The 121,896-nt window shown below is 33.7% G+C and overlaps 4 protein-coding genes across 7 annotated transcripts in view; all 4 read left to right on the top strand.

Moving 5' to 3' along the window:
• Window positions 1-4,555: 4,555 nt before the first annotated feature.
• Window positions 4,556-35,371, top strand: LOC134708195 (basement membrane-specific heparan sulfate proteoglycan core protein-like). Of its 3 annotated transcripts, XM_063568531.1 has the most exons (18): window positions 4,556-4,801; window positions 8,167-8,273; window positions 8,911-9,204; window positions 11,260-11,568; window positions 12,744-13,028; window positions 13,718-14,029; window positions 22,166-22,450; window positions 23,006-23,317; window positions 24,913-25,197; window positions 25,764-26,075; window positions 27,113-27,397; window positions 27,934-28,245; window positions 30,078-30,362; window positions 30,743-31,051; window positions 31,400-31,684; window positions 33,007-33,131; window positions 33,607-33,746; window positions 34,696-35,371. In XM_063568531.1, exons 2-18 carry the CDS (start codon window positions 8,186-8,188, stop codon window positions 35,075-35,077), a joined length of 4,605 nt encoding a protein of 1,534 aa, XP_063424601.1. In that variant the 5' UTR covers window positions 4,556-4,801; window positions 8,167-8,185; the 3' UTR covers window positions 35,078-35,371. The 3 variants fall into 3 exon arrangements, with proteins under 3 accessions (XP_063424601.1, XP_063424603.1, XP_063424604.1); XM_063568533.1 differs by lacking the exons at window positions 27,113-27,397; window positions 27,934-28,245; XM_063568534.1 differs by lacking the exons at window positions 4,556-4,801; window positions 8,167-8,273; window positions 8,911-9,204; window positions 11,260-11,568 and adding an exon at window positions 11,986-12,024.
• Window positions 35,372-54,951: 19,580 nt separating this feature from the next.
• On the top strand, window positions 54,952-64,062 carry LOC134708194 (cell adhesion molecule 2-like). The gene is made up of 8 exons (XM_063568530.1): window positions 54,952-55,180; window positions 57,812-57,880; window positions 58,503-58,784; window positions 59,378-59,689; window positions 60,509-60,787; window positions 61,962-62,086; window positions 62,604-62,740; window positions 63,287-64,062. Exons 2-8 carry the CDS (start codon window positions 57,826-57,828, stop codon window positions 63,666-63,668), a joined length of 1,572 nt encoding a protein of 523 aa, XP_063424600.1. The 5' UTR covers window positions 54,952-55,180; window positions 57,812-57,825; the 3' UTR covers window positions 63,669-64,062.
• A 23,347-nt stretch (window positions 64,063-87,409) lies between these two features.
• On the top strand, window positions 87,410-97,049 carry LOC134708193 (cell adhesion molecule 2-like). Its single transcript, XM_063568529.1, has 8 exons — window positions 87,410-87,493; window positions 91,109-91,167; window positions 91,684-91,965; window positions 92,324-92,635; window positions 93,328-93,606; window positions 94,916-95,040; window positions 95,558-95,694; window positions 96,241-97,049. The coding sequence occupies exons 2-8, from the start codon at window positions 91,113-91,115 to the stop codon at window positions 96,620-96,622; spliced, it is 1,572 nt and encodes a 523-aa protein (XP_063424599.1). The 5' UTR covers window positions 87,410-87,493; window positions 91,109-91,112; the 3' UTR covers window positions 96,623-97,049.
• Window positions 97,050-111,529: 14,480 nt separating this feature from the next.
• The window catches only part of LOC134708191 (hemicentin-1-like), a 13,315-nt gene continuing 2,948 nt past the window's right edge, over window positions 111,530-121,896 (top strand). The window contains exons 1-7 of one of the 2 annotated variants that reach the window (XM_063568527.1): window positions 111,530-111,658; window positions 113,206-113,306; window positions 115,064-115,348; window positions 115,677-115,958; window positions 117,965-118,249; window positions 120,479-120,763; window positions 121,174-121,482. In XM_063568527.1, coding sequence (XP_063424597.1) covers window positions 113,225-113,306; window positions 115,064-115,348; window positions 115,677-115,958; window positions 117,965-118,249; window positions 120,479-120,763; window positions 121,174-121,482 — 1,528 coding nt within the window. In that variant the 5' untranslated portion in view covers window positions 111,530-111,658; window positions 113,206-113,224. The remainder of the gene's footprint in view (window positions 111,659-113,205; window positions 113,307-115,063; window positions 115,349-115,676; window positions 115,959-117,964; window positions 118,250-120,478; window positions 120,764-121,173; window positions 121,483-121,896) is intronic. The other variant, XM_063568528.1, reaches the window with a different exon arrangement.

Here is a 121,896-nt window from a genome sequence, read left to right as displayed (position 1 = left end):
ATTCCTATTCCAACATGTCACTTACTGTCAGACGGACGAATCCAATTCCAACATGTCACTTACTGTCAGACGAACGATTTCAACATGTCACTTACTGTCAGATGGAAGGATCCAACATGTCACTTACTGTCAGACGAACGATTCCAATTCCAACATGTCACTAACTGTCAGACGGACGATTCCAACATGTCACTTTTTTCCAACATGTCACTAACTGTCACGGAAGGAAGTTCTTTAGATACAAGAACAAACAACATGAATTCAGATGATCTCCTTGTTCACTTATTCCATCGTCGAGAATAGACTATTTCTACTGTCTATCCCAAAAAATGTAATACATCCACTTGGACAAAAGATATACATTTAGAAAGTGATTTGGGTTAAAAGTATGTTAATACTTGGTATCATTGACAAAAAACATAAAAAGAAACACGTACTATCTTCCCTTAAAAGCTGTTTTTATAAAGAGAATTAGAAGTACAGAGAAAGACCCCATCAAGTAAATTATGCACACCAACATTAGAAAGTGAAATTTAAATTCAATGGTAAAACATTCTCAATTCAAATGTATCCTTTGACACACTTCCCTTCCGTATTTTAGTTTCGTATGAATTCCCCTCTTTTTCTGGTCATTGTGGAGCCAACCTGGATATCTGTATTTGTTAATCTCCACGCAAGGATGAATTGAATATGAAGTGATTTTAACTTTAATGATCTTTGAGTAATAAATATTTCTTCAAACGTTTTACGCAGTGTTAATTTCATTTCATGCATGAAAAATGCAACACAAATAATATAATTTATCAATAATTCAAGAACATAACATGCTTTTTAGAACTTTAAAATACATCAAACGACGTGAAACGACTAACAAGTCATTTTCCACCCTCGAGTACATACTTTAATAATAGTACATATGAAGGAGGCGGATAAAATTAAATCGTTTTTCTAAAGTTTGAGGTATAAAGACAATTCTTAAATAAATTCAAAATCATTCTGTTCAAAAAAAAATCAAGGAAATAGTCAGTGCATACAAAATACTTTTCAGATATTATCATTTCGTCTTTATTTAAATACAAATTACTTATCCGATGTACAGTGTTTCTGTCAGCGGTGACGATCAGTCTTTATTTAAATGATGCAAATCAGTATTCTGTTTTATTTTTAAATAAACACTTCAGGGGCGGATCCAGCCATTTTAAAAGGGGGGTCCCAGCCCAGGACAAACGGGGAGGGGGGTAAGTGCTGACATGAATAATCATTGATATGGTTATATTTATAAATTAACTGTTTACAAAAAAAAATACTAAGGCTTTTCTACCTCAGGCATAGATTAATTTAGCTGTATTTGGCAAAACTTTTAGGAATTTTGGTCCTCAATGCTCTTAAACTTCGTACTTTGTTAATTTTTGTCGAATCTGATTTTGTAATCGAAAATAATAGATTTTGTCTTTCATTACATGTCACAAAGTCAGTACACCTACACATGTACAAGACTAAACGGAAAGCAAAGAAACAGTCCAATTATTGCTGTTCTTCGCCTCAAAAACCAAGTGCGGCGCACCATGATACCACCATAGCAAAAATCATATACCGGTATATAACTGCAAGTTCAAGATGGTCCCTAACATCCAACGGATTTGTATGATGTCGAGACCACTATACAAATGTAAAATTTAGAATGAAAATGGGGAATGTGTCCTAGAGACAACAACCTGTCCAAAGGCCACCAATTATATTTCAACTCAGCGAGCAAATCTTGCAACCGGAGGCGTGCTTCCTAATTATTTTGTACTAGTTCAGTGATAATGGACGTCATACTTAACTCCAAATGATATAAATAAAGTAAAATTAAAAAGCATAAAAGACTTTCAAAGGCCAGAGGCTATACTCGTGGGACAGGCGAAAACATGCGGCAGGGTTTAGCATAGGTGTTCAACCCTCCCCTTTACCTCTTGCAATTGCAGAAATAAGATGAGGGATTAAATTACAGACGATGACAGAACAACAAATGTAAGAATTCGCATCATAGTGTGTCCGACAACCTCATTGTAAAACAATCTGATCAAATATATCAAATATATATAGTAATAATCCTCGGTGGAACTCTTTTGAGCATATCGAGATCAAATATCTATGTTTTAATTAGATTGATCGTAAAATAAAGAGACAATACAATCTTTGATAGACAACTATGGGGCTTATCTATTATAACCTGACAGGAAATAATTTATTAAGAATATATATGTCAGGCAAACAATTTGGGTGTTTTTCATAACAATTACACCGGAAAATGTAACTGTAATGGATTTTTTTATTAATCAATGTAAGTATAAAATGAAATAATTTGTCGGATTTGTTTTGTTTTTGTTTGGTAGTGCGGTCTACTCGATGATATTGATAAATGTCTGCTTGCTATATACCCATTTCCAACTGAATTTAACATTGTTCTTATTATGTTGTACTTCTACATCTCTGTCCAATGGTATGGGAGAATTGAGCGTTAAATTACGAAACAATGTTGAGCCCCGCTACATTTTGTAAGTGCCTGTTACCAACGAGGAGACTGTAATTAAAAAGTTGTCTCTGTTTGCTGTCGGTCATACTAGTATTGTTAAATTTGTTTTGTCATAAATGAAAATGTTGTTTTCTTTTAAAGTTTTTCTTTTGTTGCGTCGAGGCCTTTCTGTTGATTGCATTTGAAAGTGAGTTTGATTTTTTTGAAGATGAGTCCGACTGCAGACGCGAATCCAACCATTCAAAAAAATTGTTGAATTATGATTCCTAGACCCCCTCCTTTGGATCTGCCAATGAGTCGGATGTTGGTATTTGGTATGACCTGTCATACATTTTATGTGTTGTACTTCAGTTTTGATTCTCTTTTATATTTGAAGATTTTTTCAGACCGTTGTTTTCTTTTTAAGATTGTTTTATATTTTATCATACCGTGAGAGAGGAACACAAATTGATGTTCATATATGTACATGAAGTACATTTTTTGTCTTCTTACTCGCTTCTTAAAACTCGTTATGGTCAATTTCAGAAAATTTAATAGTTTCAATGAAACTTAAACATTTTGCAAAAGTTATAATGACAAAGAACCACCTGTTTATCTGGCATAAACAGCAAATGTCAAATTCCAATATAAATGCATTTTTTTTATTACCTATACGAAACTCATTTAATATATACCGAGCACCTGTCTCCTAGCAACCAACTGGTAAATACCAGTAAATACATCAGCTGATTAACACTTTTAAACATAGGTTTGCAAAAACATCACACACGAAGATACATTCTCCTTGAAGGAGAAGGTCCGGTAAAGGCTAGCTTTGGCCTAATATTCGAAGTACATCTAATGAAAGATGTTGGACATTTTGTAAAACTTAAGTAGATATAAGAAGATGTGGTATGAGTGCCAACGAGACAACTCTCCATCAAAGTCACAATTTGTAAAAGTAAACCCTTATAGGTTAAAGTATGGTCTTCAACACGGAGCTTTGACTCATACTGATTTATTACTTGATGCATATGCATAGTATTGTAAAAAAAAAACCACGTTTATAGATCAGAAGTATTCTACTTTTCAATAAATAGCTAAAAGTTGACATTTTAACAAATTTGAAAAAAAAAACCTAGATTGATTGGCCTACTCCTTTGTCAATGGTTCTTGAAATTTCCAGTTAAATCAAAAACAATGAAATATGATAACAAAGGACCCACTGCCATATATACTCAAATGGATACGACATTTTTCGTAGACTTAAAAATTAAACGATCTTTACGAAACCATTGCTCTCAAAAGTTCTTACGAAAGATAAACGGTTCTTTTTAATTTCACCGAGTGCAATTATAAGGTTATGAGTAAGAGACTTTGAGGTTGCAGATCCATGACTGAGCTCAGAATCCATTAATAAGATATTTTGATTTCCTTAATAAGTTCAGATTCGTCATTAAACCACAGGATGAAGTATATCCTTTAAAAAATAACCAGATACGCCTCATGCTTTCCAGACATTTATTAGATCTTTGTTAATTTATAATTGATATGTACATGTTTTCAAAAACACCCGTCCTCACCTTTCAGTACAGTTTGTGTAAAATTAGTTCATACACACTTATATTAAAATTGAGAATGGAAACGGGGAATGTGTGAAAGAGATAATAAATGTTTGTTTTGAACAAATATTTATTCATTTTTTAAATACATAATACCACGTTTACTCCAAACCAATATGTATAAAACCGGTTGTAATATCTATATACTAGCTCCAATTGTTGTCTTAGCAATTATAAACAAACCCTTTTAAAATCAAATCCATATATGGATAAACTACCTATTTGGCTTTTCTCTAATTTCGCGTAGACACCTTTTCAATTAATAAAAAATAATAAAATTATCAAAATATCTTTTAAAATGTCAACATTGAAGCAGTTAATTAAGTGGATTGTTTTTGCATATTTAAATAGCTTAACAAATAAAGGATAATCTCATTCATACTAGATATTTATCCAAATCTGATTACTACTTATATTACATTTAACGTTTTAAAATTTTGTCACCTTTGCTGTTTATTTTTTCATGCAAAATCCGAAGTGACCAATACAAATATGTGTGTAAAATCGCCAAAGGTAAATCAATTAACACTTGTTAGTTTGTGACATCACAAAAGAAGCAGAACCTGTTTTTATAGTGAGTGGGTAGTCACTTCCATGTCAGCATATACTCGGGTGTTCCACATCACAGAACCTCACTTTTACACTGTCTCGTCAACTGGAAGGTTCTCTCTCTGCTGAAAAGGTAGGACAACATTTGTATTTAAAAAGAAAAATTATTAGCTGTTCCTTTCTAATGCAGTATAGATATATGTAATGGGATTATAATTTAGAACATTTACCTTCGTGCTATTTTTTTAAATGCCGGTACATGTATATTCTTAAAAAAAAGAAAATGTAGTTATACATACTTCATATTTGGTCAGAATGTTATATATGGTTGGTCTTTGTAAATTTTTGTGTTTTAAAGTTTGTTGTTTGATGTTGCAATCCTTATTCGGGAGTAAAACATTGACTGAATCTCATTTCGAATTTAGCGCTTTAAAATGTGCATAAACGCTGTTACAGCCTTATTATATAATAGAAAAGAAATGTTACATTTTTGTTTTTACCCAGAAATTAAAATAGTTATTCAAACTCCATTTTACGGCACGGAGAGCACGTGCAGTCATAGATAGTGAATTTATTTGGAAATTTGTTAATTAAACCTCGTGATTATTGTAACCCAATCAAATTAACGCAAATTTATCGATGAATTATCTACCTCTCTAATATGTAATTGTTGTAAAACAAGTTTTATAATCTATAAACAGTTACACACCTTCATGCGACCAAGTTTACAGGTTTAAACCAGTCCCGATTTGGATATTTTGGTCCAAATGGTAATAAATTCACAACTCTCATTTTTTTGAAAGTCATTCAAAACTGAATTTTTGGTTAAGTTACTTTTCACGAGACCGAACAAGTCAAGTTATAGAATCTCTCCCCCCCCCTAACAAAAATGCGTATAGAATTCAAATGACTCCTGTTTCAGGAAATCTTAAACTTAAAATGCATTTATATGTCTGGCATTCTATGTGTAAATTGTAGCCCGTTGCACAAGGTTTGTCTAAAGGCCGTTTTAGCCAAATGGTCTACTTTAAACTTGTATTTGGTGACTGGTTCCAACCAGATTGATGAGATTTCATGACCGAAAAGGGCATTACACGAGTATTGTTGAACCTCATATTAAGGGTGGTTGATTTGTGTTTGCGTCCAGTGGCAACTTTTTCAAGAAATAATATTTATAATTAAGAAAATATCTTTACATATCTGGACAACTCGGACCTGTCGCTTACAACTACATAAATTGTTATCTTCTCTCATGGCTTCAACTTTCATACATAACAAGTTATTTGTGCTTATTTTACTGAAAAGATTTTAATCAAAAAGTTAGGGTAATGTAGTTATAAGTTCAAAATAATAATTGGAAAGAAATAACTGATTATACCTAACAACTGGGTTTCAATATCGCATCGGCTACACAGGGCTACGTAGGTTTATGACTATTGAACGCAGTGATGCTGTTGGCTTTTTTCAAAACTACCTGTACCCTTTTTTATTGGGAAAATATGCGTCATTTTCATCAAATTGGGAATTTTAGAATAAACCATGAATTTGACTGAAACCTCAAATTACAGACCCCATTTCAAGAGTCAAACCCTGCTTTGAAATGAAACCTTTTTGTCAGTGATGATACATAAATAGACCCTCAAATCTGCACATATAGTAAATTTAGATATGAAAGTTCAGTTTTAATTCATGCACAATTACTACTGAAACTGCACTGTTTGGGAAAATGTTGTCTTTTGTTGAATAGTTATAAGCCATTTTTTTTCAAATTGGGATTCTTCTCCAGGGAAAAAGCCTTTATTCTCCATTAATTAAAGGCAAACAATATCACTGGAACGTGTAGCTAACCTAGCTGCTATAAAGACATTGCACACGACCCTGTACAATATGATTTGAATACAGCTAATATGTCTACTCTACTCTGAGCTTCATTTAAACAATTTGGAAAAAAAATTACTGTTTTACAAAATATACGGCCTAATACAAATTCTGTGTCTATGCTTTGCTTATTTATTTTTTAATAAAATTGCTCTGAATACAGTCAAAACTGCAACCATGACCGTTGTAATGCCCTAGCACTTAGATATGTAATTGAAGTTTAATGCAAATTCAGATTTTTGAAATACGTATACTTCTCTTTAGCAGCAAGGAGTGTATTAACAATATTTTAAATGAGTTACAGTACGTGATTTTCAATATTATAAAACACATTTAGCCCATTTAAATACCCAATCGGTCTGTATTTATTTTAAGTTGAACTATTAAATACCCGGGGTGTTATTTTTTCTTTAAAAGTTCAAACGCCTTGTACATAGCGATGAAAATCTTCATGAATAAAGTAATATGAAGTTTACACCCGAACAAGACAACTCAGTCACACACAAATGATGTCTTAAACGCATATAATTGATCGAATTTATCACAAACTAGTCTAGTAATTGAATATAAATACTGAACATGTATATTAAAAATGAAATAGTTTTTTTTATGGATGGAGAGAATAACGGCAATCTAAATTTAGTTTTCAACTAGGAAAAACTCGAAAATGATCGCCCTTCTAAATATAGCTGTTAGCAGTTATCCACAAGCTAGGACAGTATTGATTTTATGTTGTCACCTTTTGGCAAACATTTACAACAAATCAAATTTCACCACTGTCCCTCTGAAAAACGACAAAAGAAGCGTACACTATGTAAATGAAGTTATGTGTAAATAAGACCCAATAACAATTTTCCATTACAGGAACATGCACATATGAAATATATATATTAACAAAGATTAAAACAAAAAAAACATAAAAAACCTTTCGAAAACAATGCAACACTCTAAAAGAAGGGCGAAAGATGCCAGAGGGAAAGTTTCACTCATTGAAAACAAACCAACAACGCCATGGTTAAAAATAGACTAACAGACAATAATAATACACAAGACACAACATATAAACCTACAGACTAAGCAACACGAACCCCACCAAAAACTTTTGGTGATCACGGGTACTCTGGAAGTGTAAGAAGACCTTTCTCCAAATGTTGCACCCGTCGTGTTCCTCATGTTGTTACAAAGCCGATAAATAGTCTTAATTCGTTAGGTCAAATTCGTGAAAAGGGAAGGCTGTTGTAGTTCTGACATGAGAAACATAACAGTATATCCGATATAATCTGTGAAACGGTAACTACATAACGGTCATCCAACTCGTGATGGCGTTCGTAAAATTTACGAAAGAATGATTTCAACTACACGATTCGAAACTCTTGGTTAAATAGCTTCCTTGTCAGCAGCAATCCTATATTAGGTATATGAAAATATGGATTCATACCCTCTTTTTTTAAAGTTAAAAGGTTGTTCCCTTTTTCAAAAGATGACAATGTTTTTTATATTGACAGATCGTAGCATTGATTACCGAGATATATATACGGACAAAATTTGCAGTCGGCTTAAAAATGAAATGAAAAAATAAAAAAAAATATCGATTTAAATAGTTGTAACTTAATTTTTCAGGGTCACTGACTTGTCACCGATGGATTCCACAGTATCCGGATTTGCCCCTCGGGCTAGCCGCTTTTTCATCCTACTCGCAATATTCATTATACAAACAGCAGCTCAATGTAAGTATTGATTTAAACCTATTTCAAATGTATTTAAATGACCATAGTACATTTATATTGAAAAATACGATACAATCATCATGAATGGGAAATGATTGGTTTTAGGTCGAGGTTAAATTGTTACCTAACATTGGTACTTAACTACAGGAATGAATTTAAACCTGAAGTATGTACAAATTATCGAATTAACTTTCAGCAAATAAAGAATAAAATAAAAATTACCATGGGTACCGAATATATCGCTGACCTGTTATCTAAGTATAAATTGCAATATATAAGCTCCTAAAAAAACAAAAACAAAACACAATTTATTTCATTTAATCAATTATACAGAAACAAGCATCACATTCCACTGAAATATGGCACATTAGTTTGTGAAGACTTTTATTGCTCAAATCTTTTCATTATCCAAATAAAATCCATGACGTCACTTCAAAGTTTCAGGTATATAATGTTGCTTGAGCAAAGTAGGCAAGACCACAAACGCGAAATTTGTGTAGACCATGTTTATTATATATAGAGCGAAACCAAGATAAAATAAAAATATTGCTTGGAGCAATTTATAACTAGTTTCCATTTTAGTTTAGACCCACCAGGTGCTTTTCAGTAATTTAAGACTAATTTAATTTTATTTCAGCTCCACCAGGTGCGCCTATAATTACCTCTCCACCAGCAATTAAAAAAGATGACCAGATTACTCTGACCTGTACTGTCAATGGAGGTTCCCCGTCCCCATCAGTTAAATGGTTGAGGGACGACATTGTCATCGACGATACGTATACCACCACACAAACAGCCGACGGACCTCTAGTAGTTAACACGTATTCATTCGTGGCAGATAACGAGGAACATTTGGAAGTGTTCGAATGTCAGTCTGAAAATGGTGTTTTACAGAATCCTCTATCCAGAACTATATTCGTCGAGGTGTGGAGTAAGTATGCAGTAAAACATTTAACATGCGTGAACATGCGTACCTCAGATTTGTTTTGTAAGTCTCAAAAGTTAAATTACGCAATAGGTTCGGATTGGTATCGTGGGCCCAAGTATTTTACTGTAGACCCCGAAGCAGATTCAATGAATTGTATCCAAGGTATAAAGGAGGGGTTCTGTTTGGTATAATGAGTCCAATATATTTTACTATAGGCCCGAGGCAGATTCAATGAATTGTATCCAAGGTATAAAGGAGTGGTTCTGTTTGGTATAATGGGTCCAATGTATTTTACTGTAGGCCCGAGGCAGATTCAATGAATTGTATCCAAGGTATAAAGGAGTGGTTCTGTTTGGTATCGTGGGCCCAAGTATTTTATTGTAGGCCCCGGAGCAGATTCAATGAATTGTATCCAAGGTATAAAGGAGGGGTTCTTTTTGGTATAATGGGTCCAATGTATTTTACTGTAGACCCCGAAGCAGATTTAATGAATTGTATCCAAGGTATAAAGGAGGGGTTTTTTTTGGTATAATGGGTCCAATGTATTTTACTGTAGGCCCCGGAGCAGATTCAATGAATTGTATCCAAGGTATAAATGAGACGTTCTGATTGGTATCGTGGGCCCAAGTATTTTACTGTAGACCCCGGAGCAGATTCAATGAATTGTATCCAAGGTATAAAGGAGGGGTTCTTTTTGGTATAATAGGTCCAATATATTTTACTGTAGGCCCCGGAGCAGATTTAATGAATTGTATCCAAGGTATAAAGGAGGCGTTCTCTTTGGTATAATGAGTTCAATATATTTTACTGTGCGACCCAGGCAGAATTTCAATGATTAGTATCCAAGGTATAAAGGATGGGGTTTGTTTTGTATAATGGGTTCAATGTATTTTACTGTGGATCCCGTGGCAGATTCAATGAATTGTATCCAAGGTATAAAGGAGGGGTCCTGTTTGGTATAATGAGGCCAATATATTTTACTGTAGGCCCCGAAGCAGATTCAATGAATTGTATCCAAGGTATAAAGGAGGGGTTCTGTTTGGTATAAATGTATTTTACTGTGCGTCCGAGGCAAAACTTCAATGATTAGTATCCAAGGTATTAAGGATGGGTTTTGTTTGGTATAATGGGTCCAATGTATTTTACTGGGGGTCCCGAGGCAGAGTTTCAATAAATTCTATACAAGGTATAAAGGAGGGGTTCTGTTCGGTATAATGGGTCCCATGTATTTTACTGTAGGCAAGAGGCAAAGATTCAATGAATTGTATCCAAGGTAAAGAGTAGGGGTTCTGATTTGCATCATTGATCGGACTTTTTTTTACTGAAGGACCGAGTCCGAGGTTCTAATTTTTACATGGGTACCATTGGGTACAATGATTTGTATCATGGGTCTTGTGCATTTAACCGTATACCTGAGGCAGAGGTTCTAATTTTTACATGCGTACAATTGGATACAATGAATTGCATCAAGGGTCTGATGTATTTTACTGTAGACCTGAGGCAGAGGTTCTATTCATTAAAAGGGTATTGTATTTATGGTCTTGAGAGGTTCTGATTTGTATTATTTTTTTGAAGTATTTTATTGTAGGCCCTAGTAGAGGTTTAGGTTTGTTAAATTAATGAATATAATGCAATTTACTGTAAAGTTTTGTTCCCCAAGAACTGCATTTACAGAATTTGTTTTAATTTGACCTTTATAATCACATAGAGAGGGTTTTGACCTTTACAAACGCATACGAGGGTATCACAGTAGCCCAGTAGTCGGCATTTATGTGCTGCTGACATGAATTATCATTGGTCATTAACTAATTACAAAACTTTTCTTTTTTAAAATACTTAACTCGGGCATAGTTGTATTTGGCAAAACTTTAAGAATTTTGGTCCTCAATGCTCTCCAACTTGGTACTTTATTTGGCCTTTTGGATGAGGCTTTTGTAGACGAAACGCACGTCTGGCGTAAATACATTCTTTAATCCTGGTATCTATGATTAGTTTATTTAAACGACGATTTTTCGCATAATTTAAACGGATCAGTTGATTGTATTTTACTTTTTTCAGGACCCCCTACTATGCCCGTTTTAGTAGGTCCAAACGAGGTATTACCAGGAGCACAGACAACATGGACTTGTACTTCATTGGGAGGATACCCTGCACAAAAAATGTCAATGAGAATGGGAAATAATGTATTTACTAACGAACTTACAACAAACACGGCATATGTGGCTGCTACCGAGTCCTACACCGTAACTGGAACCCTTTTATGGGCCCCAACAACAGCGAACGATCAACAGACTTTGTTTTGTGATGTGACCCACGCTGAAACATTAAGCGCCCCACAGACAGTCAGCAAAATACTTACCGTAAGATGTAAGTATAAACTTGTTTTTATGTACTTACCGTAAGATGTAAGTATAAACTTGTTTTTATGTACTTACCGTAAGATGTAAGTATAAACTTGTTTTTATGTACTTACCGTAAGATGTAAGTATACACTTGTTTTTATGTACTTACCGTAAGATGTAAGTATAAACTTGTTTTTATGTACTTACCGTAAGATGTAAGTATAAACTTGTTTTTATGTACTTACCGTAAGATGTAAGTATAAACTTGTTTTTATGTACTTACCGTAAGATGTAAGTATAAACTTGTTTTTATGTTCTTACCGTAAGATGTAAGTATAAACTTGTTTTTATGTACTTACCGTAAGATGTAAGTATAAACTTGTTTTTATGTACTTACCGTAAGATGTAAGTATAAACTTGTTTTTATGTACTTACCGTAAGATGTAAGTATAAACTTGTTTTTATGTACTTACCGTAAGATGTAAGTATAAACTTGTTTTTATATTATTTGTACCGGGAAAAAAGGAAATACATAAGTTTTAAAACCATCGTTCTCAATTATTTTAGCTTCTTTGAGTTATGACTTTCATGGTTTTTTTTATTATGACATCTAGAGCACACCTGCAACATCGCGGTCTTTTAGAACGTAGTTTAGAAAGGGGAACAATAGGGAGGTCCGATAACATGTTAACATCACCTCGATTTGGGCAAAACAGTTAACAACAAATGCAAAAATGCTTATAACAGTTAACAGTAGGTTGAAGGCTGTTGACAGTTTAAATTTATCTCGGATAACTGTTTTGGACTTTTTCAATGTGTTGTTAACTTCTCCTCTTTAAAGTATGTAAACTGTTTTAGGATACTTTTTTGTAAGAATTCATGACTGGAGATTTTCAGGAGAGTTATCAAAAGTCTCCTAAAGACGCAATACAAATCGTATGCTTGCATCATCTTACCCTAATACAGATTTAATTTGTCGTGAATAGTTCGACATTTGTTTGTTTATTTTTAAAAATACCGGTTTGTAACAAATCATACGTACATGTTAAGATCCGACTAAATACCGATATCCCGATATCGTCAGGTAAATATGCAAGATTATATCGTATTTGGGGACACCTATCCATTGGTATGTTCTAATATGACTTCATTTTACTTATGTGTGCAGATTGAACATCTTTTTGTATGTTATCATTTCAGCTCCACTGGCAGTGAATGCACCAAGAACACTGTACGAACCTACAACAGGACAAACTATCACCTTGACATGTCAGGTGACATCTGGAACGGCCACATCGATCACCTGGTACAAGGACAACCAACTGTTAAACCTTAATGCTAATTCAAGATTATCTGGCGCCAGTCCTGGATCACCTTCGATGACCATCAGCAACGTACAAACAAGTGATACTGGCAATTACATATGTTCAGCTTCCGATGCATCTGTAACGAGAAATACAAGTACCATTACTGTAACACCAAGAGGTTTGTACAGTAATTTAATTTAAAGTTGGCGTTTTCCTCGAACACTATCGGGGGGGGGGGGGGGGGGGGGGGGGGGGGAGCTATGGGTTTTTTTTTTGGAAAAAAAAGTTTTGTTTCCAGTTTTTGGAGAAAAAAATAATTTGATTTTGACCCCGAGAAAAAAAAATTGTTTGTTTTACCTTTAGCTGCCACTATATGCAATGCTAAAATTGAAAGAAAAAAATTGTTTTCGACTTGTCGCCAAAAAAAATTATTATTTTTCGCTGAAGGCGAAAAATAAAGTTTGCCTAGAAAAAAAATTCATAGCCCCCCCTCCCCCCGAAATTCAAATGGTTGCTGCCTTATTTATTCTGACATTTAAATGATAATGAATGCAAAGTTCGTTGCATTTTTCTCAAGATCTTCGGATTTGATTTTACTGAAATTTTGTATCTAATTACCGATTCTGCATTACAATGTGAGAAGTTTTCAAGTTCATTGTCCACCTACATTATGTTTACTGATAAATGTATTTGTGAGAAGAACTCGCAGTCCATCTTCTGATACATATTTATTATCATGTTTATTGTGTTTTATTTTCTAATTCCATTTTGTTTAGAGTGTCCGTGGAAAAAATCTTAGTTCAAAATAGATTTACAAGTTATGACGTGTTTTACTGCAAACTTAACTTGTGCAATTTGTTTTAATAGCATCTCCAACACAGCCAACCCTGGTTGGTCCAACCTCAATGACAGCTGGTTCCTCTGGTACCTGGACCTGTACTTCTATCGGAGGCTTTCCTCTCCAAACCATGTCCATGAGAATTAACAATGTGGTCGTCAACAGTAATGAACTCTCCATAAACTCCCAGTATAATTCAAACTTGAGGACCTACACAGTAGTGGGAACATTGAACAAGGTACTCAACATGGGACACAATGGACAGACGCTCTTCTGTGACGTAACCCACCCAGAAACATTGACGTCACCACAGACCGTCAGCTTACCATTAACAGTCAGATGTGAGTACCCAGCACTTGTTTCACTATTGTGTACTATTTATCACCATTTACTCTATTTAGTCTGAAATTATTCATTTTTCTATCGTTCGTTCACGAAATCTTGCATATAAAAAGGCACTATTTTTTATGAAGAAGTCGTACTTTTTTATGCTTTTTACGAACTCTTTGGAAAATCGTGTTCATGTTATCTTAATATAAAAGGAATGCAACGTTTACATAAAAAGATGTCTTTTAAATATCAACATCCATGCCGTTTTTGTTACTTAAAAAGCTGTTGAGACACACAGTGGGTGCTGATTTGCTGTGCACAAAAATAAATCCCTATAACTGAAATAACTTATTTTGATTTCCATTAGGTCTTTTACATTTTTAAACAATCGTTTGAACCTGTAATGGGTTTTCACAATCTATGAGACCTATTGGAATCCAGACATGGCTTCCTTACTCGATAACAAAAATTAACATTGTTTCTAATTTTCGTTCATTACTTACTTGAAACTTCTTGAATACATGTCTTCTTATTTAACATCGATATTTAACACAAGGTTTGAAATATTTATGATTTTCAAGAGGAACTTGGACATTAAATAAAAGGTTTCCCAGTCTTGTCCTAACCTAGCGCTAGTTTCAATAGACAATTTCAGCACCTAGTTATAGATTGGCCGTTTACATAAAATATATACTGATGTAGAATAGTGTTCACATTTATAGTATAACATCCAATAGAGGCAATGAAGCTGTCTTTTGTCAATTAATATATTTGGCTGTTGGTTCGTTTACACCATTATAAACAGAGGGGAATTCCAAACTTCGTGTCCAACATTCTGGTTTTATTTCTTGACCTCCGAATCACTTCGATACTGGTGATATTTGTAAAACCAAAACAAATCTACGCCAACGCGATTACGCGATTTAATTATCAAAGAATGACCCGCGTTCCCATTTTTGTCCACAAAACGGAAAGGCACGCAACAGCTGTCCTTGATAACGAAAAGTTCCCAGTTTTAAACTTTTTAAAAGATAATTTTAAATTAAACTGAATTTAGATTTAAATCGAAGACAAATTGTCAGAATATTGATCTTGATGTTCGACGCGCTTATTTACAGCTCCCTTGGCAGTAACCGCACCTACAACATTCTACAATCCCGAGGAGGAGGAAGATGTCACATTGAACTGTATAGTTACCACCGGGACAGCCACAGGAATAAACTGGTACAAAAACAATAATCGATTAACTGTGGGCGCCAATCAACGGTTTTCTGGAGGTTTACCTAACTCTCCATCATTAACCATCACTGATGTAGAAATTGCTGACGGTGGTAATTATATATGTGAAGCCACAGATGGATCTGCTACAGTCAGAACAAACTCAATTACTGTAACTGTTAGAGGTAAGATAATCCAACTAGTTTATGTTTGTAATGTAAAATTATTGTATTTAAAAAAACAAAATTGTTTATTGTTGTATAAATATTTTTATTCTTAAAATTAGTCAATTAGGTTATTTAAGAAGATCATTTTGTTGTCAACAACGATGTTAATTTTCTGTAATTTCAGTATCAAATTTTCTTTTTACGAATTTCGAAAAAAATGCACACTTTAGTTAAATACCTAAATTCCAGTATTAAATTTACTTTATTTAAAATTTACCAATACAAAACATATTCAAAAGGACATATTGCATTCTGTATATTGTATTTGATGTTTTACCCCTTACAGAAAGACCTTGGTTGGAGTATGACATCATTACCTATGTCCTTGATGGCTATAACAAACTAGTCCGTCCCATAGATCCAGTCAACAACGTCACACACTCTCTCATCCCTAGAGAGATATTTGAATTTGTAAGTGAAATTAATATTTAGTTAACAGCAAATTAAGATCAATTAACTTAGTCACGTTTCGTCCTAAAACCTGTTGACATCTTGTAGTTTATTAACAGTGTCTGTCTTAGTTATGTCAACCAAGTTTTCGTCGTCTGTATTTATAACCGTTTCTCATTCACATTTATTCGTTGTTCTGCAGTTTGCATATTGTGCAACTATTATATCATTTTTATGTGGGTTTCTCTGTGAACGACCGTTCGTTTGTGAGCTGTATTTCTGTCCCATAGTGTGGTCATTTCAGCAATATTGTTTAACATTGTCATAAAGCGGGATGTTTTGCTAGTCTGGTTCAATCCACCAATTTTCTTGAAATGTCCTGTACCAAGTCGAGAATGTGGCAATTGTTATCAAATATTCATTTCTATGTAAGTTAAAGAGTTATTTGGGTGTTATTTTTATTACGTTCACTTCAGTGTTTCTGTTTGTTTGTTTTCCTCTTTTAGTTTATGGGTTACCTTCGGTTTTATTTTGTAATTCTGATTTATGTTGTGTGAATCAATTCATGATCTTTTAACACCGGTATACTATTGATGCCTTAATTTATTTACATTTTGCGGCGTCTTGTTTCTTTAAATGCATAAGATTTTTCGAAGTCCTTTTTAAACTTTAATAATTTTAAGTATTGAGTTGTTCATAGTCGAACATGTGTATGTTGTCCTGCAATGTGGAAAGCTAGATACAATCGCTCTTTTGATGTTATATAATGTGAGACGCACACCTGGTCGTGTATGTGTGTAATGTGGAAAACTACACGATGGTAGGTAGTTATATGATTTTTGAAAGCTGTACGATGGTCTTGGTGGTATAATGTGAAGCCCAACCATTGGTTAGTAGATTTCATCGTGAAAGGCTGTGGTTGTAAATGTGGTCTGTTTAAGGACTGTGTTGGGCTACAAAAATCGTGTTGCAGGCCTTTCCGATGGACTGTCGGTGTGTATTAAATATCATTCGCCGCTGGCCTTGTTGCGTATTTTGGAGATCTGTCGATGTGTACTTTTTGTCATTTTGATGTCTGGATGATCGTCGTCTGGTGTTCACTTATATCGCATCGCATTATATACGGTTTGATATTCGTCTAATGGTCAGTTATATCATAACATAGTAGTGGAAAAAATAACCTTACATAAGAGATGTAAAAAGACATTGGCTTTTACCCATTCATTTGATATTAAATTTATATTAGAAAAATGTACTTGTTTGCTCACAATGAGAACATTGAAAGTGTATTAAGAGACAGTTTGGTGCAAATGTTTAATATAATACTAGTAATCAAATTCCGTTAAATACCATTTACAATTAATATTTGATGATTGAGCGAGACATACATTACATTTATAACGCTTCACGGCTTTGTGCTTTTTATGATACCAACCTCTCTACAGACTTCAATTCATATGTCTTTATTAAAAAGTTGAGTTCGTTTTACCCCGATGCAAGTTGATAAAATATTTTTAAGTAGGGTACATTTGTACCTGTTCGTCTACTAACAATATACAGTGGGAAAGTTTCTATTTGAGCAGATAAAATGCATAGACTGTAAATTTATTTATGGAAAAAGTCGCTGACCGAATTAAGCTTTCACCAACCAACGCCTACTTATACTACTAACACTGCCTTTTTCATTGCGTATCTGGTGGAGAGATGTCTCATTGGTAATCATGCCTCATCTTTTTATGTTGAATATTTACTTTCGATTTGTTTTTTACATCTTTTAAAAATGTTTTTTTATGTAATTGGATTAGACTTGACGCTACTTTAACGACTTCCTGTTATGTTAAAAGCAAATGAGAATTATAAGCTATGTAAATTTTCGTATGGGATATTTTTGGGCGATCATAAACATAAGAATTTCTGAACCATCTAAATTGGTTCCTTTTCCTTTGTAAAGTTTGAAATTAGATTTATAGTTTTTTTTACAAAAATACATTTTATGAAATATTGTCACGGCAAAACATAGGTCGTCAGTAAGAGGGTAGGAAGTAAAACGTTAAGAATTTTAAAAAAAAGGCGATTGTTTAAACAAAAATGGTTTCAAAATACAAAAAACATATTTTTTCACCAATTATGTTGATAAAAAGGGTTTCAAAAAGTAACAAGTCACAAAAAATCTACATTTGAAGTGTATATGATGGTTTAAAAACGTGTATATTGGAAATGTTTATACACACTATATAGAATCGTACCACAGTCCCCCAATTCAGTCACGTCTTTTCAGGTTTTATGTTTTGTTGGTGTCGTCCTTTGTATAAGCCATTACCCATTTGAATTTTTATTAACCTTCAACTTTCAATCCCAAAGCAATACATGCTTGGTTGTTTAAATGATTGGTATTATACTGATGTATTTGTGAATAATGCGAGTAAGTTTTGTTTTAACCATTTTCAGGAAGGGGGCAAGAAGTTCGTTCTACAAGCTATGCAATGTATGAGTTGGAAAGACCCACGATTGACCTGGCCTAAGGGACAACCTAGAATCAGTCTCCCTTCATCGGTCATCTGGTTACCAGACGTTGTACTGTTTGGACAGTAAGTTTATTTAGATATTTTAAAGTTCAGAGCTATTTGAATTCCAATGAGATTTTTAGATTGATAAAAGCAACAAATCTGGCGGTGATGAGCAGTTGATTGAGTGACTAGTTTCTCGTACGGATTGGAAATTCATTCTTGATTTGTTCTTAATTTTAATAAATTGCATTTACACTTAAAAAGTGGCTGTTTATGTGTGTTTTGATAAACCCAGTCTGAAAATAGCTCCATTCACGTTAATAAAAATAAATACCAAGTTTTTTTTATAATTAATCGAAGGATTGGCAAAATTGATTTTTATTCAAACTACTAGTATATAAATAAAACTGTCTATAAAGGCAACAGAAGTATAATATTTAAGATTGCAACTCTTAACGTGGTCCTGGTCTGTGATAAACATAGACTCAGTGGCTACCGCCCTGCCTATTATGTAGATATTTCAAAACTCTTTTATCATTTATTACAGGAAATACGTACCAGACTTCGAAGCCAAGGTAATCGTTACTAAAGACGGAACTGTTGTGTACTGCCCTCAAGGACCAATCACAGCAACAAATTGCGAGGAGAAATCAGGGGAAGTGTATGAATGCGACTTCCGTTTCCTGTCTTGGTCTTACGACAAAGTCATGCTGGACAAGCATTTTCCTGGCTTAATATCGGATCCATCAATTGACATGTCTATTTACCTTGAGCACGATCATTACGAAATTGTCAGCAGATGTGCCGTAAGACGTGAGATGACATATCCTTGCCGAGATGGAACCTACCCAGAACTTAAATATACATTTGTTCTGCGACGACGACGATCATTTTGCAGAAATCTCAATCAAAGTCCAACTTGTGTTTAAACATTGACATTAATGAAACGTTAAGCTTGATCTCCAGTTCATATCAATGGTTTCTCGCAACTATTTACTTACTTTATGTTGACATTTACAAGAGAAAAACATAATGCTTAATGTCTTTATAATATATCAAAAGTTGATAATTATCAAGTATTTCGAATTGATCAACAAAATCAAAAATGCAGATTTCCAGCATTAAGGAGCAAATAATTCAATTGTTACATTTATTCATACTATATTTACATGTTATGTTTATTCCGAATATATTTCTATATTTGCTAACTTACATTTTCATTATACATTTAATTTATTGTTGTAACATGTAGAAGTATATCATTCCGCTATTAAATGATACTCAGGATAAAATTTGTTTCAATTCAACTTATTTCGTTTGCTTCTAGCCGTTAAAATAGAGCTTATTTACATTGAAGGTCGAACGTCTGAATTAGAAAATATCTATTCTTAACATAAGTTGTCAGTCCAAAAGAGGTTGGGGTTTAATGAAGCTGACATTCTTCAAAAAATATTGGTGTTTTCTTTCTTTCATTTTTTACACTTTAAATGTTTACCATGTCAGAACCAACGACAGTTTTTCAATCTTTCTTATCCCTTAGTATTTCGTCATTCTTTCTAACCATTAAAGTAAAAAAAAAAAACGATTGTTACTGGAAATGACATTAGTGGTCGCAAATTTGGGAGGAGTGAGTTCTCAGCAAATATGATTTTGAATTAAATGTGACCGGTTGAACGTGTGTCCCGAAATAGACTTTCCAGATCTTGCCCTTTTATGACCTACATTTTTATACACATAAAACTATTTAACCAAGTCTATTGCATGACAATATAATCACGCCATCCATCAGTTTGGTTGATTAAATTCTATCCAAGGCGTTAAAGTTGTTCATCTGTACTTTAATAAGGAAATAGCTATACTTCATAATTTAAAATATTTAATCTTTGAAATCAAATTTGCCATACTGTGTTAAACATCGTGATCATTCATTGCAGAATTTTTACAATATGGTAAATACCAGTGTAATGCACATATGTTAAAATTACTAGTATTTCATGGTTTAAATGTGATCCGGCGAGCTTCCTACCTTACATTTAGTTGGCTTTGAATGTATATTGTGAATTAAAGTAAATAAGGTTTACTGGTTAATAGCATTTAGATGTTATCATGGCTGTTCATATGTCAAGTTTCTACTTATAATTCTGGTACCCTTAATAACTTTTCTACTGACTACTTTTTATTGTATTTTAACGCACGCACGTCCGAAATCCTATAAAAAGACCAACCCGAATAATTAAGTATTATAGTTACGTCAAAAAATATTTAATGCTTGTACTGTAATTTGGACATTTCAAAGTCTTTTTCTCAAAAAGAACCGTTTGCAACACTCGGAAACAAATAAAATGTGTTCCCAATTTGTTTAAAATACCAAAAAACAGCACACTTTTGGTATTTTAAACTAACTGAGAGACTCGCAAACAACTGTTCATTGAAAGTCTCTGTCATGAACGAAATAGTTACATATATTCTCTTAACTATGTGTAAAAATGTGTATATACCAAAATGATTAAAATATAATTTCTCAGTGTTGTAAAGCGATGGATTTAATGTGTTCAAGAAACGTCAAAACTTGCCAGTTGACCGACTTGACTTTGGCAATTAGTTCTCGTTCTGACATGGCATATTTACCTAGATATTCACCAACAAACACTCTTAATGGGCTAGATATAATCAATAATGCTGAATTAATAATCATTTTGATGTTGGCCTGTTCAAATCTAAATATTTTAATATGTTAGAAATTGATCCTATACGAGGTAGACGTTGATTTTGGGGTCGTTATGTTTAAGCCTTTTGTAATAATGAAATTTAACTTTTGAACTTAATCGATTTGGAAAAGACAAATATTCCTTTTGATTTTGCGAATTATTTCAAAGACTACACTAAGTAAAATGTAAAGGAGGAATACGTTCGGGTGTATGATGTTCTCTTTTTCTTTCGAACCATGTCCACTTGCAGCATTCGCCAGATTAAGGTCAACAGGCAACGTCCATCTTTATTTATACATAGACTGGACGTTAATTTTGGGATTTTGGGACACTATCTTCTGAAAAATAATTTATATTTTGAGGTCTTAAAATTGTTATGGTGTTGGGTCATATATCTTTATCTGTGTGAATAATTTTTTATTTAGGTTTGTTAATAGAGATGTGCTTCCATCTATGATAAGTTTACTTATCTAATAATACAAAAGAAATAGATGATTCGGTTAATTTAAATCAATGATATTAAAACAAGTATATCAAAGTTAATCGTTGCACACAGATAAAATATCTTTCCCACACATACACTCTTCGTGTCGTCTTAGAGTTGTGTTTCTTTTTGTTCTTGTTATTCAAATAATAATTATGATTTATTGTTATTTGCTTAACGTTTATACTTACAATAACTTGATGTAATCGTAATGCTACGACTGTTATTTAATAGTTTGAATAACCGTTCGTTCTCTAATTCACGTACTTATCAAAAATTATCTCCAGTTTGATCTAAAGGGAACATTTACATATATCATATTAACCTACTAGTATATCATTCTAACTTTAAAAAATCCATTTGACCATTTCAGATTTAAATAATTGGCCTCGAGAAAATCTAGTTAAAATTATTCATTTTACGAGGTATGTTAACAACGCCGAATTTAGTTTATTTAAGATTTCCTACTTTTGAAGGCATTTGTATTTTTCGCAAATAATTGATTGTGAAGGACTGAAAAAAGGAATGCAGAGTTCCTTGACAGCAACAAGGTAACTATATGGAAAATAATCCTTGCCCCTGTCAATTACTATGTCTGCTAATTTATTCTCAGCTCCATTGGCGGTTAACGCACCAAAGACATTATACGATCCTTCCACTGGACAGACCATTGAACTAACATGTGTCGTCACTTCCGGTACAGCTACTGGTATTAGTTGGTACAGAAATAACCAGCTATTAGTACTAGCATTTAATAATCGATATTCTGGTGGAAGTCCCCAGTCACCTTCCTTGAGCATCAGCAACGTACAACTAAGCGATGCCGGCAATTACGTATGTTCAGCTACAGATGGCAGTGTTACTAGAAACACAAGTATCATCACTGTAGCTCCCAAAGGTTTGTTCTATTCTATTGTCCCTGCTTATTACAAGGATCACAACCTGTAGATGAACTGCTTTGTCACTGTCAATGTTTGATTTGCAATCTGTAGATTTTCAAAGGATCACTAACGAGAGGAACTGGTATAATCTTTACCTTTTTTTTGCCTGTATTCTGTAAATGTTTAATGTATGCTTCTCCCGAATATTTATCTCCAATCTGAACATGTACTCTAAATTTGAAGATTACAACAACAAACCCATCTATTGTCGCATTAAGACACATTCTATATAATTTGTTTTCAATTTTTATAAAGTTTTCTAGCATCCTGCTTGTTAATTTTGAAATACGAACTGCATTCAATAGAGCAAAATTCCTGCAAATCTTAACCTTGCACATAAAGTTGGTATGAAGTTCATAACGTTTGGCTTAAAATTATGTCGCCTTTTCATATGCCGGTAGTAGATACTGTAGTAGTTACAATTATATATTTCTAAATATTAGCTCTTTAAATGATGTTTCATCACAAAAATCTCATGCTCTGACAGTCATTAAGGATTCCAATATTTACAGCCACCCCAACACAGCCAACACTGACTGGTCCACAATCGCTGCTATCGGGAACAACTGGTACCTGGACATGTACTTCTATCGGAGGCTTTCCTCTTCAAACCATGTCCATGAGAATAAATAACCAGGTTTTCGCCAGTAATCTTCTGTCGATAAACTCCCAGTATGATGCCAACTCGAGGTCTTACAGAGTTGTGGGAACACTAAACTGGGCACCTAATATGGGAAATAATGGACAGACGATGTATTGTGATGTCACCCATCCCCAAACTCTTACTAGTCCCCAGACTGTTAGCTTACCGTTGACTGTAAGATGTAAGTATGACGTCACTTTAGAGCAATCACAGTTGGTATCGCATGGGGAAGGCCTTCAAATAACTAATATTTGCATTAAAACATAATTTAGCGCATGACAAATAAAACTACTTTTGCATGAGTTAAAGATTTTTCATAATGAGTTTGCATGTTAACTTTTAGTCTCATTGAACTAGTTTTACCTCTGCTTTTATTTTGTGTTCTGCTTTGTTGTCTGTGTTAGCAATATATCGTATTTATCGTGTGTTCTGCTATGTTGTCTGTTTTAGCAATATATCGTATTTATCGTGTGTTCTGCTTTGTTGTCTGTTTTAGCAATATATCGTATTTATCGTGTGTTCTGCTATGTTGCGTATATTAGATATGTATATATTTACTGGGTTTTGTGCTTCTGTTTTTTCAACTGCTTGCTTCTAGTTTTATTTAAACCAAGGTTAAAGTGTTTGTGTTTTATCGTGTTCAATTTCAACAGCTAATTGATTGGGTCCCGTTGCTTTATCTTAGTAGACCCAAGTATGGTAACACGTCAGTATTAAAAAAATATTCATAGTTTTTTGTTGATTCTTTAGTGATCACACATCTTCAATTAAGTATATCTTAAAGGATGGTGAAATGTATCGTGTCGCGGAATTTTATCATATCTCTGCATTTATTCTTGCATGATCGACATTGTACTAGATGATGTTATCCGTTTCTGTCTCGTTGACATTACAATTTGTTTTTCGAATGTAATAAGTCTTCATTCGTTTATATCTGCAACATTTAAAATTTAATTGAATACGTACCTGCTGCCTCATATGTAAACTGTTGGTAAACGACATTTTACATCAATGACCGACTGTGCAGTATAATACTCAATAACTTTTACCTAGGTGGCAGATAAATTTACCAGACGTGAAATTTTCTGAAAATAACTATAGAAAGAGTCCGGTAAAATAATTTGTCACATCGGCAAATATTTGATTGAAATTCCTTCGTTTTAATCGTTTTCCTTTGAATTTCAGAAATTAAACCGATTTCTCTTTCTACAGTCCAAATACTCGAACCTTATTTAATATGTAAACGTATGTTAACTTCACTAGTGTAAAGAAAAACGAAAGGCATACATGTTTTAAATATTTTCCTGCATGCTCACCTTTAAGCAAAATATAAACTATTATTCTTAGTTAGACAGGAACATATATTCTTGAAATGATTAGTTTGCATGGCTATTATGCTGATTCAGCGTTATAAAATTTGAAGTCGTCTTAATGAATTTACTTATTTTATTAATTAATCATTAGCTGCATAGAGATTGAATTTTAAACGTTCTTCGAATTGTTTAGGGGTAAACTCTATTTTGAAAGAACCGAGTAATTAATTTTAAACTTTAAAGAATCATGTTTTCGACAATAACCGCCTTTCAGAAGTTATATATACTATTTTAGTTATCGTCATTTTGGCGTGCCACCCAATTCATAGCTTATTTGTGAATTTGTCCCATTATAAGGACAAGTGAAAGCTCGAAACATTTTAACAAATGAAAGTGAAAAAAATATCTGTATATACAATAGATGCTCTCATTAAAAAAAGGTTTTAAAAACATTTGTTATCAGCTCCCCTGGCTGTAAACGCACCAAAGACCTTATACGATCCTTCAACTGGACAGACCATTGACCTCACATGTGTGGTCACTTCCGGTACTGCTACTGGGATAACTTGGTACAAGAACAATCAACCTGTAATAATATCTTTCAATAATCGATATTCTGGTGGAAGTGTTCAGACTCCTTCCTTGACCATAAGCAACGTACAACTTATTGATGCCGGAAATTACGTATGCTCAGCAACAGATGGCAGTGTCACTGTCAACACAAATACTATCACTGTAGCTCCCAAAGGTTTGTTTTGTGTTTGTATGGCCCTTGCTAATTAAAGATATCCCTCAACTGCAGAGGAACATTCTATTTCAATGTCGATGTTTGATTTGCAATCTGTCGACTTTTATATGGATCGTTTATATAACCTTAATCTAATTATGTGTTATGCCAACTTTAAATGACATCAAATGTCAACTCTCATTTCATATCTGTAGTTGGTGAAATTGTAATCTTTAGAAAATATCACGATTATGATTAAGCATAGTATTTCGCATACACTTTTCAACTACTTCTTTCATTTCAATCGAATTCTGACTTTCAAACAGCGGTATACTATATTGTTACTTATATTCATCCTGCATAGTTGTTTTCTCTCAAAATACATCGTGTCCTCAATAGAACAGTATTAATACCAACATTTTAAATCTTACAAATTTCGGTAAATTTTTTTGGAAATTTTAGTTGAATTTTGTCCATAAAAATACTTAGTAGATTAAACCTTCAAATGACAAGAAACCTTCTCTCCTAATACATTTTATTCGCATGGAATTCATAAGATCTGACATAAAAGATTCAAAATTTTACAGCCACCCCAACACAGCCAACACTGACTGGTCCACAATCACTGCTATCGGGAACAACTGGTACCTGGACATGTACTTCTATCGGAGGCTTTCCTCTCCAAACCATGTCTATGAGAATAAATAACCAGGTTTTCGCCAGTAATCTTCTGTCGATAAACTCCCAGTATGATGCCAACTCGAGGTCTTACAGAGTTGTAGGAACACTAAACTGGGCACCAAATATGGGAAATAATGGACAGACGATGTATTGTGATGTTACCCATCCCCAAACTCTTACTAGTCCCCAAACTGTTAGCTTACCGTTGACTGTAAGATGTAAGTATGGGACTCGGCTTTAAACATGTATCGATGGTGTATGGTCTAAACTGGTTGTAGCGCATGTCATATCAAATAAGTATAGCATGTCTTTCAGAGGTTGCATTCCAGATGATGAATTAGCATGTTAAATAAAGGACAACTTTGAGAGGTTACATTCTAGATGAATTTGCATGTTAACTCTTACTCATAGAACTAGTTAAACTTGTATAGTTTATTGTGAGTTTTGTCTGTTGAGTTTAAGGTGCATGCTATATTTCATAATCTGATATCTCCAGTTTTGTACTGCATGCATTTTGCTTTATTTTTTATTTCGCTTTATGTTTTTGTTTCTATATCTTGTGTTATTTTTAAACAGCTACTTAATACATTTCATCGCTGCCCAAGTACTTTCAGAGGCAATATATGAAATAACCTGCCTATTATTGTTGACATTTCTTGAATAGTCCATACCTTATACAGATTTACTAACTTTTTATCATATATTTAACAAACACAAATTTGAAAAGCTTGCCTGTTTTTTTTCCTATTTTGGTCTGCATGACGCTTCAAGTTTTAGCTATCAATATTAGAAAATGGCATTTGTGCTTTATTCATTTTGATGTTTCATGCAAGTTTACTTTATTGTTGCATTATTCAAATGAACTTATTAATATTTTTATAACGTTTTTTGTTTTGTCATTTACGATCTGTGTAGCAAAAAGTTCCATAAAAATTATTAGTTAATTTTAAACGGTTTTTAAATTGCATTTTTTTTTCTGCGAAGTTATTAATGTGAAATGTTTTAAAAAGTGGAAACAAGACACCACCTTATATTTATATACTTAACACTCTATTTGGAATTGACGGCTGTTTTTTGGCATAAGCTGTTTCCTCAAATGTTTCTGTTTTTATAACTTTCTTTCATAACTTGTGAATTTGTCACATTCATACAACATATATCGTATCAAACTTCTATGTGCCTTTTAACTAATCGTCAACTAGAAGTGACTTTTGTGTTCAAGATACATTCTTTAAGGCTTTAAATTTGTTATCAGCTCCCCTGGCTGTAAACGCACCAAAGACCTTGTACGATCCTTCAACTGGACAGACCATTGCCCTTACATGTGTCGTCACTTCCGGTACTGCTACTGGGATAACTTGGTACAAGAACAATCAACCTGTAGTAATATCTTTCAATAATCAATATTCTGGTGGAAGTGTCAACACTCCAACATTGACCATCAGCAACGTACAACTAAGTGATGCCGGCAATTACGTATGTTCAGCAACAGATGGCAGTGTTACTAGAAACACAAGTATCATCACTGTATCGGTCAAAGGTTTGTTTTATTGGATTTTCCCTTGCTTAACTTTCCCTGTATAGGCAAATAACTTTCCCTGTATAGGCAAAACACCATTTTAGTAGACAAACCGCTTTTTTTCTCACTATAAACGTTTTGTTTTTTTTGGATGTCCAAAGTACCACAAATGAGGCTAATTTGGCTACTTGTTGCAATTATTCAAAACCCCAAACCACAACCATTAGATGAGCACACAACGTCACGGTGTTGACTTTCTGTAGTATATGATTATGATTTCTCAGAAAGATAACAACTATAACTAAGAGACACCCAGCTGTTGAGAAATGGAAACCTTTCTAGATATCATTTCGTTCAGTTTTCTATGTATCTTAATGAGTTTATTTTCCATTTTTGCCACTTTTAAAACGCATCACATCCAATTGAAGAAATCAACGCCATTTCACACGAATTAAGATCATTTCATGCTTTTAACTCTTTTGCTATTTTCTTCATTCATAAACGTTTGTGCAAACAGCAATGTAGTTATAATATCTCAAAGGATTCCCATTTTACAGCCACCCCAACACAGCCAACACTGACTGGTCCACAATCACTGCTATCGGGAACAACTGGTACCTGGACATGTACTTCTATCGGAGGCTTTCCTCTCCAAACCATGTCTATGAGAATAAATAACCAGGTTTTCGCCAGTAATCTTCTGTCGATAAACTCCCAGTATGATGCCAACTCGAGGTCTTACAGAGTTGTAGGAACACTTAACTGGGCACCTAATATGGGAAATAATGGACAGACGATGTATTGTGATGTCACCCATCCTCAAACTCTTACTAGTCCCCAGACTGTTAGCTTACCGTTGACTGTAAGATGTTAGTATGACGTCACCGCAGCTTGAACACACAACGTTGGTGCAGGGACGAAAAACGTGTTTTAATATTGTCAATAAAGTATATGCATGCCTTTTCTAACTAGCTTTGTTTAAGTTTATTGGTCAGTTGGTATATCTGAATGTATTATGTTTTACAAATATACTAGGTGGTGATTTTGTTTTTATTTACCTGAATATGCATGAAACGTTTGTCAATTAATGTTGATTAAACAGCAATCAATTAAATTTTTATGTTGAATACTTAGTAATCTGTTATCCGTCCTCATGTCTTCCCAACTGATTTGTAGTTTCAACAATCGAAATGCCCATCGTTTGCCTCCTTTGAATGGAGTGTTTGCTCTTATTATTGCACGTCCAAAAAAGACTGCGCGTATCAATTTACCGTTTAATAGTAAACACCATTAGTGACACGGTCCTAAAGATAAGTCCTGTATGAAAAAAATATTCAAAACTTGAGCTCATTACCTTTTCATACAAGACGAAATTATAAATTAATTCACTTATGAATGATTTAATAATTCTAACGCTGACCCAAATAGGAGCACATCAGAAGATAACCCTACTCAATTAGTTGATTGGTTAATACTGGCTTTTCATGATTCTAGAAGTGTAAAATAAACTAATATAATATACATATTTATTTTAGCCTTAAAGTGTTGCTTTGCATATATCTTGTTATTTCAATAAAATTGATTGATCAAACTGTTTAGTTATTTTGTGTTTTAGAATTATCTAGTACTACGCTATGTTTGTAGCTATAATTGTCTTCGTTGTTATTTCTATATCATGCGCAAGTAGCGACTAGTTTGTTAGCGTAATAGTCATCGCCATTATAGAAGACTAATGATTTGTTTTCAACTGTTCATTAGTGTTATGATAAATATCTTGTGCTTTTATATAATTTGTAGATGCAGTTTTTATCAAATATGACATACACTTTCGAACGAATTGTCAGTTGCCCAAACATAAATATCCTTGTTTTGCTACGCACAATGTCGTAACACGACGTGTTATTCAGGAATTGTTTGTTAATACTTAATGGTATGTGTACACTTGCCAATTTAACTGTTCAATGAACTTTCTAATGGTGTTCGTTTTGCAAGTTAAATGGACTTTCATAAAGGCTTTATATTGCCACCTATCATTATCATGGTTCGTAAGTAAGAAAATGATTTACTAGTAATGTCTTATTTAAAAACCTTAAACAGGCAAAATATGCTAACAGTGATAATAAAACTCGACGAAAAGTCGAAAAAGAGCTAAAATACCACTGCCAAAACAAATAATTGTTAGCTTAGATGGGAGTGAAGCCTCATTTAAGGGTATAGGGGGTTTGTGAACAAAATGAAGTGCATGATTATTATTTTAGGTATTTGCATGAGAATTGTTTTTTTGCATTGATTAATAGTATTAGTAATAGTATTAGTATTTTGTTTTTACATAGGGTAACATATTATAAATTTAGTTAGTTTGTTTTTGGTGCTGGTTATACAATAAATAGATGGTCTCCATTGTCAGTTTGTTAATGTATTCTATTGTGTTGCATAGTACATGCAATAAAATCATTTACGGAAATTTTTAAATATTGTTATAGTTTTGGAAGATAATAACCAACTAAATAAAATGATAAAATATCAAATTCTATTTCGTTTTTAAAGTCAAATTTTTCCTTATTATTGCATCTTATTCCTTTAATCAAATATTTTCAGTTAAAAACAATTGGTCAACAATTAACCATTTTCCCCCCAGCTAGATTTACCTATCTTATACAGATGTTTTTCAGTGTTTTATGATGTTAATTTTTATTCCCAGCTCCATTGGCAGTAAATGCACCACAGAACCTGTACGAACCAACAACTGGTCAAACCGTCATACTGGAATGTCGTATCACAGCCGGAACAGCTACTGGAATCACATGGTACAAGAACGGGCAGATGGTTATTAAGGCTTCCGACTTCCGGTTATCTGGTGCACTTGCTAGTTCTCCCTCATTAACCATCAGTAACGTACGCTTAACTGACACTGGCAATTATATCTGTTCAGCAACAGACGGCAGCGTTACTAGAAACACCAGTACCATCACTGTTACTGCCAAAGGTGTGTTTATAAATATAGATTCTTGTTTTAAACTTCTAGAAAGAGCAAAAGAGCAAGATTTTAGGTATATGCACTATATTTATAATCACCAAAACAATTACAAAATGTAGCATATCAGCGGCATATGTTTCCACTGGTCATAATTCAAGCGACAATCAATATATATGTTTTGTAACAGCAGGAATTTTCAACTGGTAAGTATTTGTGAGGTAGTTTGGTTTTCTCAATCGCTTTTCCTCAACATGTTTCATCATTATTTTTTTTTATCGTGATTTAATATTGCTATGCTAAAGATTTTGATTTATTTAAATTTCACAAACAATTGACATAAAATGAAATTGAAAGCAACATTAACTTAATAACTACAACACATTTTACAGCCACCCCAACACAGCCAACACTGACTGGTCCAACGGCACTGACCGCCGGAACACCTGGTACCTGGACATGTACTTCTATCGGTGCCTTCCCTGCACAATCTATGTCTATGAGAATTGGCAACCAAGTTTTCAGTCAGGAACTGTCGGTGAATACCCAGTTTAATGCCAACGCGAGGTCATATACAGCAGTGGGTACACTTAACTGGTCCCCAACCATGGTAAATAATGGACAGACAATCTTCTGTGATGTGACCCACCCAGACACACTAAATGGCCCACAGACCGTTAGCCTTCCATTGACGGTCAGATGTAAGTATGAATGTTAAAACAATCGCATAAAACAACTGTTTTAAAAATACATAGTTAAACCAACTGATTAAAAAGAAAACGCTCAAATCAAGTGTTGAAAATAAACATACACAAACCATGTGTATTAAACACAAAAACACACACCGTTGAATTAAAACTGTTCAATTCATTCATCATTTTTCTTCTGCAAATAGTCAACTCTGTACAATATGTTTTGAACTTTTGTCTTTGGACGCGCGGAGCATTACTTTATGGTAAATTGACATCACTTTTTTGAATTTGTTGTGTTTGGAATTTGTAGAACAAAGCGTTTCAAACAAATAAGAGAAATGGAATTTTCTTTTGTAGCTCCATTGGCGGTCAATGCACCTACAACATTCTATAATCCAATGGAGGATGAAACTGTGACTCTAAATTGTGTCGTCACTTCCGGAACTGCTACAGGAATTAAATGGTACAAAAATACAGTCCAGATTAATATTGCTGCCAACACTAGAATTACCGGTGCTTCGAATAACTCTCCTTCCATAACAATGACAGATGTTGTACTTTCCGATGGTGGCAGTTATACTTGTGAGGCCACAGATGGATTTGCTACAGTTTCAACAAATACAATTACTGTTACTGTTAGGGGTAAGCTGCTATTATATTTTCTAACAGCATATGCTTGCTTTTGGTTCAACGATACATATCTGGTTAATTCAATCCTGTGACTGTTTTATTGCTTCGGGAATAATGCTTCGACGATTATTCTTTCAAATAGATAGGGCTGGCATATATATATATATCTATAATACTAAAATTACGAGGTCCAATTTGTCAGCCGTCATCACGTAAAAACTATGAATCAAAGAATTCAACTTTATATATAACTAATATAGTACAATGCTGTTGATTAAAAATTACACCACTCTAGACCCTTTTGTTTTCCACATAATTAATATTGCCAATAATTAAGAAGTTCCGGGTCTAATCCGATACCGATACCAATAGTATATTCACCTGTTACCTATTATCTTATATGTACGTTCCGCATCTGACAGGCGCACCACCAAACGCTGTATTTAGGATTTTGTTTACACGTGTCGTAATCACAGGGTTGACACTACTAAATTCAATCATTGTCACATTGTTCCCGAATGTAGTATTTTAATCAGTATGACTTTCTAAGATGACAATACGAATAATAAAAATCTGGACTGAAAATAAGGCGTATAGGTACAGTATGTACAGTTTTCAATTTGTTAGCCGGAATGACGTAAAACAGCGAATCAATGAATTCAACTTTATTTATAACTCATACAGGACAATGCTGTTGATTAAAAGGTACTCCTTTCATGCAGGCCCTTTTGTTTTCGCAATAAAATTAGCAATGCCAATAATTGATAAGTTCAAGGTCGACGGGTTCAAACAGAAAGATGTTAAAAGCAGAGAAAACTGCATCTTATAATCGTGACTTTATATGACATTACCAATACTAAGATAAGGCTTACGGCCTTACGCATAGTTATATTCTTTAATTCAGTCACAGATCCGCGATATCACGGGTGTGTTCTAGTACGGTATAAAGTTCATGCCAGAACTATATTTACAGTTCCAGGTTTAGTTATATTGAGTGAAACAGTTAACAAGTGCATTTTGAGGTTGTAAACACATAGTTGCGTGTTTCTAAATCTAAACAAAAATACCAGATACATGTACTTCGATTTTTTTTAAATACAGCTATCATTTGCCATATGGTATTGGTAAAGGACGACTTCTTTCGATACAAAATCAACATCATTCAACAACTTATATTGAACTGAAAACTATCAACAGCTAAGTAGAGTGCTAAATAATGTATTTTACTTTAGAGTACCATAGGTTTTTTTCTTCATATGGTTAAAACATTTTAAACTATCAAAGAAAAGTAAATGTTTAAAATGTGATAATAAATTGATAACTTTTGATTACAGAGAAACCATGGTTGGAATACAACATTATTACCTATGTCCTTAAAGACTATAACAAACTTGTTCGCCCAGTAGATCCAGTCAACAACCTCACACACTCTCTAATCCCACAACAAATCTTTGAATTTGTAAGTAAACCTCAATTATATTTATATATTTTATGTTTATAAACTTCCACATTAACTGCATAAGGGATGGGCATGTTTTTAATTGCTGGATTCAAAATTAAATGAAGGAAAAAGGAATGTTTCTTTTCCAAGATATTAAACAAACTGAATATCATTTTAGTTATCATGTACCTCGTTTTAAATCACCCATGTTGGTTGCGAACATTTCATATATATTTCAGTAAAAATTTTATTATTTTTTTTAAACCCCAAAAACAAATCATTGACAACAATTCTTATTCTAAAATTGAGAATGGAAATGGGGAATTTGTTAACGAGACAACAACCGACGACCATAGAAAAAAACAACATCAGAACTTCTGAAGGTCATCAACAGGTCTTCAATGTAGCGAGAAATTCCCACACCCAGAGGCGTCCTTCAGTTGGCCCTTATTCTGCATTGGACTTATTGAAAATGTTTTTATCTCTTCTTTAGGATGGTAAGAAGAGATTTGTACTCCAGTCAATGCAGTGTATGAACTGGAATGACCCCAGACTGACCTGGCCAAAAGGACAACCCAGAATTAGTCTTCCATCATCAGAAATCTGGATACCAGACATTGTTCTTCTAGGACAGTAAGTTTCATTAAAATATGCAGGCATTGATAAAAATAGATTTAGGGCAGTCGTCAGTGAGATAATTACCAGGACAAAATACTGTATGATGCCATCAATGAGTCCTCGGGTGGCAGTTTTATTAAAAAAAAACCTGAATGATGCAATCGCTGAGTCCTCGGGTGGCAGTTGCTGGCATATTTCAGCATATTTTTATTCATAATAACTTCAGATTTTCTTATCCCAGACATAGATTACATAAGCCGTATTTTGCACTACTTTTGGGGAATTTTTTATCCTCTACTCTTTAAACTTTACACTTGTTTGGTTTTCTATTTTGATCGGAGGCAGAGACTGAGCAGACTGAGCGTCACAAATGAGTCTTATAGACGAAACGCGCGTCAGGCGTCTCAAATTAAGCATTGTACCTTTAACAACTACAAGAAGTTCGAGTTACTAGTATCCTTCTAGCTCAGACTTTTATTTGTGTAATATTATTTTATATCGTAACAATTGTGTACATGGTAATATTCATAATATATAAATATATCTGTTTAAGGAATCGTAATAATTAATCTTCGACATTCTTCAAATATTGCACGGTGACAAACATTGCCTACTATAATTTCTTAATTTACAGTATTTATTTTGTGACCTTTTTCATATTCTGTTAAAGCAAACTACTAGTTTTCTGTTCACTACATCCCAGTAATTAGTCTTATGTATACTCAAAGAATTTAAAATAAAAGATGCTGGTTTCTCAGAATTGTAGAATAAACGTCACAGTATCCTTATATGAAAAATACAAATGTTGCTTTTTAGTTCAGCTTGTAATTTTAAGCTCACTGCTTTCTTCCAAAAGTATTCTTCCAAAAGTTTAAAAGAAAGGAATTCTAAAATAATTTTTCATGTTTATGTGATCATAATTTTTCGAAGCCTTAAAAACCTTTTGATTTTTTTTCTTTTACAGCAAATATGAATCCGACTTCCATACCAAAGTGATTGTAATGAAAAATGGTGACGTAACATATTGTCCACAAGGACCACTCATTTCAACTGATTGTCAAGAAAAATCTGGAGAAGTATACGAGTGCACCTTTAAATTTTTGTCATGGTCCTACGACAAGGTCATGTTAGACAAATATTTCCCAGGATTCGCCTCCAGACCATCAATTGATATGTCCATCTTCTATGAACATGACGAGTACGAAATTGTGAGCAGATGTGCTGTGCGACGTGAAATGACATACCCTTGCAGAGATGGAACCTACCCAGAACTGACCTACACATTTGTACTCAGACGTCGTAGATCGTTCTGTAGAAATCTCAATCAAAGTCCGACCTGTAATTGAAAACCACCTTGACATAAACATTGATGACCAGCAACTATCATTCATAAACTTTTTGTAATCAAATGTCACCACCATTTGATGTGAATGCTCATTGTACTGAAAAAATGGACTTTTTGTTAAACATTGCATCATATATTTGACATTTATTTAATTATATTTTTAGCTAATGGCTATTCCTTATACATGTTAGATTAATATTTTAACTTTAGTTTATATATCCTCTAAAGTGCTATGTTTTTTGAAATTATGAGAACTTAAATTATAAAGTTGTCAAAAATAAAATGCTCAAGGAAAGTTTGGTCTTAATTTTATTTAAATATGTTTGTTTATATTACAATATAAAAAAAATGTGTTATGATCAACAAAAGACCAAAATGACACAGACATTAACAACTATATGTCACCGTACGGCCTTCAACAAAGAGCAAAGCCCATACCGCATAGTCAGCTATAAAAGGCACCGATAAGACCATGTATAAAGCAATGCAAACGAGAAAACTAACGGTCTTATTTATGTAAAAAAAAATGAACGAAAAACAAATGTGTAACACACAAACAAACGACAACCACTGAATATACAGGCTCCTGACTTGGGACAGGCACATACATAAATAATGTGGCGGGGTTAAACATGTTTGCGATCCCAACCCTCCCCCTAACCTGAGACCACGGTATAACAGTACAACATAAGAACGAATGTTACTCTTCGGTCATTAATTATTTCTATGAAGTGTTTGGTTTATTTCTGTGTTGTGTTTTGTGTACTGCTGTTTGTCTTGTAATCTTTTTTTGTTAGTTTACTTTTGACGAATGGTTTTGAATGCTCCTTTGGTATGTTTCGCCACTTTCTTACAAAAGTTAATAATTTTAATGACAATCTCCTATTCTTGATCATTAATTGTGAATATCACATATATCTGAGCGGAAGTGCATTGTGTTCTGGTCATCTGTCAATTAGACATTCATTTTGGAGAAGGTGTGTCATAGACTTCATTTAAGCACATCCACCATTTAGACTGACAAACCTGCGTATTGACTCCTCATTATATATAATCCAACTGTGATTAGACAAACCACAAGAACTATAAAGATGATGTTTCAAACCAATTAACCAAACGGTTAACAATTTATAAAAATTACCGGCGACAGTCCACCACCGTGAGGGTTAAATCTAGATGCGTATTCGTATGCTGTGAAGACTTAAACGAGTAGCATAAACACCTTGGTCATACGAATCCCCTGTAGTTTTATATCTCACTTCAATTTCATTAAATATAATCTACAATAAAAATCATGTCACTTCAAATAATTGTTACCTCTTTCATTGTTTTTGTCAAATATAAGAATATAAAATCATTTTAGTGGATCAATTCTTTTTTGAGCGTTCAATACACGTTAAATATGTCAAATTTCCTCTGAAATATTTGGATTAAAGTTGGATGATGCAGGTATTAAAAGATGATAAGCTTGGGTCATCAATTGGCATCCTTCGTCTGTCAACGTTATTAAATTTGGCCTTGCAGTTTTTAGTGTAAAAGTTTAACAAAACTTGTCCACAATTATGTTGGGTATTTGTGCACTTTTCCTGGTTAACAAAATGTATCCTATGACGCTGCCTGCGCGCCATGGCTAAAATAGGACATGAAGTACATTGTTTTTAAAGTTTTTTCGCGTCTTGAAAATAGTAATAGAACAAATCTTGCCGGGGTAGATATGCTCTAAATGTGTGATCTACCATCTGCAATTTACTAGTAACATCAACAATGTTTGACAACTTATAGGAGTTGTGGCCCTTTAATGTATTTCACTTCTCTTTTTTGTCGCCTTGACGGGAGTTGTTGCCATGTATTAGTTAGTAACTGTCAAGTTTATGGTGAACCACTAGTGAATGATATTTGGTATGCAATTGTAATAAAATTGAGAATGGAAATGGGGAATGTGCCAAAGAGAACAACCCGACCATAGAGCAGACAACATTGGCACATCTCATTTCCATGGAGATCATTTGACCCGCCCTCTGTTTTGATCTATTGAGTGCAACCTTTCCTTAGTTTACCTGTATAAGATGATTATGTCAAGTCTTTGATGAATCCATAGTGGTACAAAATGTAGATCAGTGATATTCGAATATTTTATTTCCATGGAGATTATTTGGCTCTGTCCCCTCAGGCATGGTCAATTTACTTTTTCAAATTAATCTGATCTGGTGATCAATTTATTTAGCAGTGTTTAAGAACATCCGTAATTCGACCTGTTAGTCAAATTCGTTTTGTTAAAATATACTTTTTCACTGTTTTGGTCTTTCAATAAAGTGTGTTTTTTTTGCTGTATTAAGGCCCCTTTACCAAGAAAGTTGTTTTGCGTGCACATTTATGAAAATTGCGGTTTTTATCTTGCGCAACAATGTTTGATCGTTGTTTTCAATTTAGACTTGTTTACATTTTTAGCTCACCTGGCCCAAGTGAGCTTTTCTCATCACTTGGCGTCCTGCGTCCGTCGCCGTCCTGCGTTAACTTTTACAAAAATCTTCTCTGAAACTACTGGGCCAAATTTAACCCCACTTGGCCAGAATCATCATTGTGGTATCTAGTTTAAAAAATGTGTCCGGTGACCTGGCCAACCAATCAAGATGGCCACCATGGCTAAAAATAGAACATAGGTGTAAAATTCAGTTTTTGGCTTATAACTCAAAAACCAAAGCATTTAGAGTGATTTTACAGGGGGATAAAATTGTTTATCAGGTTAAGATCTATCTGCCCTGAAATTTTCAGATGAATCGGATATTCCGTTGTTGCGTTACTGCCCCTAAATTGGTAATTTTAAGGAATTTTTGCTGTTTTTGGTTATTATCTTGAAAATTATTATAGATAGAGATAAACTGTAAACAACAATAATGTTCAGCAAAGTAAGATATACAAATAAGTCAACATAACCAAAATGGTCAGTTGACCACTTGCCTTTATAGTCAATTTTTAACCATTTTTCGTAAATCTTAGTAATCTTTTAGAAAAATCTTCTCCTCTGAAACTACTTGGCCGAATTAAACCAAACTTGGCCATAATCAATATTGGGATATCTAGTTTAAAAATGTGTCCGGTAACTCGGCCAACAAACCAAGATGGCCACCATGGCTAAAAATAGAACATGGGGGTAAAATGCAGTTTTTGGCTTATAACTCAAAAACCAAAGCATTAGGAGCAAATCAGACAGGAAGTAAAATTGGTGATCAGGTCAAGATCTATCTGCCCTCGAATTTTCATATGAATCGGATAATCGGTTGTTAGGTTGCTGCCCCTGAATTGGTAATGTTGAGAAAATTTTGATAGTTTTTTTGCTATTATCGGGAATATTATTATAGATAGAGATCAACTGTAAACAGCAATAACGTACAGCAAAGTAAGAACTAAAATAAGTCAACATGACCAAAATAGTCAATTGACCCCCTAAGGAGTTATTGCCCTTCATAGGCAATTTTTAACAATTTTCATAAAATTTGTAGATTTTCACTAACATTTTCCGCAGAAACTACTGTTCTAGAAAGAGATAATTGTAAGCAGCAAGAATGTTTAGTAAACTAAGATCTACAAACACATCACAATCACCGAAACATAATTTTGTCATGAATCCATCTGTGTCCATTGTTTAATATTCACATAGACCAAGGTGAGCGACACAGTCTCTTAAGAGCCTCTAGTTTTCGTTTATGCTTGTATCAAATTTTTCTTCGAATTTATATAATTCGTTCATCTTTTTTAATTCGACTCTTTAAAATTCAAGAGTCTTTCATAAATTGAGGTAAATTATATGGCCTTCCAAAAAACGTTTCCATCCAAAACATCACAACAAAACGCATTTGACTAATAGGCCGAACAACTGTTGTTCTTAAACTCTGCTGACTACCATTGACGATTGCCAAATAAAAAATTGATCACAAGATGTAAAAAAAAAATGGATCTGTATATTAATTTGATACCAAATTGCGACAAAGTTTTATAGTGGATTTGACATTCCCACCAAAATGTTACAGAACAAAGGAAACCATGCATAACAAAGAAACTCAAACTTGAGTGATATGTTAGGGATGATCCGTCTCAGATCATCCCTGTTAGAGCAAAGGAGCTGGATGTAACTTCAGTGATGTTGGGGATCGAACAGTATTTTGAAGGCTTTATGATTTACCTCAATTTAGGATAGATTCTCGAATTTCAAAGAGTCGAAATAGGATAAACGGATTATATAAACCCAAGGGAGAATATAATACAAGCCAAAACGTATGTATCGACTGTACATACAATAAAATCGTTAGAAATCACGCCAACAATTTTGATCCACAACTATGTACTTTGACCCAGTATGGATCCATATATGGGGTTCAACGTCCTACTCTGCAATACACGTAACGCTCTATATCGTACTGACCCGTCAATACCATTATTGAGTAATACATTTTTAATAGATATAGGAAGATGTGGTGTGAGTGCCAATGAGACAACTCTCCATCCAAATAACAATTTAAAAAGTAGACCAAAGTAGTTGGTTTGTGTTACTTCAAATGGATTGTTGTGATTGAATTGTGAAAGACTTGTTAATAGTATAAACATATTGAATTAATAATCTTCGTATAGTTACACAAAATAAAGTTATTCACAAATAATTCAAGGTCACAAATATGGTGGATCAAGGGTTCGAAGAAAAGGGGATTGAAGACTTGGTGTCATTGTTTTGTTCATATTCTTTTTGCGAAAACATTGTCATCAAAGGGGGGGGATACGACCTTTATACCATCTTGCCACTGATTTAAAATTAAGCAATTTAAATGTGACGAGACACAAATCTCAATGTGTGGATCAGGATCTGCTTACCCTTCCTGAGCACCTGAGATCACCCCCAGTTTGGTGGGTTCGTGTTGCTTAGTCTTTTTTTCTATGTTTTGTTTTGTGTACTATTTATTGTTTGTCTGTTTGTCTTTTTGTTTTTTAGCCTTGGAGTTGTCACTTTATTTTTGATTTATGAGCTTGAATGTCCCTCTGTTATCTTTCGCCCCTCTTTTCGAAATGATTCTGTATATTTAGTCTAGTGATATTGTGAGTGCGCTAACAAGACCCGTAGGATGGACGAATGCATTCCTTTTTATAGGGACAATCTGGTAATATAAAACTGTCTAACTGAACTATTTGATGTAGATGTACATGTAGGCTCATAAGGGTTCACGACGCTAATATAACAATAATATGCAGCCTTGTTTTAATTTATCAAAATAAAAAAATCAATTCTAATATAAAAAATATATACTCGATCATTTCTGATCTGAAGTACTAGACTATATATATATAAAACGAAGCACACTTAACTTTTTTCTCACATCTTTTAAAACAGTTTTGGTGTCTTATAATTTAAAGAGCTGAGGCCATTGATGATCATTGATTCTCAATCTGATCAAACGATCGCTTGGTCGTCGAAGCATGTGCATATAAACGAAATCAGATATCTCTATGGAATGGGTCAATAATTATGTTTAGTTTTAGGTTTTAGGTTTAACACACGTGTAATAAACCTTATCTAATATACATATATCTTAATTTGTTAAACACACGTGTTATGAACCTAATATTATATGCTGATAACCGTTAAATATCCCATTGAGTCGATTAGATGTGTATTGCCGATTAAGCTTATTTGGGGTTGACAATATTTGAAGATCAGGAAAGTTTACATATTTTCCCAATTGTTCCTTTTCTGGAATTTAAGACTTCAGCAATTGTGCTAAAGGGCTTATATCTGCAAAATAACCATACAAATTCAAAATATACTTTCAATTGTAAAGATTGATAATACATTACATGTATACTGACTGAGGTTCACGGTTGTGAGTTCGAACCCCGCTTATGCGGGTGCACTCGACTCCAATCTTAATAGACTAGGATTGTCAGTTTTCTTATCGAAGGTCGTCGGCTTTCGTCGCGCGCCTCGGCTTCCACAAATAAAAAGTTTTCAAACTGGTCGCCAGAAAATATCACAAAAGCGGTGTTTAAAAGTGGCGTTAAAACACAAAACAACATATATTAAAGCATTTACATGTTGACTTCGTAAGAAGTATACACATTCTTTAAATAATAAGATATAAATGCATTTGTATTCCTATAAAAGTTACACTTTCTGTGACATATAATGGCTACAACATTTTCACAATTGTCTTTGAAACTGAATGTTGATTGGAGAGAATTATTCTTTCTCACTCTTATAATTCTTCCATGCCAACTATATTATTCAAGCGATATATGATACCATAGTTTTGATTATTTAATTTAACATTAAAACCTCTCATAACTCATGAAACTGTCATCTATAAAATGTTATCTAGTATCTTCATTAAAGGGGACATTTGCTGTCAAATTGTTGTTCATCGATTTGACCCAAATTTTCATATTTCATTTATGGCATACTAAAACGAATATTTAAATTACAAAAAGTCTGAAAGAAACAAGGGTTCCCTATTATATATCCGCATTGCGTACGTATTTTAGGTCAGATGCCATCTAATTATCCATTGAGATGACAGTCGACCGTAATATAATTCAATATAAACATAAATATAAATAGCTAGCGAGCGCTTGCAATTGTACCGTTCCAGGTCTGTTAGTTTTCATGTGATAGGCTTAATAAGTATGTTAATCACCGTTTAACATATTAGAATGATTCTTTTTGTGGGCAATTCATTAAATGATTTATCGTTGCCCTATTGTTTCACTTTCAAGTGGTGACACTATTCTCTTTTAATGAATGAAACACCAGCACAACCATCTAACATTAAGTTCAAATTAAAAAGTTCGTGTAAGCGTATTTGAATGAGATGAATTACTGACTTGCCAGGTAATATCAAACTAGAGATATGTGTAGGTTATTTTGAAAATGAACCAAAGTTACTGCTTATAGCGCAATATTATTTCTTTATTCCGCTTATAATTTTTTTGTGAAACAAAATATCCAATTTTGAGGATTTCGTAGCTTATTTCCCTTTGATTAACGATGCCATGGTTAAAAAAAAATTTATGGGTCCGAATGTTTTTGACTTTAATAATTAGGTCATCTTTTCATAGATAGGTTACTTGATCTGTCTTTTTACTAAACACTATAGATATCTATATTTGATCTATATTAATATTAAGCAAGGTATTCATCTCATCTGACAGGGGCCCCGGTTCAATGATCGCTCAGATCAGTTTCTGATTTACTTATTATCCTCGTCCTACACACTTGTTCGTAGACTACAGGAAGAATATTTGTGAACTGCGACACCATATGGCTTCAATGACCAAATTTATGATATGTGCATTCTATCGAGCCCTTCCCGGAGGGAAATCTAGTGGTAATATGTTACCTCCCCTGTAAACACTGTAAACCAGAACTTCGCAATTTTTGTCCCATTTTAGCAAGGATGCTATTAAGTGTGTATTCATATTTGTTTGAACTTTTTTGGGTCCTATTTAGAGCTAACAATGTCGATACTAGATTGTACTATTTCACAATAATTAATGTTGGTTTGCTAGTGTCATTTTAATGATATTAATTTGACGAAACGCGGGTTTAGCGTAAATATGAAATTTCAATCCTTGTACCTATGATGAGTTTATTTGAAACTCAAATTTCAAAATTGCACTTGTGGTTCATGAAGACATCAAACTGCAATCTTTAATGCATTGGCCCAATGGATGGATGGACTTCAAATCTAATCACAAATACCTACAATGTTCAACCAATTCTTGGCGGTGGTACCATAATTCATGCAAAACCTCAGATTATCTTCAGTGGTTGAATAAAATGTTTAACATACCGTCGGATGATTGTATGAACAATGCGAGCAGTTTCAAGTATACAAGTGTACTAAGTCATATGTTGTTAACTAGAAAAAGGGAACTTTTATCATGTTTTGGAAAATATCGATAAACTATTTGAGTCACATGGTACAAAAATGTAATTGTTTGGGATTCTATAACCTTTGACATATATTGTAAACTGAAAAATTAATATACTTAAGAGCTTTCTTAGGTGTTAACATAATTATCCGGTTCACTGGCCGATATTTTAAAGAATGTACAACCTGCTTTATCTTAAATTTATTTTGATGCTGGTTTTCAAAAAATAGCAAAAATTATGTACAAAGTTCTTGAACAGTGCTTTAATAGAAAACAAACAGAGTGTTCAAATGATACAGTTCTTGGAACAAAGAAAGAGGGGAAACAAATGGAACTGTTGTATCATTTCAGCAATTAAATCACAAAATATTAAAGCTTATGTTAGAAATTATTAAATATGTCAAAGAAAAGAAAAAAACAACTGTGCCTGCATCTGAAAATACCATCAGTATTACAAATGTATGAAGGAGACTGTTCTGTTATGAATACGTTTGACAAATTATTGTTGAAAAAAAGACATTTCCTATTGTGTAATAATTTTATTCATAGAATTGTTTCTCCTACATATATATAGTTCCTAACTGATTCCTTCAATTATACCTGTACTGACGACACCCATCGTTGTTATGGTTACTATATGAGGCAGTGAAATGACATGATTTAACAGGATAGCGAAATAAACAAGGGAAGCAATATCATCGAACCGCATCCCGGATTATTTGGTTATCAAAGGTACCAGGACTATTATAATTTAGTACGACAGATGGCGTTTCGTCTACATAAGACTCATCAGTGACGCTCATATCAAAATATTTATAAAGCCAAACAAGTACAAAGTTGAAGAGCATTGAGGATCCAAAATTCAAAACAGTTGTGCCAAATACGGCTTAGGTGATCTATGATAATGCTTGGGATAAGAAAATCCTTAGTTTTTCGAAAACTTCAAAGTTTTGTTAACAGGAGATTTATAAAAATGACTACATTATTGATATTCATGTCAACACAGAAATGTTGACTATTGAACCATAAGATTCTTTATTTCGTTTATTTTCTATCTATGATTTCAAGTTCTGATGTTTAATGGTTATCAGAATTTTTCGTGTTTTCATCACGTGTCGCGATTAAAAAAGTTTATTACTGTGCTTCCTCGTTCCCTCAAACATAAATTGTGCAACTTATTATGCACAAAGTTTCAATTCTACTTAACAAACAAGTAAAGATAGGTACATCAGGAAAATATTTAAAAAGCAAGAAACATAATTGATAGAAAAAGGACTTTGGCTTTATCTTCAGTTAATGATAACTAAGACTTAGAGTTAAATCTTGCGAAAAAGTAAAATAACAAAATTACAGAACTCCGACTAAAATTCAAAACGGAAAGTCCGTTATCAAATGGCAAAAACAAAATCCCAATCATATCAAACGAATTAATAACATATGTCATATTCCTGTTTTGGTACAGGTCTTTCATGCAGAAAATAGTGGATTAAACCTGGTTTTATAGATAGCTAAACATCTCACCTGTTCCTCTTGATTGTACGAGTATTTATAACTATGTAGACTGGAGATGTGGCCTTGGTCCGTACAAGGATTTTTATATTTCTATACTATACAAATCCTATGTTCACACAAGTCTTTGATTTGGTGTTACTACTAATGCCTGTAGTTTATCAAAAGTTTATAATAATGATAAAAAAAAGTTTATTTAGATACCATTTTATAACTACAAAAAAATATTCTAATTGGCTGAAAAACTTCCGTGTCAAGTCTAAAGCTTATGAATACAAACTGCCGTAGGGCATATAAATATTGAATGATATATGTTTGTTATTATCATGATACAAATTGATTCTTCAAATATATTCATGGCTACACTTTTTTCAGATTTTTTTAAACGAAAATTATAGTCTGTTGTGAATTATATAAAAAAACAAATTTAAAAAGGGTGTCACCTCATGACTTTAACTTTGTCAACTATGCTGTAGACATAAAACACGACACTAATCACTAGACTGAATGTACAGAATCATTTTGAAAAGAGTGGCAAAAGATACCGAAGAACATTCAAACTCATAAATCGAAAATAAAATTACAACGACATCGCTAAAAAGGGAAGGGAGAGACACGAATTGTTTTTCAAGTAAGTTTTGCTTTTGAAAAATAAAGAAAAGCAATTGTTTGTATTATCTTTGTTTTCTGGTATGATGTATTTCTGGTATAATGTATTATATATTACTATACCCTTTTCAAAAGTGAGTTTTAAGCAATGCAAACACTTTTAAAAATTTGCGACCTTGAATTTTTTGTGCAATACTTTCTTTATTTTGTGTAAACATACCGAAATTATTACACAATTCAATATTTTTATACTATTAACCGGTCTTTCACGGGTCTTTCACAATTCAATCACGACAATCAATTTGTAGTAACAAAAACAAACTTAAAATTGTATTTAAGAATTGAATGCTTCTTTTTGTAAATTTATTGGGTGGTAAAAGCGTTGACCGAAGTACATTTTGTATGAAGCGCGGAAGCGCTTCATTCTAAAAATGTACGCACGGTCAACGCTTTTACAACCCTATAAAGTTTCAAAAAGAAGTATTCAATACTTATAATTACATTTTTTTAAGCTAAAATCATGAAAACACGATTTTTATCCAGTTTTATATAATTCACCTGTGCACTTTTTTGTGGGACCTCGTGTCATCATGCATGATAAATGTTATTGTCTGATGCAATTGTTTACGGAATAACATGTTAGCCAATCAGAATAACGTATTATAATGAAACTTACATCTAATGTAATTATTACTCAATACTTGAACTTATATACTGGGTCAAAGTACATAGTTGTGGAAAGTGTAGGCGTACGTAACGACATACTAATTGACAATTGAGTTGTTTTTGTATGTACAGTATAAGTGTTGTGTACAAGTTGTAATGTTGTACACATTGTAATTTGTACAGATTTTTCTGTATAAGTTATCAGTGTTTTATCAGAATGAATGATGCAAGTTCACAATCTTTTGTTTCGCATATTTCTGTCATATTTACACATCTACATGATACAGTATAATACTGATCATTGATACAAGAAACAGTATAAGACCTCAAAAATACTTTTTATGGCTATGAATACGGTGTAAGGAGAAATGATAAAATTAGAAATCCAAATATATTCATTTTCTACAGGAAAGCTCCAAGCGATTGTACAGAGAGGCTCCGAGTGATTATACAGTAAACTTTCAAGCGATTGTAGTCAATAAAAATATCCGACATGTAGAAAATGATCATATTTGGATTTCTACTGGGACAATATAATGGCTTTGAAACTTACAGACATGTAAGACTATATATCAGAAAGGGTACAAGTGAAAATTCAGGTAGCAAACATTGATTTTTCGATGTTTATTTGACATTTTTGATCGCTGTTGTGTGACAATTTTGATAGTTTTACATGGAGCTCCACCATTCTAAGTAAAACGTTTTGATGCATATATCTTTCTTATTATTTCATTGGTTCATATTTACATAAAAGATGTTTTAGCTACCAAAACTTGAAGCAGAAACAGTATATAGAAACATAACAGTTCATCAAAGTTTCCATCAAGCAACTTGTTATTTTGCAAATGTCGGAGCCCTGCTAGACAGTCTCCCGAATGACCAAATTATCAGAAAACCGTACAGTTCCGTTCCCACACTGTGTAATGACACATTATTGACGGGATGAACAAGTACCGATCCACGTTAAACGAATATCAATAAAAAAAAACCAGACTAAACTACATATATAATTAGAATCATATCCAAAACAGTGTAGCTGTAGCCATTGATTGACGACCTAAATTATCCCATTGACTGGGACAGATTATGTGAAAGTTTGTCTGTAACACCACTGCTCACTATGTACTTGTTAAAGACACTTAAACTGTGGGGTCACCAAAGGTTCTCAACACTTTAATAAAGTAATTCGAAAAACTAATCAGGAATAATACGATGTTTTGATTTATATCAATAATGTAAATCAAAACATACAGGTTATTCCTGATTATTTTTTTCGAATTACTTTATTATTAAAGGTGTTAAGAACCTTTGGTGACCCCACAATTTAAATTCTATAATAAGCAAGTAGTGAGCAGTGGTCGTTACAGAAAAACATTCACCTAATCTGTCCCAGTCAATTGGATAGTTTAGATCGTCAATCAATGGCCACAGCCACACTGTTTTACGAATATAGTTCCTTTTAATTAGAGTGTATTTTTCCTTAATTTTTTTCTTTCCTGTCCTCACTCATTTCTTAAATCTTTTTGGGTGGAAATGAAAGAAGAGAGGTCAAATAAATGTTTGGATGTTGTATTTTAACTGATTTTGATATGGAATGACAATCTCCGGCGCAGAGATCACATATCCGTTCCGTTCAATACTTTGTAACACTACACTCAATATTAAGTGCAGTATTGCAAAGCATGTATGGAACGGATATGAACTCTGCGCCGGAGATTGATGGAATGAGTGATTAGGCCAAGTGCAAAAAGGGGATATTTACAGTTTTCGGAACATCTCTTGACTTGTCAATAGGGGTATGGATGTGTATTGGCTAAATTTGTAAATGTGATTGCTTCAATCTTTCTGAATTTTGGATATATATTTGGACTAGGACTATACATTACACACACAAAAAAATTGACAAAAGTGCATGGTGCAATTTTTTTAATGATGCAAAAGGTTATAAAGAACTGATAGAGGAATTAATTGTGGTCTGTGGCCATATGAGGTACCCTTGAGTACGATTAACGATATTACGTTAAAAATAACGAGAACAGACCACATGCAAATAATAGTCATTTAGAATAAATGAAATTGGCAAAGGGTCCTTGTTATATCAATGTTTTAGTTAAGACGATACAGATTGTTGTAAAGTCCTGGTATCTGTTCTAACGACATTCATATTCTACAACAAAATACCAAACTGTTGCTTTATAAAAAAGAAGATGTGGTATATGATTGCCAATGAGACCAACATGGCTCAGAAATTAACAACTATAGGTCACCATACGGCCTTCAAAAATGAGCAAAGCCCTTACTGCACTTATTGTAAATACATTATATTGTAGATTGATTAACAAGCACATTCAAACTACAAATTTCTAAATTGTAAAGTATAAAATACTAGAACACCACAATTATGTGAACAATAAGAAAAGCCATTTATGAAATATAAGAATATAGCTTTCATCAAAAACTTTCATATAAGATTAATTACTGGGGTCATAGATCTTGTTTAAATACCCTCTTCTCAAGACTTAACCGTCTAGGGTATCCATTACTTAATTACTATTTTTCTATTTAGAAAAGTTTTGAATACATTAAAGTAATATCTATATATGTTTTAAAGGCTTGATAATGTGATGAAAATAAAATATATGCTTTCCTAATAAATTCTGTAAATAAAGTGTGCACATTACATGCAACATTCTTACTGATCATTTTTTTTTATTTTAGATGCCCGCCATTTTTGTAGAGCCTGCGACCTTTGTCAAAAGCGAGACATAGCGTTCCTACATTCGTCGCCGTCGGCATCCACAAATATTCATTCTGTGGTTAATTTTTTTGAAACTCTGATAACTTTCTTAAACTATCCTGGATTTCTACTAAACTTGGACAGAAGCTTGTTTGTGATCAAAAGATAGTATCAAGAAGTGAATTGTAAAAAAAAAAATATACACTTCAACCTTACATTTAACGCTATTTTCCTTCTCCGCAAACTTGAAATAAGGATACTTGAATGGTTGAAATTTTCTTCTTACATCATATTCATAACCATAACAAGACTTTTTGAGGTCTTATACTGTTTCTTGTATCAATGATCAGTATTATACTGTATCATGTAGATGTGGAAATATGACAGCAATATGCGAAACAAAAAATTGTGAAATTGCATCCTTCATTTGTGTTAAGCAGTTCATAAAACACTGATAACTTGTACAAAAAATCTGTAAAAATTATAGTACAAATTATAATTTGTACAACATTACAACATGTACACAACATATATATTCCCTCCTTCTCATGTACACCCGACATGTACAATTTTCAACAATAAATAGGCAACGATTGGATGTTGAGCTTACCTGCAAAAGCTACGTATCAAGGGACGGTATTGCATGTCAAGATGAAAGATAGACTCAAATGGTATACATGAATGTAAAATAGATAAATTGGTTATGATATTATGAGAAGATGCACAAACCTGGTATGTCATCCTCGTGCCTGATAACAAAGGAGTTGCTACATATTGTAAGATGACCCTACTGCAAGAGGCACCAAAGGACAATGCTAAATCACATGCCAAAATTTGCATAGTACCAAATAGAAAAACAGTTAAATTTAGAATATGGGAATAATTCTGATTGTTAATAATAAAACAAATACAAGAAGGTATTATTATTATAGGTGAGTCTAGGTAAAAACCATGCCATCCTCGTGCCTCATGCAGATACGATAGTTCTATATTTTGCCTTCATCAATCAGATTACAAGCAGATACCAATATATCAACATTTTCTACATTAAGTAGTCAAGATTAGTTTTTGGCTATGAATCAAGTGCTTAAATTTAGGACACAGTGAGTTGATCATGGAGTATATGCAGTTTCTACCAGTTAAAAAGGATGAACATGAAAATAAAAAAGAGTTTTTTATCATCAATTTCATTCGAGGTGCATCTGAGACATATTCTGTTTTGTCGGTAAAAAATACCATGATATCTACCTTATTCAATTCTAAGTCTATGTGAGGAAATACGTAATCGAGTATAATTTCTCCTCCGTCATTTTGTCTTTTTGTGTTTCTTTGATACACATGACGTGGCTGTATACTTATACATCCCGTTGTTGAGCTATTGTGAAAGATTTTTGTATTCTTGTCTGTCATTTGTGCTTATGTGCTTGGTCTATATGCCTTTTTATGTTGTTTTTTTTATATATATATGACGTTGCTCTGTACTTTTACATCCCGTCATTGTACTATTGTATTTCGATGGTAAATTTGTGTTAGTATTATTGTCTTTAAGTTTTGCTAATGTGCTTGGTCTATATGCTTTTCTATGTTTTTTATACATATATGACGTGGCTCTGTACTTTTACATCCCGTCATTGTACTATTGTACTTCGATGGTAAATTTGTGTATTATTGTCTTTAAGTTTTGCTAATATGCTTGGTCTATATGCCATTATATGCTTCTTTGTTTTGTTTTGGATATCTTTTTTAAAGTGATAAAGATTATAACACAATGTTGACTGCTATACTCCTATTTTTGACATTTTTACCTGCGACTGTCATACAAGTGAGAGTTTCAGCTAGCTTTAAAACCAGATTTAACCCACCATTTTCTACATAAAAAAATTTCCTGTACCGCAGTTGTTATCCTGTGATGTGTTTAAGCTTTTCATTTTGCCATTTTGATAGGGACTTGTCTTTTTTTCAGTTTTTCAGTTTTTTTTGTGATTTTATTTTTTTTCTCTCCGGTACTAAATGAACTATACGGAAATGAAATCCCTTACCAAAAACTGTGGATACATTAATACATGTATTCGTAGGATACCAAATTTATTGGATTTCCTGGGAAACACGAATTAAAACGAATTAAAACACGAATTAAAATGGTTAACCAATCACAAATTTTTAAGTATGCATGGAAAACCACGAAATCAAATATCCATGAAAATGAATTCCCACGGAAATAAATGAATCCACAGTAAAAATATAAGAATTCTATCGTGGTAGGAGGACCAATATTATCTTTAGGAACAATATTTGATCAATGAAATCATGCGTATGTCATCTATACCAGTTCAAATACAAAGATCATACGTACAAAGCATTTTGAGAGCATTTCAACCTACACTATTAAATAACCCTTATTCATCATAGGAATACAAACATAGTAGTATAATTACTAAGTGTGTATGGGATTGAGGCACTATTTCAGACAGTTTAAACATTCAAATAAAGCTACGGTCCACTCATGTCATATATAATTATACATTACATACTTTAAAATATAATGTATACCCTTCCGTTTGTACAGAGAGTAGAACAAGTCATTTTCTATAGATTGTGTTGTGTCCATTATGGGAAATTTAACCGAGATTTACATATCTTTTAATAATTTGGGTAAACTTACTACATTTTTGTAACCAAATTAGAAAAAAAATCTCTTTATAATTAGCCAGCTTGATATAATTGCTCGCAAATTGACATATTTTGTCAAATTAAGCGCTGTCATTGTGACATAGATTTCACCCTAAAGTTCTCATAAACTATAAGTTTTGATATAGCTGTAGTTATGAAAATATCCCTGTGCCGTAAAAAAACCCAAGACTCATCTTATATGTGTGTTATGTTTTCATTGTGACTATGTGTGTAATGTTTGTGACTATGTGTGTAATATTTGTGACTGTATGTACTATTTGTGACTATGTGTGCAATATTTGTGACTATGTGCAATATTTGTGACTATGTGTGTACATATTTATGACTATGTGGGTAATAAAATTTAGTTTGAACCATTATTATGCTTGACAGTTGCAATAGATTCGAATATTGTTTGACGAAGTTATATTCATCTAACAATTTTAAATTGTTAGATGAATATAACTTCTATGGTTAAACGATGACATAAAATGACAAAACTGAATTATATGTATTAAAACAAATGCGCAAACCGCACACTTATACCCAAATAAGGTGAACATTACATAATAAAACAGTACATAATGCATCACAAATATTAAGAGACATTGATTTATATATGTACCAATCATCTATACTATTAAACGAGAAGACCTCATTTTGGGTGTCGCTTCTCTTCTTTCCACAATAAATTAATCATCATGCCTCTGTGTCCTATGGGTACAGTGCATAATCCCATTTGTCATCCATTTACATGATTATTCAGATTGAGTTATTTTGGGTGAAAAACGATAAAAAAGACGTCCGGGTATGTTTCCGTCATTGGGCGGAATTTTAAGTCAGATTAGACTTCCGGTTGGCGTTTTTCTGTATACTTTGAACATACATTAATACTACGAATACAGTGTATTTTCTGTCTTATATCCGCCATTGGACGAAATTTAAGTCAGATTAGACCTTCGGTTTGCGTTTTTCTTTTTACTTTGAAACAAATACATATACTACGAATAAATATAAAAAAGAAGTGTATTTTCTGTCTGATATCATATTCAAGTTTACTATCCACGGCAGTCACAGGGTTTATTTAATAGAGAGGGTCTGAATAATATATCAATGACCGCTGTGGATCAATTATTAAACTGAGAATTTACTGTAAAAAGAAAATACACTTTCAGGACGTCTGGAACGGATGTTTTAAAGATTGAAATTTCAGGATTGACCATTTCGGGATCCGGGATGTCGAGATATTTAATTTGTATATTAAATTCAGAACCTCGGGATTTCATGTTTTAAGCCCGGGATAATTGGATCAGGGCCCCTCTGCAGTGGCGGATCCAGAAATGTTCATACGCAGGGGCCCGCTCCGGTCATGCTTCAGTGATTCCCTATATAAGCAAACAATTAATTTTCAGAAAAGGGGGGGCGGGCCCCCTAAATCCGCCTCTGCCCCGACCCCCCTTTAATGAATGTTCATAATATACAGATAAGCGCTAAAATTATTCATGTGTCATTAAAATTAAAAGAGAACAAACAAACAAAAAAGGATTTTTTTTTTGTGGAAAAAGGAGGAGCCGGGCTAGAAAAACAATTATCCTGTCCCAAATTACCTTTGACTTTTGACCTTTTCTGAAATTCTCAAGTCACTAAATGTTTTACAAAAAAAAGAAGATGTGATATGAATACCAATGAGACAGCTCTCCACAAGAGACCAAAATGACACCGAAATTAACATTCAAATGTCACCTTACGGCCTTCAACAATAAGCAAAAGCCGATACTGCATAGGCTGATATAAAAGGCCCCGAAATGACAATGTAAAACAATTCAAATGAGAAAACTAACAGCCTTATGTATGTACAAAACATGAACGAAAAACTAATATCACTGAACCACTAAATTACAGGCTCCTGACTGGAATGTTCATAATACATGGACACTAAATGTATGTTCATAATGAAATTAATAGAAAACAAAAAATTAGAATTTTGTAAATAAAGGAGGAAGGTTAAAAAAACATTTTCCTGTCCCCAAGTACCTATGACTTTTGATATTTTTCCTGAAATTCTCAAGTCATTAAATCTTTTACAAAATTCTTCCTACAACACTTTACATCCTTTCAAATACGCTCAGAATGCCCGCGATTTCGCGGGTGTATTCTAGTACTGTTGATGGATCCACTCTCCTCAGTGATGAGGTAAATAAGGTTAAAGGAGCTGACGGACAAGAAAGACATAACAAAATCAATCTATCAAATTAGAATGGATATTGAGAATTTTAAGTCGCAAATTTTCATTGTGTATGCATTTGAATAAAAAATAAGAAAAAGAAAATGATCTTCATCTTTTTTTTTTATTAAAAGAACAATATAAAAAAGAAGATGTGGTATGATTGCCAATGAGACAACTATCCACAAAAGACCAAATGACACAAACATTAACAACTATAGGTCATCGTACGGCCTTCAACAATTAGCAAAGCCCATACCGCATAGTCAGCTATAAAAGGCCCCTATAAGACAATGTAAAACAATTTAAACGAGAAAACTAACGGCCTTATTTATGTAAAAAAAAATGAACCGAAAACAAATATGTGACACATAAACAAACGACAACCACTGAATTACAAGCTCCTGACTTGGGACAGGCACATTCATAAATAAAATGGCGGGGTTAAACAAGGTTGTATTTTTGTCTTTTGTGTGGAATTGGGAGTGTTTTTTTTTATCTTCGAGTTTGGATATCCCTTTGGTATCTATCACCGTCTTTTTCTGATAAATGAACTTGCTTTTTTCACACTGATCGTTACACTTTGACACTGCCATCCAGTGGCGGATCTAGAAATTTTCATAAGTGGGGGCCCACTGACAAGGCCCGCTCCAGTCACGCTTCAGTGATTCCCTATATAAGCAACCATTTTTTTTCCCAAAAAAGGGGGGCCGGCCCCCTGCCCTCTCCCCCCCTAAATCCGCCTCTGCCATCAGCAATCGTAGGCGAGACAAATCTGTATAATCATTATAGCAGAACAGACCAAGAATAGCACACTAAATATATATGCAATGCTTTTTACTAAATTGGAATGGTCGTTTACTTTTTATTGTATATATGTGTATTAAAATATCATCCTGGTTTAGTTACATGTACAAAATAATCAAAAATTTATTGAATTATAAATCGATACTTGAAATCATTAATATTGGAATATAAGTAATGTTTTAGCCATGAATATGTCACTAACATTTACATTAACCTGTGTTTGCAATGACCAAATATTTGTAAAAGTAATACAATGAATATTTGACTCTTGAGTTTGGTTAGGAACTTTAAATATTAGCTTTTTACTTTAAATAACGATAGATTGTTAGCATTAAATTTACACTTTAACCTAGACATATGTAGACATGTTCTAAATCGCGGAAAGAAAGAATATCTAATTTTTATTTAAACAAGTTTAGCAAATGCTAGTGTTTCCTAAACATTGTTATTGATAACATTTTAGACTTGTTTTTAACTTGCCGCTATATATTTCCCAGTTGACACACTCAATCCTGCAATACCTTAATTATTTATCTTTAATATGATCTTTGACCTTGATAATCATATGAATGAACTAAAAAAAACATGTGCATGCAATTTTTGTTTTAATTTCAAGACATATTTCGTAACGTTCTCACTTTTCACCAAACTATTTGTGTCGTTGTTAAATTCTGCCATATCACCAATACACAGTCCCATTTTTTGATTTTACGTGGATAAAACATCAAGTCAATAACCCACACAATATTTAGTTGTGAGGTCGTCAATTAAAAATAATTTAAATAAACCCATTCATAAAATTCTTCGATAATTTTAGAACATGCAATTATGGGAGTGGCCAGCTGATGTTTCTCTTTGGCGTTACAGATAGACAAAAGAAGAATAAACCGGTTAAAGCCTACCTGCTTATAAGCGGAGGAAATTAGAACTACCTGAATTTCTGGACACAGGATCGGGCCGGACGGAAGGTAAGGCTTGCATTCGTTCAGATGAATATGAATACATTGTTTTATTTTTGTCTTAAATTATGTATAATGTTTTTGCAATATGAATGATTCTTGTAGTACTGCATTTGAATAAACAATGTCATAAACAATGTATAACAACCCGATTATGACCATGTGATGTTGTTAATTGGTCGAATTTGATTATAATTGGAAATTTAATAGAATGGAATAGAAATCGTAAAAAAAAAATATTTTAGTAAAATTTTACTTCGATTTACACTATCTTTGCGCAATTTTTAATCTGCAAAGCCTCGTGTATAACCCTTGAATCGAACACACCATTCTATGTCATTTCGTATAGTATATGACCGACATATCATGGGGAAAAAATGATAAAAAAAAATCGGAAACACAAATATTCGATGCACACATGAAAAAATAAAATTTAACACAACGTAAACATAAGTAAATGTGGCATAATTGCAAATAAGATAAAATAAAATATCAACATTATACTGAAGCAATTACACTGTAGTATAGTGCATGTTAATAAGTCAGAAATCATGAAGCCTGTTATCTACACTTTTCCAGTTATACTGTAAGAGAAAATATTTTGTTTCTATAGTATTTTTGTCAATTGCTATTTTTTTTTATCTGTGTCGATCTGGTAAATTTCAACTTTCCCGGGCCATCTCTTATGATGTTGCAACTTTTTTTCTTTTGTTTTTTTTACATTTCAGTAAATCATTTGTTCAACAATTGAATGGAAACTTATTCAGAATAATTGTTTTCTCTCTCAAATTTGCAATATCACACGATTACTATAAAATTATGTTTTAATATAAATCTAGTTTGCATTATAATTATGCATAGGTTATTATATGCCCAGAAAACTTTTCATAGCTTGTTTCTTCAAAAAGAATGATTTATCGTTCTGAAAGGAACCATCTCCATGTAGGTATACTCGATAGTTGACTTGCGTGGTTGTCTTTTAGTCTATCGACTGTTGTGTATTTCGCTTTTAGTCCATCGATAGTTGTGACATCAATAGTTTTTTTTGTCTGTTAGTCCATCGATAGTTGTGACATCAATAGTTGTCTTTGTCTTTTAGTCTATCGATAGTTGTTTTTATCTTTTATTCTATAAATAGTTTTGTCTGTCTTTTAGTCTATCGATAGTTGTTTTTGTCTTTTATTCTATAGATAGTTTTGTCTGTCTTTTGGTTAATCGACAGTTGTTTTTGTCTTTTATTCTATAAATAGTTTTGTCTGTCTTTTGGTCTATCGATAGTTGTTTTTGTCTTTTATTCTATAAATAGTTTTGTCTGTCTTTTGGTTAATCGACAGTTGTTTTTGTCTTTTATTCTATAAATAGTTTTGTCTGTCTTTTGGTCTATCGATAGTTGTTTTTATCTTTTATTCTATAGATAGTTTTGTCTGTCTTTTGGTTAATCGATAGTTGTTTTTATCTTTTATTCTATAGATAGTTTTGTCTGTCTTTTGGTTAATCGATAGTTGTCTTTGTTTTTTATTCTATAGATAGATTTGTCGGTCTTTTAGTCTATCGATTGTTGTTTTTTGTCTTTTATTCCATAAATAGTTTTGTCTGTCTTTTAGTCTATCGATAGTTGTCTTTGTTTTTTAGTCTATCAATAGTTGTGTCTTTGTCTTTATTTGTCTATTGGTAGATGCGGGTTATTGTAGGCCATCAATAGTTTTCTTTGTTTTAGTCTATAGATAGTTTTGACTGTCTTTTAGTCTATCAATAGTTGTGTCTTTGTCTTTTAGTCTATCAATAGCTGTGTCTTTGTCTTTTAGTCTACCGATAGTTGTTTTGGTCATTTGGTCTATGATCGATAGTTGTCTTTTTATTGGTTTATCGGAAGCTATCTTTGTCTTTTGGTCTATTAAAAGTTTTGCCTTTTGCGATTATACTAGATCTCCCTTTTCAGGGTATGCAGATACGCTTAAAGGTCCGGGTGGGAATTATAAGTTTCTACATATGTTTTATCTCATTAACACGACATCTCAAGTTGCATAGTGTTTTTTTTCTTTTCAACATTCATCAAACTGGTTAATGACAAATTAAATACCGACTATCACATGGACTATAACCACTATTCTGCCGAGTCATCAGTTATTTAAATTCTTTAACGTTTCAAGGAAATCAGATTTGCCAGAATCGGTAGTTTTCTTCGAAATTCAGAAAGCGTGACGTTTCTGTTCTAGTTCTCTTCTTATTATGTAATATATATGTTTATTGTGCATGTTCATTTTAAACTATCTTGCGCTTTCGAAATAGTTTCACGCGAGCATTGCTCCAACACCTCAGGTGTTTCAAACTTTTTGTCATACACAAGATGGTATCATTAAACGTTATAGAAGAGAAATAATAAAGCAATTTTTTATATCATATTCAGTGGCGGAACCAGAAAGTTTAATAATGGGGGCCCACTGACTGCATAAGAGGAGACTGCTCCAGTCAATCTTAAGCGATTTATTATATAATCGACTATTTTTTTTTTACACAAAGGAGAGGGAGCGGACACCCTGTCCCCTAAATCCGCCCCTGAAATTGTAACAGGACAATGTTATATATTAATTTTCTTGATTTTTCTCTCACTTTAATGAGTTCATTTTGTATATTTTTCAGAAGACATTTTCATCATGGGTTTTAAATACATTGCTTTTGCTTTGCTGGTTGTCCCTGTGTTGACACAAGGTAAGGCTGACAATAATCCACGATTCGGGCTATTTATTTATGATACTAAAGTGTGAAAAATACATCTTTAGAATCTAAAATTCCTTGTTAGCGCAAAGGATAACATTTTCATTAAACATACAGTTGAAATATCGTAGTATTGAACTTTCAACTTATGAAAAGGCGTAGTTATTTTGATGGGTGTTGAGAAAATTGGAAATTAGTATTGTCAACTTTGAAAAAGATTTAGGACTCGGGTCAGTATACAATTATCTTGTTTAACTAAACTGCTGACATTTGAATAAGAGGTCACGTGAGGTGTGAATTGAGAACTAAAACTACCAACTTCGCTAAATTGTTGGTTTAGAGTCCCGATTAATTATATATATATATATATACAAACTTTTATGTCGACTAAGCACTCTACACTTTGTTTGTCAATACATAGATCCTACAATTTATATGATTAAAATATTAATTCGGAATTCAGATTCGAAACTTTTGTAACGAAGACTTTTTCTCATGCTCCACACGTAGAAACTTTTTTTGGAAATAGGACTTTTTCTCATGACCACAAATAGAAACATTTTTGGAACGAGGACTTTTCTCATGACCACGAATGATTTTTCCCCTTCTTTTTCAGTGCCCCCTGGTGCGCCGGTAATCACTGGACCACAGATCATTATATTTGGCCAACAAGTTACCCTGACCTGCACCGTAACTGACGGTCAACCCACACCAACGGTCAAATGGTTAAGAGACAACGTTGTTATTGATGATACGTATACTATAAGTGGAAATACAGTGGTTAACACGTATTCTTTCCAAGCTTCTAGTCAGGAACATTTGGAAGTGTTCGAATGTCAGTCTGAAAATGGTGTTTTACAGAATCCTCTATCCAGAACTATATTCGTCGAGGTTTATAGTAAGTATAGATATTCAATTTGGTTTATAGTACTAGTAATAAAATTGAGAATGGAAATGGGGAATGTGTCAAAGAGACAACAACCCGAGTAAGTATAGATATATTGAGTATCAACGGATCGGAAAATGAACGGAGTCATTTGTACAACACTTAACATCTCCCTAACGTATTTTACTTAAATCAATTTCAGGAATAAGTCAATTGCCAGAAGGAGAAAAAAATAAAATAGAAGTAAAATATTTTTTTTTATGAAACTAGTGCGCGAATTCTAAAAGCGTGAATGTTAAAAATATTGGTCTTTAGTTTGTTTTTAAACGAGATGCAACTTGATAAACAAATTGTAACTACGTAAGCTTGGTATGATGGCTGCAATGCAAAGAACAGTTAGATTTTAAAAACATAAGCTCTTAGCTTTTGATTGTGAACTGCAGTTATATAAAATTTTACAAAAAACCCCAAAGATTTCCGTTCTATACATATTAATTCACAATGTTCTCTTGAGTAAAACATTATAATGTTTCAATTCAAACAAGTGTTTTGGAACACTATACACAAAAGGGTCAATGTACAATAGTTTATCGTTTTGTCTGCAGGGTCACCAAATCAACCAACACTAACAGGACCCACTCAAGTGGCCCCAGGAACAACAACAACATGGACTTGTAGATCAGAAGGAGGATACCCAATACAGACAATGACAATGAGAATTGGAAATTCACAGTTCAGCAGCAATCAATTCACAACAAACACCCAATTTATACAGAGCTCAGAATCCTACACGGTTGTTGGAACTCTTACCTTCCCACCAACACTAGCCAATAATGGACAGACACTTTTCTGTGACGTTAGGCATACAGACACGTTAACGGCTCCACAAACAGTCAGCTTGCCATTACGCGTCATTTGTAAGTTTACTGAGTGTAGAACATTAAATACTGGAGTCAGTTTGCCAATCTAAATATGCTTGTTTTTTTATTTGATACTAAGTCTCGAGAGAAGCATAAATCAATCTTATTAGAAACGAACATGATAAAATCAAAACAGTAAAAACAAGAATGTGTCCATAGTACACGGATGCCCCACTCGCACTATCATTTTCTATGTTCATTGGACCGTGAAATTGGGGTCAAAACTTTAATTTGGAATTATAATTAGAAAGATCATATCATAAGGAACATGTGAACTAAGTTTCAAGTTGATGTAACTTTAACTTCATCAAAAACTACCTTGACAAAAAACTTTAACCTGAACTTCGCACTATCATTTTCTATGTTCAGTGGACCATAATATTGGGGTCAAAACTATAATTTGGCATTTCAATAAGAAAGATCATATTATTGGGGACATGTGTACTAAGTTTCAAGTTAATTGGACTTCAACTTCTTCAAAAACTACCTTGACTAAAAACTTTAACCTGAACGGACGAACGAACCAACGGACGCACAGACGGACGAACGGAGCCCCAGACCAGAAAACATAATGCCCATCTACTATCGTAGGAGGGGCATAAAAATGTATTTATTTAGTATTTTTAGCATTGTAATTGTTAAAGACTGTAAAATGTCAGTTAACATGAACTTGTATTTTACTTTTACATGTATAGAAGATGTTAATTTTAACTTAATGAGCGTATAAAGAGCTAGTACCATTTCAGAATACACTTAAATACTACACAAGAAAACAATTTTAGAATACACTTATATTTATAACTATATATTTTGAAGCCCCCCTTTCTGTGACGGCCCCGAATACATTCTACAATCCTGCCGAGACAGAAACAGTCAGTCTAATCTGTATTGTTACTGCTGGAAACCCTACTCAGATCAGATGGTACAAAAACAGCCAGCTTTTAACAGTAAATGGTAGATTTTCAGGTGGAGCCGTCTCCGGGCCGGCATTGACCATATCCGGTGTCGTTATGAGTGATGCTGGTACCTATATATGTGAAGCTACAGATGGTAGCGCTACCGTTAGAACCAATAACATCCAGTTGTCTCCAATAGGTATGTAACAGTTGTCTTTAATAGATGTATAACAAAATCCAGCAAAAAAAACTCGAGGCAAAGATGAATTTCAATAACAAAATTATGGTACAAAAATCATCCAAAAAAATCGATTCGGTTTGGCCCTAGATGAATATTAAAATGTTTATATCATTGAAAAAGCTCCAAATTGTCTCCCTTTGCTGCAAAAATGTCATTTTTTTACGTTTAAATTGAAATATCTTTTTTAACTCCTCGGTGACCTATATTTTTTATTATTGTTTTCAAATAAGCTGTACATAAACTAAACAATAATATTGTAAAATTTAAGCGATTTCTGTAATTAGGTTGTTTTTTTATTTCGATATTATCTTTATTTCTCCTATTAGTTCAACAGAAAAAAAGGACATTAACAAAAATGTATGCTTCTTTCAGAGGCAGATTGTGAGCTTAAATGAACGGTGACCCCATTTTTTCATTTAAATTTTCTATTAAGTATAGGATAAAGTTTGTTTATGAAAAAAAGATATAGCGAAAACCTATATTAGAAAAAAAAATTATACCCAGGAGCCCCCTGAAATTGAAACGTTCACATTGTACGATTCTTAACAGGACCCTGAACGCAGAGGTGACACGTGAACTCTTGTTCGCCTCCCTTAGATTAGTTGTTTATAATATTAGATTGAAATGTGTCTTTAAAATACAAGATAAGTGCTTTCATTTAACAATGTATATATTTAGCTTTGAAAATTATAAAGTATATTTTTAGAAATACACGCGTTTTAATTTATGTTTGCTCTTTTTACAAATATTGCTTTAAATATTAGTGATAAGCTTAGCAAATTTATGTGTTTATTCTGCTAATAATGGTTTGCTATTTCTGTGCATTTGTCGATAAATTTTAAGGTAATTTTCTCAATTTTTGATAACTTTGTTAACTTTTCTTGCATGTTTGTCTAATGATAATGTGTTATGTTTGTTTGAGTAGGTCGGTTTTAATATCTCAAAAAGAGTTTAATATATTTTATTGTTAAGCCTTTTACCGACTTTAAATTAATTTTATTCGATTTTTAATTAATTTGCACACAAAGAACCCTTCATATAAAAGTATTCGTATTATTTGGTGAAATTTGCAAGCTAAAAAAACTGGTTAGCTTCTCGTGAAAATGACTTTTATATTTTAATCTTTTTGTAGAACGATCTGTATCAGAATTCGATATAATTACGTCCATCCTCAATGGTTACAACAGACTTGTCAGACCCATCGATCCTGTTAACAACGTAACACACTCTCTCATTCCAAAAGAAACCATCGAATTTGTAAGTATATTTCACTTCACCCGTTTTTATGATATTTGAAAAAGAAAATTAAAAAAAACATAAGAAAGTGAAAGAATTTTGCATGCAAAGATTTTTGTGCTTCTGAGTTTTCACTTTTGTATACCTATTGCAGTTCATACGTTTTTGGTTTTGCTCATTCGATTTTTATTTTTCTAGCAAGACTAAAGTGTTCGAGCCTATTTGGTGTGAACATTTCCTAATGGAATGAAATGTTATCCACCAAACTTCCGTTTACCCTTTATAGACCTTCGGGTTTGTTGTAGTACTATTATTGATTTATGTTTTAGAAAAGTGACATCTAGTTCAAACACACTTCAAGTTTAGTCCATTACAAGCACACGACTTGCATTATATTTCTGTTAAAAATTACCTTAGTTTTGAAATTTTCAGATCTGAATTTAAAATTAAAATGGTGATAATTATGACAAGTTTTTAAAATATGATCATACACTATCTTTCGTATATTATTGCATGATTAATTTACTTTCAAAACCAGGATCCCAAAACATTGCGCTTTAAAGCCATGCAGTGCATTTCATGGAACGACCCAAGACTGTCATGGCCCCGAGGACAACCAAGAGTTAGCTTACCGTCATCTGTGATCTGGTTACCAGATATTGTTATGTTGGGACAGTAAGTATAAGTTATCAAGTACCAGACATTGTAACGTGGGACGGTCATTTTTGTTTATCTTGAATGTTCATGTAGAACAGTATTCCAATTAATTTGACGCATTGAAAGGATATTTTAAATATTTTTCTGTGACGCATAAAGACTTCATACTTATTTGGACTCGTAGAACATAACCTTCTAAGCGTTTGGGAGCACACGAGATAATCTTGGTGTTCGATGGGGTTCAGTTCCCGAATTTGTAGTTTTATAATTTGTGTTTTTTTTGTTTGTGTTTTGTTTGTAAATTTGTTATTTTACATGGCGTTGTCAGTTTGACTTATGAGATTGAAATATTCATTAAAATAACAGCTTTGATAAGATAAAACAAATATATAGCTTATAAGTTCAGGAAAATATTTTAACGATCGGTGTAGGTACAATATAAAGCTATCAATTTTTTAATATTTCGTATCCTCCACAATTATTTGTTTTTGCACACTTAAATGTATGTGTTTTATTTAGATAGATCTTTGGTTTAAATTCTGATATACATTCCTTTCTTTGCAGGGAAATGATGCACGATTTTGAAGCAAAAGCGATCGTCATGAAAAACGGAGACGTGACGTATTGCCCACAGGGAGGAATCAAGTCAACAAATTGTGAAGAAAAGTCCGGCTCAGTTTGGGAATGCAACTTCAAATTCCTGTCATGGTCTTACGATAAAGTCATGTTGGACATTCATTTCCCATCTGTCCTAACTAGACCATCCATCGATATGTCCATCTACTATGCACATGATGAGTATGAAATCGTAAGTCAGTGCCCAGTACGACGTGAGATGAGCTATCCCTGCCGAGTAGGTACCTACCCAGAACTAACCTACACATTTGTTATCAGACGTCGTAGAGACTTCTGTAGAAACCTCAACACAAGCCCAACATGTAATTAGACGTTTAAGTAATACTTTTAATTGCAGCGAATGGTCAGCCATCTTAACCAACAAGGATTTTAATCAACAAGACATGTGTTGATTGTTTTACTTATTATTGCAATATAGATAATTTTAGTACATGAGAGGCATTGATATACGTTAGAGAAATGCAGTTAGAAAGATAGAAATATTTTAAGGTTGCAAAAAATTGCAAATGTGATAAATTGATTTTATAGTGCTGCAATTAGTTGTTTAAGTTGTTAGAATATAGTATCTTCTTGTTACATTTGTATGCGCTTTTAACAGTTGCATTCTTATAGTTAAATCTGTTGTTAAGTGTTTAATTACATATACATATATATATATACATTGCTGAATATTAATACTCAATATAAAACTTAAATATAATGTTTTTGCGTGTATATGTGCCCGTAACTTTCCATCTTATTCCTAAAAACCACACCCGTGTTTTCAGCGATGAGTATAGTATGGCTCAGTTTTGCTCATTGTAGAAGGCCGTGCGCTGACCTGTAAAAGAGGGACGAAAGATACCAAAGGGACAGTCAAACTCATAAATCTTAAACAAACTGACAACGCCATGGCTAAAAACGAAAAAAAAACCAGACAAACAATAGTACACATGACACAACATAGAAAACTAAAGAATAAACAACACGAACCTAGGAAAAAACTAGGGGTGATCTCAGGTGCTCCGGAAGGGTAAACAGATCCTGCTTTAAATATGGCACCCGTCGTGTTGCTGATGTGCTAACAAATCCGGTAAATAGTCTAATTCGGTAGGTCACATTCATGAATGGGAAGGGGATTGTATTTACGACGTATTAATAAAAGAACATATCCGGTATCATTTGTGTAATTGTCAATTTCTATGTAATTAGGTATCTGGAGAGTTGTCTCATACAACATCATATCTTTATATATGTACAGCATACCAAGTTTAGCTTTATCAGTGCCTCGGTGTATATGAAAGAGGGTTATTTGGTTTGGTTTGGTTCACTTAGGAAACAATTCAGGGGGAGACTACACATCAAAGAAAATGGCTCTATTAAAGTGTTACTTCTTGTCCGTCCCGAACGTCACTTAAACTGGTTTCCAGTTTCTTACTAGTTAGCTTCAACCAAATGTTATAAAACTTAACACAATGCTTATGACTTAGTTATTACCACAAAACACAAATCAGGTTCACAATTGGTGGCATAACTTACTGTTTATGCAATATAACCCTTTAAAAACCAATTGGCTGTGTTGGAGCTCTCAACAGTATCTGGGCATACAGTACGGTCTTCCAGTTGGTTCCAGTTTAGTATGCTCTTGACAAAGAAAGAGTTCTTATATATATGGATCGGTGTTTCTAGGAATAGTTTCCAGTGCATTCGTATTGTTCTTCAGTGAATTTGTCAATATATTGGCACTTACAAAATTGTCAAATGTTTTAGGTTTCATTTCATCTTAGGTTTGCTTTAAACAAGAAAATCTTCGGGATTAAAAGCTGGGACCACCCCACCCCTCAACCACTTCGTACAGAAATGCCAGCCGTTGACTTGTTCTTTTCGATTGTAGGTTGTCTATTTCTAACTCGGCTAACATTTTGGTGACCGACCCCTCTTCTCTAGACCTGTAGTCGCCTGTAATGAATCTTGCTGCTCTGCGTTGTATTCTTTCCAATTGATTTATATCATGTTGTATATATGGATCCCATATTATGGCTCCATACTCCAGAGTTGATTGCACGAATGATATATATGCGGCCTTTTTGTAACCTGTTTGGCAAAAGCGTAGATTTCTTCTTAGAAAGCATAGCGTCGAATTGGTTTTCTTGGCTACATTTGAGATGTGCGTGGTCCATTTTAGGTCTTCTGATATTTGTAGGCCTAGGTATGGGTTGGTTGGTCATGTCCGTCTAGGCTGTACATCTTCTGGCATTTGTTCTTGATGCTAAGAATACAGCACTTCTTTGCATTGAAGCGCATGCCCCTGTTTTTGGCCCATACCTCTAATTTTGGAGGTCTCGCTGTAGGAGTGTGTGGTCATGTTTTGTCCATTGTATTCCGTTTCTTTTCCCTCCAGCTGCTTCTTTCAGGGTGTAGTTTATTACCAAGAGGAAAAGAAAAGTAGGTGATAGCTTGTAGCCTTGTTTTACTCCAGTTTTACATCAAAACTCTAACTGAGCTTGCCTTTGTGTATTACTTTGTATTTTATCTTGTTATAAGAGTTCCTTATGATGTTTTATGACTGATTGTGGTATTCCATAATGAGCCATGATGTTCCAAAGGGTTTTTCTGTCCAAGCTGTCAAATGCCTTTTCAAAGTCAACAAAGGTATTCAGCAGGGAGGTGTTCCATTTTAAGAACTGGTCTATAATTATGCGTATTGTGGGTAACTGGTATACGCATGATCGGTCTTTCCTAAATCTTTCTTGTTGTGTCAGTAGTTTTTCATCTATAGCCTTAAGAACTCGTGTGAGGAGGATTCTATTTAGTACCTTTGATGCCACTGATAGTAATGCATATTCATCTGTAATATTTGCATTCTTTAAAGTTGCCTTTCTTCGGTAGTTTGATTAGGTGGTCCTCGTTCCATTCTTGAGGCATTTACTCTTGCTGCCACATACCACTGAATAGCTTATGTAAGAGGTTTGCTGTTAGGTGTGGGCTGGTCTTGTGGTAGAATGTTGTCTGGATCTGCTGCCTTGTCTGATTTTCATTTTTGTATAGCTTGTTTTATTTCTAATTTTGTAGGTAGGTTACGATTTGTTTGAAGCTCTTCATTTGCTATGTTGATAACTTGTATATCAGCCGGAAGTTGTCTATTTGAAGTTCTTAAAGAATTCGGTCCATCTAGCAATCTGTTCTTCTATAGTGGTAAGGACCTTCCCATTTTTGTCTTTAACTTTTTGAGTTGTTTGTCTAAATTTACCATCAATTGTTTTGGTGGTATAATAAAGATCTTTCATATTTCTCATGTTTGCAGCTTCTTCCGCTTGTGAGGCAAGATTTTCAATATACGGTCTTTTATCTTTTCTTACTCTTTGTCTAACTTCCTTGTGAGTTTTGTTGTAGTTATTTTGAGCATCAGCTTTTGATTTTCTGGTTTTGCGTCTATTCAATTTGTCTTTTTTCTGTTTTCTCTCATTTACTTTTCTAAGAGTAGCTGGTTTAATCCACTCTTTTTGGGTGTGTGTTTTCTACTACGAGTTTCTCTACATGTGCTGTTTATTACCTCCTTTATCTGACTCCACTGTTTTACGATGTTATCAAGTTCTTCTAGCAGCTGCAATTTGTTTGAAAGTGTTATGTTGGACTGTTCTTTCTCTGTCTTTTCTCTCAAAAAGTTGTCATTGTTTTTCACCCTTGATGAGTTTTTCATGGTGTATACTTTCCTTAGCTTTATTCTTACTTTTCCAATCAGGAGGTGATGGACTGGTGTAATATTTGTTCCCCTCTATAAACAAACATCATGATGTGATCTCCTAAACTTGATGATGCAGAAATAGCCAATTTGGTTTTCTGTGACATGGTCTGGTGATACCTAATCCTATGTTGCCTTGTGGATATGTTTGTGTGGAAATATTGTAGCGGGCTGAGGGTTCCAACTTCCGGTGACGGACGACTTTCTTATAAACGTTGTGTGTATGGTAATTTTATATACCTGAAAACAGGTCGTAGGTTGCGTACTCAGAGGATTGCTACTATATTTGTATGTGTTTGCGTAGCAACCTACGAATCTGTAATCAGTACCGAGTTTGAGTCTTGTATGGCTTTTATAGAATGATACTGAATAAAGTTAATGATTTATTAACCAAAATAATTATGGTTTATACAGGCTGAACAATATCTATATAAATAAGTATATTATATACAATTAAAACACTATTGGCTGCTCTAGTAATATGTGGTGCACCTAAAACTCAAGTGAGAAAAAGGGGAATTAATATATGGGTATTACTGGCATTCGTGGTAGTTAGCTCTGGTATCAAAATATGATAGACACAAGGGTATTAGCACAAATAGTACACAATAATTCTAACAATAAAATTATATTCTTCAATAAACAATGTTTGATATTATGATTGTTCGTATAATTAACAGTTTATTGTCTCTGTGAGTGTCAATCTACTTTATACTGATTCAGTAATAAATATTCAAAATGATAGCTCTAAATTGTGTCACTAGCGTGTCGTACTTTGAATTGATTCTATATGTGTAAATGAAAAACCCCGTTGGCCTTCAACAAATAATAATAAATATTATCTTGTAGTGGTAGACTTAATTTCAATTGTGCAACTCTATAATAAATTTCGGGTATCTTTAATATTCTTCTTAAAGGGATTTAACCTATTTCCTAGAAATTATACTCTAGCAGTGTCGGGACCGTGTCGTGTCGAGACACAGTTAAAACAATATATTATCTTTAATAAATGCTAACTGTTTTCTTTAGGAGGATAAATGAATTGTTATAGATAAAATGAATCGAAATTACTTTCGACACTAATGTTAATTGTGCCCACCTTAACGACAATACGACAATATTATTGTGCAAATGGCGACTTTATATTATTTGGATATGGTGCCCAGAAAAGACAAGACTGAACCCGAGAGATGCGAACTTCCGTATTTATAATGAGTACGACACGGTGCGACACAAAGTTCATTAAAGACATAACGCCAATAGCATGGTAACGTCTGTGACGTCATGCCACCTGCGCTATCCCAAGATGCAATACAATAACGTCAACAATAATGGCTGACGACAATATAACATAACAGACTGTGTCGTGCAACATTAACGCTGCACAATACCTTATAAACCCCTAAAAATATATGTTAAACTACCACGAAAATGCCAACTAGTATTGAGTAAAGGTAAGAAGCACATTTGATAATAATTCAATATGTTTATAACTGTAATAACGTGAAAAAGAAGTAGTGGGTCCTGTGCCATTTCACGGGTGATCACATTCAGTATTTTTGTACTTGATAATGAAAATATTTTAAAATAAAAATATCCCTCCTAAACTTGAATCTCCCCACGGGACAGGCCGCGGCCGTTACAATATACTCCCTCCAATGACAAATTTGTTGTTTGCACATACTTCTGCAAATCTTTCTGTTTTTTCCTTCATTTGACCAAGTCTATGTTTTCCCATTGATTGTTCATATCTTATATTGCTGTTTCCTATTTACGCATTGAAATCACCCATCAGTACTGTTATATTTTTGTCTTTTTACTGGTTTAGATTAGAATTCCATTTAAGGTGTTGTTAAAAATTTCCTTGTCATTTTCATCGGCATTATTTGTTGGTGCAAAGCACTGCATAGCAGTGTATACTGTTTGCTCTTATTCGCTTGTGCTATTTTCGAACTCATTGAAAAAATCTGATAACGCCATGGCTAAAAATAAAAAGACAACTTTAACAGAAGACACAACTTAGTAAACTAAAGACTAAGAGACACGAACCCATCTAAAATCGGGGTGATTCAGATGCTCCTGAGGGATAGGCAGATCCTGCTCCACATGTGGCACCCGTCGTATTGCTCAAGTTATTAGTTCCCAAGATATAAGTACCCTATTTGCTTCCTTTGACATCATCATGACAACTCCTTCTGTAGGTAAACTACCATCCACTTGGTGTCCAGAATATAAATAGTCTCACCAGTAGCAATCATTGTCTCAAGTGGGGATCACTATTAACCACTCATTTAATGTCAGAAGAACTGTTCTAGGACAATATGTAGAAATGTCATCCTGACACCTTTTAGACAGTTCTAGCTAGAACAGTTCTTATCTAGAACTGATTTGATCAGTTTTACCTAGAACTGATTTAGACAGTTCTATCTAGAACTGATTCTGACAGTTATACCCTAGAACAGTTTAAGACAGTCCTACGGCTAGAACAGTTCTGCGACTAGAATTGATTAAGTCAATTCTATCGATAGAACAGTTTTAAGGACTATTTGTCTCAAATATAAATAAGTCAAAAGAATATGATATATATTATAAAATTGAGAATGGAAATGGGGAATGTGCCAAACAGACAACAACCCGATCATAGAGCAAACAACAGCAGAAGGTCACCAACAGGTCATTAAACTGAATTTTGACCAGTTAGGTGCCCTTACTACATTGACGTCATTTATAAATGTTCTACAATCCTGACAGTTTTGGTCAATTCTGCGACTTGAACAGTTTTAGACAGTTCTGAAGACAGTTCTACGCTTAAAACTGATTTAATCAGTTCTATTGACAGTTCTACGGCTAGAACAGTTTTAGACAGTTCTGCTGACAGTTCTACGGTTAAAATTTATTTAGTCAGTTCTGCTGAAAGTTCTAAGGTTAGAACTGATTTGGTCAGTACTGCTGACAGTTCTACGGTTAGAACTGATTTGGTCTGTTCTGCTGACAGTTCTACAACTAGATTGAGTTCTACCTGGAACAGCATTAGACAGTTATACTCTAGAACTGATCCTGACAGTTCTACCTAGAACTGATCCTGACAGTTCTACCTAGAACTGATCCTGACAGTTCTACCTAGAACTGATTTGGTCATTTCTACCTAGAATTGATTCTTACAGTTCTACGTACAACAGTTCTGAGGTAAAACTGTTCTACATAGAATCAGATTCAAAACAGTGTGGCTGTGGCCATTGATTGACGATCTAAACCATCCCATTGACTAGGACAGATTATGTAAACGTTTATCTGTAACGACCACTGCTCACTTCTAGCTTATTATAGAATTTAAATTGTGGGGTCACCAAAGGTTCTTTACACCTTTAATAATAAAATAATTCGAAAAAAGTAATCAGGAATAACCTGTATGTTTTGATTTATATTATTGATATAAATCAAAACATCGTATTATTTCTGATAAGTTTTTCTAATTACTTTATTTAGGTGTTGAGAACCTTTGGCGACCACACAGTTTAAGTGTCTTTAACAAGTACATAGTGAACAGTGGTCGTTACAGACAAACGTTTACATAATCTGTCCCAGTCAATGGGATAATTTAGGTCGTCAATAAATGGCTACAGCCACACTGTTTTGAATACGATTCTAGAACTATTCTACTTCTAGGACAGTTTAGAACAGTTATATGACAGATTATTAGAAGAGATCTCCACTGTACCAGTTGGAATCCATCGAGTCTCGCTCAATCCCAGTATTTCTATTTTGTACTTTGTACTTAGTACTTTTGAGCATTTCGCTATGATCGCTGCTTTGCCACTTTGGTACATAGTTCTTACATTCCAAGTCACAAGTATGGCGGTCGACTTAGGTGCCCGAAGGTTAATCGACTTTGTAGTTTCGTTTCGGCTTTCCATGAAATGTGTCATATCTCTGTTAAGGGACCCTCTTATGTATTTCTGTTCGTCCATGTTTCTGTAACAGTGAATTATTTTACATGGCGAGATGGTTGGTCTTACGCTCAACCCCCAACCTGGAGGGCCAGGAATTTTGTTCCTGAGGTACTCTTGCTCTAGATGAGCTGTCTTCCACGACTTACGAGCATCATTTTCTAACCTGTTTGATTTTGGAGCTGTTCCTCCTCCTAGATTGGTTGCCTTTCTTGGCTTACGACTCTCAATTATATATTTTCCAATAGCTGGGGCAAGCGCATATCCACTCGCCGGTGGTCCTACACACTGCATCTCTTTTGTCCTTGTTGCATCGAAATTCTCTACAATTATGCCTAGGATGCTGGACCCTAGTTACTATTTGCTGTCAGGAGGATGCATTGCAGAAGTCTTTAATATTGTAGAGGCTATGTACTTGCAAAAAGACTTACTCATTCGGCTTTCTTTTCACCTGCAAAGCAGGCTAGCCAGCGGTGGAGCAAGAGTCTATGGCTCCAACCCACACTAGACGCTTACATTATCCTCTGGATCATGATAATTACCCGTGTATATGGGTCATTAAAAAAATGTCGAATTTTGAATTTAAATTAAAGTTACTTATTCAAACATCCTTCGTCATAAGCAAATCAAAGCAAAACATGAAACAACATACTAGTATATAAAAAGATGCAATCTTGGCAATGCCATACAAGAATATATTGAAACATTTCTTGAAAGGTTGTGCAACATGTTTTCTCTACTGTTACCATGTTCAAAGGAAATTCGGGGTTATTTAGAAAAGGTTTCGACATAATTTTAGGCCTGTTTTTCACATAGCCAATAAAATAGTTTTCAAGAATAAAATCTTCTATATTTTTTTTTCTGTGAAATGATAGATTGTTTTTTTTTAATTTCTTCATGTTGTACTGAAAAATGCCTCTAAAAATTGATTTCCAGAGGTTATGAAATTAACCACTAGTCAGGCAAGTCTATTAAGATAGCAATTCATAATGTTCAGGATTTTTATGCTCCCGCGACAAATGTCCATATTTAGTTTTCTTTTTCTACTAAACCTAACATTTCCATCTCATGATGGTTTACTTTTGTCTTTATTTTATTGGTAACAAGAACGTAAGCTACTGGTATATCATCATATAATGGTCTATCATGTTACCCTTTTTGAGTTCAAAAACGAAACATTTCATTGTGTGAACAACTATATGTAATTATAAACATTCAAAAGATGTTTTTATATTAAACTTTAGAAAAAGGATGAACAAATTACCTCATTTATGAATGCTGCTGTGAAATAGCTCCTCCTTTTGGGGTCTCAATTATGAATGCTGCTGTGAAATATCTCCTCCTTTTGGCGAAGTGAAAATGTTTTTCTTTTGTGATTCTGGTTTCCAACACGTTATTGCACTCTTCACAAATTTTATATTGGTGTAATTGATAGATATGTTGGTAACAGCAAAGGCATGACAAAAAATACATACTATTTTTGTTCCCCCTAAATGTATTGAAACTATTTGTCTGCTATTCAAGAAACGAGTTGTGTTACAATTTTAGGTTGATTTGCTCTTTCGAAATCAACACGGAATAGTTCAATATTCAATGGGAGAACAATTTAACGGTTGATTTAGTAGCGGTAAGAGGATGGACACGAACTTCTTGTACGATGATTGAATTCAGTTTGTAGAAAAAATGTTACATAAAATAATAAAGAAGCTGTTATAGTTATTATCAACATATTCTAAAAAAACCCTCTTTTACAGATATCCAGGCAATAAGAAACTAGAGGCTCCAAAGAGCCTGTGTCGCTCACCTTGGTCTATGTGAATATTAAACAAAGGAAGCAGATGGATTCATGACAAAATTGTGTTTTGGTGATGGTGATGTGTTTGTTAATCTTACTTTACTAAACAGTCTTGCTGCTAACATTTATCTCTATCTATAATGAACTTGGCCCAGTAGTTTCAGTGGAAAATGTTAATAAAAATTTACAAATTTTATGAAAATTGTTAAAAATTGACTATAAAGGACAATAACTCCTTAGGGGGTCAATTGACCATTTCGGTCATGTTGACTTAATTGTAAATCTTACTTTGCTGAACATAATTGCTGTTTACAGTTTATCTCTTTCTATAATAATATTCAAGATAATAACCAAAAACAGCAAAATTTCCTTAAAATTACCTTAAAAGGGGCAGCAACCCAACAATGGGTTGTCAGATTTATCTGAAAATTATAGGGCAGATAGATCTTCATCTGATAAACAATTTTACCCCTGTCGGATTTGCTCTAAATGCTTTGGTTTTTGAGTTATAAGCCAAAAACTACATTTTACCCCTATGTTCTATTTTTAGCTGTGGCGGCCATCTTGATTTGATAGTCGGGTCACCGGACACATTTTTAAAACAAGATACCCCAAAGATGATTGTTGCCAAGTCTGGATTAATTTGGCCTAGTAGTTTCATAGAAGAAGATTTTTGTAAAAGATAACTAAGATTTACGAAAAATGGTTAAAAATTGACTATAAGGGCAATAACTCCTAAAGGGGTCAACTGACCATTTCGGTCATGTTGACTTATTTGTAAATCCTACTTTGCTAAACATTATTGCTGTTTACAGTTTATCTCTATCTATAATAATATTCAAGATAATAACCAAAAAACAGCAAGATTTCCTATAAATTACCAATTCAGGGGCAGCAACCCAACAAAGGGTTGTCTAATTCGTATGGAAATTTCAGGGCAGATAGATCTTGATCTGATAAACAATTGTACCCCATGTCAAATTAGCTCTAAATGCTTTGATTTTTGAATTATAAGCCAAAAACAGTATTTTACCCCTATGTTCTATTTTTGGCCGTGGCGGCCATTTTGTTTGGTGGACCGGGTCACCGGACACATTTTTTGAACTAGATACCCCAATAACAATTGTGGCCAAGTTTGATTGAATTTAGCCCAGTAGTTTCAGAGGAGAAGATTTTTGTAAAAGATTACTTTAATTTAAGAAAATGGTTAAAAATTGACTATAAAGGACAATAACTCCTTAACGGGTCAACTGACCATTTCAGTCATGATGACTTATTTGTATATCTAACTTTGCTGAACATTATTGCTGTTTACAGTTTATCTCTATCTATAATAATATTCAAGATAATAACCAAAAACTGCAAAATTTCCACAAAATTACCAATTCAGGGGCAGCAACCCAACAACAGGTTGACCGATTCATCTGAAAATTTCAGAGCAGATAGATCTTGACCTGATAAACATTTTTACCCCAGTCAGATTTCCTCTAAATCCTTTGGTTTTTGAGTTATAAGCCAAAAACTGCAATTTACCCCTATGTTCTATTTTTAGCCGTGGCGGCCATCTTGGTTGGTTGACCGGGTCACGCCACACATTTTTTAAACTAGATACCCCAATGATGATTGTGGCCAAGTTTGGTTCAATTTGGCCCAGTAGTTTCAGAGGAGAAGATTTTTGTAAAAGTTAACAACGACGACGGACGACGGACGACGCCGGACGCCGGACGCAAAGTGATGGGAAAAGCTCACTTGGCCCTTCGGGCCAGGTGAGCTAAAAAGGAAAACATGATTTGAATTGCGTTATCCTGACACTGTACGCACATAAATTACGCAATAAATGACTAAAATGTACTATAATCTTTTCAAAATAGATCGAAATTATTATCAATGCTCTTACTCATAAATTCTTCGAACTTTCATATAAACAATTACAACCGCATTTTCCATGAGAAATAAAAGATTAGCATAGATGTACTGAAAACTGGACATTTAAAAAAAATTACCAATCCATGTATCATTATCGAATAAAAATTAGGAATAATATTTTTTACAAACATGCAACGCCCAGAAAAACTTGAATTTCGACTTAATAATCTTGGAATCACGATACAACCTTGTCAATAACCACTTGAAGATTACTCAGTAGATGGTATTACAAATCATATTAAATGGAAAAAACGTGTTTTAAATGTTTGAAAAAAAGCTTTTAATAACATTAAGCTACATATATATCTTATGTATTTTTAAATATAAGCCCACTTGTTCAATATTTGAAAAAAATATATTTAAATACGGTTGCGAATTATTAAATGATTGTAGCGTCGAAAATCTTTTTATTGCAAGAAGTTACAAAAAAATTCCTTTGTTACAGTATTATTATTAATAGTATGCGCTATCAAATCAAAATACAAACTTTAGGGAGGTTTTTTTCGTAGTTCACCACAGGAAAACAAGTAAATTGGTCATTTAACAGATTAAGATAGTAATCTCTTTAAGCTCAACTGACTTAATATTGAAGCAACTTTTAATAACAGTTGAACATTTTTAGCCATAACCATCACACGTGGGGTCTTAGTTTTCAGTTTTATATTACCCGATGTTCCAAATGCGGATAATCATTGACTTAAAGTTCGAATGAAAGTTCGTATTTGAGTTATATTTGAAGTTCGAGGATTGCTTCTTGTCTAGTTAGTTAGATATAAAAATAAGAAGATGTGGTAATAATGTCGATGAGACAAGCCACTACAAGATGCCAAATGACAGAGACAGAAACAGCTATAGGTCACCGAACGGCCTTCAACAATGTATATAACCCATACCGCATAACCTGCTGCAACAACAACAACAACTAGAGGCTCTAAAGAGCCTGTGTCGCTCACCTAGGTATATGTGAATTAAATAAAGGAAGCAGACAGTTCATGACAAAATTGTGTTTAGGTGATTGTGATGTGTTTGTACATCTTACTTTACTGAAAATTCTTGCTGCTTACAATTATCTCTATCTATAATGAACTTGTCCGTGTAGTTTCAGTGGAAAATGTTAGTAAAAATTTACAAATTTTATGAAAATTGTTAAAAATTTATTATAAAAGGACAATAACTTCTTAGGGGGTCAATTGAAAATTTTGGTCATTTGACTTATTTTTGAGTCTTAAATTGCTGTACATTATTGCTGTTTACAGTTTATCTCTATCTATAATAATATTCAAGATAATAACCCAAAACAGCAAAATTTCCTTAAAATTACCAATTTAGGGGCAGCACTCTGACAACAAGTTGTCCCATTCATCTTAAAATTTTAGGGCAGATAGATCTTGACCAGATAAACAATTTTATCCCTTGTCAGATTTGCTCTAAATGCTTTGGTTTTTGAGTTATAAGCCAAAAACTGCATTTTACCCCTATGTTCTATTTTCACCCATGGCGGCCATCTTGGATGGTTGGCCGGGTTAAAAAACACAAACTTTAAACTAGATACATCAATGATGATTGTGGCCAAGTTTGGATTACTTTGGCCCGGTAGGTTCAGAGAAGAAGATTTTTGTTAAAGATGATGGATATTTACGAAAAATGGTTAAAAATTGACTATAAAGGGCAATAACTCCTAAAGGGGTCTACTGACCATTTTGGTCATGTTGACTTATTTGTAAATTTTACTTTGCTGAACATTATTGCTGTTTACAGTTTATCTCCATCTATAATAATATTCAAGATAATTACCAAAAACAGTAAAATTTCCAATTAAGGGCCAGCAACCCAACAATGGGTTGTCTGATTCATCTGAAAATTTCAGGGCAGATAGATCTTGACCTGATATACAATTTTACCCCTGTCAGATTTGCTCTAAATGCTTTGGTTTTTGAGTTATAAGCCAAAAACTGCATTTTACCCCTATGTTCTATTTTTAGCCATGGCGGCCATCTTGGATGATTGGCCGGATTAAAAAACACAAACTTTAAACTAGATACACCAATGATGATTGTGGCCAAGTTTGGATTAATTTGGCTCGGCAGTTTCAGAGAAGAAGATTTTTGTAAAAGATGGTGGATATTTACGAAAAATGGTTAAAAATTGACTATAAAGGGCAATAACTCCTAAAGGGGTCAAATGACCATTTTGGTCATGTGACTTATTTGTATATCTTACTTTGCTGAACATTATTGCTGTTTACAGTTTATCTCCATCTATAATAATATTCAAGATAATAACCAAAAACATTAAAATTTCCTTAAAATTACCAATTTAGGGGCAGCAACCCAACAATGGGTTGTCTGATTCATCTGAAAATTTCAGGGCAGATAGATCTTGACCTGATAAACAATTTTAATCCATGTCAGATTGCTCTAAATGCTTTGGTTTTTGAGTTATAAGCCAAAAACTGCATTTTACCCCTATGTTCTATTTTTAGCCATGGCGGCCATCTTTGATGGTTGGCCGGGTCAAAAAACACAAACTTTAAACTAGATACATCAATGATGATTGTGGCCAAGTTTGGTTTAATTTGGCCAAGTAGTTTCAGAGGAGAAGATTTTTGTAAAAGTTAACGCCGGACGACGGACGACAGACGACAGACGACAGACGACGGACGACGACGGAAGACGGACGCCAAGTGATGAGAAAAGCTCACTTGGCCCTTCGGGCCCGGTGAGCTAAAAAAAATGAAATGACAAATGTTAAACAATTCATACGACAAAACTAACAACTCGATTTATGTACAGAACAATGAACGAACAACCAATGTTGGGGACTTGGGACGGGCACATATACAGAAAATGACGGGGTTAAGCTATTGTAAAGGCGCACCAGCCCTCCCCAAAACAGGCACTGTGGTGCAACAGTACAACATAAGACCAAACTACAAAACTCAACGGAAAAGGGCCTACCTCATCAGATCGATACAAACTACAAAACAAGTAACAAAAACACGGACGTGGCAGGGTACTTAAACATCCACACAACAAAAAAGACATGGTAATTACAGGTCTGAGAGTACTCGCAGTAACTGGCATTCAAAGCCAATAACAACTAATAAAATCAAAATACTGAAGTACTGAACATCGGGTGACCGCAAGTTCTTGTGATTGGCCAAGTCACTAAACACTTGTCTTAGAAAAAAAGCACATCTGTATAACTGAAAGTGAAGTTAATGATGGGGTTTTTTCTGAGACAAATTCGTGCGTGGATGATGAACAATTGACAGGCAATTCAACGTCACCGTAAAAACTATTTATATTATAATGATACTACAAATCAGTATTCTCTGGTTTGTTATCATGCACGTATTATATTAATATTTTGAATATAAAAGTTACATGTATATATAATTTTCTTTCATTTATACATCATTCCATATCTATTATTTTAATAATATATTGAACAACTTTAAAAATGCAAAACTCATTTTGTTGATTTTTTACCAAATCTTGTTTGATTCTCTTACAACTACTTTTCATGCTTACTTTACTTCTTTTTCTTTACAAAAAAAATAAATCTGACTTACCTATGGTTATTGAACATACCGAATTTTTGAAGTCGCACGAATTTCTTAAAGCAAAATTTAGGACCAATAAAAGATTGTTTCATTTTTTTTTTGCTTTGTGAAACAGTTCTTTCAATCCTTTGTCACACTTAAATCAGTTAAAGAATGATGCATCTTCAAATTGCTAAGACTGAAAAATGTGCTGCAACCATACTGTATGACATCAGAAACTCGTCATACTGTCCTTCCGACAACGATACAAAATTTGTTGCTGGCCATCAATTAACAGATCAACGTGTAGTGACAATGAAACGTCAACAGAATTTGATTACGCAACGTCATTTGCCAGACATGTAAACGCTGAAACGTCAACTGCTAATCGAATTGCCAAATGCCATTACGTACAGATTAAGCCATAAATGTTTCCCATCAACTGAATTGCCAAAGCATCGACTGAAGGAAAACCTTAATGCCCGCGTCACACTGTCCCGATTTTTACGCCGATGTCATCACGATTAGGGAAATTTCCAAAATCGGGACTGATCGTACCCAGATCGGGCTATTCGTAATGCAATCTTTAACCATCGTAGAACCATCGGCCACTTTTTCTAGACTTCGGGGACAACTTCGGGAAGGGTTCTAAATTTTCTAACATGTTAAAAAATCGCCGAAGGTGCGTCCGATGTTAAGGGTTCGTATTGAGTTCGTATCACCATCCTCACCATCGTAATGTCACCGGGAATGCATCTTTGCACATCGTATTGCATTCGTGTTTCCATCGTTTCCATCGGGCAGTTTTGACATTACGATGTCAACACGAATGAATCACGAAGCTACCAGAAGGTCTTACGATGGAAACACGACTTCGTGAAGACCTCGTAATCCCGTCGTGTTGCCATCGAATTAAAGTACAAAGGCGACAAGATGGAACTACGACGGCAATAAATTCAGCTAAATGTATGTAATTTTCGCGCTAAAATAATTTAAAGTGCCAGTCGCGATATGCACTGGTCAGTCTAATACGACAGTTAAGAAAGACGTTCACAAAACATGGAGCTCATATCATATGATTCTATCAGAACAAGAAAGGCGACAGCGTTGTTTCTATTAATTCAAATAGAACAAGAAGAGCAGCTATTACAGGCTCAGGATTTACTTTTACAATCAAAATATTCTTTTTTGTCAATTTTTCATATCAAGTAACATAATGAAAATCATAAACGCGCCTCATACACTAACACTGCATATTCACGTATATAGAGAAACCAACTTTTTCTTTATTATTCTGATTTTTTATGTATCGTCTGAGTTGTTGTCACACGAACGTTTACTCCATAACCATTTTGTTTTCTATATGTCATATTTTGCCGCATTTGTTGCTTTCCCCACTTCTTTCCTTTTGTATATATTGTTATGATATTCTCCTGGAAAGAACTCTTTTTAAATAAAAGGGATCAAGGAACCCATTACCTTACATTTAAGATAGATCAGTAAACATGGGCATAATTATGGGTGATTATTCAGACTAGTGCACTCATTTAACAGTTCAAACAAGGCAATGCCGAGCGGTGACATCCCCTCGTATGTAACATATTGTGGACAAATATGAACACTATATTTGTATATGACACATGCAGAAAATGGTAAATTGAATATGCATCTTTGATACATAAACTATTCTTTTAGAAATCAAACAAAAGATTCAGTAACTGGAAATACCTTTAATATTGTCTTTAGAATAAGCAGGTAAAAAATTGAGCAACCAATTTCCTGTGTATTATGCTATTTTAAGGAGAAAAAACAAGTCCATCTGCGTGACCTTGACCTTTGACCTTGAACGTAAAAAATGTCAGATCAGTACAAGGAGGAACTATATACCAAATGTGGTTAAAATCTTTTGAAGCATATTGGTTTGAGAGTGTCAACAAGGGTGGTATTGCATTGTATTACGACTGCCACTGTGACCTTGACCTTTCAACTTTAACGAGTAATACCATACCTAGTTTTAAACATTTTGGTTCTAGAGTGTCCACAACAATTTTATTTACACGCAACTTACATGTAGTAGGCGAGGGTATGTTAAACTAAGTTTTATAAGAATAAGACAAAAAGATCGATTTCCCGCCATGCATGGCAGACTTGTACAGAAACGATATGTTGTCGAAATTCTGTTCGTATCATAAAAAAGTTCAAAATAGGTAGAACGCAGTTTTAGATCGTTTGTATACTTATCGTAAGCTGTACACGACGTCTTTTATACATCGTATGGCCATCGCACCATCATCGTAATCAATCGTGTAGCCTTCGTAATCCATCGTGTAGCCTTCGTGATCCATCGTGTAGGCTTCGGTTGAGTTATGAAGCTTACATAACCGTCTTCGGTTAACCTTCGTATGTCCATCTTTTGCTATCATATATGATTTCGGCACCATCGTATAGACTTCGTTATTCATCGTACTTGCTTCGGTCACTTTTTGGTATTTCAACGAGATCGGGACCAACTTCGTACGAACTTACAATTTTCGCATTCGGGTGTCCATCGTATATAAAAATCGGGACAGTGTGACACAGGCATAAAAGCCCACAAGTTCCAACCGCATAATTGCCAAAACAAATTAATGGGTTGAACAAATGCAAATCAGAAGGTGTAAAAAGAACCCAAAGCATGTCAGACAGAATTTGTTGACCTTTCTGACAATCATTTTGGCGTTTGTAACAGGCAGTCATTGCTTTTGACGGTGACACATTTATTCAAAAATATCAACAAAATAATCTAGTGTTGCGTTTCTAAGGTTGGTCAGTATAGTTCGGTGCAAGTGCATATACATATCTTAAAATGTTCATCCGATAAGTGGAGTTCTCCGAAAATAAATGGAGGTGCATATTTGAACAGAACAGAACAGATATTCTGCCGCATGACATTTTTTACTTATATATAGTATATATATAAATATATTCCTAACGACAAAAACATCAATAACAGTCAGAGAAAAATCAGTTCCTTGTGCAATGCAAAGTAAATGTATCGACAGATAGAAGAGCCATCGATGAATGTGCATTGTACATAAAAATAATAAATCAATTTAAAACAACAATTAGAATTATCATTAAATTGAAATAAAAAAAAACATGTGATCACAACAGACGTCACAGAGGCATATATAGCGAATGAATTGTGATACATATATAAGCGCTGTAAGATGGTGCCAAGGAACATAATTATCCATCTTCGCTAGCAAAGGGTTACGATCCACTCCCGCTCTCTTCAGCGCGGGAGTGGATCGTAACCCTTGGCTAGCGAAGATGATAATTATCTAGAAAAGGCAAATTACAATAGAAAACGAAAAATCGTTCCTTTTGTCGTAAATTGTAGTGTAGATCTTCTCCTGTAAAACTGAAATATCCAATTCCATGTAAGTGCAAATATTACCGTTTATATTTGATTCATTGATAGTAAGTTCTTTTGTATAATTTTCGGCATTATATTAAGAAAATTCTTGATTATTAAACGGAAACACATTTCTTCAAGATGGCGATAAGTGTTTTTGAATTTATCAATTACTTAGAGTTTGAGCTGAAGTTCAAGTTTGGGTTAAAGTTACGTTTCTATTTACACTGCGAGTTAAAATTCGACTTCGAGTTACATTTCCTGCATGTTTAATTTGATTTCGAGTTAAACCAATAATTAGAATCGATATATTCAACTTAAATTTTACAATATTGTTATAAAAAAATAACCCTTTGTTAAACCAAGGGAACACTTACTATTGTCAGATAAATATATCATTTAAGTTTCTGTCTTCAGTTTGTTGCCATGAAAAAAATAGTGACAATTATATTGAATAAGGTATTTCCAATATTGGAGGACACTGAAAAATGTCTTTCGAGCTTACATGCATATATGTTTCCATTACTATTTGTATACTGCAACAGTTATATTTGCTTTATCGAGTTAAAAAAAAATCATTTCAGCGAATGCGATTTATAAAAAAAAAAACTGTGTATTCCTTTTTTCCAAAATGGTCATAACACGCTGAGACAATAGGAAGTCATGTCCTTGCACCTGTATTGTTTCTCTAGTGAACTGAAACTATCTTGTGTATAATAGACGATTTGACAATATAATACAGGTCGTTTGATTTTTGCATGCTTAATATTTTGTAGTACCACATAATTTTTTAAAACATACATTTAAAAAAAAATGTCATTATTTAAACTTTAAGCCTCGGTCACACCTTACCGGATAGCACGAATGGACGCCTAACGGATGAAAATAAAAGTTGTCCGTTGACAAAATTGTTATCCGTTGGGTGTCGATTGATGTACTGACCGAAAAAAAAATATGTAACGAATGCATAGCGGACACACAGGATTTGCAGTTCGTACAAGAGACGGAAACGTACCGGACAGAACGGATGTCGAACGTACATCCAACGGACGAGTACCGCATACAACGGACACCTAACAGAAGCGTACCGGATAAAACGGACGAACAAGATATACGGAAAATTTAAAGGAGACAATAATAATAATGTAAATCGCATAAATATTCAAAATGTTTCTGTGTAACTGGTTTTGGTTTGTTCTTCAAAATCCGTCAAAGGGCAGTGTCTGAACTGAATAAGAGCTGATTGATTGTGAAGATGTGACCTTACTCTAAGATCGATTATGAATAATAAGAATTCATGAACCTTAAGAAATCTGACATATCAATAAAGATCGTAAAGGTTTTTATGTGCATGTTTTAACGTGTCTTTATTTTTTATTTAAGTTTTGGAATACTGATAACTTCATGGGCTACTATTTATATTTTTTTCAGATAAACATTTACAATAAAACACAGAAAAGGGGTTGCAGCATACCTTAAACAGAAAGGGTTTTGTGACGGGTGTTGTCAACGGATTGCATAGTTATTTTTAGTAAGAGAGCAATGGACTCGACACATTTTGTGAAACCAGAGACATATAAATGTATTATGTCCCTGGTGAAACAAATAGTACAGAAAGACACAAACGTTTTTGTATGATATCGTGTTATTATGAGTAGTAGGGAACGTTTGAAGTCAGGTATAGTAATTCAGCATGTAGTATATAGACAATAATAGTGCATTGACTTGACATATCAACGATATAAGGATGAGGCTTAGAAACGGGGAAATACGAGGCTCTGCCGATTTTTTCCCCCTTTTCAGGCCGAATCCTTATATTGTTGATATGTCAAGTCAATGCACTATTATTGTTTTTATACTGCAATCTAAAAAAACCATTTTCAATTGTTGTTAAATGTGTTAATCTTATCATTTGATTTAATTATTGGGAAACTTCCCCCTTTTATAAAAAAGACCTCATATAATGCATGCTGAGAAATAAGCAACACGGTGAAATGTACATTAACTGTTGAAATTCGCAATCGATGGTGAACGAATTTGTTGGAAAATGAAATAAATTGTCAACAATAAGCATAAAACATAATGATTTATAGTTTGCAGACCAAATTTTTTTTTCTTCATATAAATTTCATTAGAAATAAGTTTAAGTCGTTGTATACATTGAAAACAAGAACAGGTTTTAGGTCGTATGAATAATTAATTACAATTTCGGCAATTTCTATTTAAATATTCATGAGGAAAAGTGATATCATGTCAGTGACTGTACGGTCAACGCATACGGCCAACGCATTTTGACTGCTCAAATAGAACGAGTGCAGTATAAACATACTTATTATTGCTTCGCAAAAGGTTTGAATATATATTCAACATTTACCTGTTAAAACGTTATCATTGCACCATGTTTGTGAGTTCTGCATTTAGCAGTTTTATCAAAGTAAACGTTCTGATGAAGAAAAGTTGATTTCTATACTCAATCCATCAACACCATCACAAGTAAATAAATTGGGGTCCTACATCAAAAGGTCATTAGAACTGAGGACAGGGGACACTGGAATAGTTACTGTAAATGGATGATTGTGTATATATATATATATATATGTGAAATATAGTTATATTGTTTATTATTTTATATGTCACAAACTTAATGTTTAAAGTTTATTTAAGAATTGAATGCTTCTTTTTGTAAATTTATTGGGGTGTAAAAGCGTTGACCGAAGTACATTTTTTATGAAGCGCTTCATTCTAAAAATGTACGCACTTTTACAACCCTATAAATTTACAAAAAGAAGCATTCAATACTTATAATTACATTGTTTAGCTAGGATCATGAAAACACGATTTTTATCCAGTTTTAACTAATTTACCTGTGCACTTAATTGTGGGACCTCGTGTCATCATGCATGATAAATGTTATTGTCTCATGCAATTGTTTACGGAATAACATGTGATGTGCTGTTAGCCAATCAGAATAACGTATTATAATGAAACATACATCTAATGTAATTATATGGCAATAAATATTTGAATTTATACAAAATCGGAATCTTGCGACACCTTTGTAATTGATTTGATAAACTATCATGTTCATGTACATATTGATATATAGTCACATAAGAGTAACAGCTAATGGCGTAAACAAAATTCTCAAAATGCTGGACAAATCAAAAGCCATAGGGCCAGACATGGTACCAACTCGAATTCTAAAAGAGGCAGCGGACCAAATATAACCATGTATGACAAACATATTTAACCGGACATGTACCAGTAGACTGGAAGCTAACTAACATCACAGCTATCTACTAGAAAGGTGATCGTAAAAGCAGTCAACTACAGACCCTTATTTCTAACCTCTATATATATGCATAATAATGCTGTAAAACAATGGAATATATCATCTACCGCCATATTATGTACCAACATGTTAGTGGACTACCAACACGGTTTCAGACAACATCGCTCCTGTGAAACACAATTGATGAACACCATATAATCAGTGACACGATCTTTAGATATGAGAGAACAAATAGATATGCTTGCCGTATATTTTCAAAGGAATTTGGCACAGTCCCAAACCAGAGGCTATTGCAGAAAATGAGCTACTACGGTATCCGCGGGGATGTTCTTGGTTGGATAAACGCATGACCAAACGAAATGAACGAGTTTGTGTAGATGGTGAAAGCAGTGATATGAAAAGCAGTACGTTCCGGTATACCCCAGCGGACGGCCCTTGGACCCATTTGTTCCTGCTGTACAGCAACGACACAGGCGATTCTTTATCGCCAAGTATTAATCTACTATCGTTTGATGACGACTTTGTCTTGTACATAACCGTCCACAACTCATGGGCAAGACGCTGGCAGCTGACATTCCATCCAGCAAAATGTTTCAACCTTAGGGTGACCAGAAAATGCAACCTTGTTGTTCACAACTACCATATGATACCGTGAAACTGTTCAGCACGACCCATACCTCGGTTTATTATATATCAGATCATGAATTGGGACCACCATATATCAAAAGCAACATCAAAAGCTAACAGAGCACATGATGTAGTTTGGAATTTTAAGAGGGAACTTAAATAAGTGTCCACCAGATATAAAAGAGAGCGCATACAAAATATTACTTCGACCTCACCTTGAGAATACATTTGCAGTGTGTGACCCATATTAAAAGTGCCACATTAACCATCTCGAGATGCCGGGTACAACGAAGAGCTGCCCGATTCTCGGGAACCAGGAACTGTTACCAACATTCTACAAACACTTGGCTGGCCATCACTATAGCAACACGCATAAAAGGAGCCAGGCTATTACTTCTGTATAAGATCCGTTTTTCATGAACAATCTAAGCAAAGTTTGGCAATTTTGAATGACTCGTAACTTCAAAAATAGTACGGTGACCATACTTTTTATCATTGCTTAAAAACAAAAAAATAGAAGAAACATCATTTTGGCAAAATATAAGAAAATTCTGTCATTTTTTTTCTATACCCCTGCATTACCATAAAGGGGGATGCAATTATACAGTTATAGCCTTTTGTACATGTACATGTCGATATCAATCTTGAAAAGACCAAAAATAAATATTGATTGAGACCAAAGACCAATATTGATTTCTTTTGTCTTTTAAAACTCACAATGAGGAATACAAATCGAATTATGACCATTCTAATGTGTAGTTTGATGACCAAGTATAGCTATTGCATAATTAATATAGTTAAAGTTGAAGTTCAATAGTTTATTATATTCTCACCACATACATACAAGTATAAACACGATATGACATTTAACATATGTATTCAAGTATTCTGTTACAAGGCGAAATATTATACTCCTCGTTTTCATTTGGTAGTCAAACTTTCCTCAACCTTCATAACCGGACGGCCTTATTGGATGGATTGTTAGTTTGGTCTCGTTATGAAGATGCTTGAGATATTTGCCATTGAACGTTGATAAAAGCAACCAACAATCAATCAGTAAATGTGTTTGTATTTTACAATATAATTGGAATAACTGTTATCTCATTAATTAGATATATAAGAAGATGTGGTATGAGTGCTCGGTGCCCCTTTTGTGGTAAAAATTTGGTTGAATATATAGAGAATCGCTGAAGCATGCCTGGAGCCCCCTTTTATGTCGGTTAGTGCCCATCCCCCGTATAAAAAGTTCTGGATCCGCAACTGACACATATTAAGTGATGAAAAAAGAGAAAAACTAACAACACTTGTCTAAAAATGTGTATGAACATGTGGCTTAATAAATTTCTACGGAAACGAATTGAGAAGAAGATATGTGTATTACATGTATAAACAATATTTTCTAGAACTTTTTTTGTATCCTTTACTATGTTGTGTATTGACATTTCTCTATCTGCTTTCCAATTTCAGAATTTCAATATAAAATTTGGTATATTGTCAAACATATGTTTTTGTTGTTTTCATCTAAAACGAAATGAAGTATAACTCGAACTCTTAATCGAAACGCAAGTCGAACTCAAATATGAAACATCACTTCAAATCTAACTCGAATTTGAACAAACTAACAGGATGATTTGCGCTCCAGCCAATCCGCCAGTATGCTCCTAAATTTTAATTAAATAGCTTGTGACAAAATATTTTTAATACGATTTAATACTATCGTGGGAGTCATAATGACATTAATCTGGTTCGGATTATTACATAAAACGGATTATTCCACAAAAGAAGGACAAACCGGTTTTATTTTACACTCTAACATAAAAAGAAAATATAAGGTAAGCAAACACAGAACATCAAAGTATTTCGAGTCAACAGGTCAGGACTAAAAGGTAAGTGTAACAGTTTTATATATCAATACAGTCACGCCCTTTTACGGCCAATCGATCATACTGCAGGTACAACTGGTCAACTAATATATTGTATTGCAATGATATTTGGAAACACACCAATCTGAAGTACTACCGATACATGTAATAATATTTTTTGAAATTGCAATCGGGAACACTGTGTCACAGATACTATTGTTGCTGTCGTAATGATAGCCAAGTAAAAGGCGCTGTGCAAGTCAAATGTGCACGATTGTTTTACGCACCGACCATTCATCTACAGTGAGGATAAATGGGATTTTAAGAACTTTGATCGAAAACTAACTAGGTTTTTTTTCAATAACTTACAGAATTATGTTTAGCACAATGGATTTATTTTCCCACTGACTTACATGGAAAGAAAAATATTTTTCACTTCACTACTAAACAAAAATTGTGTTTTCGAGAAAAAAAAAGGATAAAACAATTTCTCATGATAATAATGTTTGTTTAATCGAATAAATTATTTTTATTTTTGATAAATAAAAAAACCCCACTAAAATATGAAAAAAAACCATCCGCTACTATGTTGGGTCCTTTTGATTCTACTGCTATTCACATGTTTCGGTAATACATCTCAGTTCTTTCAATATTTGGCTTTGAGTCTGGTGAAGGTAAATGCAAAAAAACAAGCGTATAAAATTTACAAAGTTGTATCTTATTTTTTTCTTGAAAGACCTGTAAAAGCTACGAAAATTGTATTACAGGATCGAAATGCATAGGTAAAAAAAATGTTAAAAAGTGACACAATGCAGTTTGTTAATTTGCAATGAAAAAAACCCCCAGCCAAACAGATTAAATAAGATACTACACACCCTATTAAAATGTATAAATAAGTATAGTACCATGCCATTATATTACCCATATTGTCAGATATTGTATGCAACTTTTGATGAATTCCTTTACAAGCCTTAATGTCCCACTGTTCATTCAGGTTGGTGGGGTGTGTTTTTCTCTCTGTTAGAACAGACATTTTGTTAACTAACTTTAAACAAGATCTGAAAACTATTATATTTCTTAATCAATATTTTTTTAATTTATTTTAAACAAATTTTCAACTATTTTCAATTATTTTATTCATTTCCCCTCGAAAACAAATTGTTTTTCTAGAAATGTAGAATGAAACAATTTATGTTAAAAAAGAATATGGCCGAACAAAAGATCATAGATGGGCGGTTCCTTATTTAATGCCATGTTTTCTTAAATATTTAATTTACCACAATGGTTTTATATTTAAATCATTAACTTTAAATCCATTGACTGTACAATACATACGAACTACATAACCAGATTATAACTTAGAAATATAAATAATTCGTTATGAAAATAACCAGAAATAGGTTAAATTGCGATAGTGCTACTTTGGAAGTACCTATAAGGTTCGTTCATATAACATGTAGAATGCACACGTTAAACACTATACATATGCATATCAACGCGTGTATATGACAAAATATATACTTTTTGTAATCAATTTCATAGGGGTAGATATTCGAGGTTTTTCAATACACTTATACTCTTATGTTACTACTGAAGCGTTAAAAGACATGTGAAAAATAAAATAACACTTGAAGTCGGCAAACAATGTTAACATGGTTAAGGCCGTCTCATAGTTATGTAAACATGTATAATAGAATGCGTTCTTTTGTGCCTATGTATGAAACAAACCTGTCTGAGCACTGGGTGATTATAACACTGTATTATGTTTGAATCATTATTCAAAATATATCCCTTACAATACATATCACCGTACCTTATAAGTTTTGTAAGGGACTGTTGACATGAACTAGTATATGAACAACTTCTCCATTCTGTGATGGACACTATTCAATTAAAGTTCTTACTTCAAAGCTAAACATGTTTAACCCAGCCACATTATATACGTGCCTGTCAGGAACCTGCAGGAAAATTGGATGGAACATTGCTCTGTGGCTTTACACTCAAGATTAGTGTACAATACACTTTGTTTTTATTAAAATCCTTCAGTTAAAATCACATTTCTACACTATATTTAGGATAAATTTATATTTATATGGAACAATATATACATATACATGTATATACAACCTATATCCCTTTTATAATTTATGTCAAAGTAGTATGCTATTTGAAGTCGGATATATAACTGCAAACGAGCATATCGAACAAATTAAAAAAATACGCACATTGACGAAGATGGCGATAGTTAATAACGTCCAGTGACAAATTTTGAACATCTGACAAGAACACGTTAATATCATATAAATATTGTATTTTGTTTGTAGCTGAAATTAATATACGGTCTTCAATTATGTTTTGCTTTAGGCTTCAGGGTTTTCTTTTGCGATAAAGTTATGGTATGAATATAAAACATGCTTAGTACTAGACCGAGACGCTCAGCAGGATTGTTTAACGTTCCAGTACACAATAATACTGTTACAAATGATTAATACCCAGTTTATTATTGTCAATGCTTATTTAAACTTTCACTTGAGAGCTCTTATTCAAAATTTCACGCTTTCACATTGAAGAAACAACTTTTACCCCAGCGCCGTACTTTGGTAGTCCACTGGGGATCAATAGTTTGTTCAAATGAACTTTCTAAAGTAAACATAGGAGTGAGAATAAAACAGTTTGACTCGAGGTCATGGTATTTAAATGTGCTAATTAGGCTGAAAATATATAAGAGAATATGATCATTTAAAATGATTCACATGCCAATTAAAATTGTTACAAGTCTGAATATACTAAAGAAGGACGGTCTAACCATGGAGGTATTATATAATACTACCACATCCATACTTAAATGCCTTCCAATGATTTTAATCCGGGTACATCTATGATGAGTTTATCATTGGCCTCTAAACAGACAAAATGGTGAAAATATCTTTGTTTACATCTTAGTCATTTGATCTCTGGTGTATAGATGTCGCATTTGCATTCACTCATACATCAACTTATTTTTATGTTTGTTAAGTAGAGGCTAGAAGAGTTCCGAGGAAGCATAGTGTCAGTTCCAAAACAAAAGAGTTGAAATCATTGTTTTAGAAATATACTTAATAGAAAGGAAATTAAAGCTAATATACACAGAGGCATGCATATATATGAGTACACAAACAAGACCATTTGAATCTTTACATGATTGTTTTTAGAACTTTCGTTTTAATTTTTTTGCTTAAAAAAAAAGAGATTGCAAGATTTCAGTTTTCAATTAAAAATAATTTAAAAGTTACTTCAAATATACGAATATCAACAAAATATAAATGTCTAACCATACTTCGCACAGAGTCTACACATAGAGTGAGTAAATGTACCTTAAACCCCAAAATGGCATAAACATACAAATATAACTATAGACAACTTTTGATAAGATTCCTGATCAAAAGACTACTTCCAGAAGTTGCAATAACTTATTTCCCAATCCACTATAAATAAATATGTTTAAACTAATACAGGACACAAAGAAACACTCAGTCTTTTGTCAAACTTCAAACTAGTGAATACATGTTAATCCTTTAGTGAGTTACAGAGGCAAATGATTTAACAACAACGTTATGTAATTTTAACAATTTATCAATGTTTTATTTTGTATATTTGCAGGGTCATGGCTGTTAACTACATTCTCATTGCCTTGCTAATTGTTCCAGTGGTATCTCAAGGTAATACATTATCCCCTTAGATAGTTTCTACCATTTAAAGATAAATTATGTACGAATACCTTTATTAGTATAAACGATTAAGTTGTGATAATAAAACAGTTTGTCTGAGGGTCATAGCATTGAGATGAGATAATTAGGCGGAAAATCAACGGAGGCCAAAGTTTGAACGTCTACAATGTAAAAGATTATCAGTAAGTGTTGTTATATTACCTGATCAATCCAACCCGAATACTGAGAATATTTTACTTGCTTTATTTTATTTTATTTTACTTTTATAAGATAAGATAACATAAATTTTATTTCCAATATAGGACCCATTATGGGCATAATCAGCACAGTCTATTAAAAGAGCTTCACCGCGTGCAGGATGATGCGACCGCATTTTTGAAAGGCTAATACTTGTCGCTTTGCAGTTAAAAAAAAGTTAACCCCAAAATTAGACTAATAAGATAAATAAAAACAAAATTACAAAAATAATAGAAAACGACTGCTACAATGTATCTTGTTCTATTGCAGTGCCACCTGGTGCACCGGTAATCACTGGACCACAGGTTATTGTCAAGGGTGACTCTGTCACTCTGACCTGTACTGTAACTGGAGGTGCTCCTACACCAACTGTCAATTGGTTAAGAGACAGCGTAGTAATCGATTCCACCTCAATAACGTCTGGAAATACAGTAACAAACACGTATTCATTTACCGCTTCTGATGCTGAACATCTGGCAGTTTACGAATGTCAATCTGAAAATGGTGTTTTACAAAATCCATTGTCCAGAACTAAATTCGTCGAAGTCTACAGTAAGTATAAATGTTTGATTTTCACATGATTTTCACCAGTAATTCAACAATCATTTCCAAAATAATAAATGTAATGATCATTAACATTTTATATGAAAGCATTATGCATTTCAACAGCTTTTTGGTATAGCAGCAAATATATTGACAGGATATAAACTCCTTTTGAATTTTGTTTACACCATACTAAAGTCCACGTTTGAATCAATGATAACAAGGTTACGTATACTATTTACCAAGTATATCAGAATTTTCCAAACTACAGCTATTGAACACTAAAATTGCTGGTATAATATTCGATACAAACTGTAACAATGAAGTTGAATAGAGTCAGACTACATTTATATTATTTTGTTTTAAGGAGCCCCAACGCCACCACGTTTGACTGGACCAACATCAGTGGTCCCAGGAACATCAACAACATGGACCTGTACTTCAGAAGGAGGCTACCCGATACAGACAATGACAATGAGAATGGGAAACACACAGTTCTCCACAAGTCAGTTCACAACAACTACACAATTTGTAACCAGTACTCAATCCTATACTGTAGTCGGTACTCTGAGGTTTCCACCTACAACAGCTAATGATGGACAGACACTTTACTGTGATGTTCTACACGCAGAATCAAGCAGCACACCACAAACAGTCAGCTTACCATTGAGCGTCAGATGTAAGTATCATCAGACTATTACACTTACCATTGAGCGTCAGATGTTACTACCATCAGACTAGTACATTTACCATTGAGCGTCAGATATTACTACCATCAGACTAGTACATTTACCATTGAGCGTCAGATGTTACTACCATCAGACTAGTACATTTGCCATTGAGCGTCAGATGTAAGTATCATCAGACTAGTACATTTACCATTGAGCGTCAGATATAAGTAGCATCAGACTAGTACATTTACCAAATAACACAATATGAAGCATAATTATATTTGAAAGCTGTACCATTGAGCGTCAGATGTTAGTATCATCAGATTTTCAATTAAAGCAATTAGTCAGCATATCGTAGAAAGCGTACCATTGTGTGCTTGATACATGACATACAATATAACATTGCACGTAACAAGTATACATGAAAAACAGACGTTAGCTTAATACCAGTACACTGTCCAAGTTAAGGGGAGAGGTTTGGGATCCCGCTAATTCCATTGGAATATTAAGAAATTGTCGGCATACTTGATCTCCGAAGCGAATATAAACTTTATTCAACATGCATAGATTTTCATTAGCCCATTTGATCGATAGAAAAATTACAAGAAAGCGAAATATGAATTGGGGTCAAATTACCTCTAGAACACGGTTACAATTAGCTTTATTTCGCGCAGTTACACGTACTTATATTATATTTCAGCTCCATTGTCGGTGACAGCCCCTCGTACGTTCTATAATCCTGATGAGACAGAGACCGTTACACTGGCATGTGTAGTAACTAACGGCAATCCCACTCAAATCAGATGGTACAAAAGTACTCAGCGACTAACTGTTACTGGTAGATACTCTGGAAGTACTACCTCTAGTCCATCATTGACCATATCCGGTGTCGTAATGAGTGATGCTGGTACCTATGTATGTGAAGCTACAGATGGTAGTGCTACCGTTAGAACCAACAACATCCAGTTATCTCCAATAGGTATGTATCTTCCAGGTGTCTCCATAAGAATATTATATGTTTTTTTTTGGTCTATTTAGTTAAGGCTTGGAGAAATATTCAATTTTAAGTTGTTTTACTCTGTGTATAATGTTCATTTATACCCGATGCTTTGTTTTTTTGCCTTTAATATTACTTTTGTCTGTTTGATAATGACAAAGTTCTCTTTGTTATTTCTAGTGACGAAGTTATCTTTAATATTGGTAGTGACGAAGTTATTTTTGTTATTGTTATTGACGAAGTTATCCTATGGTAGTGATGAAGTTATCGTATTGGTAGACCTTGGTAGTGACGGAGTTACCTTTGTTATTGATAGTGACGAAGTTAGTTTTGTTATTGATAGTGACGAAGTTATCTTTTTTATTTGAAGTGGCGAAGTTAATAATAATATCTTTGATATTGTTATTGACGAAGTTAATTTTGTTATTGTTAGTGACGAAGTTATCTTTGTTATTGGTAGTGACGAACTTATCTTTGTTATTGGTAGTGACGAAGTTTTCTTTGTTATTGGTAGTGACGAAGTTATTTTTGTTATTGTTAGTGACGAAGTTATCTTTTATATTGATAGTGACGAAGTCACTTTATTATTGATAGTGACGAAGTCGTCTTTATTATTGATAGTGACGAAGTCATATTTTTTATTGGAAGTGGCGAAGTTAATAATAATATCTTTGATATTGTTAGTGACGAAGTTAATTTTGTTATTGTTAGTGACAAAGTTATCTTATTGGTAGTGGCGAAGTTATCTTTATTATTGGTAGTGACGAACTTATCTTATTGGTAGTGATGAAGTTATCTTTTTTTATTGGTAGTGACGAAGTTATCTTTATTATTGTTAGTGACGAAGTCATCTTTATTATTGGTTGTGACGAAATTATCTATATTATTGGTAGTGACGAAGTTAACTTTGTTATTGCTAGTGGCTTCTTCTTTGATATAGTAGTTAAACTCAGCTATGAGTACTCAATACTTGAAGACGAAGTTGCTTTTGATGTTGATCATGTTGATAATTGACGAAGTTATATTTATATTAATCGTAGTGACGAAGTTACCACTTTTTTGTCGATATGATAAACGAAAGGTCATTTATTTATAATGAATATGATTGTATATTGATTTCAAGTACTTTTGTTTCATTGAACTTTAAACGATACTATAAAGAATCAAAGTCACAGCCATCACGTGACAATTAAAGTTTGAACTATTTTAAAACGATTTTGAAAATGGCAACAACAACGTGAAATGGTTGTAACTTTAACATGAAATATATCTTTATTTTTTGTTTTATTAGAAAGATCTGCAACAGAGTATGATATTATTACGTCCATCCTTAATGGTTACAACAGACTTGTCAGACCCATCGATCCTGTTAACAACGTAACACACTCTCTCATTCCAAAAGAAACCATCGAATTTGTAAGTATATTTCACTTCACCCGTTTTTATGATATTTGAAAAAAAAAATTAAAAACAACATAAGAAAGTAAAAGAATTTTGCATGCAAAGAATTTTGTGCTTCTGAGTTTTCACTTTTGTATACCTATTGCAGATCATACGTCTTTGGTTTTGCTTATTCGATTTTTATTTTTCTAGCAAGACTAAAGTGTTCGGGCCTATTTGGTGTGAACATTTCCTAATGGAATGAAATGTTATCCACCCAACTTCCGTTTACCCTTTATAGACCTTCGGGTTTGTTGTAGTACTATTATTGTTTTATATTTTAGAAAAGTGACATCTAGTTCAAACACACTTCAAGTTTAGTCCATTACAAGCACACGACTTGCATTATATTTCTGTTAAAAAATACCTTAGTTTTGAAATGTTCAGATCTGAATTTAAAATTAAAATGGTGATAATTATGACAAGTTTTTAAAATATGATCATACACTATCTTTCGTATATTATTGCATGATTAATTTACTTTCAAAACCAGGATCCCAAAACATTGCGCTTTAAAGCCATGCAGTGCATTTCATGGAACGACCCAAGACTGTCATGGCCCCGAGGACAACCAAGGGTTAGCTTACCGTCATCTGTGATCTGGTTACCAGATATTGTTATGTTAGGACAGTAAGTATAAGTTATTAAGTACAAGACATTGTAACGTGGGACGGTCATTTTTGTTTATCTTGAATGTTCATGTAGAACAGTATTCCAATTAATTTGACGCATTGAAAGGATATTTTAAATATTTTTCTGTGACGCTTAAAGACGTCATACTTATTTGGACTCGTAGAACATAACCTTCTAAGCGTTTGGGAGCACACGAGATTATCTTGGTGTTCGATGGGGTTCAGTTCCCAAATTTGTAGTTTTATAATTAGTGTTTTTTTTGTTTGTGTTTTATTTGTAAATTTGTTATTTTACATGGCGTTATCAGTTTGACTTATGAGATTGAAATATTCATTAAAATAACAGCTTTGATAAGATAAAACAAATATATAGCTTATAAGTTCAGGAAAATATTTTAACAATCTGTGTAGGTACAAAATAAAGCTATCATTTTTTTAATATTTCGTATCCTCCACAATTATTTGTTTTTGCACACTTAAATGTAGGTGTTTTATTTAGATAGATCTTTGGTTTAAATTCTGATATACATTCCTTTCTTTGCAGGGAAATGATGCACGATTTTGAAGCAAAAGCGATCGTCATGAAAAACGGAGACGTGACGTATTGCCCACAGGGAGGAATCAAGTCAACAAATTGTGAAGAAAAGTCCGGCTCAGTTTGGGAATGCAACTTCAAATTCCTGTCATGGTCTTACGATAAAGTCATGTTGGACATTCATTTCCCATCTGTCCTAACTAGACCATCCATCGATATGTCCATCTACTATGAACATGATGAGTATGAAATCGTAAGTCAGTGCCCAGTACGACGTGAGATGAGCTATCCCTGCCGAGTAGGTACATACCCAGAACTGACCTACACATTTGTCATCAGACGTCGTAGATCCTTCTGTAGAAACCTCAACGCAAGCCCAACATGTAATTAGATGTTGAAGCTAGATTACAGAGGTTACACAGTGAAACCAGACTTGTAAACCAAATTAAAAACTAAATTTTAGCAGCATGTTTTCGATATTTATTATCACCAATGATCGATAATAGAAAAGTTATTATATTAAAAGTCATCTATATAAGTTAGGAAAGTGCAGATAGTTCATTTGTCGGAAATTGATTCCTTTCATAGGTTTGCAAATTTGATTAATGTATTAGACAATAATATCTTAATCTAGTTCTTTATTAGCTTATAGTGAATTATATTTATAAAATCATATAGTTTATATTTCAATATAATCATATTTCTGCCAAATAATGTTGACCTCAATTTGATGTAATTTCCCATCATACTTATATACATATATTGAAGAAATGTTTTTGTTTTATAAAGCATGAAATTAAAGATCATATAACATCAGAGTTTGCGTATTTTCTTTTATTTATGTAAAATGTAGGGGGGGGGGGGGTGAATGTTAAAACACGCCTAAACGGCGAAGGGTTCATAATGTTGATTTTTCCCATAATAATTTGACTTATTTGAAAGGGAAACTTATACAATAGATAGAAGAAGATGTGGTTTGAATGCCAATGAGATATCTCTCCATCCAAGTCACAATCTGTAGAAAGTAAAATAAATATTAGGTGAAAGCACCTCTTCAATCCGGAGTATTGGTTCACACCAAACAGCAAATTATAAAGGGTTCAAAAACGACTAGTGTAAAACAACTCTAAAAGGAAAACCAACAGTGTAATATGAACAACAGGTTCCTGACTGAAGACTAATGCAAACAAAAACAGGGGTTTAAATGGTTCAACAGGCACCAACATTAATCCTTACCTGAAATGGCAGTATAACATTACAATGTAGAAAGACACTATACAATATCAATTATGATGGATTAACTCAATCAAAAAGACATATTGACAAAAATGAATAAACACATGCTGAATTAGATCTATGACACAATAAAATACAATTTTGAATAAAAAACGGGGAGATGTAAAAAATATGTCAAAAAGACAACTATAGTCTTGGAGACTTGGACAAAATGGCGTTAAGAGACTTCAAATAAAAGAAATATATTTTGGCTTACTAACACTATGTTAGAAACTATTTAGTGTTTAATGTTGGCGGCCAGACATTGCATATCGGCAAACATAAACGATTGATGATTGTTGTTTAACGTCCAGTAGCAGCCTTAACATACACGTCAAGAACGACAAACACATAAAAAGAAAGAACAAATAAATATGTTGAATAAAAGATACTTCTGTTTAAAGTTAATACCTTTTAAAGTTAATAATTTAAAAGTTATTTAATTTGCTGCTGGTACTTTATGGAACAGCCGTCCAAACCATTTCAGGACTGAAAATAGTTTTTCACATTTTAAAATATAAAAAAGAAGATGTGGTATGATTGTCAATAAGAAAACTATCCACAAAAGACCAAAAGGACACAAACATTAACAATTATAGGTCATCGTACGGCCTTCAACAATGAGCAGAGCCCATACCGCATATAGTAAGTTATAAAAGGCCCCGATAAGACAATGTAAAACAATTCAAACGAGAAAACGAACGGCCTTATTTATGTACAAAAATGAACGAAAAACAAATATGTAACACATAAACAAACGACAACCACTGAATTACAGGCTCCTGACTTGGGACAGGCACATACATAAATAATGTGGCGGGGTTAAACATGTTAGCGGGATCCCAACCCTCCCCCTAACCTGGGACAGTGGTATAACAGTACAACATAAGAACGAACTATAAAAATCAGTTGAAAAAGGCTTAACTCATCAGATAGACAAAACATAAAAGTGACGTAGCCGGGTACTTATACATCCAGACACAAAAAGACACAATGAACAGATCTGAGAGTACTCGCAGTTATCTGACAGCTAGTTCAAAACCATTAACAACTAATAAAAAAATCATGCCTCTAAGACTAAGCAATCAATCCGTACACATCCAACATACAGCGGATTTAGTGTAAAGACGTCATAAACAGCCAGAGAAAAAAACATGACCTTGTGCAATGCCAAGTTACAGGTATCGACAGATTGTAGATCCATGAAAATGTATATGTATATAACATACTAGTTATAGTCTTGTTCAGTCCTGGAACGGTTTGGAATGTCGCTCTTCTGCTTACAGATAATTCTTGAGCTGCTTATAATTAATGTTGCTCTGGTCTAGCACGTTTTTACTTCATTCTATAATGTGTTGCTTATTTTTATTGCATTCTATGTATGTGAGATTTCAACTTTGTATTACAGGTTATTTCAAATGTCAAATTGGACTGTTTTTTGTTATTTATAATTATGCTTTCATATTCGGTGAAAAGCTCCTTAGAGATTGTGTTGCCTATTTGTACTTAAGCCGAATCAAAATAAAGTTTTCTTGTGTTATCTTATCTAAAGCTGACTGTGTGGTATGGGCTTTACTCATTGTTGAAGGCCATGCGGTGACCTATAGTTATTAATTTCGATGTCATCGATCTCTTGGGGAGAGTTGTCTCATTGACAATCATGCCACATCTTATTTTGTATACTTATTATTTTTTTGTGCATCAGAAACGACCATATTTATTTTCATCCAGAACTGATAAAAACATGTGTATTTTATGGATACTTTCAAATTTTGTCGAACAGTTATTACTTAACTACCATGTCACATAAAATATTAGGTTCATGAAAGCAATTATAGCCCTTCAACATGCAAACAACAAAAAAACATAACGGCTGTTACGGGGCGCCGAATGGGACTCTTGTGGTTTTGTACTCAAAATTCAATTTTGTACGGACAAAAGTGACTTTTGTTCAACAAAAATGAGTTCAGTTTAACAAAATTTGTATCATACTACAAATTTGAAATTTTGTCATACTACAAATTTGAAATTTTGTCATACAAAATTATCTATCAGCGGACAAAAGACACTTTTGTCATGACAAAATTCATTTTTATTACACAGACTTGACTTTTGTTACCTAATTTGAAAATTGAGCGACAAAAGTCAATTTTGTATTTAAATTAGTTTAGTTTGGTTTCTGTGAACTAATTTGCATACAAAATCGACTTTTGTTACACAAAATTGACTTTTGTTACACAAAATTGACTTTTGTTACACAAAAATTACTTTTGTTACACAAAAATTACTTTTGTTACACAAAAATTACTTTTGTTACACAAAATTGCCTTTTGTTACACAAAATTGACTTTTGTCTCAACAAAATTGACAAAATTGACTTTTGTCTCAACAAAATTAACAAAATTGAATTTTGTCTCAACAAAATTGACAAAATTGAATTTTGTCTCAACAAAATTGACAAAATTGAATTTTGTCTCAACAAAATTAACAAAATTGAATTTTGTCTCAACAAAATTGACAAAATTGAATTTTGTCTCAACAAAATTGACAAAATTGAATTTTGTCTCAACAAAATTGACAAAATTGAATTTTGTCTCAACAAAATTAACAAAATTGAATTTTGTCTCAACAAAATTGATTTTTGTCTCACGAAAGTCAATTTTGTCTCACGAAAGTCAATTTTGTCTCATAAAAGTCAATTTTGTTGTTACAAAATTGACTTTTGTCTCTACAAAATTGACTTTTGTCTCAACAAAATTGACAAAATTGACTTTTGTCTCAACAAAATTGACAAAATTGACTTTTGTCTCAACAAAATTAACAAAATTGACTTTTGTCTCAACAAAATTAACAAAATTGACTTTTGTCTCAACAAAATTTACAAAATTGACTTTTGTCTCAACAAAATTAACAAATTGACTTTTGTCTCAACAAAAATGACAAAATTGAATTTTGTCTCAACAAAAATGACAAAATTGAATTTTGTCTCACAAAAGTCAATTTTGTCTCACAAAAGTCAATTTTGTCTCATAAAAGTCAATTTTATCTCACAAAAGTTAATTTTGTTTCACAAAAGTCAATTTTGTCTCACAAAATTGAATCTTACCGTACACAATTGACTTTTGTGATTTAATCTCCATATCAGGTAACAAAAGTCAATTTTGTATGCAAAAAACATATTTGCATACCTTTAAGACAACATTGACTTTTGTCATGACAAATATGAATTTTGTCTACAAAAATGAATTTTGTCATGACAAAAATGAATTTTGTCTACACAAATGAATTTTGTCTACACAAATGAATTTTGTCATCACAAAATTGAAGTTCTCACAAAACAAGTCTGTAGCACATAGTTTTGTTAGACAAAAATGATTTTGTTATGACAGAATTGAATTTTGTACAAAACCACAAGAGTCCCATTCGGCGCCCCGTAACAGTCGACTCTAAAAGGTTCCGACATGAAAATATAACAATAGAAACGAGAAAAAAAAAACTTACAACCTAGTTTATGAATACAATTTACAAGAAACAAACATAACAGACACAAACCAACGACAACCACTTAACTACAAGCTCCTAACTTAGAACAAACACATAAAAAATGGGTCGATGTTCGTGCATGAGCGTGCATCGCATCTCTAGCCTGGATCAGTGGTGTGCATGTAGCAGCACAACATAGATACAAACTTAAGAAATCAGATTTTAATGTCTTAACTCAATAAAGGGTAAACAAAAACCTACAAAAGACACAAAGTACCGACATAAGTGTACTCTCAGTAACTGAGGGCTAGTCGTATCCAATTACAAATAATACAACTTATAATAATTCATGTTGACCCCGGCAGACTTAGGTGGTATATAAGACCAATGGAAAACTAAAGTTTATACCTTCAGTCGATATGACACATAAGACTTATGGAAAACTAAAGTTTATACCTTCAGTCGATATGACACATAAGACTTATGGAAAACTAAAGTTTATACCTTCAGTCGATATGACACATAAGACCAATGGAAAACTAAAGTTTATACCGTCAATCGATATGACACATAACACCAATGGAAAACTAAAGTCTATACCGTCAGTCGATATGACACATAAGACAAATGGAAAACTAAAGTTCATACCGTCAGTCGATATGACACATAAGACCAATGGAAAACTAAAGTTTATACCGTCAGTCGATATGACACATAAGACAAGTGGAAAACTAAAGTTTATATCGTCAGTCGATATGTCACATAAGACCAATGGAAAACTAAAGTTTATACCGTCAGTCGATATGACACATGAGACCACTGGAAAACTATCGTCAGTCTATATGACACATGAGACCAATGGAAAACTTAAGTGTATACCGTCAGTCGATATGACACATAAGACCAATGGAAAACTAAAGTTTATACCGTCAGTCGATATGACACATAAGACCAATGGAAAACTAAAGTTTATACCGTCAGTCGATATGACACATAAGACCAATGGAAAACTAAAGTGTATACCGTCAGTCGATATGACACATAAGACAAATGGAAAACTAAAGTGTATACCGTCAGTCGATATGACACTTAAGACTAATGGAAAACTAAAGTGTATACTGTCAGTCGATTTGACACATAAGACCAATGGAAAACTTAAGTGTATATCGTCAGTCGATTTGACACATAAGACCAATGGAAAACTAAAGTTTATACCGTCAGTCGATATGACACATAAGACCAATGGAAAACTAAAGTTTATACCGTCAGTCGATATGTCACATAAGACCAATGGAAAACTAAAATTCATACCATCAGTCGATATGACACATAAGACAAGTGGAAAACTAAAGTTTATACCGTCAGTCGATATAACACATAAGACCAATGGAAAACTAAAGTTTATACCGTCAGTCGATATGACACATAAGACCAATGGAAAACTAAAGTTTATACCGTCAGTCTATATGACACATGAGACCAATGGAAAACTTAAGTGTATACCGTCAGTCGATATGACACATAAGACCAATGGAAAACTAAAGTTTATACCGTCAGTCGATATGACATATAAGACCAATGGAAAACTAAAGTTTATACCGTCAGTCGATATGACACATAAGACCAATGGAAAACTAAAGTGTATACCGTCAGTCGATATGACACATAAGACAAATGGCAAACTAAAGTGTATACCGTCAGTCGATATGACACTTAAGACTAATGGAAAACTAAAGTGTATACCGTCAGTCGATTTGACACATAAGACCAATGGAAAACTTAAGTGTATACCGTCAGTCGATTTGACACATAAGACCAATGGAAAACTAAAGTTTATACCGTCAGTCGATATGACACATAAGACCAGTGGAACACTAAAGGTTATACCTTCAGTCGATATGACACATAAGACCAATGGAAAACTAAAGTTTATACCGTCAGTCGATATGACACATAAGACCAATGGAAAACTAAAGTTTATACCGTCAGTCGATATGACACATAAGACCAATGGAAAACTAAAGTTTATACCGTCAGTCGATATGACACATAAGACCAATGGAAAACTAAAGTTTATACCGTCAGTCGATATGACACATAAGACCAATGGAAAACTAAAGTTTATACCGTCAGTCGATATGACACATAAGACCAATGGAAAACTAAAGTTTATACCTCCAGTCGATATGACACATAAGACCAATGGAAAACTAAAGTTTATACCGTCAGTCGATATGACACATAAGACCAGTGGAACACTAAAGTTTATACCGTCAGTCGATATGACACATAAGACCAATGGAAAACTAAAGTTTATACCGTCAGTCGATATGACACATAAGACCAATGGAAAACTAAAGTTTATACCGTCAGTCGATATGACACATAAGACCAGTGGAACACTAAAGGTTATACCTTCAGTCGATATGACACATAAGACCAATGGAAAACTAAAGTTTATAACGTCAGTCGATATGACACATAAGACCAATGGAAAACTAAAGTTTATACCTTCAGTCGATATGACACATAAGACCAATGGAAAACTAAAGTTCATAACGTCAGTCGATATGACACATAAGACCAATGGAAAACTAAAGTTCCCTTAACCTGGAACAGTGGTGTAACAAAAAACAAGAGCAAATTGTGCAAAGCAATACACGAAAAACAAATATGAAAAAAGCAAAAAACGACAACCATCAATTTATACAGGCTCCTTTTGATAGACACACAAAGAATGTGGTGAGGTTAAGCAGTAACTGCATGTAATCGAAATCTGTAACACGGAAAACTAGGCAGAAGTGTTTGAGGAAACAGGCCACTGAAAACGTCTTCTTCTGCTTGCAAGAAATAGATTATGGTTCGGTTCGGTCACAGTGGCAGTCGTAATACAAGGCAATACCACCCTTGTTGACACTCTCAAACCAATATGCTTCAAAAGATTTTAACCACATTTGGTATATAGTTCCTCCTTGTAATGATCTGACATTTTTTTACGTTCAAGGCCAAAGGTCAAAGTCATGCAGATGGACTGGTTTATTCTCCTTGAAATAGCATAATACACAGAAAATTGGTTGCTCAATTTTTTACCTGCTTATTCTAAAGACAATATTAAAGGTATTTCCAGTTACTGAATCTTTTATTTGATTTCTAAAAAAATCGTTTATGTGTAAAAGATGCATATTCAATTTACCATTTTCTGCACGTGTCATATACAAATATAGTGTTCATATTTGTCCCCAATATGTTACATACGAGGGGATGCCACCGCTCGGCATTGCCTTGTTTGAACTGTTAAATGAGTGCACTAGTCTGATTAATCACCCATAATTATGCCTATGTTTACTGATCTATCTTAAATGTAAGGTAATGGGTTCGTTGATCCCTTTTATTCAAAAAGAGTTCTTTCCAGGAGAATATCATAACAATATATACAAAAGGAAGGATGTGGGGAAAGCAACAAATGAGGCAAAATATGACATATAGAAAACAAAATGGTTATGGAGTAAACGTTCGTGTGTCAACAACTCAGACGATACATAAAAAATCAGAATAATGAAGAAAAAGTTGGTTTCCCTATATACGTGAATATGCAGTGTTGGTGTATGAGGCGCGTTTATGATTTTCAATATGTTACTTGATATGAAAAATTGACAAAAAATAATATTTTGATTGTAAAAGTAAATCCTGAGCCTGTAATAGCTGCTCTTCTTGTTCTATTTGAATAAATAGAAACAACGCTGTCGCCTTTCTTGTTCTGATAGAATCATATGATATGAGCTCCTTGTTTTTGTAAACGTCTTTCTTAACTGTCGTATTAGACTGACCAGTGCATATCGCGAATGGCACTTTAAATTATTTTAGCGCGAAAATTAACTTATATTTAGCTGAATTTATTGCGGTCGTAGTTCCATCTTGTCGCCTTCGTACTTTAATTCGATGGCAACACGACAGGATTACGAGGTCTTCACGAAGTCGTGTTTCCATCGTAAGACCTTCTGGTAGCTTCGTGATTCATTCGTGTAGACATCGTAATGTCAAAACTGCCCGATGGAAACGATGGAAACACGAATGCAATACGATGTTCAAAGATGCATTCCCGGTGACATTACGATGGTGAGGATGGTGATACGAACTCAATACGAACCCTCAACATCGGACGCACCTTCGGCGATTTTTTAACATGTTAAAAAATTTAGAACCCTTCCCGAAGTTGTCCCCGAAGTCTAGAAAAAGTTGCCGATGGTTCTACGATGATTAAAGATTGCATTACGAATAGCCCGAGCTGGATACGATCAGTCCCGATTTTGAAAATTTCCCTAATCGTGATGACATCGGCGTAAAAATCGGGACAGTGTGACGCGGGCATTAACCCCGCCGCAATTTTGCGCCTGTCCCAGGTCAGAAGCCTCTAGCCTTTGTTAGTCTTGTATGATTTTTAATTTTAGTTTCTTGTGTATAGTTCAGAGTTTAGTATGACGTTCATTATCACTGAACTAGTATTACATATTTGTTTAGGGGCAAGCTGAAGGACGCCTCCGGATGCGGGAGTTTCTCGCTTCATTGAAGACCAATTTGTGGCCTTCGGCTGGTTTCTGCTCTGTGGTCGGGTTGTTGTTGCTTGGACACATTCCCAATTTCCATTCTCAATTTTATCTAATCAGAAAACAGTTTCATAGATTTTTGTTATATCATTCAAAAGACCCAATGAGTAAACTATTTTTAAACGAAAACTAAATTCATTTAATAAAGAAGTCAAGGAAAGAAAAAATACGCAGTAAAAAAATCACATTCCTTCTATGGAAGTGTATTGTTTGCTGAATAATCTCTTTTCATCGAAAGGGTTTATTTATACATTGCGTCTTTTGACTTAAACATTTTTAAGCATTATTAAACTATCATTATTGATGTTTTTTCATACATAATTTGTCATTCTTTTTTTTAGAAATTGACAGAACTTGTTATTCAATAGAGTTTTTTTACTGTAATCTCATACACTAAACAAGATGAGGTTCGTAGAATTGACAAGGCACATATAGATGGAATGCTTTTGTGAAAGAAAGAAAAAATATTTTATGAAGTTCATGAACAATCAAAGTTATATGCATGAAGAGATCTTTATAATTAAATAACTCTTTATCATATTACATTTATATTTATCCATTTCTATATTACTATTACTCTTTTGTGTATCATATCATAGACAGAATCTCTAAACACGTAAGAAGGATGTTTTTGGAAATTGATGACTTAGCGTTGATAGACTAAAATTGATTACGTTAACATTGTACTTTAATATTTGGTAAGAGAAATAACTTTTTTCTCTCAAATATAAGTGTTATATTTCCGTATTACAATTTGTTAAACATGAATATCGTTCTTTACCAATTCACAACTAACATCAGTCCTATCTGTATTAGCTCTCAAATATACTAGATTTTCTACCGTCATTGTAACGCTGTGGATTAAAATAATAGCAAAGTTAAGTTCAGTTTATCTTGTAAGAGGAGAGCATACGATTTCTCCGTTTTTCGAAATGAATCTCTTGGGAAAGGAGGGGCATGTGGTATTTTTTCCTCAAACCGTACCGTACAAAACATTTTTTTCTTACTCTGGAAAGTTCTCTGAAAACATACACCACTTGAACTTCTTTTGTAGCAGGCAGTCAGTATTCTAATTGAAACCAACTATGCTCCCAATCTCGCCGAATAATAATTACGCGGCCGAAACTTAACCCTACCTACAGCTTTATACATAGGAAATGTAGACAGAGAGATTAGGACTGAACCACAAAAGCATTGACTGTTAATGTAATCCACAAAAAGAGAAAATTTCTATGCTCCCTAAATTAAAAAAAAAAATAACTCTTTTAATTATTGTTCGATATGTGTCGAAACTTAAAATGTTTCTATAACTATTCTTCTTTTGTTGTATTGTATCAGAGATCGAATCTCTGCAGACGTAACAAGGACGTTATTGGTAGAAAACAACAATGTCGTTTACACTGGCCACTGAGCTTTGGGGAACGAATCTCTCCAGACGTAACAAGTATATTATTGGTAGTAGACAACAATGTCGTTTACACTGGCCACTGAGCTTTGGGGGACGAATCTCTGCAGACGTAACAAGGACGTTATTGGTAGTAGACAACAATGTCGTTTACACTGGCCACTGAGCTTTGGGGGACGAATCTCTGCAGACGTAACAAGTATGTTATTGGTAGAAAACAACAATGTCGTTTACACTGGCCACTGAGCTTTGGGGGACGAATCTCTGCAGACGTAACAAGGACGTTTTTTGTAGTAGACAACAATGTCGTTTACACTGGCCACTGAGCTTTAAGGGACGAATCTCTCCAGACGTAACAAGTATGTTATTGGTAGTAGACAACAATGTCGTTTACACTGGCCACTGAGCTTTGGGGAACGAATCTCTGCAGACGTAACAAGTATGTTATTGGTAGTAGACAACAATGTCGTTTACACTGCCACTGAGCTTTGGGGGACAAATCTCTGCAGACGTAACAAGGACGTTATTGGTAGTAGACAACAATGTCGTCTACACTACCACTGAGCTTTGGGGGACGAATCTCTGCAGACGTAACAAGGATGTTATTGGTAGTAGACAACAATTTCGTTTACACTGGCCACTGAGCTTTGGGGGACGAATCTCTGCAGACGTAACAAGGACGTTATTGGTAGTAGACAACAATGTCGTTTACACTAGCCACTGAGCTTTGGGGGACGAATCTCTGCAGACGGAACAAGGACGTTATTGGTAGTAGACGACAATTTCGTTTACACTGGCACTGAGCTTTGGTGGACGAATCTCTGCAGACGTAACAAGGACGTTATTGGTAGTAGACAACAATGTCGTTTACACTGGCCACTGAGCTTTGGGGGACGAATCTCTGCAGACGTAACAAGGACGTTATTGGTAGTAGACAACAATGTCGTTTACACTGGCCAATGAGCTTTGGGGGACGAATCTCTGCAGACGTGACAAGTATGTTATTGGTAGTAGACAACAATGTCGTTTACACTAGCCACTGAGCTTTGGGGACGAATCTCTGCAGACGTAACAAGGACGTTATTTGTAGTAGACAACAATGTCGTTTACACTGGCCACTGAGCTTTGGGGGACGAATCTCTGCAGACGTAACAAGGACGTTATTGGTAGTAGACAACAATGTCGTTTACACTGGCCACTGAGCTTTGGGGAACGAATCTCTGCAGACGTAACAAGGACGGTATTGGTAGTAGACAACAATGTCGTTTACACTAGCCACTGAGCTTTGAGGAACTAGAATTGATTATCTAAACATTGCATAAGGTTACTTCTAATATTTGACAAGCGAAATAAAAAAACATTGTAAGGACAGGACATTTTTTTCTTGAGAATAAATGTATTTCCGCATTACATCCCACGAAAAGAATTTGTTCCACGTAACTTACATCAGTCTAATTAGTTTTCAAATGCTATCTTTTAAGGGGATATGCTGTGGAACATTAGATATAAATAAGCAAAAATAAGAAAGGCTTTAAAGGGATGGACATATTTTTTTCGAAACAAACATTTTTTTCGTATGTAATAAACAATCATTTAACTCTTTGTGAATGAGGGGGCATCGATTTTTTCCTCGTGCTAGACAGAATAGTATTTTCTTTCCTACTCCTACAAAAAGTTCTCTGAAAATTACAACCCCCAAATTTTGCTGGAAACAGACGTCGTAACGGGTTTTTTTTTGCGCTTCAAGAGTTAAAATTTCATCAAACCGCCGTCAACTGTCTGTGACTGTTATTTTCCGAATTCAGTGGCATGTACAATTATTGAAAGACTTCAAGATCTTTAAACTAGAGGCTCTAAAGAGCCTGTGTCGCTCACCTTGGTCTATGTGAATATTAAACAAAGGAAGCAGATGGATTCATGAAAAAATTGTGTTTTGGTGGTGATGATGTGTTTGTACATCTTACTTTAGTCTTGCTGCTTACAATTATCTCTATCTATAATGAACTTGACCCAGTAGTTTCAGTGGAAAATGTTAATAAAAATTTACAAATTTTATGAAAATTGTTAAAAATTGACTATAAAGAACAATAACTCTTTATGGGGTCAATTGACCATTTCGGTCATGTTGACTTATTTGTAAATCTTACTTTGCTGAACATTATTGCTGTTTACAGTTTATCTTTATCTATAATAATATTCAAGATAATAACCAAAATCGGCAAAATTCCTTAAAATAACCGATTCAGGGGCAGCAACCCAACAACCAGTTGTCCGATTCATCTGAAAGTTTCCGGGCAGATAGATCTTAACCTGATTAACAATTTTACCCCAAGTCAGATTTGCTCTAAATGCTTTGGTTTTTGAGTTATAAGCCAAAAACTACATTTTACCCCTATGTTTTATTTTTAGCTGTGGCGGCCATCTTGGTTGGTTGGCCGGGTCACCGGACACATTTTTAAACTAGATACCCCAATAATGATTGTGGCCAAGTTTGGTTTAATTTGGCCCAGTAGTTTCAGAGGAGAAGATTTTTGTAAAAGTTAACGACGACGGACCTTTGGGCCAGGTGAGCTAAAAATGTCAGAATATGATCCAAAAGCGTCTATAAGTTGCATTGGAATCAGTTTTTATCTGAAAAAAAAACCCACTCTTTATAGCAGACAAACACGATCAAATATATATGTGATGTACATACGAACTGTAGTAACGAAAACAGAAAGCTATTTTTATGGGAAAACCATTAAGTAATCTAACGCATGCAAATTCAAATATTTTTTTCACGAGATATTTGTGTGCCGCTTTTTCAGCGAAGTAACAGAGCCTACCAGAGATTCGGTAGACTTAGTGTAATAATTGTGTTGTGAAATCTGAAGGCCAGTAATGGGAAATTTCCATACTCACTACATTTAAAGAAAAAAAAAACTTTTTATAATTCTTCGAGTTGTGCGGAATCATCGTACTGAATTGTTTTATTTATTCATAAGATCAATACATATTTGTTTTTTTTAACTGATAAACGGAAGACAACTCAAAAGTAAAATTGTTCTATTCGCTAGATATAAAATTATGTTAACTCGCACTTTTCCGAGAAAACTATTACATGTAAACGCAACGGTCTATTGTTAGGATTCGCTAAACATCAAGCAATCGCAAAATATAGGTAAACTTCAACGAGACAGCAACTCGATTAAAAAAAAAGACACTTAGATGTCAACAAACAGTTTTCTGCAATAAAGGCTTCTGCAAAATTATTAATTATTTAATAAATACCTAGTATGATAAGTTCTGCGTTGTAGATAATAATTATGTTGAATGTTTCAGATAACAGAAACAAGGTCTATAGTTTTTAATTTTATTCATATATATAAAACTGAGAATGTAAATGGAGAATGTGTCAAAGAAACAACAACCCGACTAAAAGGCTGGATTCAGGCCAAGGCATTCAATGGCTCTTCAATACAGAAAGAAAATACCGCACCCGGAAATGTGTACTAGTTCTGGTGAAAATGGACGTCAGTCTAAACTTTAAAACATATAAATGAACTAGCATTAAAGAACTTACAAGACTGACTTAGCTATCTTAAGTCTTATGAATTTAAAAATAACAAAACAATATGCATTTTGTTAACATGATCAGGTTTATACGAGTATTATTATTTAGCTTCATTGTAATCAGCGAATCTTAAAATGTAGTCCAAATCACTAAGTTTGCATTTATTTTAAATTAAAAAAAAATCACACCACAATGAGCCCATGTTCAATACTTCAAATTTGAATCGATGCAGCAAGGACGGATATGAAAACACAAGCATTCTGTTTAATAGTACCTGAGGCCATACCAGTCCGAATAGTATGTATAGAACAACAAACTTCATGGTAAACACCATTAACAATACCAATATATTGACTGACGGACGGTCGGACATGAAACTTAATGCTTCACAGCTATATTGTAGGCTGGCCATACAACCGGACAAATATTCTTAAATGCGTTGTATTTAGTCCAGTATCTTATTAAATTCTGTGAATCAGTGATATTTTGAGAAAATAGGCTAAGATGTTAGTACTTGAAAATACATAACGACGGTACCAACAGACAATCTAAGACAATGCATCTTAAACGAAATACTAGGCAATATAGGTTTCATTGCTTTTTGGTAGGTTGGTTGTCTCCTTGACACAGTCATCCCTAATTTCCATCATCATTTTTTTTTCTATCAAAACATTGATTAGAAGACTGTGGTTATTGAACAATAAAATAATTTAAGAACTAACATATTAGCTCACTTTTGCATACTTTCAACAAATGAAGCACGAATCAAACGAATAAATAAATAAGTAAGGAACTTAAAAAAGAAATAATGAAATAATGCAACTTTAAATTAAATATTTCCTCCTATTTGTATTTTTTTTTTAGAGGAAAAAGTTTATAGAGTAACTATTGTTTTTGTTTTTTTTGTTTTTTTTTTTTATCTTTAAAGTGACTCTATTGTTACTTGGTTTCTTAATTTGAACTAATATATGTGAACAGTTATCATGTAAACAAACCACCGAGAAAAAAACCCGTGACATGAGCAAGTTTCACGTGCGATATATATAGTCCCACGATTTCATTCATCAGTTAGTCTGCCAAAGTTAACGTGACGAAGAACAACGAAAGGTAAGCACACATATTTTTTGATTTAAAATTAATGATAAGAATAGAAATTTTATAGACAAATGCACATTTATGCTCCGAGGTAAAAGCATATCAAAAGTACAAATGTATGCACGATTCTAAAAGATAAATGTTTTATGATTTTATTAACAAGAAACTTATACCGACTCTAAATAAAGCTTTATGTCTTATGTCTTATGTCCTTGTTATTTATAAATGTTTCAGTCTCAGCGACTAGTAAATGTTATTCATTCGACATGTATTTAGAATTTGGTGAAACCAAAAAGGAAACCTCTTTTTATACAATGCCGCCCCTGGATTTTTTTTTCTTTTCAATTGATGTCCTGTTTATCCAGGACCGTCGCTATGGGTTTCATGTTGCTTATTCTTTAGTTTTCTATGTGGTGTCGTGAATACTATTGTTTGTCTGTCTGTCTTTTACATTTTTAGCCATGGCGTTGTCAGTTTTTTTTCGATTTATGAGTTTGACTGTCCCTCGGGTAACGAACGCGTACGGTCCAAATACTCGTACGATCTGGAACAGAAACACACGAGTGCAGCATTCTATATGAAAAATTGGTGTAGTCTTGGAGGCATTATTTTTTTATTAGTTGTTAGTGGCTTTGAACTAGCTGTCAGATAACTGAGTACTCTCAGATCTGTTGTGTCTTTTTGTGTCGGGATGTACAAGTACCCGGCCACGCCCACTTGTAATTTTTGTCTATCTGATGAGTCTTAGAGCCTTTTTCAACTGATTTTTTTTAGTTCGTTCTTATGTTGTACTGTTATACCACTGTCCCAGGTTGGGGGGGGGGATCTCGCTAACATGTTTAACCCCGCCACATTATTTATGTATGTGCCTGTCCCAAGTCAGGAGCCTGTAATTCAGTGTGTGTCGTTTGTTTATGTGTTACATATTTGCTTTTCGTTCATTTTTTTACATAAATAAGGCCGTCAGTTTTCTCGTTTGAATTGTTTTACATTGTCTTATCGGAGCCTTTTATAGCTATGCGATATGGGCTTTGCTCATTGTTGAAGCCCGTACGGTGACCTATAGTTGTTAATGTTTGTTTCATTTTGGTCTTTTGTGGATAGTTGTCTCATTGGCAAGCCAATAATACCACATCTTCTTTTTTTATATTACACCGTTGCTGTGCGAATGCATTTCTCATGCTTTAATACTAATCCTGGATACAGCTTTGTCTAAAAACTCGAGAGGTATTGTTTGCTCAATAAGCGATTAATACTCTTCCTTAAAGACTTTCTTAGACAATTACATTTGTTTTCTTTTTACTATAATGTCTATATATGCTTACAAGAACAAACCCTTGCACACAACTGAACTTGTTTTAGAATAAATGTGTTTATTTCTAATGCAAAGACCCTATAAGTGAATCAATATTAAAGCCAAAATATGCCAAAGTTTAATTTTGTTTTTATACTTCAAGGGATGTGTCTGTGCTAATTTTCAAAATCCAAATATAAAACAATTGTTTCTTGTATAGGGATTTATTTAAAAAGTTTTGATATGTATCCACTATTTTTTTCAGCAAGCATCTTTCTTTGACAATGGATCTGAAAACAGACCACGGAGTGGACAAGTTGTTGATATGCTTAGTTTTGCTACTTGTTCCAGCCGTGATTGCCCAATGTAAGGATTATTGCTAATTTTACAAAAAGTGATTACCGAAGTTAATGGTAAGGTCTAAGTTGCCCCAGTTAGTTATAAGTGCTAATATTGTCCCAGCTGTGATTGCTGGTGAAAGTTGTCAGAAACAAGTATTTTTTCTATAATTTTTGTCTAGTAGTAATGCCCCTTTGAACCTAGAATGTTTGCCTAAATACACGTTTGATGGAGTTTTGTCATCGTTTTTCCTCCAAACATGCACACAAGTATTTCCTGAATCTTTTCAGATTATAACAAAAAAATATTATCAGTTGACTTGACATCTTCGCTAGCCAAGGGTTACGATCCACTCTCCTTTCAACCATCTTCACTAGCCAAGGGTTACGATCCACTCTCCTTTCAACCATCTTCACTAGCCAAGGGTTACAATCCACTCTTTGATAGATTGGGAGTGGATCGTAACGCTTGGCTAACGAAGATGACTTTTGGAGCAGTTACGAGTCTTAGAAGTCCAGTGAGATTTTGTTTGCCAACTGACAGTGTATGGGACATGTGGTATGTGAGCGTGCTCACACAGTTTCTTTAATTGCACTACTATTTTGCCATACCCCTATATCAGCATAGTTCTAAGTATGTCAGTTAAATAGATGCATGTACTTCGTGCAATGTCTTTAGCTTTGATGATTGCTGTAACCGAATACAATATAGTTTTACTCTGGACCTCTCCGGTGCGTATCAAAGTATACTAATAAAGCAACCAATCTAAATATTGAAACTTCTTGAAAATGACCCTAGTTGGATTTTGTTTTGGATGACATTTTTTCAACCTCATGATACTCCAAACTTGCACTTACTGAAACGAACGGCCGTTTAAGTGAATCTTGTAGACCTTTTTTACAATTTTTATTGGAATTTCTAATTGTAAAAGACTTAAAAATTCATAGCAGACATAGGACTTAATTCATATCTGTTTTGTCTTTCCTTGACGGTCAAAACGCCAGACTGGTATGCTATTTCCGATGTCAAGGGCTGCGGATGAATTCAAATACCGGTATTATTAACTTTTTAAAAAGAACTTAATTGCTTTTCACACCAAATTGTATGGTACATTCCTTATTATCTATATAGACTATATACATTTCTATACCACATGCATATATGATTCTGAATGTAAAGGAGTATGTTCGATAAGGTCCTAAAATGGCCCCCTTTTTTAGCGAAAAGTTCAAATTGAGATTTATCGACCAATATCACGATTAATTACAGCTAATACATTGACTAGCTAGGATATAAACTATTTTGTTGAAAATTTTACGTTTCTGCGTTTCATTATGACGTCATAAGTTGTACTCATATTGATTTTTCACGAAAAACTCAATGAAAATGGGTAAATTTCCATAGATAATTGGACAGGAAACATAGAGCGCATGCGTCGACAACAAAGATCTTTTAAAATAATGTTTGTGAAGACATTTCACATGTTTTTTTTTTAATCTTAAGCTTGTCGACGCCTGCGCTCTATGTTTCCTAGTCCTTCACTTGGTGAAAATCTAGCTGATTTTGTCAAATTTCACCAAAAATTCTTATTTTGACCTTTTCTGGATGTAAAAATCAACGTGTTAGAATTAAACTTTGACAGTTCTGTTTCACTTTCTAACATGTCTTCAAGGCAACTTAAAACATGTATTGTCTAGTAACTATGAACTTTATGATTGGGGCCAAATATGGCCCTTACCGAACTTACTCCTTTACTACATTATGACAACCAAACTTTTTTTCAGTACCACCCGGCAGCCCTGTTATCACTTCGTCAAAAGAGCGAATTGAGATTGGTGACATTATCACGTTGACTTGTACCTCCAAACGTGGTGTTCCAGCACCCAGTGTCAAGTGGTACAGAGGCGAAAACGAGGTTTCATCGCTCTTCAACACTGTGGGCGATCTAACGACAAACACCTATACATTTACAGCTAGTAATCAAGATCAGTTTGCAGTTTACGAATGTCGGGTTTTCAACAACGTCTTGCAGAACCCACTGACCAATACCATATTTATAATAGTATATGGTAAGTATATCTAGCGCAGTTAATCTAAAGATAGATATGTAGTTATAGTAAGCATATATAGTGAAGCTTATCAATAGATGCAGATATCATGTTCCGTTGAAGAAAAAAAACATAAAAAAGATAATAACATTTAAATAAATTGAGAAAGGAAACAGGAAATGCGTGAACAGTTAAGAAATCAGAAAACAACCAGAGGCCACCAATGGGTTTTCAGAACGCCATCGCGAAAATCACGCAACCCTCCGATCCTAAGCTGGCCATTAAAAAGCCATGTATATTTTGTTATTGAAATGCATTTTTAAAAAATATACCCTCATTTTAATTTCAGCGCCGTTAGAAGTGAACGCTCCAAGAGTATCCTACTCGGTCCAGACGTCAAACAGTGTTACACTACAGTGTGTAGTTACCGGTACTGCTACTGCCATTTATTGGTACAAGAGCAACCAACTATTACAAATTGCTACGAATAATCGTTTATCGGGAGCCAGTGTCCAGACTCCTTCCTTGACAATCTCTAACGTAGCGCTATCGGATGGTGGCGAATATGTATGTTCAGCGACAAATGGTTATGACACTAAAAGATCCAGTAACATCGTTCTATCTGTGCAAGGTGAGTTAACTTACATGTGTTCAAGCTTTGTTTACACGGATCTTACAACACTCCATTTTACATTTACTGGTTATTGTTGCATCAGCCAATAAGTTTTCAGTCTATTAGTCTTTGAAGGTGTGTTTTACTCGTGAAAAAAGCAGACGAAAGGTCTAAACAGAAAGATTATATAGTAGAATGGTTGAGGTCCTTGTAAACAAAGAATGTACACATGATCTGGATTCTAATCATATTAATTACCGCATGGAGACCGCTGTTTTTAGAGTAAGGTGGTACCCAACACTTTCCTTAAAATTAATTTGGCTCGTTTAATTTTCATAAAATTTTGACAATGTATTTACTTTGACCCTTTAACAAAAATATAAAAAAAATTAAACATTTTGAACCAAGCGTTTTGTCGGAAAAATTAGACTGTTTATACAGCAGTTTGACAAACACCAATTTTGATCATTTAAAAGCTTAATATTCCTTTTAAAACCCAACGTAATTAAAACGTTTAGCTGATTTCACAGAGTTATCTCCCTGTAGTGTTAGGTACCACCTTAACTTGTTTAGAATAACCAGTAAGCACAAGATTATAGGTAATTTTATCAATTTAACCCTTTACTACAGCTATGATGTTAAAAATGGTTAGAATTCAACATCTCAGGACCTTATAATTTTAACCAATGAAACAGGTGGTCTAAAAGTAAGATTTTTGGTTCCTAAAGACTGCCAAAAGAAGGTCATTTCAAGTTGAAATGAAGCATTCTTTTTTATATATATAATATGTTCAGACCATTAAGAAAGCCATGATAGATAACATCGTCTAATTCGAGTATTTTTTATACACAAGTAGAAATTAAATATACATTGTATATATCAGTCCAGTTGTAAAATCTGCATAATTGTATGACGCTTACTCGAGTCCGTTATTATGTTACGTTTGTGAAGGTTCACAATATACGAGCGTCATGAACAAGCATTTGCTTATTGCACCAACATTGCTTCCAACCCTACTACGAAGCGTCTCAACTGCAGAGCGAATGGTTCATGGTGCAAGATTTTTTTGACACCAGTATTATTGTCATATTTGTAATGTTACCGATTATGTCTTATTCCAAGAATGCGACAATTTGACTTGGTCAGGATTTGCTTGGTGGCAGATGATATTACTCAATTTATTTCACTTGACTGGGCGGAGTTCAACCGGTTCGCTCATAATAAACCAGTCCATCTATAAATGGGTGTTTTAGAATAAACGCCTCAACGAAGTGTCCAGTCATTCTTTTGTAAATTCCTTTGATGACAATAATAGGTGATTATAAATCAGTTATATTTATAACGTCAATCATCCTTATCACATACATCTTCAAATAGACTGTCTTTATGCAAATTGAAACGTAAGCTCCGCCCGATCATTTGAAATAACATTGGTATACATGCATCAATAACAGGAGACGCTTCTTACCCTGTCGACGTAACCAGTCTGGCTTCTTTTGAAGATTACGTGATTTCTTTAGTTTTTTTAACATTCTTAGTCTGTATCGATTTAGGCGTTTTGAATAATAAATTTCGAACATGACGATAGTCTTTATTTTGATAAAAAGATCGGAGTATCTGTATTACTGTAGATAGTTTGATCTAATTATTTTTAAATTTGACGCTTGCAAATTTAATTTTACAATAAATCAATTAAGAGATAAGCTTGGCCTTTGTAAAACGTAGATTTTACTATCGCACATTGACTGGACTCTATCAACTAGATCTAACATGGTATCGAATTTAAGTTTGTAAAAAGTTTTCTTTCTTAACAACTTGGCAAATTTCTATTTTACTCTTTTTAAAATTGATAAGAAATTTGAACAGAATCAGTTTTACCAACGTTCTTGTTTTAAAAACCAAAATTGTACTCGGTGACATAAGTATAAAAAAAATAACAATTTAATACAATGTCTTAATGATTAGACAAACTGGTTTCATGCTACGACTAGAATATACATTTGTAAGTGTTAATTTATTTGCAGTACCATTGGAAATAAACGCGCCTTTGACATTTTACTCGCCCCAGACGTCTACCAGTGTCACACTGACTTGTCGTGTCACTTCCGGTACTGCTGGAAAGATCGATTGGTACAAAGACAACCAACCATTAGTATTAGCTTTGAATAACCGTTTTTCGGGAGGCAGTGTTCAGAGTCCTTCCTTATTTATAACGAACGTACAGCTAAGTGATGCTGGCGAATATGTATGTTCAGCGACATCTGGTACCCAAACTAAAAAAACAAGCATAATCCGCCTGTCTCCGCAAGGTAAAGGACATCTTAGATACAGGCCTGCATCGTCGGAGTTCTTTATTTTAATTTTATTTTTTTCTATATAGTTTAATATTTAGCCTTAAGTGAAGTATCATAACTGTGGGTTGAAATAAACCAGACAGAGCTTATGTAAAGTTATCTTAACAAAAATCGGCGTCAAATCTGTTTCATTTAAACGAAAACCCGGACATTCTTGAAAAGTCGAACCAAGGAAAACTATTTAAAGTAAAAGCACAAAATTACTGAACTGAATAATCACATGCTAATATCAAATGACACAACACATAAAAAAACGAATGGACAAGAACTGTCATATTCCTGACTTGGTACAGATATTTTCAAATGTGGAAAATGGTGGATTAAACCTGGTTTAAGTTCTCCAAGGTTTGGTAAGTGGATAGATATTCCATGAAAATTTATTACTTAGATTTTTGTTTTTTATCATATGGCATATTTGGGGTATTTGCTAATTTGCATAGTGGCCATTTTGCCTAATCATGACGGCAGTCATTACAATAGGATTATATATGCCCCTAAGATAAAAAAAAAATCCATTATGCCTATTCCTAGGCTGTATCAACAATTTGTCTGCATATATGTCGATTGTACGTGTTTTTAGAGTTGACGTGTTAGTGTACAAAACAACATTGTCTATTTTGAAAACTTTCGGCCTTTTTAGTTAGAAAATCGGAAGCGTAACCGTAGTATAATTGCTAATCATAATATAGAAACCAATCGTTTAAAGGCAAGGATCAAGATTCAAAAAGATTTTTCATGATTTGTCCGCATATAGGGAAACACCTTGTAAGTTAAATTTTAAATTTAAATAACTTTTAACTTACCTTGAGTGCTTTCATAAGTTTTCGGCCAAATTATTTAAAAAACATGATTTTAACTTTCCCTTTTCGTAAAAGTCAAATGTTCAGCATTTCCCTTAAGTAAAAATACACCGTAAATATCCACCGAAGGAAGTTTTTAAAGACACATTAGTAAGATTCATAACGGAAAAGTACTGGATTATCCGCAAATATGATACAAATAAACTCATCGTAAATACCAGCACTAAATTTAGTATACGCCAGGCGCGCGTTTTTTTTTACAAATGACTCATCAGTGACGCTCAAATCCAAAAAAGTTAAAAAGGCCAAATAAAGTACAAAGTTGAAGAGCATTGAGGACCAATTCCTAAAAGTTTTGCCAAATCCAGCTAAGGTAATCTATGCCTGTTGTAGAAAAGCCTTAGTATTTCAAAAAAATCAAAAATTTGTAAACAGAACAAGCTTAGATTTATAAATATAACCACATCAATGACGAGCCTTGGTATTTCAAAAAATTCAAAAATTTGTAAACAGAACAAGTTTAGATTTATAAATATAATCATATCAATGACAATTCATGTCGGCACAAAAAGTGCTGACTGCTGGGCTTGTGATACCCTGGGGGAAATAAATCTCCACCAGTAGAGGCATCGACCCAGTGGATGTAATTAAACTCATCATAGATACCAGGACTAAATTTAGTATACGCCAGATGAGTATAATTTATATATTCAATCTTCAACTAAGGAAGTAATAAAACCAAAAGGGTAAAGTCACGTGGTGCAAATCATATGAATAAAGTACTCTCGATTTTTCCATATGTGCCATCAGAAATCATGCATATTATTTTTTGGTAAATTTTTAGTGCACCTTTCCGTTTTACCGTCACTGCCGGTCTATTTTCATATGTGTCCGGGAAAACTTTTCACATCCCATCAAAGATCTTCGAATTGAAATTTAACAATTATGCAGCAAATGTAGCATGTTTATAATGACATTGCAACATAGTACCAAAGTCCGATTTTTTCAATTTGAAGAACCGGGATTTTTCACTCAGTAAAAATCTGAAACAACTACGAAAGGCTTCCGAAGCGTTTTCTTAGAATTTACCTCGCCAGCAGTACTTTAAAGCCGAATATTTGATTACAACGATGAATAAGATCGGAACAATTGAGAGGAGCTATTTAAAAAACAGCTAAAATCTTTATCCAACTGTTCCTAAATGAACTGAAACCTTGGTTTTTTTGTTTATATAAAATCTCAATTTATAAACTGAATTTTTCAGAAAGGTTTGTTATAAGTTATGTCAATAACTGAGGTACCTCGGTAAAGATATTAATGATAAGTACAAAGTGTTAGTGATTTAACATGTGTGGTTTGAATTCTACGTATGCAATATTTTCAGCCCCTCTGACAGTGATTGCGCCATCGACTTTGTATTCGCCAATGACGTCCACCAGTGTTACTTTGACATGTCGGGTAACTTCCGGTACAGCTACTGATATCAAATGGTACAAGGACGATCAACAATTATTAATTTCTTTGAATTCTCGTTATTCTGGAGGAAGTGTGGGGTCCCCTTCCTTGCTCATCACTAATGTACAACTAAGGGATGGTGGCAAATACATATGTTCAGGGTCAGATGGTTCAGCAACTAGAAACACCACTACAATGACTTTATCGCCAAAAGGTAGGTAATACAATAACATAGCACAAAAACCAATTTGTTGACTGTTTTGAATTTCTTGTTTTGATTTGAATTGATTCTGAATTGGTGTACTCTGTATCAACGATTTCTATATATCGGGTTCTAACTTTAGCCAGAGGGGAAACAACACATAAACCAATTAAGCATATACCGGCATTGAAAGATACCTGTTAATTTTCTTTGTAATCTCCTTTTAAAACTGGAACCCAAATGTACTGGAAAAGCAATATAATGATTCTATTAAGAGAATTCTAAAGTCCTATTCTAGTCATTTTGGTTGGTACTTGTTAACATCTAGCATTGAGCGATATTGTGCAGAGGTTATTCCACTATGACGAGAGTTCTGTCTTCTTTTTCATTGACTCACTTTTTTTTTATTTTCTACTCTATAGCAACGCCATCACAGCCCATTCTAGTCGGCCCACAATCGGTGACAGCTGGTTCGTCTAATACTTGGACATGTACTTCTACTGGTGCATTCCCTGCGCAAACTATGGCCGTGAGGATTGGAAATGATCTGTTTACCAATGAACTAACGACAAACTCGCTGTTCGAATCCTTTGCCGGTTCCTATCGAGTTGTAGGGCGATTGGCGTGGGCACCAAGCATGGAGCACAATCAACAAATAATGTACTGTGATGTCTTCCACCCACAAACATTAAACAGTAAACAGACCGCAAGTATGCAGCTGACAGTCAGATGTAAGTTTTAAGATGAGTAGTTACACACATTAGATCAGTAGATAAACAAATATAAAATAGTAGATACACATATAACGCATAAGAATAATAGATACACATATAACACATAAGAATAGAAGATACATATATAACACATATAAGATCAGAAGATCCACATATAACACATATACGAATAGTAGATACACATATAACACATATAAGATCAGTAGATACACACATGAGATCAGTAGATACATGAGATCAGTAGATACATGAGATCAGTAGATACATGAGATCAGTAGATACATGAGATCAGTAGATACATGAGATCAGTAGATACATGAGATCAGTAGATACACACTCATAAGATCAGTAGATACACACTCATAAGATCAGTAGATACACACTCATAAGATCAGTAGACACTATAAAATT

This window comes from Mytilus trossulus, chromosome 2 (assembly GCF_036588685.1).
Source record: "Mytilus trossulus isolate FHL-02 chromosome 2, PNRI_Mtr1.1.1.hap1, whole genome shotgun sequence".
Lineage (NCBI taxonomy): Eukaryota > Metazoa > Mollusca > Bivalvia > Mytilida > Mytilidae > Mytilus > Mytilus trossulus.
Note: the sequence above shows the minus strand (reverse complement) of the source record. Positions and strands in the feature narration are given on the sequence as shown.

Excerpts from the sequence above, each read along its gene's own strand:
- LOC134708195 (XM_063568531.1), top strand. The coding sequence starts at position 8,186 with ATGGATTCCACAGTATCCGGATTTGCCCCTCGGGCTAGCCGCTTTTTC. Across the intron at positions 14,030-22,165 it reads CTTACCATTAACAGTCAGAT|CTCCATTGGCGGTTAACGCA; the intron begins GTGAGTACCCAG and ends ATTTATTCTCAG. Across the intron at positions 33,132-33,606 it reads CACAACAAATCTTTGAATTT|GATGGTAAGAAGAGATTTGT; the intron begins GTAAGTAAACCT and ends TCTCTTCTTTAG.
- LOC134708194 (XM_063568530.1), top strand. The coding sequence starts at position 57,826 with ATGGGTTTTAAATACATTGCTTTTGCTTTGCTGGTTGTCCCTGTGTTG. Across the intron at positions 58,785-59,377 it reads TATATTCGTCGAGGTTTATA|GGTCACCAAATCAACCAACA; the intron begins GTAAGTATAGAT and ends TTTTGTCTGCAG. Across the intron at positions 62,741-63,286 it reads GATATTGTTATGTTGGGACA|GGAAATGATGCACGATTTTG; the intron begins GTAAGTATAAGT and ends CTTTCTTTGCAG.
- LOC134708193 (XM_063568529.1), top strand. The coding sequence starts at position 91,113 with ATGGCTGTTAACTACATTCTCATTGCCTTGCTAATTGTTCCAGTGGTA. Across the intron at positions 91,168-91,683 it reads TGTTCCAGTGGTATCTCAAG|TGCCACCTGGTGCACCGGTA; the intron begins GTAATACATTAT and ends GTTCTATTGCAG. Across the intron at positions 92,636-93,327 it reads CTTACCATTGAGCGTCAGAT|CTCCATTGTCGGTGACAGCC; the intron begins GTAAGTATCATC and ends ATTATATTTCAG.